The sequence below is a fragment of the Capricornis sumatraensis genome, chromosome 6, assembly GCF_032405125.1.
Source record: "Capricornis sumatraensis isolate serow.1 chromosome 6, serow.2, whole genome shotgun sequence".
NCBI classification, from domain to species: domain Eukaryota; kingdom Metazoa; phylum Chordata; class Mammalia; order Artiodactyla; family Bovidae; genus Capricornis; species Capricornis sumatraensis.
Window position 1 is genome coordinate 110,879,039 of NC_091074.1, and position 143,214 is coordinate 111,022,252.

The following is a 143,214-nucleotide window of genomic DNA, read 5'->3' on the forward strand; positions in this document are numbered from 1 at the left end:
CAAGCAAAAGAGGCTCCTGCCTCCACTTTTAGATGGTCTTGCATAATACCCACATGTACACACACGTTTGTTTGTTTTTTTTTAATTGGGGGTTATTACTTTACAATGCTGCTGCTGCTAAGTCACTTCAGTTGTGTCTGACTCTGTGCGACCCCATAGATGGCAGCCCACCAGGCTCTCCTCTCCCTGGGATTCTCCAGGCAAGAACACTGGAGTGGGTTGCCATTTCCTTCTCCAATGCATGAAAGTGAAAGTGAAGTGGCTCAGTCGTGTCCAACTCTTAGCGACCCCATGGACTGCAGCCTACCAGGCTCCTCCATCCATGGGATTTTCCAGGCAAGAGGATTGGAGTGGGGTGCCATTGCCTTCTCCATTACTTTACAATATTGTAGTGGTTTTTGCTCAACATGAATCACCCATGAGTGTACATGTGTCCCCTATCCTGAACCCCCTTCCCACTTTCCTCCCATCCCATCCCTCAGGGTTGTCCCAGTGTACCAACTTGAGTGCCCTGTTTCATGCATCAAACTTGGACTGGTGATCTATTTCACATATGGTAATAGACATGTTTCAATGCTGTTCTCTCAAATCATTCCACCCTTGTCTTCTCCCACAGAGTCCAAAAGTCTGTTCTTTATATTTGTGTCTCTTTTGCTGTCTCGCATATAGGGTCATCATTACCATCTTTCTGAATTCCATATATATGTGTTAACATACTGTATTGGTGAATGAAGCAGGGCAAAGACTAATAGAGTTTTGCCAAGAAAGTGCACTGGTCATAGCAAACACCCTCTTCCCAACAACACAAGAGAAGACTATACATGGACATCACCAGATGGTCAACACCAAAATCAGATTGATTATATTCTATGCAGCCAAAGATGGAGAAGCTCTATACAGTCAACAAAAACAAGACCAGGAGCTGACTGTGACTCAGATCATGAACTGCTTATTACCAAATTCAGACTCAAATTGAAGAAAGTAGGGAAAACCGCTAGACCATTCAGGTATGACCTAAATCAAATCCCTTATGATTATACAGTGGAAGTGAGAAATACATTTAAGGGCCTAGATCTGATAGATAGAGTGCCTGATGAACTATGGAATGAGGTTCATGACATTGTACAGGAGACAGGGATCAAGACCATCCCCATGGAAAAGAAATGCAAAAAAACCAAAATGGCTGTCTGGGGAGGCCTTACAAACAGCTGTGAAAAGAAGAGAGGTGAAAAGCAAAGGAGAAAAGGAAAGATATAAGCATCTGAATGCAGAGTTCCAAAGAATAGCAAGAAGAGATAAGAAAGCCTTCTTCAGTGATCAGTGCAAAGAAATAGAGGAAAAGAACAGAATGGGAAAGACTAGAGATCTCTTCAAGAAAATTAAGAGATACCAAGGGAACATTTCATGCAAAGATGGGCTCGATAAAGGACAGAAATGGTATGGACCTAACAGAAGCAGAAGATATTAAGAAGAGGTGGCAAGAATACACGGAAGAACTGTACAAAAAAGATCTTCACGACCCAGATAATCATGATAACGTGATCACTAATCTCGAGCCAGACATCTTGGAATGTGAAGTCAAGTGGGCCTTAGAAAGCATCACTACGAACAAAGCTAGTGGAAGTGATGGAATTCCAGTTGAGCTGTTTCAAATCCTGAAAGATGATGCTGTGAAAGTGCTGCACTCAATATGCCAGCAAATTTGGAAAACTCAGCAGTGGCCACAGGACTGGAAAAGGTCAGTTTTCATTCCAATCCCAAAGAAAGGCAATGCAAAAGAATGCTCAAACTACCACACAATTGCACTCATCTCACATGCTAGTAAAGTAATGCTCAAAATTCTCCAAGCCAGGCTTCAGCAATACGTGAACTGTGAACTCCCTGATGTTCAAGCTGGTTTTAGAAAAGGCAGAGGAACCAGAGATCAAATTGCCAACATCCACTGGATCATGGAAAAAGCAAGAGAGTTCCAGAAAAACATCTATTTCTGCTTTCTTGACTATGCCAAAGCCTTTGACTGTGTGGATCACAATAAACTGTGGAAAATTCTGAAAGAGACGGGAATACCAGACCACCTGACCTGCCTCTTGAGAAACCTGTATGCAGGTCAGGAAGCAACAGTTAGAACTGGACATGGAACAACAGACTGGTTTCAAATAGGAAAAGGAGTATGTCAAGGCTGTATACTGTCACCCTGCTTATTTAACTTCTATGCAGAGTACATCATGAGAAACGCTGGACTGGAAGAAGCACAAGCTGGAATCAAGATTTCTGGGAGAAATATCAATCACCTCAGATATGCAGATGACACCACCCTTATGGCAGAAAGTGAAGAGGAACTAAAAAGCCTCTTGATGAAAGTGAAAGAGGAGAGTGAAAAAGTAGGCTTAAAGCTCAACATTCAGAAAACGAAGATCATGGCATCCGGTCCCATCACTTCATGGGAAATAGATGGGGAAACAGTGGAAACAGTGTCAGACTTTATTTTGGGGGGCTCCAAAATAACTGCAGATGGTGATTGCAGCCATGAAATTAAAAGACGCTTACTCCTTGGAAGAAAAGTTATGACCAACCTAGATAGTATATTCAAAAGCAGAGACATTACTTTGCCGACTAAGGTCCGTCTAGTCAAGGCTATGGTTTTTCCTGTGGTCATGTATGGATGTGAGAGTTGGACTGTGAAGAAGGCTGAGCACCGAAGAATTGATGGTTTTGAACTGTGGTGTTGGAGAAGACTCTTGAGAGTCCCTTGGACTGCAAGGAGATCCAACCAGTCCATTCTGAAGGAGATCAGCCCTGGGATTTCTTTGGAAGGAATGGTGCTGGAGCTGAAGCTCCAGTACTTTGGCCACTTCATGCGAAGAGCTGACTCATTGGAAAAGACTCTGATGCTGGGAGGGATTGGGGGCAGGAGGAGAAGGGGACGACCGAGGATGGGATGGCTGGATGGCATCACTGACTCGATGGATGTGAGTCTGAGTGAACTCCGGGAGTTGGTGATGGACAGGGAGGCCTTGTGTTGTGCGATTCATGGGGTCGCAAAGAGTAGGTCACAACTGAGCGACTGAACTGAACTGAACTGATTGGTGTTTTACTTTCTGACTTCCTTCACTCTGTATAATAGGCTCCAGTTTCATCCACCTCATTAGAACTGATTCACATGCATTCTTTTTAATAGCTGAGTAATACTCCATTCACAGGCACGTTCTTTAAGGAACAGATGAGAACCTCTGGCACTTGGCACTGCCCAACACAACCTAGAGCCTAGGACATCTGCTCCTAACACTACTCAAGCCCGATGGAAACACTTCATATCTCTTGCCCTCTGCTTCTAAAGCGAAAGGCAGGTGGGCTGAAATGCTGCACAGGTTTATCGGTCTTGTCCCCACTGAGGTCTGGGTTGGGGAAAGACCCAGTTTCCCTCCTGTGTGTCTCCTTTACACTACTGTCACATTCACAATACTTCTGACAGCAGAAGTGGGGGGCGGCTCACGCAGTTCTGAGACACCAGCTGTGCTGCGCTCAGTTGTGTCCTACTCTTTGTGACCCCATGGACTGCAGCCCGCCAGGCTCCTCTGCCCAGGGGATTTCCCAGTCAAGAATACAGACAGGGGTTGCCATTCCCTCCTCCAGGGGATCTTCCCCACCCAAAGATTAAACCTGCGGCTCCTGCATTGGCAGTGAGATTCTATACCGCTGAGCTACCTGGGAAGCTGGATACCAGCTGAGTGCTCTGCAATGTAACTCCATTCTGACACCATCCACCTGAAGATAGCATTAGACCCTACAGGGTAAGGGCTCAGTTTCAGGAGCCTGCCCCCACCACCACCCCTTGTCCCCCCAGTCACAAGTAGTAGGTCCTCAGGTTACCCACAACTTCTGTCTGACTTGGCTACAATTTGGCGGTTCCCGTTACCTCTCTTCCACCAGGATTTGATTATATGCTGCTGCTGCTAAGTCACTTCAGTCGCGTCCGACTCTGTGCGACCCCATAGACAGCAGCCCATCAGGCTCCCCCATCCCTGGGATTCTCCAGGCAAGAACACTGGAGTGGGTTGACATTTCCTTCTCCAATGCATGAAAATGAAAAGTGATAATGAAGCTGCTTAGTCGTGCCAACTCTTAGCGACCCCATGGACTGCAGCCCACCAAGCTCCTCCATCCATGGGATTTTCCAGGCAAGAGCACTGGAGTGGGTTGCCATTGCCTTCTCCGATTAAATGCTAGAAGAACTCAAAGAACTCTGGGAAATACCTGTGTTTAGCAGTTTATTAGACTGTGATAAAGAATACAGTTGAACAACCAGATAGAGATACATAAGGTGAGGTCTGGAAGGATCCTGAGCTTAGGAGCTTCTGTCGCTGTGGAGTTGGGGTGTATCCCCTCCTGGTGTGTGGGGACTTCACCAGCCTGGCAGCTCTCCAAATCCCATACTTTGGGATGTTTATGGAGGCCTCATCATCTAGGCGTGGTGAATCATTGTTAATTCCATTTCCAGCCCCCCTCCCTTCTCTGGAGACTGGGGAATAGGGCTGAAAATCCCAAACTTCTGATCATGACTTCATCTTGCCGGTGGTGATTTAACTACCATCCAGGAGCCCACCTAGAATCACCTCATTAGAACAAACCCCTCCTATTACCCAGAAAGTTCCAGTGGATTTAAAAACCAGAGGCAAAGGCCAACAGTTAGAACAGCAGATGCTCCTAGTGTTCTTATCACTTAGGAATTCACAAGAGTTTCACGAACTCTGTGCCAGGAACGAGGTGGGGAATGGAAGGCAGAAACCAATATATACTGTTTCTATTTTCTCACAAGGTCAAAAATGGACACTGATTTTTGGTGCAAGGAATAGTTAAGGAGCAGAAGTCCTTAGATGAGAAAGAAAACAAATTATTAACTTCTAAATACCAGATGAATTCAATAAATTCTTGCACAACCAACAGTCATTTCTCTTTAGAGCTGAATGTCCATTTCTTTGCTTTTCTTCTTCTTCTCATTTGTGATTCTGGAGTTGCTCATGAGTTAGTACAGTTGGACTATGGCTGAAGGACATTTTTGCAATATTAAACAATAGTCCTCTCATATTTGTATATGTATCGGTTTATATGTACTATGAAAGTGAAAGTTGCTCAGTCGTGTCTGACTCTTTGCGACTCCATGGACTATACAGTCCATGGAATTCTCCAGGCCAGAATACTGGAGTGGGTAGCCTTTCTTTTCTCCAGGGGATCTTCCCAACCCAGAGTGAAGCATAATACTGATTCTTTACTGTCTGCCTCTAGTTATTGCTTTAAGAGATGGTAAAAAATGCAACATAAGTGATAATTTATGATATAAAATATATTTTAATATACTATGATAACCATTTATCATATGTATCCCCATTTTAGTGTTTTAATATGATATGTAAAATTTGGTTCATTTCTGAATCTAAATATTAAGAATTTAATCAGCAACTTCAGTTGTTTACTTACCAGAGGACATGTTTTCTTCAAATTGAAATTAATTTTTAAAACTGTCTTGAGAAGTATAGTCACTTCAGAGACTTTGTCCAGTTTGACATTACTTTTGTTAAACAAGGAGGCCATTAGGCTGTGGCAAACCCAAATGCAAGCCTGTAAATGACTCAAGGTTATGAAATGGAACAACCAATCACTAACAGCCAAGTAGTCTTTAAGTTATAGACAACCCATCATTTCTTTACTTCTGCCCTTTCTCTATAAAAGTCTCTTCCCAGCTCCTATCCATGGAGTACTCCTAACCACTTCTGGTTTGGCACTGCCTGATTCAAATAGATTTTTGCTTGAATAAACTCTTACAATTTTAAAAATACTCTTAGAACTTTTAATATACCTCGGTTCATCTTTTTTTTTTTTTTAATTGGAGCATAGTTGCTTTTCAATGTTGTGTTAGTTCCCGTTGAACAGCAAACTGAATCAGCTGTGTGTACACATATATGCCCTCTTCTTTGCATTTCCTTCCCATTCAGGTCACCAGAGTAATGAGTAGAGTTCCCTGCGCTATACAGTCGTTCTCTGTAGTCATCTTATACATTGTAGTTTCACATGCCAATCCCAGTCTCCCAGTCACTTCGGTTTATCTTTGAACCCACCATTTATGTGAAAAATCTTATCATCTTATAATGTAAATATTTTGCTGCTCTAAAGGCAAGAGAAATTAAACTGTTTATATACTTATTTTGCTACTCATATTAATATCAACAGACACCCACCCCCAGACATGAAAAATAAAGCTTGTTGTCCTTGATATTTAGCCAGCTTTCAGTCATCTGGGGGCTTCCCAGGTGGCACTGTGGTTAAGAATCTGCCTGCCAATGCAGGAGACACAGGTTCTATCCCTGGGTCAGAAAGATCCCCTGGAGAAGGAAATGGCAACCTACGGCAGTGTTCTTGCCTGGGACATTTCCATGGACAGAGGAGCCTGGCAGGTTACAGTCCACGGGGTTGCAGAGAGTTGAACACAACTGAGCACACGCCCAGTCATCTGGATCTATGATCGGGCTGTGTGTGTGTTAGTCAGTCAGTCGTGTTGTATTCTTTGCAGTCCTATGGACTGTAGCCCGCCAGGCTTCTCTGGGCATGGAATTCTCCAGGCAAGAATACTGGAGTGGGTTGCCATCCCTTCTCCAGGGGATCTTCCCAGCCCAGGGATTGGACCCAGGTCTCCTGCATCGCAGGTGGACTCTTTATCATCTAAGCCACCAGGGAGGCCCATAAATCTGGGTCCTGAATGTAACTTTCAGCCCCATCTTGCTACACTGCTCAGCAGTTAGAAAGACAAAGCCTCATGCCTGCACAGTCTCACTACCTCTGTATAATGAAGACGAGTCTGTGGGCCTGCATGATCATTTATCACCCTGTGTATAAAGCACAGGCCTGTCCTGAGCCACCAGGGTGGCAAGGATCTGGGAAGAGCTGGTGGTGTTCAAAGATTTTGGGAAGGCTCGGGAGCTCTGCCTTAGGAAGCAGGAACTCTACTGCTCCTGCCGCTAAGTCGCTTCAGTCATGTCCGACTCTGTGCGACCCCATAGACAGCCTCCCACCAGGCTCCCCCGTCCCTGGGATCTCCAGGCAAGAACACTGGAGTGGGTTGCCATTTCTTTCTCCAATGCATGAAACTGCTCCTCTTCTATTTTAGAGCTTTTCCTGTATCTTTAGAGAGTAGTGTTTTTTTCCTTTCCATCTTTTTATCTTTTTCATTATCATTACCTCTAGAGGAGAACGGTTAATGAGGTTTCAGATTTCCCAGAGAAGGCAATGACAACCCACTCCAGTACTCTTGCCTGGAAAATCCCATGGACAGAGGAGCCTGGTAGGCTGCAGTCCATGGGGTCGTGCAAAGAGTTGGACACAACTGAGCGACTTTACTTTCACTTTTCACTTTCATGCATTGGAGAAGGAAATGGCAACCCACTCCAGTGTTCTTGCCTGGAGAATCCCAGGGATGGCGAAGCCTGGTGGGCTGCCGTCTATGGGGCTGTGCAGAGTCAGATACGACTGAAGCGACTTAGCAGCAGCAAGCAAAAATAACTAAATACTAAGGAATCAGATTTTGTTGGGTGGGGCTGAGCTTTGCCAGGCCACAGCCATCGTAATGTCTAAGAGTATTTGCTCCCCTCACCGCCACCCAAGAACTGGTTTTCACCTCGTCTGTTTGGGAATGCACGTTATTGAAGGATGCTGCTGCTGCTGGGAACGTTGCTTGCCACCAAGGCATGCTCTCTTCTTAGACTTTCCCCTGCCTGCTTCTATTCCTCATCTTCTGAATCCCTAAGGATGAGTTCAGCTGCACGTTACAGGGATCCCCATTAAACAGCCTGAGACTTTAGGGATGTGTGTGTGTGTGTTTAAAAATATTTATTTATTTGGCTGCGCTGGGTCTTAACTTGGTTGCAGCTCACAAGATCTTCGATCTTTTGACAAGGCATGCAGAATCTTTAGTTGCAGCATTCAAACTTAGTTGCAGCATGTGGGATCTAGTTCCCTGACCCGAGATTGAACGCGGTCCCCCTGCATTGGGAGTGCAGGGTCTTAGCCACTGGACCACCAGGGAAGTCCTGGGATGTGCATTTTCCATTTAAGAAGGCCGGAGTTAAGTGCAGTGGCTCAATGATGCCATCAAAGACACACTACATTTATGCGCTCAGTGATCCTCGGGGAATTGGGAACGCCTCGCTGGTGGCCACAAGATGGCAGTGGCAGCTCCAGGCATCAGGGCCTCACAAGGCTGCATTTGAAGGGAGAGGAAGACAGGGACACAAGCAGTCATGAGGGGCAAAGGACGGGCAGCCAACTCACAGCTGCTCACAGTTCTTTCTCTCCTTGCTTACTTCCTCCTTCCTTTGCCTGTTGGCTTTGCCTGAAGCAGCATTCTGCTGACCCACACCACATCAGAATGTACCACATCAGGAGGGGCGCGAGCAGTTAGAACTAACTGGTCAACCTCATGCAGGTTATTTAACACCACTGAGCCTCAGCTTCCACACTTAGGGAGTGAGGGGCATAGACTAGATGCTTTATGTAGGTAAGCTTTTTACTGAAGGTATCACATAAGGGCTCACAGAGCAGAAAGGTATTGCTTGATGAAGTTTTACAAAGAACTAGCCCCTCTATTAAGAAACAATACCATTACCCCAGAAACCCCCACAAAGGTAACACTATTCCACTTTTACCTCAGTACATCAGTTTTGTCTGTCTTTGAACTTTATACAAATGAAATCAGCTGGAGACATTCTTTTATATCTGGCTTTTTTCACTCAACACTATGTTTGTGAAATTCATTCACCATGTTGCATCCTTTTTTTTTTTTTTGGCCACGCTGGGCAGCTTGCAGATCTCAGTTTCCCATACCAGTGATTGAAGCCAGACCCCTGCCCACAGTGAAAGCCTAGAATCCTAACTACTGGACCACCAGGGATCTCCCCACCACATGCTTCTTCATTCTCCTTGCAGTATAACATATATTTGTGTCACTATGCTGTTGACAGTCAGGTGGGTTTTTTCTAGTTTTGGTTACTATAAATATCTACTTCTATGGAGATTCTTGAATCCATCTTTTCTTTTCTGGGGGAAGGGGCCATGCTGTGCAGCTTGTGGGATCGATCTAGCTCCTTGACCAGGGATGGAACCCATGCTGCCTGCATTGGGAGCAAGGGGCCTTCACCACTGGACTGTGAGGGAAGTCCCTCTTGAATCCATCTTTTGATGAATATACATATGCATTGTTTATATGTCTTAGGAGTGGAACTGTTGGGTCATATGATGTCTGAATGTTCATTTTCTAGATGATTTTAAAGATCATTCCTCGTGATGGAACCAAAGACTATCACGGGTCACACAGCTAATAAACAGGCTTTCCATTCTGTCCAAAGGTTCACTAATAAGCCTCAATACTAAGGCTTCCAGTGCTTGTCAGCTCAATACCCTTCTCCAGCCCAGCCTCTCAAATGGGTAGACACTACAAAGGAATATACATACACCTACACACTCCAGAGCCATCTTGTAAAGACAGTCAAGTAACAGGTAGCCCTCTGTACTGGCAATGAATCACATTTCCGTGGCCAGATGAAGCTCCGGGAAGCCTGCAGGGTTAGCTAGAGAAGTCTGGGGGTGGAGGGGGCTGTGGAAAACATCTACTTCATTGTGAGGGTCTTTACAGCCAGAGCTGTGATATGAATCTGTCAGCAGACAGTTCATCTGAGCTCTTTGCCCACATTTTAAGCACCTGGTAAATGGTCAATAAAAATAAGCCTAAAATTTAGGGCAAAAGGACCAAATAATTAGAATTTTATAAGAGAAAATTGCCTTTCTGAGCAACTTTTCATCAAACAGGAAAATTTTCCAAAGTAACAAGTTTAAAAGTGCTATTGACAAAAAGAGGCACATCAATATACGATTTAGAGAAATGGGTGGAGCTATGAGAAACAGTATTTCTTAAAGAATAGTCTGTATAGACCAGAATCAGCATCAGCATCAGCTAGGATGTTGTTTTAAAGAAATGCAGATTCCAGACCCCATCATCCCTAAATCAGACTCTCTTAGGTGGGTCTAGAAAGTTGCATCTTAACAAACTCACTGGTGGTTCTTAGGCACCAACTCCACCGTCTGTACTACATTCCCTGCTGCAGAGGGTCTCCATGCTTTCAAGCTAGGAGCTTTTGCGTGGAAAGATGGCACGATCCTATCACTTACCCACAAGCTTCTCTGCTGTTTCTGGGGTAAGTTCTAATTTCTTGTTTGCAAAAGGCCTCCAGTGGACCTTCTGGCTTTTGCTTTTTCCTGGGACATCACTGGCTAAATTCAACTGTGCACACAATTTTGCCTCTGTTGGTGATAGCGCCTTCTCAGTTGCCCCTCTTGTTGGAGGCGGCCCGCTGTGGCTTTCTACATGTCACTCTGAATGCCCTCTGAAAACCTCCTTTGTCCTCATCAGCCATCCACTTCAGAAGTGGTGGTGTTATTTTGAGGCAGGGTTTGGGATGTCATATAAAATAAAGCCATGATTGTATGAAAAACCAGAAGAGGATAAGCAGCTAACACAAACATGAATAAGGCCTAAGCACATGCTGTACCAGGGGAGGGAAAGAGAGAATGCTTCACTGTGACTCTGCTTTGTTTCTGAGGTCTGGGTGCTCATGGAAAGCCCTGAGACTTGCTATGACGTTTCAGGATTCAGGCGTACTTACCGAATTCTGGGGCCCAAAGCCCCGTCTTCTGAAAGGTTCCAGCTTAAGTGCCCCAAAGTCCTTATGGACAGCGGTGAGGGGATTGGGAGGTAGGGGAAGGCCCCATGCTGTGTTCTTGGGTCCTGGTGGTACCTCCCCTATGCACACACATCCAGTGCATTTTCCTCAGAGCTGAGCCCTAGAAACCCAAGCTTCCCTCCATAAATTCCAGTCAACAGTACAACCTTTTGCTCCGATGCAGACGCTTCACCTTTCCTCCTTGCCACCATGTTGCTTTGAAAACCTTTTAGTAGAAGCACAGGCACACAGTCCGGAACACTTGCTCTATTTCAGTGACAGTTTTCCAGCACAAAGAACACTGAAATACAACAGGAAATGGTGAATATGAATAGGCAGTCCTAGGCTAAATTGGAATGGTGGAAACTGTATTCCAAAATGTTTTCCACAGAAGTCCACTTTCTTTAGTTTTGATGACTACCCACCCACTGGATCATTGCGGCCACAAGCCATTGACCAACCAGGAAACTGGAAAATAAACTGTTTCATATGGGCTTTCAGAGACTCTGTTTTGTTTTTGGTTTTTTTAAATGGTAGGAGCATAGAAAAATGATACACTGACCCCAAATGAGAAAATAGAGGAGTTTGGAGAGTAGCATGTTTATGAAAGCTTTATGATTATCATTTCATAAGAATAGTAGAGAAAGCACAGAGGGAAAGAAAGGGGATTAAAATTTAGCGAACATCTATCCATGCCAGCATTTTGCTGGGAATGTTAGATAGCAAATGCTATTTTGTTCTCACAACCACCAAGTAAAGGAAGTTTTATTACCTGCTCCTTGTCCTTTTTGGTTTAGGAAGTGGGTTATTTAGGTTAGGTAACTTGCTCATGGTCACCCACTTAGAGTTGGCAATCAGGAATTCAAATATTGGTCCCTTTTCACTCTTACTTGGCATTCTGAAGAGAAAGCTGTGTGGAGTCTGAATAAAATAAGACCTTGATTATGGGAAGGTGGCCTGGGTGTTAAAGAAAAAAAAAAAACACCATTCAATAAAAAAAAAAAAATCTGTTGTACATCTATAGAACTCTCATGTCTAGTTATATTCATGCTATTTGCTTTAATTGAAAGAACAGACAACAGGGTCTGTCATAGTTGTAAGTATCCCTTGAATATAAAAGTATTAATTTTATGCAACTCCAAGATGGCTGGACACTGGCATTCCTGTGAGGTAGATTTAGTATTTAAAATTGTTCCCAGTATCCTCTGAGCCCTGTTCTCACCACCAAGGCAGACCCGCGTTGGGGGTGGGGGGAAGGGAATAGATGATAACTTGAGGACTAAGGTCAGATGATTTAGACCAGGGGAAATAAGGGAAGGTCTCAATGAATCCCTGGGAGATGTTTTGAGTCAGCTTTAGCTCTTGGCATTTTCCTCCTGCTAAAGTATCATTTGTTTGTTTGAAAAAAAAAAAAAAAAAAACACGTGATGGAGACCACAGTGAATCCCAGCTTCAAGACTAGTCAGGTGATGGGACTTCCCTGGTGGTCCAGTGGCTAAGACTGTGCTCCTAACGCAGGGGGGCTGGGTTTGATTCCTGCCCAGGAAACTGGATTCCATAGAAGGCAACGAAAGATCCCCACCCACTGCAACTAAGACCCAGGGGAGCCAAAAAAAAAAAGAGATTAGTCAGGTGAAACTGGATAGACCTAAAGGGTTTGGAAAATAGATCAGGAAATGTGGTCCCTTATAAGGGCACCCCTCCCTATTACTGTAATATCAATCTCTTCTAACATGGGCTGATAACCTCTACTGACTTGGCCCTGAACACAGAAGCGGTGAAGCCAGGTAAAGTGGAGAAAGAAGGTTAACTTCCATCTTCAAATAGCCAAGTAACGCCTTGACTATCTCCATCCGACTAACGAAGGTCAGAGTCCAGCCCAGCCAAAAGCCTGGAAAGGAAGCACAGAAGCATGAAAACCAACGACAGGGAACCTCACGATGCTTTCAAACGGCAGTTCGGTCAAGGTGTGCGTTTAAGAGTCATAGATCAAGTGTAGCACTCGCGTTTTATTTACTGATGCTCTCTCTCCTGAGGTTCTACCTTACATAAACCCGGTGAACTGCAGAAGCAAGAAGGCATAGGGATCTCAGCGTGCCTCTGATGAAATCCACAATGCCTCCTCGAATTCCCTTGTAGGTTTCCCCGCCCGATGTTCTCTGTGCTCAAGGAGCCTCATAACCTTTTATGCCATTCTTGCTTCGTCGTTCTTTCTATCTCGGATTTGAGAGGCCAGAAAATCCCAACTCACGTGCGTGTCCCTAAAGCCCCCGCCCCAGTACCAAGCGTGGCTGCCCCCGGGCGCAGCAGTAAACGCGGCTGGAATAGAACAGGGCCCTCCAACGTCTGTTTCCACCTCTGATTTCCGTTAAACATTAGCTCCGGGGTGTGCGCGCAGACCCCAAGGGGCCGGCCTCCGGGAGACCAGCTTGGACGCTCGCCCGACCGCCGCAGAGGGCCGGGGGTGCACTTCCTGCGGGACGGCGGGCGGGGACCGAGCTGACCGCCTCCCCTTCCCCGCCCCTCCCGCGCTCTCCCCGCCCCCTCCACCTCCCCCTCCCGGGACCGCCGGGCGCCGCGGGGGCGGGGCCGCGAGCTGGCTGGGCGGCGTGGCGCTGCGGGCCGGGCGCCCGGGCTAAGGTGCGAGCGGACCCGCCGCAGGCTCGGGTGCCGAGCGGGGGCGCGCGGCGCGGCTCGGAGCGGAGCAGCCCGGCCCAGCCCAGCCCAGCGCGGCGCGGGCAGACGCAGCCGGCGGGTGGCGGCGGCGGCGGCGGCTCCCGACCCCGCTGGTGCTGGGCCTCCGATCGAGCGCGGCCTCGGCCGGGGCGCTGGGGGAGCCCGCGGAGGCGGGCTGTAGAAGGAAGCGGCGGCGGCGGCGGGCGCGTCCCGAGCCGAGCGCGCCATGTCTGGCGGGCCCCCCAAGGCCCTGCCGTCCACGGGGCCCCAATCTCTGCGCGACATGCCGCACCCGCTGGCCGGCTCCAGCAGCGAGGAGGCCGTGGGCGGCGACAGCACGCCCAGCCCGGACCTGCTGACTGCCCGCAGCTTCGGCGACAAGGTGGGACGCGCGGGGCTGCGGTTGGGAGACTGGTTGGGCTCCCGAGGGGGATGAAGCATCTAGAGACCGGCTGGGCACCGGGCCGCGCCCACCCTGCCGCCCGTTTCCCTGGGGCCGGCGTGCCCTAGCCCCGGAGCCTTGGGAAGAAGCGTCTCCTCTCTGCCGCCCCCCCGCGGGGTCGCAGTCGCGCAGGGGGAGCGGCCAGAGTCGAGGGGCTGGCCGGGCTTGGCTGGTCTCGAGCGCCAGTGACAGCTGGTGGGGAGGGGTCCCGCCTGCTCGCTGAGGCTGGAGGCGTGTGTGCAGTGCTCGGCGCCTGTGTCCGGGGATGGGGTCCCGGTTCCTCCAGATGCAGTCACTTGTAGCTCCGCCAGTTTGCTGGGACTGCAAAGAAAAAAAGAGTTAATGGTTTTCCGTGGTCTTAACTGCCAGAGGCTTCTTACCCCCCGTCTGTCACGTGGGGAGTGATCTTTGTTTGGTAGGTTTGCTGTGTGCCCAGGAGAGTCACCTGACTCAGATCCCCGCCGGCTGCGGGAGGAGAGTGCCCCTGTGGTTTTCTGTCTGGGGCTCCATTTACCTCTGACGGTCTCCCACGCTGTTTAGGCTTGGCAGAGGCTGGTTTTGTGGCTGATGGGAAGAAAGGTCGCCCATTGACCTCCTTTGTGTAGAGGGAGGTTCCTGATTCTCTTAGAGCAGCATGACCCTCCTGCTGCTTTGAGGGACGGGAGAGTCCAGTGAAGGGTTAGGGGCGGACGGCATCTCCCTTCCCCCCACAGGCATCTCAGCTGTGATCAGGACTCAGCAATGATTGTATCAGCGCTGCTGTGGTGACTTAGTCACTAATTGCAGAAATTAGAGTTGTTCTCCACACCTGTGATCAGGATATTTATTCTCTCCTAGTAAAATACTAAATGAATGCCTCTTTGTCCCAGTACTAAATGAAATCAGGAGACCCAACTTTCTGTCCCCCTTAGATGGTAGGACATGTGGTGGTGAGTAAAATGAGTGTGAGAGCACTGAGTAGTCAGAATAGCCAGGGAGTGGGACTTGATGAACCTTCCCAAGAGCTTTGTGAAAGCAAAGAGTAGAGTTGGGGGAGCAAGGGGAGCGACAGCATTAGGAAGTAAGGAAACTTATAAAGCTAGTGAAACCAATGGGTTGAGCAACTGGAGGTATGTGCATGTCTCTTTGTAAATATTTCTCTTTATTTTATAGAAGATTATAAACTATATGAAGGTTTCAGTTGCTTGGAAATACCTTGCCTATATTTGCTATTTAATAATTAATTGTTGAATGATGATAATTTGTTGCTTTCTTATGGACAGAGAACTTGGTCCTGTGTGTGCATGTAGAATAGGAATTGAGGTTAAACTTATGATTTCTTTCTCAGGTCTATATAGGATAGTGAATTAATTATCTATGGCTGTGTAACCAATTACTCCAACATTGAGCATCTGAAAATAGTGTCTGGGTCAGAAATCTGGGAGCAACTTAAATCTCAGTGGTTCTGACTCAGATCTTGCATGAGCTTCTCTTCAAGCTTTGACATGGGCTGCAGTCACTGAAGACTGGATTAGGGGGTGGATTCCAGCTTACATGCTCACTCACTTGGCTGTTGTCAGGCCTTCGTTCCTTTCCATAAGGCTGCTTCAGGTGACAACTGGTTTCCCCGAGAGCAAGGAATCCAAGAGATGGAGAGATCCCAAGATGCATAATCTCAGAAATGATATAGCTGAGCCATATTCTATTGGTCACACTGGTCATCACTGGTACAGTCTGGGAAGAAGGTATGAATCCCAGGAAGTGAGAATTGTTGGGGCCATCTTGGAAGTTGATTGCTTAATGAACCACTGTTGGAGGACACCTGACTCAGAAGTGTGGGCATTTTTGCTAAGTACTGAAAGGACAGATGCCCTGTACCCCCAGGATCTAGATGGTGGCCCTGAAATCAAGCTTAAGTCTAATTACCCCTGGCTTCCTTTACAGGGACAGATCCCTGAGAAAGGCAATCTTGAAGGCATTATTATTAATTATTAGAATATTTAATAAGTCTCATTAGAGCTATGAGGAACATCAAAATGACCTCCCTCCCAAGGGCCTGATTTATAGTGAGCCACTTTTCCTTAGAGGCTTACAGAGCAATAGAATTTCTTTCTTTGACTGGGAGGAACATTTTCCTTGAGTCTTGGCATACACATATGTTCTCATAACTCTGGAGAAATTTCTGCAGAGAGAAGCTTATCAAGCAACAGAGGTGAATCAGGACCCGTGGAAGGAAGCCTTTCCGTTGTCCCGGCTTCTCTTGCCCAGGAAATATCGGGGTCATTGGAGGGCAGGTAGGAGCATTGAGTGCTATGGTCTGTCTTTGAAAAGGAGCCTGTGTCTTCTTGCCTTTTGGGGCCTTGGAATTGTGACCCTGGACGCCTGACTCATAGTCAGTTCTGGACCTGGAGAATGAATGTTTGACAGGCTGCTCATAGTGCAGGGTTATTATGCAGAGGGGAATTGCTTTCTGTAGTGCTATGAGAGGGAAAGCCTTGCGTCTCAGTCCAGCAGACACTTCTCGGTGGCCTCTGGGGTTTTGGGAAGGAAGGAAAGACCAAATGTGATGGCCTTTTCACCCACAGTCTAAAATCATTCAAACCTTGGTGTGAAGGGCAGAATCCTTTCTATCGACCAAGGGTTGCTAGGAATTCTTTTATGCTGGCTAAACTCACCGAGTCTTCTAGCACTGTATCTTTTATCGCCACCTGAAATGTAAATAAACCACTCAGCCTATTTCTCTTTTTTACTTTCACCTGCAAACCGCTCTGGGCTTGCTTCTCCCCTAACTCAGCCTCCAGCTCTTGTGTTCCTCCCAAAACGTAACACCAAGTCCTCTCAAGCCCCACCTGTGGTTAACACCTCTACCCACATCCTTCACCTCTTCACTGAGCTCTTTCACCTACTTTCTGCTCCCTTAGATCACTGCTTCCCCTTCAAAGTCTTCAAAACGGAGGTGTCTTTTCCTCCTCCACTCCACTTATTTCAAGTTCAGGCGATGGGGGTCGGGGTCCTTTCCTCCTCCACTCTGCTTATTTTACGTTCAGGAGATGGTGGTCGATGTCCTTTCTCTCCACTGCCTTTTAAAGACCAAGTGCTGCTCCTTTGAGGCTCATGTCATTGTATTTGCTCACTCAGAATATGTTTGAGGGCCTCCTACAAGCCAGGCACTGTTCTAGGACCTCAAGTCAACCAGCTGAAAACCCCTGTCCTGGTTGGGTATATTTTTAGTGATTTTATGTAATGCTGTGAGTGAGTGAGTGAGTGAAGCTGCTCAGTCGTGTCCGACTCTTTGCGACCCCATGGACTGTAGCCTACAAGGCTCCTCTGTCCATGGAATTTTCCAGGCAAGAGTACTGGAATGGGTTGCCATTCTCCAGGGATCTTCCCGACTCAGGGATTGAACCCGGGCCTCCCGCATTGCAGGCAGACGCTTTACCATCTGAGCCACCAGGGAAGTCCCTAAGTAATGGTGTGAAAGGAAGTCGAACTAGAGGGGCGGGGGGAGTGTTCAGGATCACTGGCTGTACAGAGGTGGGTAGACCTTATTGAGAACTTGAGATTTGAGCAGAGAATTTGAAGGAGTTGAGGGAGTTAGCGAGTGGATGTCTGGAGGAGTGTCCTGGTGGAAGAAATAGCCAGAGCTAAGTCCTGAAGGCGCCTGCTCAGCATATCAGGGGCTACCCTAGAAGCCTGTGTGGTTGGGGCAGAGTGCTAGTGGGGAGGCCTTGACCATGGGTAGAAGGGGAAGGGGGCCAGTGATCTAGAGCCTGGTATGCCGCTCTCAACTTATGCCTTGACTTTGAGTCCCATTGCAGGGACTTGAACAGTAGGAGGGTATGATTTGACTTAAGTATAGAAGGATCACACAGGCTGTTGAATTGGGAATCCTTTATTTGACTTCTCCACTGAGTTTAGTTTCCTTTTTGTCAAAAAGACGTAAACTGAGTGCAAACTAGCTGAAGAAAGGAAAAAAAAAAATCTCTTGGCTCATGTTGAAAAGCCGCAGGTATTTTGGTTTCTGGAATGGCTGGAACAAGGTATTCAGATGATGCTGGGAGTCTGTCACTTCCGACTCCTGGCTCTGCTTCCTTCTCTCCGTGTTAACTAGTGATGTTCTCAAGCCGGTGAAGGGATATAGCCTACAGACGAGGTTTGCATCTCCAGCCGAAAGAGAGCATCTCTTTCCTGATATTAATAATTCCAGCCAAAGCTCTGGGCTAGAGTCTTCTGGGCCTGAATTGGGTCAGATGCTGAATCTTTGTAACTGATTGCCCAAGGCCTGGGCCAGGTCCTTATCTTTGGAGGGTAGAGGAGGGAGGTTTTTGTATGTATGTTTTAACTGTGAATATAAAATAGATGAAGTATATAAATGTTATCTGTATTATGTATCTATACAGTTTAAAGAATAATAACACGAGCACTTCTGTTCCTACCCCCACCCTCCAGACATAGAGTTAAGGCATAGACTCTTACTCGTATTCTGGAAGCCCTCTTTGTGCCTGGGAAGAAGGTGGTGGTTTCCGAAGCAGGGTCAGGATGCTTTTAGGAGGAGAAGGAATGAATGAATGTTGGACGAGCATCTGTTGTTTCACAGGTGTCCATCACAGACCTTCCACTGCCGCCTTTGTCCCTACTTCTTCCTAACTTCCCTACTTCTCTTATTCGTTAAAATCTTTAAGCCCCCAGCTATCTTCTCCAATTATATCTTCATTGCAAGAACTCTGTGCAAATCTTTCACCTCCATCCTTTTACCCAGTTGAGTTGCCCTCTCTTGTGGCCACACTCTCGCACTGTAACACCGACAGCTGTGCCCACTCTGAAATAGTGCCATCAGATAGCTCTTATCTTGCCTGTCCTGCTGCCAGTCAGTGAGAACTGCCTGCACCTGTTCCCCCAAGGCCTGTGCTCACCGGACTCCTTTAGATTCCATGGCTCAGCTTGTCGGTTTCTTCTGCCGCTGTCCTTGACGCAGTCCCCTCACTCTCCTTCCTCTACATCCAGTCTGGGTCCTTCCGTTTGTTCCTGTCTTTTGCCCGTGCCTTGGGAGGGGAGGTACCTTGAGAGCTACTGCCAGTGTAGCCTCACAGCTTCCGAGCACAGCCGGGGTCTTGGCGATGTTGGGCCTGTTGTGTTGTGCTCAGGCGTGTCTGACTCTCTGCGACCCCATGGACTTAGAGGGGCTGTCAGTCCTGTCTTCACTATAGCCCAAATTGATGAGCCTAACATCCACACATTACTTTCATATTTACATTCCCTTTTCTACCCCTCTGCAATTGTGCAGGAAGAGGGGCTGTATGGACTATAGGACCCCACCAGGCTCCTCTGCCCATGGGATTTCGCAGGCAGGAATACTGGAGTGGGTTGCCATTCCCTTCCCTAGGGGATGTTGGGCTGGGCCTTCCTTTCTTTCCTCCCAGTCTGCACCATGGCTGATGGAAGCTTTGCTCCTCACACCTTGCACCCGCACCTCCTCTCTACCCGCTCATTCTGTTGGCCTCACTTCCTGCCTTAGAGAAGTTAGAAGCTGCTGTAAAAGAACTTCCTTCCACCAAACTCAGGGTGATCAGAATCCGTGGCCTCCCTTTCTGTACCTCCCACCCAGGTTGCAGTAGAAGAGGATTCAGAGGCCCATCCTGGACTATGGGTACAGCCCACCTGCTCTGGCCTCTCAGAGACCCTGCTTTTTGTTGGCCTGCCTCACTCCTGTGTCTTCACACTCCCTGTCAACTGGCTCATTCCCATCAATGTTTTAAAAATTTAAAGAAAAATTTTATTAAAAATATTTTTTAAAATTGAAGTGTGTTTGATTAGCAGTGTGTTAATTTCAGGCGTACAAGCACAGTGATTCAGTTTATGTACCTGTATCCATATTTATCTTTCAGATTCTCTTCCCATATAGGTTACTAAAAAATATTGGAGGTAGTCCCCTGTGCTATACAGTAAGTCCTTGTTGGTTTTCTGCTTTAAATATACTACTGAGTATGTTAATCCCAAGCCCTGAATTTATCCATCCCCTACCCTTTTTCCCTTTGGTAACCATAAATTTGTTTTCCATGTCTGCGGGTCTGTGTCTGCATTCCCATCAGTGTTTAGAGGTCCTCAAGTTGCTCTTGCTTCTAAAACAAAGTAAGAGCAAAGGAGCTCTTATGATGTTTCCTTCTCCATCTCATGGCCTATTTTGTGACTCCTCTTCAGAGCCAAACCTTTTGAAATAAAGGTTTGCTCCTCTTGTCTCTAGTTCCTAACCTCTAGCTTACTCAGCCTACTGCTGTCTGGCTTCTGGCTTTACTACAGGTCCCTTGTGACTTCCTTATTGCTAAATCCAGTAGGCACTTCATATCTCTGCCTCCCCTGATTTCTTGATAGGTTGAACAGCACTTGATCCTGCTGAGTAACCCCCTGCTTGAAACTCTCTCCTCGCTGGGATTTATGTTTTAGAGTGTACGCTCTGGAGCCAGGTTGCCTAGATTTGAATCCCAGCTCCGCTGTGTGTAGTCTTTGTGACAGTAAGTTATTTAACCTCTCTGAGCCTCAGTTTCCTCCTCTCTGAAAAGGGGATAACAGAAGTGAGTACCCCCATCACAGGGTTGATACGAAGATGCAGTGAGTTCACACTTAGAGTAGCGCCTGAGGCATGCTGCTGCTGAGTCGCTTCTGTGCGACCCCGTAGACGGCAGCCCACCCTTGAATAGCTGTGAGGTGGTGGTAGCGGTGTTTGTGATTCCCTGATACTGACCTCTTCACATTTTCTTGGTACATTTCTGTCTGTTCTTTGTCAGCTTGCATATTGGTTGTGGTCTGGTCAGGGAGTTAAAAACTACAGTAGGTTGTTTCAACCTGAGAGACTATAATGCAGGGAGTTAATTACCTTGGTGCTGGAAGACATGTTGAAGTCACGCCGAGGACAGGGAGGTAACCCAGAGCCTAGGAAAGCAGGAAGCTGCCGTCACCCAAGCGGCGGGGGTGGGGGGGCGGGAGGAGGTGAGGTCAGCAGAATCCAGGAGCTTCTGTGGAAACTAGACCATGGCTGGACAGCTGAGCCAGTGCAGAGACCACAGGAGGAGGGAGCGCTGGAGAGGAAGCGGCTGCGGCCAGGGATGCTCTGTGACCCAGAGAGGAGGGCTTAGGGTGGGGGAGAAGCACACTCTGGCTTCTCTCCTCCTCCCGCTTAAGGTCTTTCATCTGTGGCATCCATTGGCCCCAGCAGCATCCTTGGTGGACACGTGATCCTAGCAGAGCCAAGTAACCAAACAGAGATTTGCTCAGATGGCTGCTGGGGGGAAAGAGTCTCTCTTTTTGTTAGATCACGAGCCATTGTTCCCTGTGATGTGGAGAGTGGAGCTGGAGAGAAAGAGGGGGACGATCCCTGAAGATCACTTGAAGCCTGGATCCACCTGTGCCGGCCGTGCCTGAAGCCAGCACTGCTGCCCGGACATCCTGGTTACAGGAGGCCATGATGCCCTTTTAAAAAGTTCGTTTTTAGTTTTCCCTGTGCTGGGTCTTTGTTGCTGCGGGCGGGCTTTCTTGAGTTGCGGTGAGTGTGGGCTACTCTCTAGTTGCGGTGCGTGGGCTTCCCGTTGCGGTGGCCTCTCTTGTTGTGGCTCACGGGCTCTAGAGCGCAGGCTCGGTGGTTGCGGTGCTGAGGCTTAGTTGTTTCCGCATCACGTGGGATCTTCCAGGACCAGGGATAGAGCCCGTGTCCCCTGCACTGGCAGGCAGATTCTTAGCCACTGGACCACCAGGGAAGTCCCGAGATTGCCTTTTTGTCCCTTGAAACTTTAAAAAAAAAAATGACCAATACGTCTACTTTAAAACATGAAGTGAAAATTAAATTTTACTTTGGGAGCATGGAGTGGCGGATGCTTAGTTCCTCTTGGCCAGCCCCACTGCTGGATATGTTATAAATACAGAGTGTATTAGCAGCAAATCAGCTTTGGTGGCAGAGGTGTGTTTTCACCAGGTTCCTTGAAGTTCGAGGTGGCTTTTAGGGGCCGGGTGGGGAGGGCATCATGGGCCCAGGGAGCAGCTAGAGCAAAGCTCCTGGGACGGAAGAGACTTGCGTCCACTGGGGTTGCGCTGGGTCAGGTCGTGTGTCGGGAGTGGGTTTGGAGAGTCAGGATGGGGATCAGGGAGAGAGGAGGTGGGAAAGCAGAGCAGGAGGAGGCTGAGACTGCTTTGGATGCTCTGATGTGGAAGTTGTATTTCTTAGGCAGTAGCCAGCCCGTGAGAATGTTTGACCAGGGGAGTGTGTGATCAGTGCTTGGGGTGGGGAGAGTCTGGCAGTGAAAGAGCTAAGTTAGAAAGCTGTCAGTTTGGTTTAGGTTGCCATTGTGGCCTGAAAGAAGAAAAATGAGAAGATGAAAAGATGACTAGTTTTGGTGCAGTGGCGATGGCTGGTTTTCTAGTCTAAGAAAGAGACTGGCGCCCTCACTGAGAGGAAGAACACAGCTGGGGAAGCACATGTGAGCAGGTGTAAAGATGGCTGGAATGCAGCATGAAGTCAAGTTGGGACAGTTTGTCTGAACCCTGCTGCTAAAAGCCCACTCAGACTTCAAGGTTTAGCACACGTGCTGCCTCCGGGAAGCTCTTCTTTATTTTACGAATGTGTAACTCCAAGCAATCCAAAGCAAGATGAGAGTGGAAGATGAAGAGGTTGAGGTCAGAATTTAAACAAAGTGGATATTAGTGATCAAATGGAAGGCAGGAGATCCTAGCAGTTTGTAGGAAGAAAGGTGGTAGCTTGGGGGGAAAATAGGGTTGAGGGAAGGTCTTTAGGATTGGGGATCAGGGATTAATAGAGGTTACAGGGAGAAAGACAGATGTTCCTCGGTAAATAAGAGTCTCTCAGAATAAGTACATAAGTAACAGCTTGGTGAAGGTGCAGTAACTCATATGTGAGCAACTGGGTTTGTTTACTAGACCCTGGGGCGGGTGAGTCATACGCTATCTCACGTTTGCCTTGCCCACAGAATTCCTCATTTTGGCTGCCACAGAGCAGGGATCAAGAATTTGTGCGAGTGTGTGTGGGTGTGTGTTGGGGCTGGAGGGGACAAGGGCACAAGTGACATGCAGAAAAGGTGTTTCAGGACTCTCATTTGAAAAAAGGCACAGAGGCAGGAAAAGCATATGGCACCTTTGGGTGTCACAGTTTGGGCACTTCTCAAAACCTGAACCTCTTGAGTATCTGTTATGTGCCTGGCTCTGTGCTGGATGCTGGGGACATTGAGAAAGATTAAAAAAAAAAGAAAAAGATCTCTCGGGACTTCCTTGGTGGTCCAGTTGTTAGGACTCTGCACTTTCACTGCAGAGGGCAAAGGGTTCAATCCCTGGTTGGGGAACTAAGAGTCTACATGCTGCCTGGTTCGACCAAAAAAAAAAAAAAAGAAAAATCTGTCTCCTGAGAGAGTCATGGTCCAGTGCAGAAGAGAGGAGACATACACCCAGATGCAATAGAATGTGAAAACCCTAGATATATTCACTGGCACTGCAGCCTTGGGCAAGTTCCTTAATCTTGTAATGCCTCAGTGTCTCCCTCGTTAAATTTTGGATTATTTCAGGTAGTGTTCTGAAGTTTAGAATAGTATCTGGCACATAGTAAGTACTATGAAAATGCTGGTGTTGTAACTGCCTTAGAAGCAATAACTGGGGGTCCTGGGAGCCTGTACAGAACATGCACCTCAGTTATCCCCACCCTGGGAAGGGGCTGGGTCTTCAGACAGCAGCCCTTGTCAATTACTGGTTGACCACTGCATGGATGTGGTGTTTGAGCATTAAATTCTGAGCACTTTTCCAGCCTGCCCATGGATGGGCGAAGCAGGTTCAGCAATGGGGGAAGCAGTTGGGCCAAGAAGTGTGGGTGTTGGTGGTTGGAAGTCAGGTCAGTGGGCACTGAACTGGCCAGCGAGAGGAGACAGATGGGCACCCTCGGCATCTACATGGAAATAATGTGGAGGGGTGGGGTAAGGAGTGATGGTGCTCAGGAGCGTGGTGACTTTTCCAAAGGAGATGCTGTTTAAGCTGGAGGGTGAAGTAGATGTTTCCCAAATGGACAAGAAAGAGGGGTAACTGAAGCAAAAGAACCAGTCTGTGCCAAAGCTTGGCAGTGTCCTTTTGCAGGAGTGGTGGGTAAAGGGGAGGCAGCTTCAGGAAGGCTCTGACTCACTGGATTCAGGGGGTGTACTGGTCAGGAGTTTCGTTTGCAAACAATAGAAACCAAGCTCACACTACTTTGAGTGAGTGAAGTCGCTCAGTCGTGTCCGACTCTTTGCGACCCCATGAACTGTAGCACACCAGGCTCCTCCATCCATGGGATTTTCCAGGCAAGAATACTGGAGTGGGTTGCCATTTAAGCAATACCATAATGCACAGACCATTAACGCCACCTTTTAGAAACATACACTGTAGTGATTTTTAGTATATTCACAAGGTTGTACAGCTGACACCATTATCTAATTCCAGAGGGTTTTTGTGACTTCTGGACCCCATAAAACTTGTGACCCCAGAAAACTCTTCATTCTTATTATCAGACACTCCATTTCCCTCACTCCCAACCCCTGGCAATCACTAATCTGCTGCTGTTCTCCATGAATTTTTTTATTCTGGATATTTCATAAAAATGGAGTTATAGAATATGTGGCCTTCAGTCTAATGTTTTTAAGGTTTATCCATGTTGTGTGTACCAGTTCTGATTCCTTTTATGGGTGAATAATATTCCATCGTATGGACAGACTACTTTCTGTTTATCCATTCAGCAGTTAATGAGCATTTGGGTTGTTTCTTAGATACATATGGTTGACCCTTGAACAATTTGGGGATTAGGGTGCTGACTCCAACACAGTTGAAAATCCACATTTTAACTTTATAGTCAGCACAGTTCTACATCCATGGTTTTAATCAACCTTGGATTTTGTAGTGAGAAAATCCAGTAATAAGAGGATCCACATGTTGTTCAAAGGACCACTGTATGCTTAAAAAAAAAAACACATCAGACTTCCTGGTGGTCCAGTGATTAAGACTCCATGCTTCCAATGCAGGAGACTTGGGTTAGATTCCTGTTTGGGAAACTCGAATTCCAGCTGCCCTGTTCAGTTCAGTTCAGTAGCTCAGTCGTGTCCGACTCTTTGCAACCCCATAAATCGCAGCACACCAGGCCTCCTGTCCATCACCAACTCCCGGAGTTCACTCAGACTCACATCCATCGAGTCAGTGATGCCATCCAGCCATCTCATCCTCTGTCATCTCCTACTCCTCCTGCCCCCAATCCCTCCCAGCATCAGGGTCTTTTCCAATGAGTCAGCTCTTCACATGAGGTGGCCAAAGTACTGGAGTTTCAGCTTCAGCATCATTCCTTCCAAAGAACACCCAGGGCTGATCTCCTTCAGAATGGACTGGTTGGATCTCCTTGCAGTCCAAGGGACTCTCAAGAGTCTTCTCCAACACCACAGTTCAAAAGCATCGGTGCTCAGCTTTCTTCACAGTCCAACTCTCACATCCATATATGACCACTGGAAAAACCATAGCCTTGACTAGACAGACCTTTGTTGGCAAAGTAATGTCTCTGCTTTTCAACATGTTATCAGACCTTTGTTGGCAAAGTAATGTCTCTGCTTTTCAGTATGATATCTAGGTTGGTCATAACTTTTCTTCCAAGGAGTAAGCGCCCTGTAGTGAAGCCAAAAAAAAAGAAAAAAAAAAAGAAAAGACATGAAATAGAATTTATTTAATTTCCTACAATAATTTTGACATTTGAAGTTAGTAGTAGTTTTAGACTTGAATGTACAATGGGATGGTTGTAAATACCCTGATTATTTGTGTTTTAACCATCTCAGCCATTTTTAGGTGTATAGTTCAGTTGTTCAGTTGCTCAGTCATGTCTGACTCTTTGCAACCCATGGACTGCAGTGTGCCGGGCTTCCTTGTCTTTCGCTGTCTCCCAGAGTTTGCTCAAACTCATGTCCGTTGAGTTGGTGATGCCATCCAACCATCTCATCCTCTGTCATTCCCTTCTGCCTTCAGTCTTTCCCAGCATCAGGGTCTGTTGCAGTGAATTGGCTCTTTACATCAGGTGGCCAAAGTATTGGATATAGTTTGATAGGTATATTCATATTGTTGAATCAGATTGTGAAACTGATCTCCAGAGTTCTTCATCTTGCAAAACTGAAGCGCCGTACTCATTAAATATAACAACTCCCATTATCTCCCTCCCCCCGGCCTTGGTAATCACTATTCCACTGTCTTTATGAATTTGAAGCCTCTACTTTAGATTCTTCATATAAATAGAATCATACAGTATTTGTGTTTTTGTGACTGGCTCATTTCACTTAGAATAATGTTCTCAAGGTTCATCCATGGTGTAGCATGTCACAGGGTATTCTTTTTTAAGACTGAAAAATATTCCATTGTATGTATGCTGCTGCTGCTGCTGCTAAGTCGTGTCTGACTCTGTGCAACCCCATAGACGGCAGCCTATAAGGCTCTGCCGTCCGTGAGATTCTCCAGGCAAGAACACTACTACATTTAAAAAATCAGTTATCCATTGATGGGCATTTAGGTTGCTTCTGCCTCTTGCCAGTGCTGCAGTGGATGTGCAGCTATCTCTCCAAGATCCTGTCTTCATTTTTTTTTTTTTTTTGGATGTATAAACCCAAAAGTTTATATATAAAAACTGGATCATATGCTAATTCTATTTTTAAAGTTTTGAGAAGCTTCCATACTGTTTTCTATAGTGTTTGCACCATTTTACAGTCGCACCAACTGTGCACAAGGATTCCAATTCCTCTGCATCCCCACCAGCACTGATTTTTTTTCTATTTTTTGGTAGTAGCCATCCTAATGACTATGAGGTTGTATCTTGTGGTTTTGATTTGCACTTCTCTGACTAAGGATGCTGGGCATCTTTTCATATTCTTGTTGGCTATTTGTATATCATTTTTGGAGAAATGTCTAGTCAAAATCAGATTATCTGATTTTTTTTATTGTTGAGTTGTAGGAGTTCTTTTATATCCTGGATATTAACCCCTTATCAGATATATGATTTACAGATGTTTTGTCCCATTCCGTAGTTTGCCTACTAACTCTTTTGATTTCATCCTCTGCACAAATTCTTTTAAGTTTGATGTGGTTTCATTTGTCTATTTTTGCTTTTATCATCTGTGTTTTTAGTGTCATATCGAAGAAATCACTGCCAATTCCAGTGGCATGAAGCTTCCCCGCCATGTTTTCTTGTAGAAGTTTTGTAGTTTTGGATCTTTAATCCATTTTGAGTTAATTTTTGTATATGGTGTTAAGAAGAGGGTCCAATTTCATTCTTGTGCATGTGAATATCCAGTTTCTCAGTATCACTTGCTGAAAAAATTATTCTTTCCCCTTTGAGGGTGTATATACTTGTAAGTATTCTTGCCTGGAGAATCCCGTGGACAGAGGAGCCTGGTGGGCTACAGTCCACGGGGTCTCAAAGAGTTGGACACGACTGGGTGACTTCACACACACACACACACGTACTTTTAAATATAATTTCTTACTAGAATCAATAGAGCGTATTAATACTTGAAGTGCTAACATGAATTTTTGTACGTGTGTTTGAACCTCCTCTGTCTTATGTGCTGTGGGAGGCATTAAGTTTGTTGGGAGTTAAGTTACCTACATTTTGGAAATAACAGTTACCTGGGACAGGTCAGGGCTCAGACATTCCAGGTGAAAAATGGCTTACTGGATGTATAGAGTAAAAATGGTTGTAGAATAATTCTTTTATTGTGAAAGTGGAAACTTAGACCTTCTTTTCAGGCTATTTAATTAGGGAAGAGGTATGTTCTCAGGAGGGCTTCCCTGGTGGCTCAGTGGTAAAGAATCCACCTACCAGTGCAAGAAGATCCCCTGGAGAAGGAAAAATGGCAGCCCTCTCCAGTACTCTTGCCTGGAAAATCCCATGGACAGAGGAACCCAGCAGGCTATAGTCCATGGGGTCACAAAAGAGTCGCATATGACTGGTGACTAAACAACAACATTCTAAGGAATTAGGCTTATCATCTTGCTGCGTCAGCATCTGTGCTGCAAAAATGCAGTATAGCAGCCTTTTTTCTGCACTGTCTGGTCCAGTAAATCTTGTTTATTTCATGACTTGCATCAGCACTAGTGAAAGACGCTTGGACTTTTTGTTCATTCCTCAGAGATTTATATGAGCCTCTCATGTGCCATGCTTGGGGAATGCAAAGATGAACAGATGACCTTACCTTCTAGCCACTCAAGGTCCAGGAAGGGAGACAGGGAAGTACAGGTGAGTCACTGCTGTTTAACATGATGACAGGGGTACGTGCTGAATGCCAGGGGGGTAGTCAGAGTAATTTATTAAAGAAAATTTTAAGTGAAGCACGTTGGAAGGAGGTCTTGGGTTAGTTATTAAAGATAACAACTGCATTTTGCCTTCTGAATTAGTCAGTGTTGGGATTTCAATGATTTAAATAATTGTTTTTTGGCCTGAGTTAATAGTAAAATTTTCAGTCCTTTAGCTTTTATTGTATGCATGTTAATGCAGTGACTGTTCTTCACCACTGTATGTATATCCAAGATTGGCCATGTAATTTGTAGAGCCCAGTGCAAAATGAAAATTCTTACCCCTTGTTAAAAAAAATTATTAAGAATTTCAAGATAGTAATAGCAGAGCATTAAACCTAGTGTGAAATCCTTCGGCACGTGGGGTCCCTGTGAAGCTGGCCCTGAGTGTATCCTTTGGACGTCCTGGTTTCCGGGTCCTGTTAAAATCACCTCTTGACCATCTCAGTCTTCTGGCTCAGGACTGTTGCCATTCTGGGGGTATGCTTGCAGTGAGTTGGGGTCCCCCAGGCTGGCTTCTCCATTCTGGGTTGACTGTGGGGCTTGCCTGGAACACTGCATCCCCCAGTCAACATCTAGACTAACTTAACACGGTCTCCTGTATGCCCAGACTGTCATGTTTAACATCCGCTTGGGACTGTTGTCACGTCCCTAACCATTGCTTCTCTTCTCTTTGCCTTATGTTCTGATGTCTTCCCCATCCAGGGTGTCCCCACAGTTACCACCTTTACCCAGAGACGAGAGTAACGTGTCTGTGATCATTACGAACCTTTAGGGAGCGCTTCTTTTGGTTGGGAGCCGTACTGCATCCTCCCAGAGCACTCCCCTAGCGTGCATTTACAATCTCCTTTTCCTTTGACAGCTGGGGAAATACAGGCTTTGAAAGATGAAGTTGCATTTACGTATTCAAGGTCACAGAACTGGAAGAGAGTGGGGCTGGGATTTGAACTTGGATCTGTCCAGCCTTAGAGCCCACTCTCTTCATCGACTGCTGCAAACTGGCATTGTTTTCCAAACCCGCTCCCCACTGTTTTGAGCGTTTATTTGCATTAGGCACTGTAGGTTTCTTACACAAAACACAGTTTCAGGCCAAGGGAAATGAAACCAACCCCTGTGTATCTTAGCCTGTGTCTCTTCCCTCATCTCAGTTTCTGGTTTTTTCCAGCCCCTTCCTCCCCCCTAGCAGCCTCCCTTGTTAGAGAAGTCTCCCAGGGCTCGCTGCCTGCTGCCTGCTCGCTCTCCCGTCACTGTCAGGCTCCTTGGACGAGCAGTCTTTGCGCACTGCTCCCATCTGCCTCACCATCTGCCTCCTCTTGCCTCAGCATCCAGCCCCACGGGCCAGGTCCTGCCTCGACCGCTCGCAGCTCAGGGAGAACCGCAGCAGCTGTTTCTGTGCCATTAACGACTCAGGCCTTTAGAGCCGCAGAGGACTCCGTGGTCTCTCCCTCTAAGACCCTCTCTTTTCAGTAGAGGAAACTGTGACTCAGAGAGAGGAGTGATTTATCAGATAGGGTCACCCAGCTGGTTTGTGGCAGAGTTGAGGTCAGGAGCCAGGTTTCTAGACCCTTGGTTCAGTGCTCATTTTCCTTGAGTGATACATTAACTAGCTTCCCCTCAATGCTTTCTTTCTCTGCCTTTTTTTCTCTCAGGGTCTTAAACTCTGTTCACGGCCCAATGCCTGGCCAATGCCTGGCACAGAGTGGATGCTTCATTCACTGGATGAATTAATTCTCTCCTCTCTTGGCCTTCCTTCCCCTGCTCTGCCCCTGCTTCGCTGGGCCCTCCTCTCCTTCTTTCTAAGTTCCGATGGTGAGCCTGTCCCGCCATGCTTCCTGCCCTTTGCTAGTTCCTTAGGTTTCATCTCTGGATGGACTTTACTACTGCAGCAGGGCTTAGGACTCCCACATCTTCCTTTCTAGCTTTAAACACATCTTTCCAGGTATTTCTGTGATTCTTGTTTTAGCACATTATAATCTCCCTATGGTGAAAGTATTTGAAACCACATCTTTCTTTGCCTCTTTTTTTAAACATGCTGTTTTTATATATAACATCTCTGCTTTTATTTTTTTTTTAAGAAAAAATTAAAGGTACAGGGCCCAAGTATTATCAAGAGCAGATTTTCCCTAAAAATGCAGGAATCTAGGTCTTTCGCCTGTAGGCAGCTCTGTGCCCTGATGTGGAGGCCCACTGCTATGGCCTGCATATCCCTGGCCGCACGTCTGTTGTGTTTTCAGACGAGAAGCCTCAGGTCAGAGAGCAGTTCGTGTGAGCAGTCAGGGAGGTCTGTTGCGCCAGGCTGTCTCTCCAGGTCTTCTTTACTCCAGTGTGGTGTGGCCGAGGTATGATCCCCTGCAGCTGGTCTCAGGACTCAGTGAAGCTCAGGTTCTCGATGTCTCACTGCAGAAAGAATTCAGTAAGAGACAAAGTGATAGGTAAGAAGTGGATTTATTTAGAAAGAAACACACTCCACAGGCAGAGTGTGTAGGCCATCTCAGAAGGCGAGAACAGCTGACATCACTGTTCTTTATATGTCCTTCTTCATTTCTGCTGTCATTGTGAATATCCTAATCAAGATGTATGTAGCTAAACACTCATCATCTGAGGACTTCTTAGACAATGCTGTTGCCTGGGCCCCATCTCAAGAAATTTGGATCCCATGAGTCTAGGATGGTCCAGAGCCCAGTATTTCTTAAAAAGGGTTTTCCAGAGAGTTATAACGTGTAGCCAAGGTTGAGATCAGTTGCTTTAAAAGGATCCTCTGATTCACTCATGTGTATCTCCTACACTGTGCTGTAAACTCCGTGAGGCCAGGGGCTCTGATTGCTTAATGCTGTAATGGCAGTGCGTGAACAAAGCCTAGGATGGGGTGAGTACCCAAGTATGTGCTGACTCAATAAATAGACACATGCACAAATGTATTCGTTGCAATGTTATTTTTAATGGCAAAAGATAAGGAGCCTAAATATCCACCAATAGGGAGCTAGTTTTGTAAACCATGATAATCTTTAAAATGTATTAAAAAGAGTATACACACACACTCATTTGCAGTAATGGCAAGATATAGTAAGTAAAAAAGGAAACAGTACAAACCACGAGTGGCCTGCTGTCGCTTGTGTGCATGTGTAAGAGTAGTGCAGGTATGAATGCTAGCCTCACAAGGGTACACTGATGCTTCTCAGAAGGTAATTCTCTGACCCTTTGAGAGTGTGGCCTTCCTTCCTTGGAGGCTCCCTGACCAAATCAGAGAGGAAGAGCCCTCCTTCTCTCTTCCTAATTTGGTTAGTAATAGTTGGTATTGATAAAAAAAGGGAAAACTTGATTAACAACCCTTGTGTAACTCTGTGTTTCAAATAGTAGTATATACACTACTGATACTGTGTGTAAAGTGGATAACTAATGAGAACCTACCAAATAGCACAGGGAATTCTACTCTGGTGTTCTCTGGTGACCTAGATGGGAAGGAAATCCAGAAAAGGGCATATACGTATATACGTGGCTGATTCACTTTGCTGTACAGTAGAAACTAACACAATATTGTAAAGCAGCTGTACTCCAATAAAAATTATTAAAAAAAGAAAAATGGCGCTTTTTACTTGCAGTCATGTGCGGTGGGATGTGTACGTTGTTCGTGCCTGAAAACAATTAAAACTGCGCAGAGGTAAAGAGGACTCAACTCAGCTGCTAACCGAGGGGAGGGAGGAGACAGTGCTCTTCTGTCGCTTTTTGTTAATATTTATTTTTTTTTGGCTTTGCTGGGTCTTCGTTGCTATGCAGGCTTTTTTTTTTTGCTGTGGAGAGTGGAGGCTCCTCTCTCCCTCTGGTGCACGGACCTCTCGTTGCGGTGGCTTCTCTTGTCGTGGGGCACAGGTTCTAGGACATGCAGGCTTGGGTAGTTACGACCCACAGGCTTAGCTGCTCTGAGGCGTGTGGAATCTTCCCGAGCCAGGAATCGAACCAGTGTCCCTTGCATCGCAAGGTGGATTCTTAACCGCTGGACCACCAGGAAAGCCCTTTTCTGTAGATTTTAATCTGTTCTCATCAAATATGGGTGAATACTAGCTCAGAGTGAGCTTTTACCCTTTTCTCCCAATGATCATTCAATTTTCTGAACTATCTTTTTTTCCCTGGGGTTAAGACATTTTTTTTCTTTCCTGCTTCAAGTCACCGAGGAGGAGCAGGACCTTGCCGTGTTTCACCAGCTGTCTGTACCTTGTCAGACCCTGTTTCATGCTCTTGCCCCCACCCTCCCTGACCACAGGGCTGCCGTGGCCCTCGCCTAGCTCCATGAAAGAGACACATTTTCAGCCAGTGATGATCAGAGCTCTTCTCCCTTCCAGCTTTCCTCGTAGCAGTCCTTATCCTGGTGAGGGGTTTTGGGCTTCGTTGCAGCTTTTTAGAGAGAGGAGTGACCAACTTACAAACAAATGCAAATGGAAGACGTGGTACCAGGGGGTGATTATGTTAGTGATGGAGAAGGAAATGGCCACCCACTCCAGTCTTCTTGCCTGGAGAATCCCGTGGACACGGGAGCCTGGTGGGCTGCTGTCCGTGGGGTCACACAGAGTTGGACATGACTGAGGTGACTTACTTAGCATGCATGCATGCTTATGTTAGGGATAGACCAACAGCTCTGTCTGAAACAGTTCAGTGGACTTGACTTTTTCAGTGTAACCAAATTCTCCTTCCCAGGTGTTCTGGGAGGCTCGGCACATTATTGTAGGTATCTATGGAGCTTTTTGAGTAACCTCGGTACTATTTTATATAGTATTTTAGACTGGACTGTTTAGATTTTTAGGCTGAGATCCAAATTTGGGGCTAACGTGCATCTACAGATTTCTTTTTTTAATCTTTATTTTTATTTATTTATTTGGCTGTGCTGGGTCTCAGTCCTGGCATATGAGATCCTTTTAGCTGTGGTATGTGGGATCTAGTTTCTTGACCAGGGATCAGATCTGGGCACGCTGCTTTGGGAGTGTGGAGTCTTAGCCACTGAGCCACCAGGAAGGTCCCCACAGATTACTAAGCGTGTCTCAAGTGCTGTGGTTTGAGCAAAATGGTCACATCTCCACTTTCAACCTGACACTGAAGAAGATAGCCACTGTTTTTTGTTTCTCTCAAATCATCCTTCTCTTGGATGTGTGAGTGGAAAAGGATAACATTCGTTAAAGACACACCATAGTGTCCTAAGATTGTAAGCTGTAGAAGTTTTGGTACCACATAGCTGAATATGTTTTCAGGTATTGACTTTGACAGGCTGGGCTGCTTACTTAAAATCACAAGACTGTCCGTTTTAAACTCTGTTGGAGGTTGAATTATGATGAAACTGACAGAAGAATCTTGTTGTTGACTTATTCGTGAATCAGGGAAACTTCATTTCTCTGTTGGTCTGTGATGTTGCAGGAAATGGATGGAGAGAATCTGTCCATCATGAGAAACAATGTTGCCAGCAGCAGGAGGAATAAAGGGTTTTTGCTCCTCTGGTTCCAAACCAAAGTAATTTCGAACTGTTCATTAGAAGAGTTAGAGTAACGTAGGTTTGAAGCTGGTGCAGCTGAGTATAAAGAAAAAAACGTAATCTGGAGAGTTAGCCAAGGGAGTCCTAATATAATCACTTACTGGCTGGGAAGTCACTTACCTGCCCTGAGCCTCTCTTATCCTGTCAATAAAATGAGAATTATAGTGCATGCATACCAGCTTAGTTGCACAGTTACGTCCAACTCTTTGGGATCCATGGACTGTAGCCTGCCATGCTGTAGCCTGCCACGCTCCTCTGTCTGTGGGACTCTCCAGGCAAGAATACTGGAGTGAGTTGCCATTTCCTCAGCCAGGAGACCTTCCCAACCCAGAGATCAAACCTGGGTCGCCTGCATTGCAGGCAGATTCTTTACCATCTGAGCTAGTAAGGTGGTTCTGATAACTTAATGACATGCTTCAGTTCAGGTCAGGTCAGTCGCTCAGTCGTATCCGACTCTTCGTGACCCCATGAATCGGAGCACGCCAGGCCTCCCTACCCATCACCAACTCCCAGAGTTCACTCAAATTCACATCCATCGAGTTGGTGATGCCATCCAGCCATCTCATCCTCTGTCATCCCCTTCTCCCCCTGCCTCCAATCCCTCCCAGCATCAGAGTCTTTTCCAATGAGTCAACTCTTCGCATGAGGTGGCCAAAGTACTGGAGTTTCAGCTTTAGCATCATTCCTTCCAATGAACACCCAGGACTGATCTCCTTCAGAATGGACTAGTTGGATCTCCTTGCAGTCCAAGGGACTCTCAAGAGTCTTCTCCAACACCACAGTTCAAAAGCATCGATTCTTTGGCGCTCAGCTTTCTTCACAGTCCAACTCTCACATCCATACATGACCACAGGAAAAACCATAGCCTTGACTAGACAGACCTTTGTTGGCAAAGTAATGTCTCTGCTTTTGAATATGCTGTCTAGGTTGGTCATAACTTTCCTTCCAAGGAGTAAATGTCTTTTAATTTCATGGCTGCAGTCACATGCATAGTAGGCCCCAAAAGCTGTTCTCATAACTTTATTTGTTTATTATTTTTGGCTGTGCTGGGTCTTTGTTGCCGCGTGGGCTTTCCTCTAGCTGCAGAGAGCGAGGGCTGCTTTCTGGTGGCGGTATGCAGGCTTCTCGCTGTGGTGGCCTCTCTTGTGAAGCATGAGCTCTAGGGTGTGCGGGTGTCAGTGATTGTGGTGTATGGGCCTAGTTGCTTCATGGCATGCGGAATCTCCTGGATCAGGGATTGAACCCACGTCTCCAGCATTGGCAGATGGATTCTTCACCACTGAGCCAGCAGGAAAGCCCCATGACTGATCCTTGTAATTGATATGAACAACATATTTTAGATGACTACAAAGATTCCTTGCCTGTTTTGAAAGGTACCAGTGGTAGGCATATGTGCACCATGTGGTGTGTTAACATTCAGAACATAATAATACAGGTGAAGGAAAAGAAAAATGCTTCCTAGACTCTAGCAAGGTTGTGTAGTTAAGAATTTTTATAAGACTGCACAGAAGGAAGAGGAAACAGACCCAGTTCTACAGAAAGAATGCATAAATTGTGGGAAAGAAAACCTTGAGTCAGCTCTGGGGTTATTTTCTGCAGTTCAGGGCCAGATTATAGATAGCTTTAACCAATAAACAGCTCACAATAAACATTCACAATCATGTCATATTTACATTACCATTGATGTGATTATTGCCATGACTTGATTATGGTAGATATTTTCACTTCCTCTCCTTTATTTGATTTTCGTTTTGTTTGAATAAGAGTAAATTACTCTTGGCTCATTCAACATACTAAAAAGGAAGAGAAATCTTTCTAATGTGTGAGCTGTATACCTTGAGAAGAAAGGTCTGTTTCAGCTGGCAAGAAAACAGAACTCCCTCCTAGAGGAAGTAGATGAGAGGAACCAGACCTAATCAGGAAGCTCATATTCCATTCATTTATTCATAAAATATTTATCCAGTGCCCAGCACTGTACTAGGTGCTTCTAGCCAAATCCCTTTTGGACAGACCATTGCATTTCTGGGCTTTTCAGGTTCCTGTTTCTCTTCCTCTGGCCCAAGATCAAAAGATAAAGTTCTAAAATAAAAATTACTGTTAATTGCAGTTTCTTATTGCCTGTATGTACAGAAGCTATTTATTTTTGAAATTTTATCATGCACTTAGCCACCTTATTGAATTCCTAACATGTTTTGAATCATTTTTCATTTATTTTCTACTTGGAAATCCAAGAGAATCATATACTTTGCAACTGAATGCTTCTTTCCTAAAATATATTTCTTTCATTTTGTTGCACTGACCAAGGCCTATGGAAATTCTTAAAATAGTGAGGGCATTTTTATCTTGTTTCTTGTTGAAGGGGATATATTGAGTATTTTCTCATTAGATATGTTTGTTGTTGTTTTTTTTATCAAGTTAAAGTTTTTTTTTTGTATTCATTGCTTACCAATTAAAAAAAATTAGGAATGGAATTGGGTTTAATAAAATGCCTTATTAGCATCTATGAAAATTATTTTTTTCTGCATTGATATTTTAAATAGTTAATTTCCTAATACTTACTTATACTTATTTATACTGAGAATGAGTCCTACTTAGTCTTGGATTCAGTTTGCTAATATTTTGTGTGGAATTTTACTTTTATTCTTTATTTCCTATTTATTATGCTTTCTTTTTGTTTGCTTTCTCCTTTTCCTGACTTTGGATACATTGATCAAGTGTGCTTTTGTTCAATTTTATTTTCTTCCAAGTTCTGTTTCCTGTTTCTATTTGACTAATGTCTATAATTATATTCTTCTACCATAATCAAGTTTTAATTAGTATTTGTAACTTTCCCCAGAACAAGGAGAGACCTTGAGTTAGTTTTTACTTCCTCTCTTAGATTTTAGTGAAATTATTGAGTTCCTCATTGTGATAAAATTTTTTTTTTAGATTAATGCCTCTTCTATTTTATGAATTCTTTTTAACAGTTGAGTCAAATTATCAGCTCTTCCTTAAACTAATATTTCTTTCTCAAATCTTCATCTGATTTATTTTTCAGTATACTATATTTTATGTCTGAGAGTAACTTAAGGAAAAAAAACACAACCACCCTGGATGATATATATTCCATAACAACAGCTGAGTGGTATATATTATTCTTTTCTTGTCTGAATGGTGATTTGGCTGAGTATTTCCTCTGGAGACGTACATAGAGATTGCCTTCTTTTCCACTTTAAAAACATAAATTTAAAGCATTGTTGAGAAGTAACTTCTTGGGGTGTAATTTATATAAAATAACTGTGTCATTTAAGTGTGTGATTCAGTTAATTTTGACTCTTGTATATATACCTGTGGAGCCGCTATCATAATCCAGATACAGAGCGTCACCTCCCAAGGCTTTCATGCACTTCCGTAGTTCTTATTTTCCCTCACCTTTGGCCTACTTAGCCACTGATCTGCTTTCTGTCGCTATGTTAGTTTGCACTTTCTAGAATTTTGTATAATTGGAATCATAAAATATATACTCTTTTTGTCTAGTTTCTTTCAACATGATGACTTTATATTGTTGCTCTATCTATAGTCCTTTTTTTAAAAAAAATTATTGACTATATTCATTCATTCATTGAATGAATATAATCACTATCTGTTTATGCGTTCACTCATTAATGAATATGTAGGTTGTTTTGAGCTTTGGGCTGTTACAAATTAAGCTACTACACTTGAAGAAAAGAGAACAAACTAACCCTTAAAGCAAACAGAAGGAATAAATTAAGATTAGAATGGAAATTAATGGAATAGAGGATAGGAAAGCAATAGAGAAAATTAATAGGACCAAAATTTCATTCTTTGAAAACAGTCAACAGAATTGGCAGCCTTTAGCTGGAATTGACCAAGAAAAAGAGACAATTCAAAGTACTAAAATCATACGTGAAAGAGTAGACATTCCTGACCTTACAGAAATAATAAAGGATTATAAAGGAATGGTGTGAGCAGTTCTGTGTCAGTGAGCTGTGTGACTTAGAGAGAATGGACGCATTCTCAGACACAAATACAGCTGCTGTGAACATTCACGTTACTGTCTTGAGTTGACAGGTTTCCCTTTCTCTTGGGTAAGTGCCTAACAGTACAGTTGCGGTGTCCCAGAGTTCCAGCAGCTCCACGTCTTTGCTGAGGCTTGGTATTGTTTGGTCAGTTCTAGTGGATGCTTAGTAGTGTCTCATTGTCACCTTCGTTTCTTTTTTATGTGGTTACTGATGACGTTAAACCTCTTTTCACGTGCTGATTGGCCATTTGTATACGTTTTCAAAGTATCTTCAAATCTTTTGCCTATATTTATAGGGTTGTTTTTCTTATTGAGATATATACATATCTATCTATATATTGAATATACTATATATACTGAACTAGTTACATATTCTTCTTTTAAAAATCACTTTATTGAGGTACGATTGACATACCGAAAGCTGTTTATGTTTAATGTATATAATTTGAGTTGGAGATAAGTATGTATCTGCTTAAACTGTCACTATTGTCTATGCCATAAACATGTCCATCATGTCCAAAAGTTTCCTCCTACCCTCTTTATATTGCTATTCCTAATATTGTTATTTGTAATAAGATCTACCTTCTTAGCAAATTTTAAAGTGTACAATGCAGTATTGTTGTTTTCTTTTTAATTTTTTTCTTTGGCCACAGCTCACTGCATGCAGAATTTCCCTGACCAAGGATGGAACTCACACCCCTGTAGTGGAAGTGCAGAGTGTTACCCAGGGAAGCCTCACTACTGTTAACTGTGGGTGCTGTGCGGTACATTAGATCTCTAGTACTTTCCATCTTGCATAATGAAAACTTTGTACCCTTTGACTAATACCGCCCCATCTTCCCATTCCCCAGCCCATTTCCCATTCCCATCTATGGGAATGAACTATGAAAGAGCAGACTATACATCTATGAAATGAACTCTTTCAGATTCCTCAGATCAGTGGGATCATGCAGAATTTGTCCTTTTGTGACCCACTTATTTCACTTTGCATAATATTAATAACGTTCTCCATGTTCATTCATGTCATTGCAAATGGCAGAATTTTCTATTTTAAGGCTGAATAACATTTCATTGTGTGTGTGTATATATATAGGTATGTATCTCACATGTATTCTTTTTAAGAGTTTTTGATACATTCTAGATACAGGTGCTCATCAGATATGTGTATTGTATTTTCTCCCATTCTATAGCTTGTCATTTTTACTTTAAATCTGACTGTGTGTGTGAGAAGGGGAGGAAAGAGGGAGGGAGAGCGATTGAAAATTTTTGGTGTGTTTTTGCCAGTGCATTGCCGTGGCACAAAATCCAGAAGATACAAACTTGTATCTGATGAAAAGTGTCCCTTTTGCCCAGGCCCCATCATTTCCCTTCCTCTGGCAGCAGGTTTCCCCCCCCAGAAGCAACCAGGTTTACCAGTTTCTGGAGAAGCTTTCTAGAGGTAGATGTTATGCGCGAATATGAAAGTACACACATGTAACCCTTTTGAAAGTCAAATGGCAGCATACTGTACAGAGAGTCTTGTGCCTTGCTGTACGCTAGTTATAGATCTTAGAGACCATTCTATATGGTACATAACTCTGTTCCTCCCTCCCCTCCCTTCCTTTTCTGTTAATGACCGCATAATATTCCTTGATCTCAGTTCAGAGTCCCAGGCGGGAACTCTGTGCCGGTGATTCTTTTGCTTGCTTACCCGATCTTCCACGTATGCCTAGGGTTTTCTTCTTAAATTGAGAGGTTTAGCAGCCTGCTTGTATTTAGGTGATATTTTTCTTAGATATTTGTACTCTAAAGCCTTTCAGTTTTACTGCTTTGTCTGTATCCTTTTTATTCTTCATTCTTTTTTTTTTTTTTTTCATTCATTCTCTTTTTTAGGAGAAAGGACTTGTGGCTGTTTGGATTTTAGTCTGTACTTTTCGAGGCTCCACTTTTTCTGGGCTGATTTTATCAGGTTATATTTTCATTCTTTATGTTGGGAAGATTCATTGATTTGACCTTCTGAATGATGGATTTATTTTTAATTTCATTCCACTCAACTATTTCTACTTCTGTTTAAATTGAATCTAACTTGTTTTAGCAATCATGTTTCTAGACGTGCTCTCACAATGTGGTGTCCACGATGATGATCCTGGCATCGGGCAAGAGCTGACCACCTTTAGACGGAGGTGCATGGACCTTCTGGTCTGCACGTGGGGTTCGGCTGCTTCTCTCTTCTTGGAGAGGCACATGCTGTTGTCCCAAGTAATGAGATTTGCTCTCAGGCCTCCTCTGGGTCATGCAATTGTTTGGCCATGTCATACCTATGTTTGCATACAAACATGCATATATGGCCATAAGCTGGAGGAGGAAATGGCAACCCACTCCAGTATTCTTGCCTGCAGAATCCTGTGGACAGAGGAGCCTGGTGGGTTGCTGTCCATGGGATTGCAGAGTTGGACATGACTGAAGCGACTTAGCATGCATGCATGCACTGGAGAAGGAAATGGCAACCCACTCCAGTATTCTTGCCTGGAGAATCCCAGGGATGGAGGAGCCTGGTGGGCTGCTGTCTATGGGGTCGCTCAGCGTTGGACACAACTGAAGCGACTTAGCAGCAGCAGCAGCATGGCTATAAGCGATACACAGAGACCGTGTGGTCAGCCTCTGCCTGACTGCAGTGGTTGGGTTGGGATGGGATGCCACACGGTAAGAAGAGGATGGAGAAACGATCCGTGGCTTTGCTCTTGGGCAGGCTTCCTGTCGGGGTGGGTGGCAGATAATAGGACAATAGGCTGGGTGGACCTTTCTTAATTGAGGAAGTGGGGAGACAGTTGCCCTGCAGATGGAGAACTTCACAGTTGATCCAAAAATACCCTTCCTCTTTTCTTTCTTTAGTCTTTTTCTTTTTTTGGCTTTGCTGGGTCTTCCCTGCTGTGCAGGCTTCTCTCTAGTCGCAGCAATCGGGGACTGCTCTCTAGCTGAGGTGCACTGGCTTCTCATTGCGGTGGCTTCTCTTGCTGGGGAGCCTGGGCACTGGAGTGAGAGATCTTCGGCAGCTGTGGTTCCCAGGCTCTAGAGCACAGGCTTAATAGTTGCAGTGCATGGGCTCAGTTGCTCTGCGGCATAAGGGATTTTCCCAGACCAGGGGTCAAACCCCTGTCTACTGCATTGGCAGGCAGATTCTTTACCACTGAACCGTCAGGGACGTCCCCTTCCTCTTCTCTTTCTTCAGGTTGCGTTAGAAACTGAGCACTCCACTCCCTTTTCCTTACCCCAGCTGCCAACTCAGTGCTTCTGTGCTTAGCTACTTCTGAATTGGGGGTTTTCTCAGACCCTTGCCATATCCAGCATTTCCCACCATGGTCCAGTTAGGTGTTGGTCTCTCAACTCTGGCTAAATTTGATTTTTATATAAATTTGATCCTGTCTTATCACATCTTTTCCAGAAATACTGCAAAACAAATTTTTTTTGAATGATGGCATCCATCCCCATTTTCCAGATTTTGAAAACAGATTTATTCCTAATTTTATATTTCACTTGTCATTTCTGTGGAATTTGATGGACTGCAAGAGTCAACCCCAGGGCTCAGCACATACCCACTGTGGATGTAGTGGATTTTGTTATTTTTCACTGGCAGGAATGTACCTGCCTTTTCCACCAGTTTCTCTTTGTTCCCCTTCCACATAATTTCAGTAGCAGCAGCTGCTGTTAAATTGAGTGCTATGGGCTGCATGTTATGTCAGAGCTGATTTAATGGTTCTTTCACTTTGTGCCCCCTGTGTACCAGGTGGACGGTGTTTTGGTTATGCACTGTGCTTAGCAGACCACCCCCAAATGAGGTAGGTTAAAAGACACATTAAAAATATATGTGTATATTTATTTGGCTTCACCAGGCCCTAGTTGTAGCATGTGGGAGCTTTGCTTTTCACCGCAACATGCAAGATCTTTGTTGAAGCATGCGGGATCTACTTCTCTGACCGGGGGTTGAACCCAACCCTCCTGCATTGGAAACGAGGTGTCTTAGCCATTGGACCACCAGGGAGGTCCCAAGACACATTTATTCTTATGCCTTGTGGCTCTATGCATCCCCTGGACTCAGCTACATGGTTCTTGCTTGGTGTATCTCATGTGCTCATCTGAAGGCTTGCTTGAGCTGGGTGCCTAAATTGGCTTGTGGCTGGTAGTTAACTCAAGTGACATTTTCATGTGGCTTGGACTGCTCCAGACAGGCTGGCTGTGTTCCTGGAGGATGTGTCCCAAAAATGAGCATCCCAAGAGATGGGAAATGGAAGCCCCTGGGCCATGTGAGGACTGTGCCCCGAATCGGCACAGCATCGTTTCCGCCATATTCTTTTGTTCAAAGCATACATGGGGCCTGTGCGGATTCAGTAGGGTGGGTTGATAGCCTCCATCTCTTGATGGGGAAGTGGCCAGGGCACATTGCAGATAAACATGTGGAATGGGAGATACCGTTATGTCTGTCCTTTAAAATACATGAACTGACCCAGACACAAAGATAACTGATTCCAGGACCATAGATCCTCAGACCTTCTGGGACAAAGGCAGGTGAATAAACAGGCAGTCACAGTGCAGGTGATAACATGTTTTGAGAAGGGTAGACACAGGCGTGATAGCAGTATAGGGGATATCTGACCCAAACTGGGCAAGTGCTGGAGTGGATGGGGAGGTCTGTTAAGAAAGGAGGCATCTTAGCAGGAATATCTCTGGAGCTGAGTCTTACAGCACACAGGGACATTAGGTAGGTGAAGGTTATGGAAAGAGTTCTAGAGATGAATTGCACAACAATATGAATGTACTTAACACTGTTGAACTGTACACTTAAAAATGACTAAGATGGTTAAGTTTCATGTTATATGTATTTTGCCACAGTTAAAAAAAAAGCAATCATGGGACCTGTTTGGCACAGCCTAAGGAAAAGGAAAGCACTCTAGAGTCCTGAACACGTGATGTGTGGATTTGCTGATAGCAGCTGGAAGGAGATCTCTGGGCCTTTTACTTGCACTTTTGGAAGCTGTTATCTTTATACCAAAAGAATGGGTTTCCTGCCTGCTTTACACAGACTCCTCCCATGTTGTAGCAACACCACCGTGCGTAGAAAAACTTGCTCCTTACTCTGAGTTTTAGTACACTATTTGGCCGACTGTCATTTGTGTCCTTTGCTTCCTTGAGTGATTTTGAGGACTGTCTGTTTTCCTGGGCTTGAATTTCATAGGAAGATGAAACTCACTGGGTATAAATATTACCGTCTGCTGTCAGTCTCAGCTGACAGAGGAAAAGCACGCGGGTCATTGAAGACAAATACATGTGGGTCATGCCTCCTGCATCTTTGTTCTTGACAGAGGTATTGATGACACCTGGGTACGGCTGCAGATTGAAGGAGGGGATGTTACTTCTATCACCAGCATTTTCTCATAGCTAATAAAGGTAGTTCAGCCCATCACAGAGTCTCTGAACCATCAGGTTGTCACCCAGCCCACAGTCTCTCTTCTTTCTTACAGGGTCCTTCTTGCTCTTCTCTGGTGGCTCAGATGGTAAAGAGTCTGCCTGAGGTGTGAGAGACCCAGGTTCAATCCCTGGGTCAGGAAGACCCCCTGGAGAAGGAAGTGGCAACCCACTCCAGTATTCTTGCCTGGAAAATTCCACGGACAGAGGAGCCTGGCACGCTGCAGTCCATGGGGTCGCAAAGAGTTGGGCACGACTGAGCGACTTCACTTTCTTTTCTTTGCTTGCTCTTCTGGCTCTGAACAGAGCTTGGAAAAAGCCATTTTATTTTAATGTTGTCCTGAATATTTTTTTAATGTTGTTGTTGTTTAGTCATTAAACTGTCTGACTCTTTGTGATCCCCGGGACTGCAGCACGCCAGGCTTCCCTGTCCTTCACTGTCTCCCTGAGTTTGCTCAAACTTGTGCTCATTCGGTTGGTGATGCCATCCAACCATCTCATCCTCTGTCTTCCCCTTCTCCTCCTGCCCTCAGTTTTTCCCAGCATCAGGATCTTTTCCAGTGAATCGCCTCTTTGCATCAGGTGTCCTAAGTATTGGAGTTCAGCTTCAGCATCAGTCCCGCCAATGAATATTCAGGGTTGATTTCCTTTAGGATTCAGTAGTTTGATCTCCTTGCTGTCCAAGGGACTCTAGTAGAAACAGCATGACTTTAGAACCAGAGGTAATCTTTTTAATCTGTACTAATTTGACAGGAGAAATGATATCTTGTTTTAATTTTCATTTTGTTGATTACTGTTGAAGTTGAACAATTATTATTTTTTTTAATTGAAATATAGTTGATTTACAATGTTGGGTTAGCTTCAGGTATACAACAGAGTGATTTGGTACATCTTTTTGGTTATCTGTCTTATATATGTGTGTATGTGTTCATCCCAAACTCCTAATTTATCCCTCCCCGCCACCTTTTCCCTTTGGTAACCATAAGTTGGCTTTCTATGTCTGTCAATCTATTTCTGTTTGGTATATAAGTTCATTTGTATAATTTTTTAAGATTCCACATATGTGTGTGTATGTGTGTGTTAGTTGCTCAGTTGTGTCCAACTCTTTGCAACTCCATAGACTGTAGCCTGTGAGGCTCCTTTGTCCTTGGGATTTCCCAGTGATATCAGATGATATTTGTCTTTTCCTGTCTGACTTACTTCACTTAGTGTGATAATCTCTAGGTCCATCCATGTTGCTGCAAATGGCATTATTTTATTCTTTTTTTTATGGCTGCATAATATTCCAGAACAATTATTATTTATTGGCCATATTTACTGTATTGTCCATTTTTATACCAGGCTCTGTCTTTAATATTGGTTTCCTGAACCCTTAATATCTTAAATCAGTCTGTGGTCAAACATGTTCAAATCCTTTTCCCAGTTTGCTGTTTATATTTTTACTTTTATTGTTTTGCTGACATGGAGAAAAAAATTGTTAAATCTGTTGCTCTTCCTTTATGGATTCTACTTTTGATTTTGGGGACACTCTGGAAAGTTTTTCCAAAGCACAGGATTTTATATACTGTTCATCTAAGTTCAGTTCAGTCGCTCAGTCGTGTCTGACTCTGCGAACCCATGAATTGCAGCACGCCAGGCCTCCCTGTCCATCACCAACTCCCGGAGTTCACTCAAACTCACGTCCATCAAGTCGGTGATACCATCCAGCCATCTCATCCTCTGTCATCCCCTTCTCCTCCTGCCTCCAATCCCTCCCAGCATCAGAGTCTTTTCCAATGAGTCAACTCTTCGCATGAGGTGGCCAAAGTACTGGAGTTTCAGCTTTAGCATCATTCCTTCCAAAGAAATCCCAGGGCTGATCTCCTTCAGAATGGGTTGGTTGGATCTCCTTGCAGTCCAAGGGACTCTCAAGAGTCTTCTCCAACACCACAGTTCAAAAGCATCAATTCTTCGGTGCTCAGCTTTCTTCACAGTCCAACTCTCACATCCATACAAGACCACAGGAAAAACAGCCTTGACTAGACGGACCTTTGTTGGCAAAGTAATGTCTCTGCTTTTGAATATACGATCTAGGTTGGTCATAACTTTTCTTCCAAGGAGTAAGTGTCTTTTAATTTCATGGCTGCAATCACCATCTGCAGTGATTTTGCTGCTGCTGCTAAGTCACTTCAATTGTGTCCGACTCTGTGTGACCCCATAGACGGCAGCCCACCAGGCTTCCCCGTCCCTGGGATTCTCCAGGCAAGAACACTGGAGTGGATTGCCATTTCCTTCTCCAATGCATGAAAGTGAAAAGTGAAAGGGAAGTCACTCAGTTGTGTCCGACTCTTCGCGACCCCATGGACTGCAGCCTACCAGGCTCGCCCGTCCACGGGATTTGCCAGGCAAGAGTATTGGAGTGGGGTGCCATTGCCTTCTCCAGCAGTGATTTTGGAGCCCCCCCAAAATAAAGTCTGACACTGTTTCCACTGTTTCCCCATCTATTTCCCATGAAGTGCTGGGACCATATCCCATGATCTTCATTTTCTGAATGTTGAGCTTTAAGCCAACTTTTTACTCTCCTCTTTCACTTTCATCAAGAGGCTTTTTAGTTCCTCTTCACTTTCTGCCATAAGGGTGGTGTCATCTGCATATCTGAGGTTATTGATATTTCTCCTGGCAATCTTGATTCCAGCTTGTGCTTCTTCCTGCCCAGCGTTTCTCATGATGTACTCTGCATATAAGTTAAATAATCAGGGTGACAATATACAGCCTTGACACACTCCTTTTCCTATTTGGAACCAGTCTGTTGTTCCATGTCCAGTTCTAACTGTTGCTTCCTGACCTGCATATAGGTTTCTCAGGAGGCCGGTCAGGTGGTCTGGTATTCCCTTCTCTTGAAGAATTGTCCACAGTTTATTGTGATCCACACAGTCAAAGGCTTTGATATAGGCAATAAAGCAGAAATAGATGTTTTTCTGGAACTCTCTTGCTTTTTCCATGATCCATCGGATGTTGGCAATTTGATCTCTGGTTCCTCTGCCTTTTCTAAAACCAGCTGGAACATCTGGAAGTTCAGGCTTCCTGCTGAAGCCTGGCTTGGAGAATTTTGAGCATTACTTTACTAAATTAGCATTACTTCATCTAAATTAGGAAACAGCAAATGAAATCCAAGAAGCTAACTCTGGCCAGCTACCTTGTTTTGTTTTTTAAATATATATAACTCATGAGTAAAGAATTGTTGTTAACTTTCTATTTTGAAATAATTATAATTCACAGTCAATTATAGATTCACCAAAAGTGTATATAAGAAGATTCCAGGTGCTCTTTATCTAGTTTCCTCCAAAGCTAACATCTTGCTTAACAGTACCAGCACATTGACACTGGTACAGTCCACAGAACTCGTCCAGATTTCAGCTGTTTCACAAGCGCTCCTTTGTGTGTACACCCATGCCCGTTGTTTGCTCTCTACAATTCTATCATGTGTGTAGATTTCTGTAACCAGGACCACCACAGTCAACATGCCAGCTCTTTCCGCACAGCAGGGCTCCCTCCTGCTGCCGTTTAATAACCACGCCCACCCCGTCCTCCATGACACACCTTCAGTCCTAAGAGATTTTGAATGGCATTTTTAAATGACTGAAAAAAATTTATATTTCATGACATAAGAAAATTAGTGAAATTCAGACTTCTGTGTCCATAACTGAAGTTTTATTGGAATGTAGCCACATCTGTTTGTCCACCTACTGTGTAAGACAACTTCTGTACCACAACAGCAGACTTGACTTGTTGCAGCGGAGACTGTGTGACCCGAAAAGCTGGAAATATTTACTGTCTGGTCCTTTACCAGAAAAGCTTGCCAGCCTCTGATATAAAACATCATCTGGTTATTTTTTTAATCTTGCGTTTCATTCTTTTTTTAACAATTTAAGGTATAGTCAATGTATTGCATTTAATTTGGTAAATGACGTGATATTTATTTTTGCACTTGCTGTAAGGGTATGACTTAATTGTTTCCTAGTTGGCTAACCAAATTCTTCATCAGCATTTATTGACTAGTCTGTTCTCTCCTCACTATTTGAAATTCCATAGTTATCATATACTAAAAACTCAGATCTGTTCCATCAATTTAGATATTGATGGGATTAATCATTAGACTATTTTGGCAGGATATATTCTATGCAGGATTTCTCTGGGGATGAGAAGCCCTCGCCTCCTGCATTAACACTAAGTGTTCAAGCCAGACGTACCTGTGCACAGTGGAGGCTGGCCTCTCAGGTTTATTTCTGCGTGCACACCCTGTGATGTCTCTGGCTTGATTCTTCTGGAGCCCGTGGGGGATTGTGGCTGGCCACACGGAGCTGTTGGTTAATGGTTTCTGGTTCTTTATGTTGGATCTTCTCTGGAGCTGGCTGGCTCTTAAAAAGTCCTTTGAGAGGCAAGGTCTCTGGCACTGGTGGATTGGGAATTTACTGGTTTGAAGGAACACACGTGAAGGATGGCTCATGACCAGGCCGTGCTGCAGGTTCCGAGGTGAGCGCAGTGGTGGTGGGTCTCTTGTTGGGTGGGTCCTTGTTCCGAGAGATCTCCCGTGACCAGGGGCTGGTGCGGGACAGCCATAGCTTCTGCTCTGGTCTCTTAGGGCTGCACGTTCTGCTTTGTACTGGCAGAGTGACCTTAGGCCCATCCTCTAACCTTCCCTGGACCTGTTCTCTTAGTAGGAACATGTATAGTCAAGCTCACCACCCCCCATCCCACTCCTGTATTAGTTTGAGGGTTGAGACGTACCATGTCAAGCTTGCACAGTGCTCAGCAGAGAGTATGAGCTTAAAATATTTTATTTGCTTTTCCTTGACTTAGAGGTGTGTGCATATGTATGGATTTTTGTTTCCAAGTCCTGTGATCTTTCCGGAGAAGGCAATGGCAACCCACTCCAGTACTCTTGCCTGGAAAATCCCATGGGCAGAGGAGCCTGGTAGGCTGTAGTCCATGCGGTCACGAAGAGTTGGACACTTACTGAGCGACTTCACTTTCACTTTTCACTTTCATGCATTGGAGAAGGAAATGGCAACCCACTCCAGTGTTCTTGCCTGAAGAATCCCAGGGATGGTGGAGCCTGGTGGGCTGCCATCTGTGGGGTCGCACAGAGTCGGACACAACTGAAGCGACTTAGCAGTAGCAGCCTGTGATCTTTCTCAGTCCCAAGGGTTTGCTTTCGGTTTTGGCATTTTGTTTTGTTTTGAGTTGCTTCATAGCCCAGGCTCCCAGGGCACTCAGCTGGCTCTCTGCCAAAGGTGGGTTCAGGTGACAGCCAGAACCCTGTGGCCAGGTGCTGGAACCAGGCAGTGCTGACAGTCTGCGGACGGTTGGCTCATGTGGCCGTAAGTGGACGCTGGTGTGAGATTCTCCCCGTGAGTTCCTGAGTGAGCGTGCTGGCTGTGACAGAGGAAAAATGACCTGAGACAGGTATCCCGAAAGCAGGTGTCGGAAGGTGAGTGGGTGGAGTCTGCTCGATGGAGGCAGCTCCCCCTCCCCAGGTGAGAGTGTCAAGTCCTGGCCACCTTGGTGTAAGCCTTGCTGAGCACAGTCATTTTGGCAGGATTTGCCCTCTAGTCCCAGGGATGGGCTTCATGGATTTAACCACAGCACACAGGGCTGTTGACCTTCTGTTTACTCAGTTTTGCTGGAACTTCAGGAATTTCTAATCCTCTGTAATTTACCTGTGTTTGAAACATGATCCCTCTAGTGTGGCCAGACTGTTTTTTTTTTTCCTGCTGAGGAGACATTCATCAGAGTCTCCCAGGCCACCCGACCTTATTGTTGGCGACTCTTCTCACCTGTCCTTTCTTCTCTGTGCCATCTCCCACCTGACTCAGGTACCACTGGGGGCAGGGCAGGGGAGGTGTGCCTGGACAATTACAAGGGCTCCCTAAATGATCCCTCTCTCGCCTCCTATTTCTTCTCCTCTCTATTTGATCTGTGTTTGTTTTATTTTCTTTCTGAAGTCTTTTTGAAAACCTTACATGTGATTGTCACTTTCTTGCCTAAAATCTTAGCCACTGCCTGTAGAGTGCCCCGCAAATTCTTAAGCCTGGTATTTGAGATCCTTCAGAGTTTGGAGCTCATTGGCGCTCCAGGCCTTCCCTCCAGCCGCTGCCCCTGGTTCAGCCCACGAGGCCAGTCCCTAGCCGTGTCCTTTGCCTCTTAGCCTGTGTCTGCCTGCCAAGGCCACGCTCCAGGCTGGGGACGCCTCGGCCCCATCTGGAGTGGCTCTTCGCTGTGTACACAGGCTTCCACAGACATTCTCTGTATCCTCCATGCTGCCTGGCCACCTGGGTGGCTTGGCCTTACCATTTTCCAGTGAGCATTGGTGAATTCAAGTGGTGTTCTTGCTGCCGCAGAGCTGGTAGGAGGGCTGGGGCGGCAGGGTGCCTCTCTGGAGCCGGCCTCGGAGCGCGGTTACTCTCGCTTTCTCTGGACTCCAGCACAGCGCGGCCCCCTTATTCGGGTATTTGTCTCGCTAGATCATGTTGCTGTTTGTCCTGGGTCCCTGCCACACCCGCACTCCACCCCGAAACTTGATTCCTCAAATTCTCCTGCTTCTAGAATAGTACCTGGCCCTCAGTGGGAACTCGATAAATGTTTGTTTGGATGAAGACATGAATGAGTAGATTTTTTTTCTTTCCAGATCCTGTAATTTGTGGTTTGAGGGAAGATGGTACCCTGGTAATTAGGGTACTTAAAATGCCTGTGTGTAGGAAAACATCTCTTTTGGCCTACAGAAGAAATAGAAAGTGGTCATTATTTTGTCCCATTCCCTCTGCCATCTCACAGAGATTCCTTGAAGTAAGATGCTGAAAACGTATTTAATTATATATATTGTAAGAAGGTAATCCTTCAGCTAAATTTTGTCAAACAACAGCTATACCTAAAAGAGGCTTTGAGGAAAGTTAACTCTCCCTTGATCTGTCTGTCCCCGCCTCCCCACAACAACCACCTTACCTGAAGAGTAATAATAAGCATCCTTACTGTGGACAGTTGACATCTTTCTCTGTCGTGTGTGAAGTGTAAATGAAAGCATCTTGAGAAATCCTTGTGTCTTGCTCTCTTGTATACTGGCTTCAAGACAAACCTCCACACCTCCCCACGGGGATGCGTACCCTCCAGCCTCTGCTGCGCCACCACAGGGAAGCTGCCTGTTTTCTGACTTTGTTTTTATTTATGTATTATTTTATTGATTCACTTTTGGCTGTGCTGGGTCTTGGTTGCTGTGCAGGCTTCTCTCTAGTTGCGGTGAGCGGGGGCTACTCTCTTTGTTGCCAAGCTCAGGCTCCTCATTGCGGTGGCTCCTCTTGTTTTCGGGGTGTGGGCTGTAGGCACACGGGCTTCAGGAGTTGTGCGGTGCAGGGTCTTAGGTGCTCCTCCACACGTGGGCTCTTCCTGGATCAGGGATCGAACCTGTGTCCCCTGCATTGGCATGTGGATTTGTGACCGCTGGACCACCAGGGAAGCCCCTGACTTTGTTTTATCCTCATAGTTCGTAGGCATATAAGGTCGCAGTATTTTTTTTTCCCCTGTCATTCATTCCTTGACTTCTTTTATTTGTTTCTGCCCTCTACATTTGTACCCAGTCTGAAATACTTCCACTCATCCTTATATTAATATTTACAGAACTCGTTTCTGCCTCTGAGCTCAGAACACCCACATAAGAGGGCCAGACCAACCAGTATGAAGCACGGGGCCTTTTTCTTGCATGTCCTTCGTTCCTGCCTTTCCGCCACTTTCCTTGTCCGGTTACTTAGTTGTGAAACTCTCTTGAGCTGTTTTGGTGTAGAGTGTCCTACTCTTGCTTTTTATTTCACTCTTGGTTGTTTAGGACTGTGATCAGCTGGATGTTGAGTGCCTTCTTATTTTCCAGTAAATCCGTTCACCATGGAAATAAAGAGAGGTCCCCCATGTCCCGGTCCAGTTCGAGTCATGTCAGTAGGAGTGTGGGGATTAGATCTGGAGCAACCAGGTAGCCAGGTAGGTCTCAAGCCTAGAAATGCATCTGTACTTTTGGGTGGGAGGTGGGCATGCTTCAGGCTTCTAAAAAGGATGCCATGGGGATTGCATATCTCAGGCTTTGAAGAATTTCTCAGAAAACCATCTCTTTCAGCTCCTCTGTGGTTAGATGCAGATTCCCGAATCAACACAACAGTGTTTAATGCCACAAGACTAATACTGAGAGAATCCTGTTAGGGAAACAGTCCTAATAGATGAAGCAACTGTGACCTATTTGAGTACAGTCACATATTTCCTTCTAATTTGACAAATGCTCACCTCAGGTTAGTTTTAGGCTTGGATGGAGGTTCAAGGGCATCCTCCTAAAGGCTGGACCGAAAGGCTGGGTCTGTGTGTCACAGATCGTTGAGCGTGAGAGTACGCAATTAAGGAGCACAGATTGTTGAGCACGAGAGTACTCAACTAAGGAGCGATTTGAATTTAGGGAGCTCATGTAAGTTCAAATATACTTCTGCTTCCTTTTTTAATTGAGAGAGACAGTTTAGAAGCAGCAGGGCATAACTTTGTCCTCCATGGGTACTTTTGGGACTCTAAAAATGCTAGGTTCTCTCTGAAGGAAGAGTCAGATTTACAAGGGCACGTGCAAAATTTTGCACATTATCTTTGGCATGGGGTGTCTTTGGATTCTAGAAAAGAGTCCCAGTTATGGAGGAATGGTGAGCCTCAGGTTATTTTTGAGAACAAGACACTTTTAGTCTTGCTCAATGCTCAAGGCTGTTTTAATCACAGCTGAATGGTGTAAGCATAGCCTTAAAAGTAACCACTTCACTTGAACTGGTGGTGGAGTCTTGCCCTGGTCTGTTCCTCACTTGAATGGTTTTTGTCCTTGGAAAGGGATTTGGTCTGAGGTGATGATTAATCAGCAAGTGTTTGATCCCCTAGTAGATATTCAACAATATAAGTACATTGTTTTGTCTCAGTCCTTGTTCTGAAAACCAAGGTGCTTCCCTTCTCTTTGCGTAGGCGTCTGACTCGTTACCTCAGACTCTTGAGTGCATTCCACGTGTGCAGTGCTGTGTCAGACGGTAACAAAAATCACGTCAGTTAGGACCAGTTTGTGAGATGAACAAATGGTACAGTTAAGGAGTGTTATGTGAAGGGTAGGAAAGAACTAAAACATATAAGGGATTATGGTAGCACATTGCTTGTGTGTTTCCTTGAATCCGTACACCCTCTGTGTCATAGATGGAGAAACTGGGCTCAGAGAGATTGAGTACCTCACTCCAGGCCTGGTGAGGAGCAAAGCCAGAATTCAAGCCCAGTCATTTGGACTCTAATAAGCCCAGGTCTTCCTTCCTGTGTTGCCTCGTCTGTTAAAAGACCAGAGGTAGATGGAGTGTATTAAGGTTGGGAGAGTATAGAAATGAGGCCCTTAGACTGAATATCCCCAGTAGGTTTTTTTTTTTTTTTTTTTGACTGCACTGGATCTTAGTTGCAGCTTGTGGGATCCATTTCTCCTGACCAGGGAGTGATCCCAGGCCCAAGCTTGGTGTCTTAGCCTCTGGACCACCAGGGAAGTACCCCCAGTAGGTCTTGATGAAACATTGTTTCTCCTCTGTTGATTGCCACCAATCATGTAATTATTTCTCAGTTGGTCTTCTGGAGCTCTTTATGTGCTCCCGGGCTTCATTCTCATTCTTGTATGGGGTGTCTGGGTTATGTGGTGAACCACAGCCCTAGGTGAGAGGCCAAAGACCGGACATCCTCACCTTACTGCCTGCATGACTGCTTATGTGCAACTTCTGAGTCTTTTCTTATAAGTGACACAAACAACTTGGATGATCTGAGGGGTTCTCCGCCCCAGACCCCTGCGTGATTTTGATATAGAAATGTCAGGGAGGAATGACTTTTCTGCTGAGCTTTCAGTTGGCAGAATGCATCAAGGTGGGAAGGAAAGAGGTTTTCAGAGAGGTTTTCAGTCATGTTCTCTTTGTTGGGTACTTTGGCAGAGGTTTAATTCATGTGTTCAGAAAGCTGTCTGCTTGGCCTTTTCGTTCCTCCACATCATGCATATACTTGACCAGCAACAGAGTTACAACCTTTGTGATGTGGGTCCTAGGTATCCTTCAGTTAGGGACAAGCTTGCAGAAATACCTCTCCTCCTTCAGCCTGGAATGTGCAGACCAAGCTCTCCCACTGTCTTGTTTTACTGTTCAGCAAATTTTCTTGTTATTCTCGAGTTGCCCCAGCAGCCTTTGCATGCCTCCCTCATTTCGCATGGACCTCCATTGTATCCCAAGTTGTTTTGCGTCATAGGTAAAGGTTTTTGTGGCCATGTGCCCAGCCAGATTGAGTCATCTAAACACAGGGGTCACATCCTCGTAGCTCTGTGTCAGCACTTTGACTAACCTGTGTTAGATATTTCACTATGTGGTTGAACAGTATATATCCTCTTTAGAAAGGATGGAAGGAGATCATGTTTAAATTCATCTGAGGGTAGGAAAAAACCTTTCCTCCCAAGAATCACAGGAATGTCTGAAGAGTCTTAGAAAAAGCTGGTAGTAAACATTGGAAGCTGAGCTGGAGAATGTGGATGTGGGCTCTTGCTCTTCATTTGTAATCTTGCTGGAGGTCGTCTTTTGGGTCAGTAGAGGATTTTACATGAAGGGAGTTTTTCTAATAGAAAAGCTGGGGAAACAGTTTCATTTGAAATGACTTTATTAACCTATAAATAATTACAAGTGATCTCTTAACCCATGTCTAAAGAAGAGCCTTTTTGCCTTATAAGTAATGCTCCAGAATCCGAAGTGGGAAAATGTAAGTCTGCTCAAGGAAGATGCTAACCTAGACGTCACAGACTGCTGGGCTGTGAGAATTTGGGGACACTTGTGCAAGCAACGTTGGAGGTTTGGGAGAATATTGGAGATGCGATTCTAGGACAGGGGTGGAAAGGAAGGAAGACTGAACTTCTGCAGATGAGCAAGTAAGAGTTCTAGGACTTAGGTCACACAGTTAAGATGAATTTTATGTAACTCTGCAGGAAAAAAAAAAGCTGTACCTCTTAAAATTCCATGTTCTTTATACACTATTTCCTACCCAGATTAAAAAAAAATTACGCAGACATTTTTGGGACTTCTGGTGGTCCAGTGATTAACTCCCAATGTAGAGGGGGTTGATCCCTGGTCGGGTAACTAAGGTCCTTCGTGCTGCATAGCTCAGCCACAAAATAAATTGCATAGACATTTTTATAATTATATATATTAGCCTTGCTGTGGTAGTGAACAGCTCGCAAAATAAAGAGGTTTGCAGCCAGCATTCATTTCTAGGTCAAGTTACGTGTTGGTGGCTATGAGTCCGTTGCTATGGCTCTTTTCCACAAGTCTCCGTTCTGAAAGCTCAGCCTGTTTGGCACGTGCTAGTTGCAGAGCAGAGGAGGGAAGAGACCATGAGAGCTGATGGAAACATGCCCTGGCTCTTAACGCGTCTGCTCCCATCTGGCGTAGATCACATTCGCTCATGCACCATTGGCCGAAACAGGTTACTTACGGAGTGGGGATGAGCTTTCCTGGCGGCAGTCACTTGGCAATAGTGAGGGTATATAATCCTCTTAAAGGTACGGAGTGAATAGTTGCGAACGATAATACAGTCTACCATACGGTTTGGTTTCTGTCCTCTCCTTTGGTTGCTGAACCACGTAGTAAATGCCTTGCCTCGATTTAGACTTACCATTTTAAAATGCTTTAAATACATTTTCTGCCTGTTATGGGTATCACAATTTTAGATTAATTTTTGAAGAAAGCACCCTTTGGCCATAAAGTGATGTGGTAGATCCCTGCGTGTTTGGCTTGAATGACTGCAGTGCATGGAGCCCTGCCGTACATTGTTGCTTTAGCTCAAGTCTCCGGAGCGATATGAATAAAGGAGTGGTATTAGGTATCAGAGTCTTGTTTCTGAATTTAATAGACGTGCCTTTCATATTGCTTCCTTCTTTAAAACTATATTACTAAGATCTAATTCACATACTCTAAAATTCATCATTTTAAACTATACAATTGAGTGGTTTTTAGTGTATTCACAGCACTGTGCAACCATCATTAAGGTTGAATTCCAGATTATTTTGTCACCTGAAAAAGAAAACTCATATTTATTGTGTTCACTCCCATTTCCTCTTGCCTCCAGCCCCTGGCAACCAAAAGTCTGCTTTCTGTCTCTCTAATTTGCCTGTCTGGCTTCTTCATATAAATGGAATTATACACGTGGCCTTTCATGTCTGGCTTCTTTCACTTAGAGCAGTGTTTTCAGGGTTCATAGCTGATGTTTTCTGATATATATCCTTTAACATATTTAGGGATCTTTTTTTTCTTAATTAGAGATTTTAATGGAATGAGTGATATTTGCCAGTGAGTGATGCCAACAAACATTTTGGCAGATGTGGACACGATTATATTTGACAATGATCAGTTAATGTAATACATAGCATTATAACTTGCTTAATGTTAAATAATTTTTGATTTCCTGGAGAATGTTTGACTCAACCCTGATATATTATTTTTCGTTCTTTCTTTTAAAAACCAATTCTTTTAATGTACCATTTGCTGTTACTTTATTGACAAAGTGTACTCTTAATCTGATTTCCTTTTTTTGTCCTACTATCTTGATATCAGATATTCCCTGATGGCTCAGACAGTAAAGAATGTGTCTGGAATTCAGGAGACCCTGTTCGATCCATGGGTTGGGAAGATCCCCTGGAGAAGGGAATGGCTACCCACTCCAATGTTCTTGCCTGGAGAATTCCATGGATAGAGGAGCCTGGCGGGCTACTGTTCATGGTGTTGCAGAGTTGGACTCGACTAAGCGACTAACACTTTCAGTTTTTCATAGGTAACTCCTATAATAAAATGATTTGAAACCTTCCTCATTTTTTGAAGTGTTTTGGAGTGTTTGAACAAAACAGAGCTTTTTTCCATGAGGCTCATTAGAGCTCAGCTGTAAAGCCATTGGGACTTAGCTCACCTTTCAGTAAAAGTTCTCTGACCATAGTTCTGAGGTTATATATTTGTTTAGATTTTCTGCCTGAATTAATTTCTCCTTGGCCACACATTTTCCTGCAAAGTCATCAAATTCGTAGAGACTTAAAGATTTATTAACATAGCTATTCATAGCACACCCTTGTAATTTATAATCATACATAGAAGTAAGATTTAAACCACTGTTGCCTGCTCATTTTCCCCCACACTCTTTCTATATTGATCAGGCTTCCTAAGTTTTAGTTTATGTAATTAATCTTTTAGAAGAATTAAATTTTTTGTTTCATTTATAACTTACACATTAAAAAAAAACAAAACACATTTTTTTGGCCAGGCAGCATGTAGGACCTTAGTTCCCTGACCAGGGATTGAACCTGTGCCGTCTGCCTTGGCAGCTCAGAGTCCTAATCACTGGACCACCAGGGAAGTCCCCTGTTTGTTTTCAATTTATGCTTTAATTTTTTTATTCCCTCTTCTACTTTCTGTTGACTTTTCTTTTTAAATGAGAGTACAAAGTAAATGTGGACTACAGCGTACTGTTTCGTGGGATAAATCTTTTTCAAATGTATACATCTATCTGCTCTTAAGGTCTATTGCTTTCCTCATGTTTCAGCTTTCTTGGGTCTGGATGATGAGTTAATATAGGCTGGATAAATTTTTCGGTTTTCTTGGGTCTAATGAGGTAATACAGGCCTGCTAGTTGCCTCTCACCAGAACAGGTGAGTAATTAGATACCCTGTTTGCACCTGATGTTACCTTTGTCTTCTCGGACTGTAGGTTAAGTTGAGTGACCAGCTGACAGGTCAGTTGAGTGGTCTGTCTGTGGGGAAAGCCCTAGAAGAGAGAAAGCCAGGGCCAGGGGCAGGCGGTTAGCAAGACCTGGCTTGGTTCCTCTGTTGTTTGGGTCCAGTATAGCCTGGCCTCCTCCTCGCTCTAGGTGCTCTCCTCATCTCGTGGAGTTCAGCATTTTCAGAATGTGCGCTCTTGCCTCCTCTGTGCTTGGTGGACCCACCCAGGGCAGCTGACTTCATGAAGGTGCAAGCAGGCACCTTCTTGTTCCTCTGACCGTTCTCTTGTTCAGGATGCCTTGAGAGGCTTTGGCAGGCTCTTCTGAAACTCGATCATTGTGGTGCCCACATTTCTCTGCTGCTGCTGCTAAGTCGCTTCAGTCGTGTCCGACTCTGTGTGACCCCATAGACAGCAGCCCACTAGGCTTCGCCATCCCTGGGATTCTCCAGGCAAGAACACTGGAGTGGGTTGCCATTTCCTTCTCCAATGCATGAAAGTGAAAAGTGAAAGTGAAGTCACTCAGTTGTGTCCGACTCTTCGCGACCCCATGGACTGCAGCCCACCAGGCTCCTCCGCCCATGGGATTTTCCAGGCAAGAGTACTGGAGTGGGCTGCCATCACATTTCTCTAACGATATCAAAAAGAGAAACTGCAGTATTTTAGCATGACTTGTTTTCATTACATCCATGTTGGCTCCTAATGCATACTACTTTCTTTCCTAAACCCTGTGTTTAATATAGCAATAGAATTTTACTGGTGACTTCCGTTAGTTTAATAACCTGTTTTGGGGTTGGCTGACCATGATGTTGGATCTTTTAACTGAAATTCTTTGAATAAGCGGAGTTTCCAGAGTGGCCTAATTATATATTTCTCTTCCTAAGTAAAAAGGGGTGGCTGGGAGAAGAAATTCTCTTATAACTGAAACTGCATAGTAAGAATTGATCATTTGGAGCAATGAGAAGTTTTCATTTATTTGTCAACTCTGCAGTTGTAACTCTCACAAGGGCTACTGTAGATAGATCTATTGTTACAGTGAAATGTTAACAAAGATGTGGTTAAGGCAGGGACTGTGACTCTAGGTGTAATTTTGATTTTCAGCAGCATTTATTGTTGGACTGCAAGGAGATCCAACCAGTCCATTCTGAAGGAGATCAGCCCTGGGTTTTCTTTGGAAAGAATGATGCTAAAGCTGAAACTCCGGTACTTTAGCCACCTCATGCAAATAGTTGACTCATTGGAAAAGACTGTGATGCTGGAGGGATTGGGGGCAGGAGGAGAAGGGGATGACAGAGGATGAGATGGCATCATGGACTCGATGGACATGAGTCTGAGTGAACTCCGGAGTTGGTGATGGACAGGGAAGCCTGGCGTGCTGCGATTCATGGGGTCGCAAAGAGTCGGACATGACTAAGCGACTGAACTGAACTGATTGTCTGCTGTGAACCCAGCCCCATAGTCTGTAAGGGTATGCACGAATATGTGCAGACAAGTTGACTTTGGTGTGTTTGTGTATTTTAATAGTGATGTAGAGACTACCACGTTCCAGGTACTGTTCCAGTTGCTCCATTTGTTAACTCAATCTCATTATGCCCATTTTATAAGTGAGGAAATTGGGGCATAGAGAGATTAGGAATTTGCTGAAGTCATGCTGCTAGTAAATAGTGGAACCGGGGTTCAAAACTAGGCAGTTTGGCTAGGTTGGCCTGTTTCATTCACATTCAACTGGCATTTATTGAGTACGTTATATTGGGAAGAGATTGAGTTGGATCATTGCCAAAACTCATTCATTCATCAAATACTTACTGAGTACCTACCATGTGTCAGAGAACAGAAGAGTGGACAAGACAATGTCTCTGCTCCTGTGGAACTTATGGACTGGTGGGGAGTCAGACAGATAATCAATTAATATACAATACATTTTCAGAGAGAGGTGAGTCCTGCGATGAAAATAAAGCCAGGGAAGGGACTGGAAAATGCTGGAGGGATGCAGGGCTACTTTTAGATTTTTGTGGGCTGAGAACACCTCTCCGAGTGGGTGTCATTTGAGCAAAAACCAGTTTGAGGAGAAAAGCCAGCCCAGTGGCAACAGGAGCCGGGAGAGCCATGACCAGGCAGAGTGAGCCGCAAGCGTGAAGGCCCTGAGGTCAGGATAAGCCAAGGCGAGAGCGTGTAGGGCAGGATGAGCCGGGGGAAAGGGGAGGATGTCTGGGAGGAGGTCAGAGACAGTGATAAGATCATGCTGGCCCTGGTGGGTTATGGGAGGGAATCTGGATTTTATTCTGAACGTGAGTGGGTGGAAGTCTTGGAGAGTTTTGAGCCAGTGTGTGTATGTGTGTGTGTGATGTGTTTTGATTGACATTTTTCAGAGCACATTCTGGCTGCAGTAAGGAGGACTGACCGTAAGGTAGCAGCAAGGAAACAGGAGGCTTTTGCGTTCAGCCAAGGGGCTGTCTCACTTCTCCCGTCCTGTAAGTCACGCTAGTTGCAAAGGCACGGCTCTCCCACAGTGCCTGCTCAGGTCTCAGGGAAGCAGACACGCTGCCGGAGGGCTCCGGGGGCAGAGGAGTCACGTCACTGAGTCCACCTGACCCCTGCCCTTCCTCCGAAGATTTTCATATATTCTCTTTACCTTTGTTCCTCATGGGGACAGTATCTTGAGAGGGGTTATCTGGGGAATAACGTGTATTCAGACCCTAAGGGAAAATGTTTGCATTCCTGGACTTGTTTTAAAAACAGATGCTTCGTGTTTACCCAAAGGATTTATGGCCTGAGAATGGAGACAGGGGACGGTGTTGGGCTGGGAAACGCCACACAAAGGGGATTCAGCTTGATCACACCCTTGACCCCAGAAGCCTGGGCTCAACTAAGCAGAGTGATGACTGGCTTCCATACGTTTGAACACAGTCCTCAACTTTTTTGAGTCTGCTTCCTGATTGGTAGAGATAGTGTTTGCTTGCTAACCTCACAAGGTTGACGCCGGGGGCAGTGAAATAAGAATGTGGAAGCCCTGTGCACAGATGTGCCGTGGAGCTTGAAAACCGTAGCTTCCCTTTTTAGAAATTCCAGGCATATCGCTCATTAGCTGTGCATATATGCTCAAATAACACCCCAGGGAACACCTTGTGACATAGGTACGGGTGCTTTTCCTGGTTGTGTCGTTCTAAAGGAAAGAATGCTATGTGACAAGGTCTGGCTGACGTGCTCTTGTCCTCCCCAAACCCCACTCACTGACTTGAGAACTGAAGTTCCCACTCTCCATCCAAGACTTTTTAGACCTTCTTGTGGGCTGTTCCTGGAGAGTTATTGACTCAGGTCCCCAGAGCAAAGGTTAGGGGAGTTGGCTGGAGTCATGGGGGGACCTGCAAACAAACGGATAAGCACACACACACACAAACAAGGCACAGTTAACAGTTGTTGGGGATGCACAGTACTTATGGGTAAGCTATATATGTAAATAAATGATTAAAACTATGAAAATTGCTTCCGTGGATGTATCTTCAAGGTATTGAGAAGGGAGTGGCTGTTGTGCCTGGCGTGAATCCAGGAAGGATTCCAAGAGGGGGTCATTTGGGCAGATTCCTGTGAGCTCCTCGGAGCCCCCTGCATAGAAAGAGGGCTGTGTATATGCCGTGCAAGCCATGATGAGGAATATGCAATAGCATAGTGATTTCCAGGATCAGTTCAGGCCAGATTGGGGAAATTTGCTGTCTGAGCTGATGTTGGCTTATCTGACTAAAGGCTTTGAATTCTTTCATTCTTTCGTGCAATGTTTAGCTGTAGGTGGTAAAGCTTTTCTGAGGTCCAGTGAGCTAGAGTTGACAAAAAAAAATCAGAGGGGGCCCCTCAATGCCTAATTGAGTGTCTTACCTGAGGTCAGCGTTTAAATATTTACTGAAGAGATAAAGATGTGATGGTTGTCTCAGAGCTCCAGAGATGTCCTCTCATGGATCCCTAGACCCTGGGGTAGGACACTGCATGCCCCGTGGCATCAGTGTGCTGAGGAAGCAGTTTGCAGGATACTGCTGTATCAAGGTTCTGTGGGCCACACTAGAGCAGCTGCTGAGGGGCTTGCCTTCCCAGCTGACAAGCCCCTTGGGTGAGAAGTGGAGGGGTGGGTTCCTTTCCCATTGAGTATCTTCTGTGAAATGGTACCCTTTCAGTAATAACAAAAGTATTTGTGATGACATATGTTAAGAATGTGATTAAATTGTCTGTGGTCAGGGAGACAAAGGAAGGTGCTTTTTTAATTTACTTTCCGTCACCCATTGAGTTGGGTGACATTGCCCTTGACCCCAGGCCGTGCTTCCCTCCGCCTTGTTCCAGACCCTGTTCCCAGATGTGCCCTGTTCAGCTGGAGCTCGTAGATATGATGGCTTGGTTGACTTTTCATTTCCTGTATGTTCTTTTCTCTGGGGGCTAAGTCATATCCAGCCTGCACACAAGAAGATATCATTCAGGGGAAAGCACCTCCCCACCCGCAGCCTGTGATCTGACTGCCCCACAGGTCAGGAATGCAGACAACATTCCTGACCAAGGCCCTTTGCTTAGTATCATGTCATTTCTTGCCATATTCCTTAGTCGTTGCCTTCTAATTATTCCAAGGTGACATTCAGAGGCTTTCACATCTGCTAGGACAGGGTTTTGTTCTCTTGTCAAATCTTAAAATCAGAAAAGCAGCAGTAGCATAAGGTAACTGGAAGAAAAGCAGAAAAGGTAACTGGAAGACTGCATATTTTTTGATATTAAAGGGACATAATTGATTCAAGTGGCCTCCTGCTGAGACCTAAGAAGAAAGAAGTCCCTAAGTTTTTAACCTTTCCTCCCCTTTCTTTTCTGGTATTTGCTCTCCCCACTTCCTTTAAGCTTTTCTATTGTGGAGAATTTTAAACAAATATGGAAGAGGAGAGAATTTTTAATGAATCTGCAAGTACCAGCTTCAATAATGATCAACTTTGGTGTATCTTGATTCTTTGTGATTCCATGGAGTGTAGCCCACCAGACTCCTCTGACTGTGGAATTCTCCAGGCAAGAAAGAATACTGGAGTGGGTGGCTATTCCCTTCTCCAGGAGATCTTCCTGACCCAGGGATTGAACCCAGGTCTCCTGCTTTGCAGGCAGTTTGTTTACTGTCTGAGCCACCAAGGAAGCCCATTACCCACCTATCTGTCTTTAATTATTAAAAAAAAATGTTAACACCACACATTCCATCATTTAATCTATGAATACCATAGTTACATGTTACTAAAAGATGAGGACTTTGTAAAATCACCATACTTTCATTACCACACCTAATAATTCCTTCATGTCATCAAATAAGTATTTGCTATTAAAGTTTTCCTGAATATCCAAACATGTTTTAACCCTGTGTTTTAATCAGGACCCACTGCAATTGTTGATAGATCTCTTAAATTTCTTTACGTCTATAGGTGTTCTTTCTATCTCTCTCTCTTTTTTTTCCTTGCAGTTTATTTATGGAAGAAACTGGATCTCTAGTTCTCTTTAGTTTCACAGAGTGTAGATTCTGCTTATCTCGTCCTTATAGACTGTTTTAACGTGTTCCTCACTCCTCCTCCATGTTTCCTGTAAATGGATGTGGTGCTTTGTTCAGGATATAGATTCAGTTTTCTGGGAAGCATACTTAATAGGTAGTGGTGTGAACTTATTCCAGATATATAATGTTTAATTATCTCTTTGTGATGGTTGGTTGAGTTTTCAAAAGTGTTAGATATTTAAGAGGGTTCTGGCCCTTTCATGTTCACCTGGGGCCAAGTGGTGGTCTTGAGAAAGTGGGGAAATGAGAGACTGTGGCGTGCTCAGGAGTTCCTTCTCTGTCCAAGTCTGACGGTGCAGGTGGCTCTTAGGAGGTGGCTCTTAGGTTCTCCGTCCCTGAACTGTTGGTTCCTGCAGTGCTGGGAAATGAATCAGTAGGATTTGGTGGCGAGCACTGTCTGTCGTGTGTTTCTTGTGGTCATAAAAGACTCTGTTCACTTAAGAAATGTTAAGAAAGGAGAGGATCAGATTCTTTGAAAGTTATTTTTGTATTTAGAGGTGTTTCTCGGTTTGGCCGCGCCAGCCGCTTTGGCTGGTGTTCTCTAGGAGAGTGTTTCAGCTCACGTGTAAGGTGATTCTTTTCTTCCCTCAGGATCTCATTTTGCCCAATGGCGGTACTCCAGCAGGCACCGCGAGTCCAGCTTCTTCATCTTCCCTTCTCAACAGACTTCAGCTTGATGATGACATGGATGGTGAGACCAGAGACCTCTTTGTCACGGTTGATGACCCTAAGAAGCATGTCTGTACAATGGAGACCTACATCACGTACAGGATCACCACCAAAGTAGGTCCCTCCGTCCTCCTCCACCTGTGGGCACCGCTTGGAGAAGCCGGCCTCCAGCCGTGGTTCCTGCCTTTTCTTTTTCCCTCCCTCTGCACAGCTCTGTTCGCCTTTATCACAGCTGTGGGTACAGCTCTTTCAGAGAGTGGATATATTCAGATTTAAAAGGGTTATATGTAACTTTTTTCTTTTATCTTAAAATGAAGGAGAAATTGTGACTCCAGTCTTTCAAATGTAGTCATAGAAAGTAAGACATTTACTTTCTATGGTGACAGTGTTTAATATGTTAATATCTCATTACTTTCTCTCTCTCTCTCTCTCCTTTTTTTTTTGTTTTTGTTTTGGCTGCACTGTGTAACATGTGGGATCTTAGTTCCCCAAACAGGGATTGAACCTGAGCCCCTTGGACTTCCAGGGAAGTCCCAGAATCTCTTTACTGTTGAAATTTATGAGTCATTATATCAGCCTGAAGCTCTGTGATGAGACCATGATTTTAATCTGGTGTCATTAGACTTGATGTCAAAAAAGGATGGGAATTAATATTGATTGACTTTGTGCCACGGGCCACTGTGTTACTGCCTGGTCTTTCCTGCACTGGTTGATGTTTGAAAATTTGTGTGTGTGTACATGCACACGTGCTAACTCAGTTTTCCCCCATCTCTTTTGCCACTGGGTAATATTCCTCAGTATCACTAGGTGCTTCAGTGTGTAGCATGTCCTCAGAGGTTCTAGGTTGATACATGTATTCCCATGAGTCATTTCTAGTTAGTTATTTTTTTCCCCTTGTTGTTGTTCAATTGCTAAGTCGTGTCTGACTCTTTGAGACCCCATGGACTGTAGCCAGCCAGGCTCCTCTGTCCATGAGGTTTCCCAAGCAAGAATACTGGAGTGGGTCACCATTTCCTTCTCCAGGGGATCTTCCCCACCCAGGGATCGAACCTGCGTCCCGTACATTGTAGGTGTGTTCTTTACCACTGAGCCACCAGGGAAGCCTTGGGAAATCAGAACTTTGACTACATGTGCCTTTGTTGGCCTTTTTCACCCTGGGGTCAGCTCATCTTTTAGCCTGTAGTCAGTGAAATGCAAGCCTGGTTTGCTCGCATTTGTGCGCTAAACAGCTGAATGGCGAGGTGGCCCCTTTGCTGGCCCAGCAGTGCTCGCCTGCCTTGCTGCACCCCCGCCCCTTCTGTCCTCCGCCCCACAGTGTGCCTCCCTGCCATTGGGCTCTCAGGCTGACACGCTCCTGCAGCTCCCCACGCTCTCCTCTGCCTCCTCTCTGCCCTCCCTTGGCCCCTTTCTCCGTTGTGCTCTTACTTCTGTCTCTTTTCCTGGGGTTATTTTATTTTCTCTTAAGTCAGGATTATCTCAGAATGGTCCCTTCCAAGTTCCAATCCCACATTTTCCCTTGGCTTGAAGGACAACACCTCAAGGCTGAACTTATTGCAAGGTTCAGTTTTTACTTCTTACTGTGAATTCCACTTCTGACCTCAAATCAGACTCTTTTTCTTCTCCTGTTTCAAATAGTGACACCAAGTTTAATACCTTGGTGATTCACCTGGAGCCTTCTTTCTGAGTGTTGTATAAAAAGGATGCTTAGGGATATGTGAAAAGGAGAAAAGGAAGGATATAGCCATCTGAATGCAGAGTTCCAAAGAATAGCAAGAAGAGATAAGAAAGCCTTCCTCAGTGATCGATGCAAAGAAATACAGGAAAACAACAGAATGGGAAAGACCAGAGATCTCTTCAAGAAAATTCGAGATACCAAGGGAACATTTCATGCAGAAGATGGGCTTGATAAAGGACAGAAATGGTATGGTCCTAACAGCAGAAGATATTAAGAAGAGGTGGCAAGAATACACAGAAGAACTGTACAAAAATGATCTTCACGACCCAGATAATCACGATGGTGTGATCACCTAGAGCCAGACACCCTAGAATGTGAAGTCAAGTGGGCCTTAGCATCACTATGAACAAAGCTAGTGGAGGTAGATGGAATTCCAGTGGAGCTATTTCAAATGCTGAAAGATGATGCTGTGGAAGTGCTGCACTCAATATTCTAGCAAATTTGGAAAACTCAGCAGTGGCCACAGGACTAGAAAAGGTCAGTTTTCATTCCAATCCCAAAGAAAGGCAATGCCAAAGAATGCTCAAACTACTGCACAATTGCACTTATCTCACATGCTGGCAAAAAAGAAAGAAAGAGGGAAGAAAGGAAGAAAGAAAGAAAGTGAAGTCGCTCAGTTGTGTCCAACGTTTTGCAACCTCATGGACTGTAGCCTACCAGGCTCCTCTGTCCATGGGATTTTCCAGCAAGAGTACTAGAGTGGGTTGCCATTTCCTTCTCCAGGGGAACTTCCCAACCTAGGGATCGAACCCAGGTCTCCTGCACTGCAGGCAGATGTATTACTGTCTGAGCCACCAGGGAGGTCCACATGCTGGCAAAGTAATGCACAAAATTCTCCAAGCCAGGCTTCAACAGTATGTGAACTGAGAACTTCCAGATGTTCAAGCTGGATTTAGAAAAGGCAGAGGAACCAGAGATCAAATTGCCAACATCCGTTGGATCATAGAAAAAGCAGGAGAATTCAAAAACAAATCTACTTCTGCTTCATTGACTATGCCTTTGACTGTGTAGATCACAACAAACTGGAAAATTCTTAAAGATGTGGAAAACCAGACCACCATACCTGCCTCCTGAGAAAGCTGTATGTAGGTCAAGTAGCCACAGTTAGAACCAGACATGGAACAACAGACTGGTTCCAAATTGGGAAAGGAGTATATCAAGGCTGTATATTGTCACCCTGCTTATTTATGCAGAGTACATCATGGAAAAGGCCAGGCTGGATGAAGTACAAGCTGGAATCAAAATTGCAGGGAGAAATATCAATAACCTCAGATATGCAGATGACACCACCCGTATGGCAGAAAACAAAGAGGAACTAAAGAGTCTCTTGATGAAAGTGAAAGGAGAGTGAAAAAGCTGGCTTAAAACTCAACATTTAGAGAGATTATGCTAAGATCATGGCATCTGGTCCCATCACTTTATGGCAAATAGATGGGGAAACAATGACAGTGAGAGATTTTATTTTCTTGGGCTCCAAAATCACTGCAGAGGGTGACTGCAGCCATGAAATTAAAAGATGCTTGCTCCTCTGAAGAAAGGCTATGACCAACCTAGACAGCATTTTAAAAAGCAGAGATTACTTTGCCAACAAAGGTCCATCTAGTCAAAGTTACAGTTTTTCCAGTAGTCATATATGGATGTAAGAGTTGGACCATAAAGAAGGCTGAGCACAGAAGAATTGATGCTTTGAACTGTGGTCTTGGAGAAGACTCTTGAGAGTCCCTTGGACTGCAAGGAGATTCAACCAGTCCATCCTAAAGGAGATCAGTCCTGGGTGTTCACTGGAAGGACTGATGCTGAAGCTCCAGTACTTTGGCCACCTGATGTGAAGAACTGACTCACTGGAATAGACCCTGATGCTGGGAAAGATTGAGGGCAGGAGGAGAAGTGGACAACAGAGGATGAGATAGTTGGATGGCATCATCAACTCGATGGGACATGGGTTTTAGCAAGCTCCGGAGTTGGTGATAGACAGGGAGTCCATGGCGTTGCAAAGAGTCGGACATTGACTGAGTGACTGAACTGAGTGAACTGAGGGATATTTGAGGATGAGAGAGGGGACAGAGGGGAACACAGGTTCCCAACCACCTGCTCTTGTCTGGGACCCCAACTCCTGCTGAGATTATCAAGTAGAGTTAATGGTCCGAGGATGAGGTTGTGCAAATACTTTATTGCTTTGACTCCCAGGCCTAGTTCAGATTTCTGATGACAAAAACTGGCCAAAGTACAGAGTTGCTTTTCCTGAGCTCAAATGAACCTAGGGCTGGGAACGAATGCAGGCAAAGTGTTCCCCACCCAGGTCTAAGTCATGGGTATCTTATCTCTCTATTTGTGGAGAGCAGCTTTCTCAGGGCCGGCAGATCCCAGGAGTTTTCTCTGCAACTTCTAGAAGATAACATCATAATAACAGAATTACTGAGCATTTCCCACATGCTGTACTTTTATGTGTTTTATTTGCAGTCGAAACCCTTCAAATTTTATATAACTAATACGTGCTCATTACAGAGAAATTAAAAAACTCAAGTAAGTTAAAACAATAAAATAAAAAAACACAAGCTCACCAGCAAGAAATAACGATTTAGAATTCTCTGAACTATTTGTCTCTATCCATTCACAAAAATGAATATTTTGCTAGTGGCCAATTCGCCTAATATGTTGCAAATGTCTTTCGCTGCTAGTAAATGCCAGTGAGCACAATTTTATGCTATCGTTTCTAAGCGTGCAGCAGTATTCCATTCTGTGGATGGACTGTCATTTATTTTGTGCTAAGTGCTTTAAATATATCATCAGTTAATCCTCAATGAAGTAGGTACTGATAGTATTCTTACTTTTGCAAAGGAGGAACCTAAGACACAGCAATAATTGAGAAAATTGCTCAAAGACATGCAACTAACATGTGTTGAAACTTAAACCCAGATCTGTCTTGTGCTGTGCTTTCAAAAAACATGATTTTCCAGAAAGTTCCACCCCCACGCCCCCAGCACTGTGGTGTCTACTACCATGGCCTGACTGTTGAAATTGATGAAGAAGTGCAAGTAGACGGGTGTTAGACATAGAGAGGGGCCTTCTGCTCCCTTTAGAAGCCATGCTCTTCTTGACTTTTATCCCATCACCTGATAGTCATCACTAAAGCTTTTTTGTTGTTCAGTTGCTGAGTCGTGGCCTACTCTTTGCGACTCCATGGACTGCAGCAGGCCAGGCTCTTTGTCCTTCACTGTCTCCCAGAGTTTGCTCAGATTCATGTCCATTGAGTCGGTGATGCCATCCAACCATCTTATCCTCTCTCACCCCCTTTTCCTTTTGCCTTCCATCTTTCCCAGCGTCAGGGTTTTTTCCAGTGAACTGGCTGTTCTATCAGGTGGGCCAAAGTATTGGAGCTTCAGCATCAGTCCTTTCAATGAATATTCAGGACTGATTTCCTTTAGGATTGACTAGTTTGATCTCTTTGCAGTCCAAGAGACTCTCAAAAATCTTCTCCAGCACCACAGTTCAAAAGCTTCAGTTCTTTGGCGCTCAGCCTTCTTTATGGTCCAACTCTCACATCTGTACATGACTATTGGAAAAACGTAACTTTGGTTATACAGACCTTTGTCAGCAAAGTGTTGTCTCTGCTTTTTAATACGCTGTCTAGGTTTTTTTTAAATAACTTTCCTTTCAAAGAGCAAGCATCTTTTAATTTCATGGCTACAGTCACAATATGCAGTGATTTTGGAGCCCAAGGCTTATGCCCCAATTAATTCCTCTCTTCAAATGCCTCAGTGGTCAACAGAGGCTAAATGCTGCTGAGGTCAAGTTATATATAAGGATTACAAAGAGAATGGTAGATTTAATGACCAGAAGGCTGTTGATGACTAAGGTGAGAGCAGTTTCACTGTGGTGGTGGTACAGCGCCCCGTTTGGCAATGAAAGTAACGAGAGAAGAGCAGTGGCTGTAGTGGGGTTGTGGCTTTGAGGGGAGAGGCATTTTGTTAGGACAGAAGAGACTTGTATCAGTGCCACGTGGCCAATGTTGGTAGAGAAGAACTGGGTCAGAGGTTGGAGGTAAGGATGGAAGCCACTGAGGAGGAGGGGGGAGAGAGTCCTGAGCAGAATTGGGGGAAGGAACAGCCTCCATTGAGGGAGGCCCACTTTTCCCATTGTTTCTGGAGGAAAAAGGGAAGTAGGAGTTTTTTGTGGCAGGAAGTTGAGGGATTCTTTGCTTATATCTGCAGTTTTCCCATTAAGAGATAACCAAGTCTTTACAAAGAGTGAAGGGGGAGGTTTTAAAGTGGTGCTTAGAAGCTTTCAAAACTTTGCATTTACTCATGAAAAATGGGGAAGAGAATTGACTAAGGAAGTATCCAGAGATTGCTTGGCAGTGTTTCGGGTCCAGTTGTAGAATTCATGGTTTCAGTGTGTTTCTCTGATTTTGTTTTTCCTTCAGAGAGTGCCTAAGTCTGGAAAAGCAGACAGTAGGTGGTTGCATTTTTGCCAGAGCTGCTTAAACGGTGGGCTACCCAGATGGCGCTAGTGGCGAAGAACCTGCCTGCCAGTGCAGGAGACAGACGCATGTTCGATCCCTCAGTTGGGAAGATCCCCTGGAGGAGGGTATGGCAACTCCAGTATTCTTGCCTGGAGAATCCCATGGACAGAGGAGCCTGGAGGGCCACAGTCCATAGGGTTGCAAAGAGTCAGACAGGACTGAAGCGACTTAGCATGCACGCATGAATGACAGCTTGGAAGGGGCATTTAGGATATCAGCAGGGAAGAGGCTGAAGTGATTCATCGTGGAACTGACGGCTGAATAAGGAAGAAGTAAAGACAAGAGTGGATGGATTGTCAGGAACTGTAGATCCCGAGGCTGAATAAACAGGGGTACTGGGAAATGGAAGAGTCTGTACTGTAGGAGGTGCCAGTTAGCAAGGGAGATGTCTGAATTTCAGCGTGATGGCAACGTCTGTGGGGCGGCCGTGGGCATGGGGTGAGGTGCTGTTGGCTTGGAGGTGAGTGTTGTGTGTGGGAACACCTGGGTCTTGAGGGCAGCGCCGTTACAAAGCCTGAGAGCCTGGCCTATCAGGGAGTCAGCAGAAGGGCCGGCGTGTCAGCGGGTGACAGCGCGAGGAGGGCCAGAGAGGTCTGTGTCCTGACGGCAGGGCCTCTCAGGCATTTTCAGGCCGTGGCGGAGCGCAGGAGGAGCGAGCCGGCCGTCACCAGCGGCTCTCCCGCTCTCAGAGGTCTGTGAGATGTGAACGCCTGCAGCTCTCCGCCTGATGGCACAGCAAGGTGGAGGGCGGGGTGTGGTCTCGGGAGAGCCAGCGTTCAGGACGTGAGCAGGTCGGGGAACTGCAGGACCGTGACTTACGGAACAGGAGTCCCAGGGAACTAGGTGGCAAGATCTAAGGAGGAGGTAAATGGGAGCGCAGAGGGAGGCAGCCGGAAGCCTCTTCAGGTGTGCTGAGCGCCGCGGGGCTTTGAAGCAGAACGAGATGCTGCTGCTGCTGCTAAGCCGCTTCAGTCGTATCCGGCTCTGTGCGACCCCATAGACGGCAGCCCACCAGGCTCCCCCGTCCCTGGGACTGTCCAGGCAAGAACACTGGAATGGGTTGCCATTTCCTTCTCCAGTGCATGAAAGTGAAAAGTGAAAGTGAAGTCGTTCAGTCGTGTCCGACTCCCAGCGACCCCATGGACTGCAGCCTACCAGGCTCCTCCACCCATGGGATTTTCCAGGCAAGAGTACTGGAGTGCGCTGGCTACCATTTGATAAGGGAAGAGGTCCTTTCTACAGGGAGGGAGTTGCTTAGGCTTCTTAGGATCCAGCTGTGGCCTAGATAGATGGCATTTATTACGAAAGACTGAATCTCTCTAGAGTGAAAGGACTGCAAATTTTGAATTTAATGAAAATTCTTAGGAGAAGCTTCAGTCCACAGTCACTGGAGGAGTAAAGAGGCATTCTTTTGTGGGAAGGTGAGGCCCAGGGGACTGGGTGAGCTCCTGGGTGGTTGATTTTACTGTGGCCCTGTGCTTAGTCTTCCAGCGTGTTAACAAAACGGGCTGGAGATGCTTAAGAGTGACCAAGGAGATATTCGTAGGGTGCAACGGTGAAAATGGATATTCTTCATTACCACTCTTGTGCTCCGTTGCCTATTTGTAGATCTGACTTTAGGTGTGTACACATGATCTGGTGATCTTGTGGAACATTCTAGACTGTGGAACACAGTAAGGTGTGAAGTGGTTGCCTCTCATCATGGGATTGTGGGTGTACACTTTTTTATTGTTTTGTTGACTACAGATACTAGAAAATAGAGATAGACACTTTTTAGTACTTTATTTTTCTAAGTTAGACTCTGAATTTCAGAGAGGAAAATTTTACTGCAGACTCAGAGTTGGGGTTTTATTGACCTGCAACTGTTACGAGCACTGTGTGTCTTATAACAGACGATTTCCCTCCAGAAATTCACAGTAATGTCTGTGGCCCAGTTTTAACAAGCATGCAGAATTCCAAGGTGAGTGTGTGTTGCTAGCCTCATTCTCAGCTCTACTTTTTCTTTCTGTCCTTATTTTTCCTCTATCTTGCTCACCTACTTCTAATTTATGTCGCTTGATCATATTCCAAGTATCACTATATCTTTTCTAGAACAAGAAGTGGTAAAGATAAGTAAAATAAATATTGGGTCAGCAATTGTGAGCTTCCTTTCTGTTTTATGATTTTTTTTTTCATGTTACTGGTTTCCAAAGCATCAAACAAGTTTCACTGATTTCTTAAGTCCTCTGTCCTTAAACGAGTTAGTTTTTAAAATGAGTAGGTTTGTTTGTAACTATTAAAAGTATTATACAAGAATATTAGAAAGTTTGGAAGTTAAGCTGCATGTAAAGTAGATAGTTGTCATTATCAGTTCTACATTTTTCTTCTAACTTTTTATGTCAAAAATTTTAATACCAATGAAATCATATACAATTTCATATCCTACTTTTTTTCTTAAAACTATATTGAAACATTTTTGTTGTTAAAAATAACTTGTAGGCATGATTACTGATAACTGTAGAATAATTATACAATAATTTCCTTGACCATTTTTTTATTGTTGGATATTTAATTTCTTTGAATTTATTTAAATAATATTTCAGTGAACATCATTATACAAATATCTTTGCCACAATTTAAAAAAGTATTTTCTAATGATAGAGTCCTAGACATAGAATAGTAGCAGTTAAAGACAAATATATAAAGGGGCTTCCCAGGTGGCACAGTGGTAAAGAATTTGCCTGCCAATACCGGAGACTCAGAAGCTGCGGGTTCAATTCCTGGGTGAGGACGATCCCCTGGAGTAGGAATGGCAACCTGCTGGAAAATTCCGTGGACAGAGGAGCCTGGTGGGCTATACAGTCCATGGGTTTGCAAAGGGTCAGACATGACTGAGTGACTGAACACACACACACACACACACACACACACACACACACACAGAGGCCACAAATAAAGGGGATAATTCAGGCAGATATTTTTAAAAGCTTACAATGAGGGCAGCCTTCTTACCAGTGACACTAAAAGTAGCAACCCTAAAGGGGAAAAAAATGGATAAATTTGACTATTTAACAATTTAAAAAATTCTGTGTAATAAAAGCTATTTGGCAATTATGATAGGTTAAATGGCTCTAAAGCATTTTCACATATGGAAAAGACTAGACTCACAAATTAAAAATAAACTTCTCTAACAAAAGAAGAAAAATATGCAGCCAACAAATATTCTAAAAGATATTCAATTGAAACAGTCATTAAATAAACAAAACAGATATACTATTTTTCAGTTAGAATTCCATCAGAGATAACCAGTACTGAGAATATATGGTTAGAAAATAAATTGGTCTATATCTGGAAATAGTTTGTTGATTAAAAATTAGTATAATCTTTCATATTTACTGTTTCATACTTTCAAGAGAATTATCAAACAGTTGCTCAGTGATGTTTGCTGTAATGATCTATTGGTTGAAAAATTAGAAATAACCTAAACGGTTATTTGGTTTAATTATGGTATATCCATGTGGATTATATTGATATAGAAAGATATCCAAGATATATTAAAGAGATACAGAAAATATGAGTGACTATGCATAGGAAAAAACATGGAAACTGTAATATAATTGCATTTTTCTCTGTTTAGAGGGATTATGGTTTTTATTTTGTATTACTTTAATTTTCCTGACGTTTTAAAATAAATGTGTCGTCTAAATAAGAAGGAAAAACAAACAACAAAAAAAAGCAATTGCCTGAAAGTAAAATTGGTTACAGCAGAAATAAAACTTGTGTTTCATCATACATACTGCTTTTTGTGGTTATCAAAGATTGATTTTAAAGTTAGAGTAGAAATGTTACATAGACTATAATTCAGTGAAATGGTTTTGCAAACTATAATAAAGGGGAGCAACCAGTTGATATCATGTAACATTTAGGAGGGCAGAAAGCAGAGCCCTCTTACCACTTCTGTTTACAATGAAAACGAGTTGCATTAATTTGTCATCATTCAAAACCTACTTCTCATGAGCCCATAATCATTGGCAAGTCCCCAGACAGAGTCTGTTGGGGGCGCTCTGCAGGGTCTTGAAGCACTTCCGTTCCAGCTGCCTTCCTGCCGTTGAGGGAACCGAAGCTCTGGGAGTCGTGGTGGCGTCCCAGAGATGCTGGGACTGCTCATGCCCCTGCCTCAGGTGCGGGGCCAGGCTCTGTTGTTAATTGTTCTTGTTATTCGGTGGCTCAGTTGTGACCCCATGGACTGAAGCACACCAGGCTCCTCTATCCTCCACTATGTCCCCGAATTTGTTCAAACTCACGTGCTTTGAGTTGGTGGTGCTATCCAATCGTCCTGTCCTTGCTGCCCCCTTCTCCTTTTGCCTTCAAATTTTCCCAGCATCTAGGGGCTAGCCACCCTGGTGGCTCAGAGGTAAAGTGTCTGCCTCCAATGTGGGAGACCTGGGTTTGAGCCCTGGGTCAGGAAGATCCCCTGGAGAAAGAAATGGTAACCTACTCCAGTATCCTCGCCTGAAGAATCCCATGGACAGAGGAGCCTGGCGGGCTGTAGCCCGCAGGGTCTCAAAGAGTCGGACACGACTGAGTGACTTCACTTCACTTTCCCAGCGTCAGGGTTTCTTCCAGTGAGTTGGCTCTTTGCATCAAGTGGCCAAAGTGCCAGGCTACTGCCCATGTTTCTGTCACCCTTGTGCCTAGAGATTCATAGTGATTTAGATTTAACTTTTTTCCTTCTCCTCTCTCTCTCTGGAGTTCTGCAACACTCATTCCTCTGGGGAGCCTTCTAATAAATCATAAATGCCTCATTAAACAAACGTGCCCATGTCTCCCGCTCCTGCCTCTGCTTCACAGGGGAAGGTTGTGTTTCGTGGGCATATGCTGGTGTGCAGAACTTTGACAAGGGGAAAAGAGGCAGGAAGAGTTGGGGTTTTGTCCAAGATCGAGTCCTTTGACTTCACAGTTTTGCTCAGTCTGTGAGCCTGGCTTCTGGGGAGGATGAAATCATAATTTTTGATGCCAGAGCTGTTCACTGGCTGCTTCTGTGATGGATGACTCTTGTTTATGTGTTTTTAAGGTTTTCTTGGTGCCATGGATTAAAACAGACTTTTGATGTGAAAGATTTCAATAAGTTTATAAAAGATAGCTTGAGCCATTTTTATTCTGTGCTTTAAATTCTGAGAACTATGACTGTCATATAGTCGGTACCCTCATAGGGAAAAGTGGTGTATCGGAGACATAATTTTGGTTTGGACTAATTAATGTATAAAAATCTTGCTTTGGTATAAACGCATTTTATTTAGTATTGGTTTTTGTTGTTAAGTGTTGAAATCACATTTCAGAAAACTTAAATTCAGGGAAGGGGATGTGATTAATATTTTTTTCTGCCATACAATGATATTTTAGTATCATTTCCTTCTAGATTAAAAACAAAATCATCTAAAATGCAGTATAGTTTCAGGCTTATGGTCCTGGCAGGATATGGCAGAGTAGGCAAAACCTTTTCTATTTTCATCTAATCTGGTTCCTAAATGAGCAGGTAATCTGTTATCTCTACTTTTTGTTTTTTTTTGGCAGAACTTATCAGCATATTTAGCAGAAGGTGGAAACTTTTTTTTTTTAATTTTTTTTTTTTTTTTTTTTTTTGGTCTTACTATTTCAGAATTTATTTTGCCTCTAAAATAACTTTTCCATATACACATAGTATATAGTTCCATATATACATAGTTTTATATTATAAAAACCTGAAGGCGAAACTTTCTCATAGCAGTGTTTTAATGGAGTTCTACACAATTTCAAATGAAAGTTCTTTTACATAGTAGGTACAATATTCAATATCCAGAGGCAATTTCCTTTGCAAGCCAAAGTCATAGTAGCTGGTCATGATTCAAAATATTTTCAGGTAGTTGTACAGATTGCTAACAGGTACCACTGTGAATTATTCCAAATAATTTTTTTTTTAAACAGAGTCACAGGTTTGGATTCAGAAAGCAAGATTCTCAGTGGAATTACTCTGTGTGTGTGTTATTCACTTCAGTCGTGTCTGACTCTTTGCGACCCCATGGACTATAGCCCTCCAGGCTCCTCTGTTCATGGGATTCTCCAGGCAAGAATACTGGAGTGGGTTGCCATTTTCTTCTCCAGGGATCTACTAAAAGAAATTTTCAAAGTTAAGCTTGGAGATGAATCAGATGTTTTCTGAACACAATTTTGGGGGATAGTTCCATTTCCGAGGGGAATGAAATCTCAACATTTTCCATATAGATCCTTGAAATGTTTAACTGGACCCCACGCCTAGACTCGTCATTCTATCCTGGGAAACCCTGCCATGTGGCTGGCGTGTTTGGTGGAAGGAAAGTGTGTTCTTGCCCAGTTAGGTTATCCAGAAAGAGCTTTTTTCCTTCCCTGCTGCCAAGACAGCTGCTCTTTCCTTACCCTGATTTTGTTCTGCTCTTCTCATTTGCAGAGTACTCGGGTGGAGTTTGACCTGCCAGAATATTCTGTCCGTCGAAGATACCAGGATTTTGACTGGTTGAGGAACAAACTGGAAGAATCCCAGCCCACTCATCTCATTCCCGTAGGTACTAAGTCAGTACAGCTTGTTACTCACTTTCCCTTCTTTCTCTTTCCTGACAGTGTTCACTCAACTCTCATCCCTCAAATTATGGGCAAACACTGCCTTACATTTTATACCAGATCCACCCATCAACTGTTCATTTTGTGGATACTGTATAATTATTTCACATTTTGGGCTTTGATTTCTGATCTGCTATACAGTATGCTGGTTTCTTGGGTGGAGTGGGGTAGATGTTCATATTCCTTGTGACAAGGAGATTGATTTTTGTTTTTTTTTTAAAGTATGGAGAGTTCTAGTTCTCCTTTGCTGCCTCCTCAAAGGCTGGCTGTTGCATCCTTCCTAGATACAGTTCTGAGGTTTGGAGAGCTGCCACCAGGTGGAGAAAGATGCCTCAGATTACAGCTGGCTGGGTTTTCTTGAGACATGGGTAATTCAGGGAGCAGGAATCTAGCACACAATCCATCAACCATAGCTTTTCCTTTAAAACAACAAACCCAAAGCCGCCTAACTCTATTTATTGAAGAAACATACTACTCATCCGTTACTTTAGTTGCACATTAAAAAAAAAAAAAAACCTAGAGCAAATAAAATTTAAAAGACTACTTAAAATCAGCATACATGTGGAGTACTTCTCTGACTACTTTCTCTTTGAAGTATAAATGACTATTTAGATCCTAGATGCTTCTTGAGCTTTGGGGCTTTAGGGAAATTTGGGTCATGAAACACTTCAATAGGGCTTTCAGTTCAGTTCAGTTCAGTTGCTCAGTCGTGTCCGACTCTTTGCGACCCCATGAATCGCCTCACGCCAGGCTTCCCTGTCCATCACCAACTCCCGGAATTCACTCAGACTCACGTCCATCGAGTCCGTGATGGCATCCAGCCATCTCATCCTCTGTCATCCCCTTCTCCTCCTGCCCTCAGTCCCTCCCAACATCAGAGTCTTTTCCAATGAGTCAACTCTTCGCATGAGGTGGCCAAAGTACTGGAGTTTCAGCTTCAGCATCATTCCCTCCAAAGAAATCCCAGGGCTGATCTCCTTCAGAATGGACTGGTTGGACCTCCTTGCTGTCCAAGGGACTCTCAAGAGTCTTCTTCAACACCACAGTTCAAAAGCATCAATTCTTCGGTGCTCAGCTTTCTTCACAGTCCAACTCTCACATCCATACATGACCACTGGAAAAACCATAGCCTTGACTAGATGGACCTTTGTTGGCAAAGTAGTGTCTCTGCTTTTCAACATGCTGTCTAGGTTGGTCATAACTTTTCTTCCAAGGAGTAAGCATCTTTTAATTTCATGGCTGCAGTCACCATCTGCAGTGATTTTGGAGCCCCCCCCAAAATAAAGTCTGACACTGTTTCCACTGTTTCCCCATCTATTTCCCGTGAAGTGATGGCTTTATCTTTCAGTAAAAACCTTGGCTGGGTAACTTCTCAGCACTGCCTGCTGCATCTTCCAGTCATCCCCTCATGGTTGGAAGAGGCTGGCTATGCTGGGAGCACTCTAGCAGTTTTCTTAATTTTCAGGGCAGAAGTGGCCATGTTGCTAGTGCTGTGATGAGCATGAACCCTACCCCCGCCCCGTCAGCCCCTACTCCCTAGTCCCATTCCCTCTGCTCTTGAAGCCTAAAGTTTCCCTTTTCCTTTTTTTGATCACTTAAAGACATGCCAAAAGAAAAAAAAAAAAAGCCAATAGTTTGTAAGCAGTTGAAACTATTCCTTAAAGATATTAATTTGGCAAAATTGGCGACTAGTGAATTTTTTTTAAATAGACTTTTTATTTTAGAACAGTTTTAGATTTACCGAATTCTTGAGAAGACAGTGCAGTGAGTTCTCAGACCTCACGGCCAGTTTGGCTTATTATAAACATTTTCTATTAGCATGGCACGTTTGTCACAAATAACGAACCAGTACCACTTTACATTTAGTTTCCTTAGTCCCAGGCTGTCTTGGTTGTGACGGTTTCTCAGGCTTTCCTGGTTTGGGATGACCTGGATCGCTTTGAGGAGTACTGGTCAGGCTTTTTGTGGAATGTTCCTCAGTTGAGATTTGTCTGGTGTTTTGCTCGCAGTTAGCCAGGAGTGATGTGTTTTGCGGAGGAAAAGCACAGAGGTTAAGTACAATCCTCGTTACATCATGAAAGGGTACATAATCTTCTTCACCTGCTTTGAGGTAATGCTTGTCAGGTTTTTCCACCGTACAGTTACCCCTTTTTTCTCTCCTCTGTAGAAAGTTGCTCTTTATGTGTAGTCCATATTATGCATAAGGGGAATTAATGCGCCACCTCCTGGCAACTAGGTGAATTTGAAGTTCCGCACTTAAAGATCAAAGTTAGACAGCGACACCTGCTGGTAAAACATAGTAGCCTCATGTGTAGACACAAGCCAGAATTAGGAGACTGGAAGTCTTCCAGAATGCCCAAGGTGAATTTTTAAGTCTGTTATCTTTAACCAGTATCCTTAAGTCTGGTTTCCTTTGATCTGGATGGAAGCATTGAGTAGAAGGTACTTTTGAAGCATGTAGAGATTTAAATTTCTTCGTAAATTCTTAGTGCATATCTGGGAAGGAGAGAGATTCAATGTAGGAGAGCATTTCTGACTTAAACATGAAAGTCAGACTGGAAACCGTTTTTTCCCCAGAAGTTCACTTTACAGCAGCTTTTCTAGGAGGTGATTGTTTGTTGTTAATAATCAACTTTGTGTTGGTCCTCTTACAGCCCTTGGGAAGGTGAGGGATTATGAGATGGACAAAGATGCCTCTCCAGGAGAGTTTATTATCAGAGGGAGACCCAGTAAACATATAGCGTAGTTATTGTTTCAATTTTCATTTCTTTTTTTTTAAAGAAAAGCTTTATTGAGTTCTGATTAATATACCATACAATTCACCCATTTGAAAATACAAGTCAAGAGCTTTTAGTGTATTCATAGAGCCATCAGCAGATCAGTTTTAGAACCTTTTCATGATCCCTAAAAGAAACCTCTTAATCCTTTGCCTGTTAATTCCAAGCCCTGTCTTTCCCAGTGCCTGGCGACCACTACTCTATGTTCTGTCTCTATAGGTGTGCCTATTTCTGGACGTTTGATATACGGAGAATCATACACAGTGGTCTTTTGTGCCAGTTTTTTCCATAGCGTAATGTTTTCAGTGTTCATTCGTGTTCTAGCACGTGTCAGTCCGTGCTTTGTTTTTGTTGTCAGATGAGCATCCCTTCTATGGATATATCACATTTTCTCTGTTTGCTGCCTTTGATGGACAGTTGGGTTGTTTTCACTTTTTGGCTGCTGTGAATAATGCTGCTATGAACATTCATGTGTGAGTTATTGTGTGGACATATGTTTTCATTTTTCTCGGGTGTATACCTAAGACTATAATTGCTGAATCGTGTTTGACTGTGTATTTAACCTTTTGAGGAACTGTGAGACTGTCTTCCAAAGTGGCTGCTTCATTTTATGTTCACGCCAGCAGTGTGTGAGGGTTCTGTTTCCTCCACGTCTGCATCAACCCTGGTTATAACCTTTCCTGTTGATAATAGCCACCCTAGAAGACTCTTGAGAGTCCCTTGGACTGCAAGGAGATCCAACCAGTCCATCCTAAAGGAGATCAGTCCTGGATGTTCATTGGAAGGACTGATGTTAAAGCTGAAACTCCAGTACTTTGGCCACCTGATGCGAAGAGCTGACTCATTGGAAAAGACCCTGATGCTGGGAAAGATTGAGGGCAGGAGGAGAAGGAGATGACAGAGGATGAGATGGTTGGATGGCATCACTGACTCAATGGACATGGGTTTGGGTGGACTCTGGGAGTTGGTGATGGACAGGGAGGCCTGGCGTGCTGCGGTTCATGGGGTCGCAAAGAGTCGCACACGACTGAGCGACTGAACTAAACCTAACTGAATGGGGATGGATTGGTATCTCTCTGTGGTTTTGATTTGCATTTCCCTGACAGCTAGCATCCAACCATCTCATCCGCGTTCGCTCCCTTCTTCTTCTACCTCAGTCTTTCCCAGCATTTCCCAGTTTTCAACATTCCCCAGGCTTTTTCCCAGGGAATCGTCTCTTTGCAACAAAAGGAGCTTCAGCATGAGTCCTTCCAATGAATATTCAGGGCTGATTTCCTTCAGGATGGACTGCTTTGGTCCTTGCCGTCCAAGCGACTCTCAAGAGTCTTCTCCAGCACCGGCTTGTCCTTTTATCATTGCATTAAGACGGTTCTTTATATAATCTGCATACTAGGCCCTTTTCAGGTATATGATTTGCAAAAATTTTCTCCCATGTAATGACTTGTCTCTTTATTTTCTTGATGGTATCCTGTGAAGTTTTAAAATTTTAATGAAGTCCAGTTTACCTATTGTACCCTGTGTGTGTGGGCTTTTGGTGTTTTAGCTAAGAAACCATTGCCTAATCCCAGATCATAGAGATTTACATCTATGTTGCTCACTGAAATTTTTATAATTTTAGCTCTTATATTTAGGTCTTTACCCTATTTTGAGTTTGTTTTTGTACGGTTAGTTTTCATTATCCAGGTAGTGAAGCTGGATATCTTCCTGTGACTTCACTGGAGGTTGGCATTTCTTTTATGAATTGCCTCTTCATTTGAAAATTTTTTTCCTCATTGTTTTGTGAATACTCTGTATATCTGCAAAGGACATTAACCCAGTTGAGAATATCTATTTTTTTCTTAGTTACCTTTTTTCTTCAACTTGACTCTGTAATAGTAGTATCCCTTCCCTCCCAGCCATGGTAATTTTTCCCGTACAGTTTCTGGCTTTGAAGCTTGTTTCTAACCTAGGATGTTAAGAAAAAAAAAAGTAATATATTTTCTTCTGTTACTTTTATGTCCTCGTGTTTAGTGCTTAAAGCTGGAGTGTATTTTGACGTGAGATGGGGAGATCTTGTTTTTTCAGATGGTAAGTTGTCCCACAACTGCTTAGGAGTAGTCAGTCACCTATATCATAGCTCGTGTGTTAGACTCTGTCATGCATTAGATTTGTATAGTCTTGGGCTGTTTCTGAACCTTCTGGTTCATCGATCTCTTTAGTGTGGTATCCCTGCTACACTATTGAATTATTATAAGTTTACAGAATGTATCAGCATCTGGTTGGATAGGTCCCTGTCTCTACCCACAGTATTCTTTGTTTTCCAAGTTTTTTCGGCTATTTGCACACGCTTTATTTTTCAAGGGAACGTTAGAACTTTAGTGAATCAGCTGGAAAATTGGGAATAATGGTGGAGAAGTGGATTTTTTTGCTTTTTTTTTTTTCTTCCAATTTTAGTCAGCTATGGTTAAAACTTTGTGAGAATTCTGAGCTTTCAGAGCCTATTGCTTATGTTAGGAGCATGGAGATAAAGTTTCCACTTTTTGGAGGGCTTCCCTGGAGCCATGTGAAATGGTAGACAAATAGCCAGCCGGACTTTGGTTCTGGGGAGGCCCCCAAGTTCTTTCATTTGCTTCTTCCCATTGGCTGCCCTGAGGCTTGCCCAGTTTTCAGCCCCAGTGGCTCTGAACTTGGTAGCTTCTGGGGCTCTCCCAGGGAAACTCAACCCCTTACTTCCTAAGTCGACTGTTAGCTTTGCCTGAATAGTATCACAAGATGGTTAATGGTGATGGGTTTTTCTCTCAACCCAATCTTTTCTGCTTTGTGTCTTTAACAAATTCTGTCCTATTAACAGTACCATTATATTCTCTAGTGCTCCAAAAAAAATTTCTCTTTTTATATTGCTTAACTTTTCTGGGATTTGAAAAGAAGAAACAATCAGGTGTTTTTCAAATGGCACCCTAAAGCTAGAGTTGCGCTGGATGGGTATGTTTGTCATCTCGTAATGGCAGTTCACTTTACTTTTCTTTGTAATCTGACAGTGGGAGCCACCAGAGTCTTCACTGTGATGTGGTTTTTGCTTTTTAATTTACATTTTGTCTCGGAAGTTGGCTTTAACACTGCTTCATTAACTAGGGCACAACTCATTACACAGCAGAGAGATTTCATAACTCGATGGGCACAGAGTTTGGAGATGAAGCAAATACATTTATTAAAATCTTTAGTTTTTAGTTTCACTTGGAAATTTAATGCTTGCTTCAATTTTTATGATGGGAGCTTTTCTAGAAAGCTGCATTTGTGTGTATTACGGACCCATTTATGTTTTGGGTAGCGGTAAACACATAGGAATTAATAAGGAGAAATTTGTAATGCAGTGTTTGTTTTTCTTAATATGAAGTAATCAGTAAAATGTCTCACTTCACTCTTTAGTCGGTTCCTTTTTTGTGCTGTTCAGTATATGTGCTTTTAGCTGATCAAGCACGTAAGTTAATAAGCAGTGAATTCACTGGTTGAACCTTGAATTAAATCAGGCTTGGTGACTATTCTTTATAGGAACAAAAATTTTTTTAAATTTTATTTAAGTGTAGTTGAGGCACAACATTATATAAATGACAGGGGTACAGTGTAGTGATTCACAGTGTTTAAAGGTTCTGCTCCACTTATAGTTACCATAGCATATTGGCTATATTTCCAGTGTTGTACAGTATATTCCTGTAGCTTGTTTTGCACCTAATTGTTTGCACCTCTTAGTGTCCTCCTCCCGTAATCGCCTCTCCTCTCTCCCCGCTGGGTACTGCTGGCTGCTCTCTGTATCTGTGAGCCTGCTTCTGGTTTTGTTACAGTCACTCGCTTGTTGTACCTTTTAGATTCCACGTATCAGTGATGATGTTGTTGTTCAGTCTGCCGGTCTTGTTTGACTCCTTACGACCTCATGAACTGCAGCATGTCAGGCCTCTCTGTCCCTCACCGTCTCCTGAAGTTTGCCCAAGTTCATGTCCGTTGCACCGGTGATCTGGCCATCTTATCCTCTGACGCTGTCTTCTCCTTCTGCCCTCAGTCGTTCCCAGCATCAGGGACTTCTCCAGTGAGTCAGCTGTTCGCATCAGATGACCAGAATACTGGAGTTTCAGCTTCAGCATCAGTGCTTCCAATGAGTATTCAGGGTTGATTTCCCTTAAGATGGACTGGTGGGATCTCCTTGCTGTGCAGGGGAGTCTCAGGAGTCTTTTCCAGCGCCACAGTTCAAAGGCATCAGTTCTTCAGCACTCAGCCTTCTTTACGGTCCAGCTGCACAGCCGTGTGTGACCACGGGGATATAAGTGACACCATACAGTATTTTTCTTTCTCTGTAGGACTTATTTCACTTAGTGTAATACCCTCCAAGTCCATCTATGTTGTTTCAGATGGTTAAGATTTCCTTTTCATCTTGATGCTCTTTTATTTGTTTGTTACTTATTTTTGGTTAGGAGCAGTATTTTCTGTTAGTGTGATATGAATAGGAAAAATAGTTTTCTGTCACGTAGCGGCTATGCAGTAAATATCTGTCAAATTGCATAGAAGAAGCAATTAAAAAAATGACAAGAGGACAGTGGACACATAAAGACTGAGCAGTTGAAATCTTTGTCCAGATTTGCTACCCAGAAACAGTAGCTTTTCTGAGACAATCTACTGTACTTTTATTTCATAGATTATAAAATACTTTCTTATAAACTAACATAAAGTATGGTATATATGAAAGTACTTTACCAGAGTATTTAGTGCTCTAAAATGTAAATGTTTTAAGGTTAAACCTTGATATATTTAATAGATTATTGTAACGTTTTGCAAATGGATTTTTGAAGGTTCCAACACACACATATATATATATATATATGCATATGTAGTTTTTTAAAAACTTCATTATGGAAAATGTCAAAGTCGCTTCAGTGCAGTGACCCCTCAATGTACTCATCACCAAGTCTCAGCACATATCAACTCATGACCGGTCTTGTGTCATCTTTGTCCCTACCCACTCCTTCATCCCCATACCAGGTGATTTTTTTCTTTTTCAAAAAAGTGACTTAAACAACATTTTTTAATCTAATAGTTCTGGAAGTCAAAAGTGCAGAATCAGTCTTCATGGATTAATATCAAGAATCCTCGGGTGGATAGCCTATTCCTTCTCCAGCGGATCTTCTGGACCCAGGTCTCCTGCACTGCCGGCGGCTTAGTAGAATAGTTGGTATATTAATATACACGGGGCTGTATCCCTTGTGAAGTTTCTAGGGGGGGATTTGTCCTTCCCTTTTCCGTCTTCTGGAGGCTGCCTGCATTGCTTGGCTCAGGCCCCTCCCTCCACCTTCAAAGCCAGTGGCATTGCATCTCCTCTCCTCTCTGACATCTGGTTCCATCCTTCAATCTTTTTTTTTTTAAATTAAGATAAAATTTACATAACATAAAATTCACCAAAGTGTATGATTCAGTGGCTTTTATTCTATTCACAGTGTTTTGAATCACCATCACTATCTAATTTCAGAATATTTTCATCATCCCGAAAAGAAGTCCCATACCCATTAAGTAGTCCCGTCCAATCCCTTCTTTTTCCCCAGCCCAAATATTATGAATAATGCTGTTTGAACATGTGCTGTACAAGTTTTTGTGTGAAACCTTGCTTTCAGTGATTTTGGCTATATGCCAAGGAGTAGAGTTGCTAGATCGTATGGCAATTCTAAGTTTAAGTTTTTGAGAAACTGCCCAACTGTTGTGCCAGTGGCTGAGCCGTTTTACATGCCTGCCGGCAGTGTGGGAGAATTCCCGTTTCCCTATCTACGTGCCAACATTTGTGATTTTCCTTTCTTTCCCGCCTTTTATGGCCGTCCTAGTGGATTTGCAATGTTATCCCAGGTGATACTTTTTTTTAAAATACTTTGGCTTAAAACATATATGGAAGTGCTGCTGTTTAGTCCACTTCCTTTTTTCTTTCTGCCCTCAGAATTTACAAGTTAATACAAATAGTTGGCATTCATTTGACATCTACCATGTGCTGGGAGCAGTGTTGAGCTCTTCACTTGTATTATTTCACTTACGGGGTATAGTTACCCTCGACTTGACCAGCAGTCCAGACTCATATATGGGCTTCCCTGATAGCTCAGTTGGTAAAGAAGCTGCCTGCAGTGCAGGAGACCTGGGTTCAATTCCTGGGTCCAGAAGATCCTCTGGAGAAGGGATAGGCTACCCACTCCAGTATTTTGGCTTCCCTTGTGGCACAGCTGGTGAAGAATCTGCCTGCAATGTGGGAGACCTGGGCTCGATCTCTGGGTTGGGAAGATCCCCTGGAGAATGTAAAGGCTACCCACTCCAGCATTCTGGCCTAGAGAATTCCGTGGCCTGTATAGTCCATGGGGTCGCAAAGAGTAGGACACAACTGAGTGACTTTCACTTCAGATTTCTATGCATAAACAACCCAGTAGGTAATTATAAGGGTGCGGAAGAGAGTAGATGTATTCTTTTAAGGAAACTTGAAATGGGAAGAAACAAACTTATGAAGCCACAGACATTTGACAATAAGACTGCTTATTACGGAAGGAAATTCTGTTTGCAGAAGGATTCACTCCCAGGTTCCTTTAACTAGCAAGCTTCTTTGGTTCATTAAACCACGTTCAAGGTACTAAATCTGAAGAATGGATAACTCTTTTCAGAAGGTTGTCTGTTGTGTGAAATGAGGCACACCTAACTACTTATTTGCTCATTAGACCTTTTCCCTGATGCTTGTTCAGCGTAAGCAGATGGGAGTGTGCTCAGCAGGACTCATGAGATTAAAATGTCACTGGATTTGGTAATTAGAAAGTTTTGATGATTTGAGAAGAGTGGTTTCTGCATTAGGCAGGGATGGGGCAGAGAAATGCAGCCTTGAAGGCAGTACCACAGATGGCTTCATTTTGGGGTGAAGAAAGGTTAGGGGTGGAGAAATCAAGGGGAAAGTGTGAAAGTAAAGGTAAATGGTTCTTTTCAAAAAGGTTGAATGAGACAGGAGGGAGATGGAGAAGATATAAGGTTAAGAGATAGATTTTTTTTTCATGGTCAGTAGCATGAGAACCAACCATGTTTTTGTAGACTGAAAATAGCTAGGTCAGATGTTGAAGACAAACGGCAGAGAAGGTGTAAGTAATGGATGAGGACAGGTGCAAGACAGTGAACTAATGGACACAGATGGAATGGTTAGCTCTGGGCACGGGGATGTTCTCTGTAGCAAGCTGAGGCGTGGAGGCAAAGGTGGTACCCAGTAGAGTCTTGACTCTTGAGATCGAAAACGTATGGTCTTTCCAAAGCACTTCAGGTTGAGACTGTTGAATTCGCTCATACCCAGGTGCTTCTTTTCCAGCAGTGCTGGTATTGCCAATTCCTAAATATTTCAAGTGTCTTCTGTTATAAAATCTGGGTTGCTTCTTGGCTTTCCCTACTCTTAAGTGCTTAGGATTCTACTTTGGGGGCTAAGTTCTTGTTCGTCTATCTTATTTCAACATTTGTGTACATGTGTGTGTGCACGCATGCACTTAGGGGTTTATAACTTTAAAAAAATTTCTTTATAGACATATTACAGAATTTAAGGAGGTCGCAGACTTAAATGCTTGTTCCAGTTTTTCAGTCTCCTCATCAGCGCTTGTTGTTTCTTTTCCTTTCCTGTCTTTCTCCATCTCTATTTTGGTCATCCTAGTGAAATACCATCCTAGTGAAATGTTATCTCACTGTGATTTTGGTTTGTATTTCCCTAATGACTAATAATGTCGAGCATCTTTTCATGTGCATTTTGGCCATTTGTGTGTCTTCTTTGGACAAATGTCTACTGGGTCACTTAACCTTTTAAAAATGTAAATGTTCTTTTAATATTTCATAATCAAAACACTTCCAAATTATGCATTAGTGGGTACTCTCTTTCCCTGTGGTGGCAGTGATGAGGAAGGCCTTTGAATGAAACTGCTATGGAAATAGGTTAAAGCTCAAAGATCCCTTGGCAGCCAGGTAGTATTAAATTGCCCACAATGTTGGCTGAAAGTAAATAACAATGGAGAAATTCAAGTAAGGAGTAAAGGAAGTTATATCATTAAGAACTTTTAAACATAAACCTAAATGAAAAAAAAAGGGCTTTGGAAAATAGGGTATTTTGTAGACACAGGGGTTTCCCTAATATGTTTATTTTTTCATTTACCAAATTCTTTTATTCTTTGAACTGGAAGTAGAATCTGAAGATATTTAAATAATATGGCTTGTGTCTGGCTCCTTTCCTGTCTTTCTTATCTTGTCCTAACTTTCCCACTTTGTCACCTGTGCATCAAGCAGTGTAAAGATAACAACTGGATTTACTGGAAGATGTTATCTGACTATTTTTGGTGTTCCAGAGACTGTGCTCTACTGTTTCATTTTTTTATTATTATTATGAAATTGACAGTGTAATTGTAATTTTACTCCATCAGCGTTTTCTCAGACTTGTTTATACTGATGACTGCATAAAGATCTGATTTAAGAAAGACCATTCTTGATGGATGGGTCCCAGGACTTATTTGCTAGCCTAGTTTTTCCTTGCACCTGCCTATCAATTATTCTGAATATCTTTCTCCATGTCATTGTAGCCACTTCCTGAGAAGTTTGTGGTGAAAGGTGTCGTGGATCGATTTTCAGAAGAGTTTGTGGAGACCAGAAGAAAAGCTTTGGATAAATTCCTGAAAAGAATTACAGATCACCCTGTGCTCTCCTTCAATGAACACTTTAATGTTTTCCTTACTGCCAAGGTAAGGCAGACTCTTTTATATTCCTCCCCCAAATCAGCATTCTTTCTACTCTCCCTTGAAAGGTGTTCTGATCTCTCCAAGGCACACCTGTAGTGAGTGGGTGACATAGAATTGCTCTGGGTTTGTGTCTTTAGTGTTTTTTCTTGGTGCTCATCTGCCCTGGCATGGTTTCCAGGTTAGAATTCAGGAGAACTATCCCCCTGCAGCAGCTGAGGAAGTTAGACTATTTTCACTTGCCAAAAGCAGAGATGTTTTCCTGAACACTTACCAGCGATATTACTGGACGAGGCCATTCTGATGACAGTGGGCATGAAAGGGCAAGAATGTTCATTGAAGGTTTGGTAAGGACATTTTTCACAGGAACTTCATGAGTGTTGGCTCAGAGTCTCATTTCATGGGTGAGGAGACTGAAGCTCAGGGTGTGTGTTCGAGTTCAGCTGGCATCACTGGGGTGTAAACTGGGTCTTTGTGGCTCCTGAGGCCACAGTTTTCCTGGGTATCAGACCACCTGACCAAGAGGAGTTTAGCATGACTTCAGTTCAGTTCAGTCACTCAGTTGTGTCCAACTCTTTGCAACCCCATGAACTGAAGCATGCCAGGCCTCCCTGTCCATCACCAACTCCCGGAGTCCACCCAAACCCCTGTCCATTGAGTCGGTGATGCCATTCAACCATCTCATCCTCTGTTGTTCCCTTCTCCTCCTGCCCTCAATCTTTCCCAGCATCAGGGTCTTTTCCAGTGAGTCACCTCTTCATACCAGGTGGCCAAAACATTGGAGCTTCAGCTTCAGCTTCCGTCCTTCCAATGACTATAGCATTACTTACCTGCAGCTAAGTTCCTAGCAGGTGGGCATTTTCCAGGCACTTGCCAGGGATAGAGTCAGGACAAACACAGGTGCTGGATTCTACATAGTCAGACTCAAGTTGGCCACCTCCCCTTTAGTAAATTTAAGAAAACTGAAATCATCATCAGGGATCATTGAAATCACATCAGGCATCTTTTCTGGCCACAATACTATGAGACTAGATATCAATTACAGGGGAAAAAAAAGCTGTAAAAAACACAAACACATGAGATTAAGCAGTACATTTCTAAATAACGAAAAGGTTACTGAGGAAATAAAAAGGGAAATAAAAAAATTCCTGGAAACAAATGACAGCGGGAACATGACAGCCCCAAACCTGTGGGATGCAGCTGACTCAAGGGGGCCACCCCCTGCCTAGTCGCGGGACTTCCCTCTTGGCAGAACTGGTCCAGAACCCGAGGTGCTCCACTCTGTCTGCGGAAGTGAGAGCTCGTGTTCAGACTCTCGTGCCAGCTGTCTTCCACCCCCCATCCCTTTACGCTCATGCCTCCTAGTCTCATGTTCAGGCCATAGGTAATTCCTCCCACATTGGCAAGGATATTTAGGTCCAGGTACTTTCCAGTTTTCTTTTTCAAAATCCCATATTGAGAAATATTTACAAACAGCGTCACCTGACGTAAAGACCTTAGAGGGATGCCATTCTGCAGACAGTGAGGACCACATGCCAGAGTCTGCCAGTGTTGTGATTTGTTTTTTGTGGTTTTTTTTCCCCTTTTTCCCAAACCTCAGTTGGCACTCAGCCTCCTGGATGACATTCTTATTCATCTTCTCTTTTCCCTGGAAGCCTTCCCTCCACAGGTCAAACTTGTGTTCTTTTTAAAAAAATGAATATTTCCTGGTGAACTGCTCCTCAGGCACAGTTCTTCCAGAGTGAACACAAAGTAAACTCCCCTCTGTTCTCCAGAAGTACAACACACCGTTTCACCCAAATTGCAGGTTTCATCATTTTTATTGAATGAAAGGACAAAGCAGCAGAAAGCTTGGATCCCTGGTCACTAGGAATTTGTGTGAAAAATAAGGAGGAAGGTATTTTTTTTTTGTATGTGTGGCTTTTTTTTTGTGGGCCAAGCAAGATGAACTGATGTTTAAAATGTCTTCAGGTTTGTTACTGAAGGAGAACACACATCCAGAAAAGTACGCCAATCATAGCTCAATAGGTGATCAGAAAATGAACACGCCCTTTGCGACCATTACCTGTATCAAGACAGAAAATCCCCAACACCCTGGAAGCCCCCCTCCCAGTCACTCCCGCCCTCCTCCTCCCTAGAACGAACGCTGGCCTGATTTCTAGCATCGCAGAGCGCTGGCTGGATTTTGCCACACGGCCTTTCCTGTCACTGCGTCCTGCCTCCCACCCTCTACTTCCCTTACGTGGCTTCGGTTGGATATAAATGAATGAATCTCAGCTGTTGAATTTTGCTCCTAAAGACAATTTAGGATATTTTGTACAAGAAAAAGGGACTCTTTAAAAAAAAAGTTGTATTTCAACAGTTGTGATTAAAGGAACGTGTGCAGGGTCAGTGTTCCTTATTGGAAAGGAAGGGGTCCAGCTCTGGAGAAAGAGACCTGGTGTGCAGGTGCAGGGGTGTGAGCGCGGTGGCCGCAGTGACACAGGGGAGGAGACGTGTGTGTCTGTGTGTGTGTGGTTAGCCGCGATGACACAGGGGAGGAGACGTGTGTGTGTCTGTGTTTGTGTGGTTAGTGCCTTACCTAACTCAGCTACTTTTTTTTCTTTTTTAATAATTAAAAAATATATTTATTTGGCTGTGTTGCATCTTAGGTGTACCGCAGCATACAGGAGCTTAGTTCCCCAGCCAGGCATTGAACCCACATCTCCTGCATCAGGAGGTAGACTTGTAACCACCGGACCACCAGGGAATCCCCAGTCCCTTATTTTCGGAGTCCTCCATTTCCTAAAGGAATTGGCTTACCGAATCCTGGCCGTGTGAGCGGGTGAGCCCTTTGAGTCTGTCTCTTCGTGTGTCATCCTTAGGACCTGAACGCCCACAAGAAGCAAGGGATGGCATTGCTGACTCGAGTGGGCGAGTCGGTCAAGCATGTCGCTGGCGGCTACAAGCTGAGAAATCGGCCTCTTGAATTCGCAGCCATCGGCGAGTACTTAGACACGTTTGCGCTCAAGCTGGGAACCATCGATCGAATAGCCCAGCGGATCATCAAGGAAGAAATAGGTGAGCTGTGTGTCAAGGTCTGGATCAGGCCCGCGAACCACGTTTGCAGAAATGGCACTCGTGTGTGCCAGGCAGAATCAAACTGCTGAAATGCTGGAGTGGCAGAGCCAGGCCACACTATCCTCGTGAAACCAACACACACACGTATATACACAGAGCGGGGGAGGTAGTTGAGACCAGAGGGGAATTTTGTACTCCATCCCTGGCCTTGCATTTCATCCTGTGTTTGATTTCCCCACGACAAACAGCCACTCTGAGCCACTAGGCTTTTCTAGTTCTCTCTCTCGATTTCCCTTCTTCCATCGCCAGAGGATGAGATGGTCGGATGCCATCCTCTCTCTCATCTATAGGGAGGATCATTTAAAAATTAAACTTGAGTATCTTTTCTGGCAGAAAGGCGGTTCAGAAGGACAGCCTGTGTTTGCCAAAGTTCTGATCCTGAGGAGGTTTCAGACTTGAAATTGACTCGCCTGCCTCGCCTTGGCTTCATTTCAAGCCCACTCTTCCTGAGAGTTCCAGGCCTTTCTTTAACCTTCCTGGTTGCTGCCGCTGCCTCATCCCCACCCCTCTCTTGGCCACTTGCTTTTCTGTATCCCAGAATGTGGGGGCCTTTTGTCTTCTTACACACGTGTAGGCCAAACACTATGTGTGATCATGCTGGCATGTGATGTGAAACGTAGGAAAGGATTCCCCGGTAGCTGCCGTCCATTGGTTATTGAAAAATGGCAGCAACGTTTTTATCGTAACGGGAAGAATCCTTGCCATTGATGGCCAATTTTCTTTGTGAGGAGAAATAATATTTTCCCCTGTTCTCTGTGTTTTAATTCTCCTTTACCTGCTGCTGGTCTTATGTGGGCCTGCAGGTTTTAGAGATGGCTTTAGGTACCATCCACACCTAAAGATCATATGGGGTAAATTCTGATGGGCCCAAGGTGGTGGGGTGACCCCTGAGTGAGAAAGCGAGTCTGCCTATGTAAGCCCACCCTTTCTTATATCAAGTATTTCCTAAAATTCGATTGGTTTTCCATTGTGACTGATTTTCTTTTTTTTTTCCCTTTTGAAAACATCCCCCTAAACCTATATGAAATTCTGCTTCCATGGCCTGTCAAAATATTGCTTCACTGTAGGAGTAGGTGAGTAAGTTTTTCGGAAGATATTTAGTGGATGTCGCTCCCAGCGCTTTCCCCCTGAAGGCATGGGGGCTCCCATTATCCAGAGGCATGACATTTCCATTATGGAGTGGAGTTGATTGATGTTATGATGTTAGCTATAACATCAGCTTACAGAGATTGTAAAAAATATTCTGTTACCATCAGTGCTGTGTTTAAAGGGAAGCATGCTCAGAGAGCTCTTTGCTGCAATAGTTACCGAGTCAGTAATACCAGCGATTACTGCCCAGCCAGATCTCAGCTGGTTTTTCTCTTCCCCCTTTCAGTTCAGTTCAGTTGCTCAGTTGTGTCTGACTCTTTGCGACCCCATGGACTGCAGCACGCCAGGCCTCCCTGTCTATCACCAACTCCCAGAGTTTACCCAAACTCATGTCTGTTGAGTCGGTGATGCCATCCAACCATCTTATCCTCTGTTGTCCCCTTCTCCTCCTGCCCTCAATCTTTCCCAGCATCAGGGTCTTTTCAAATGAGTCAGCTCTTCACATCAGGTGGCCAAAGTATTGGGGTTTCAGCTTCAACATCAGTCCTTCCAGTGAACACCCAGGACTGATCTCCTTTAGGATGGACTGGTTGGATCTCCTTGCAGTCCAAGGGACTCTCAAGAGTCTTCTTCAACACCACAGTTCAAAAGCATCAATTCTTCGGCACTCAGCTTTTTTTATAGTACAACTTTCATATCCATACATGGCTACTGGAAAAACCATAGCCTTAGCTAGATAGACCTTTGTTGACAAAGTAATGTCGCTGCTTTTGAATATGCTATCTAGGTTGGTCATAACTTTCCTTCCAAGGAGCAAGCATCTTTTAATTTCATGGCTGCAATCAGCATCTGCAGTGACCTTGGAGCCCCCCAAAATAAAGTCGGCCACTGTTTCTATTGTTTCCCCATCTATCTGCCATGAAGTGATGGGACCAGATGCCATGATCTTCGTTTTCTGAATGTTGAGCTTTAAGCCAACTTTTTCACTCTCCTCTTTCACTTTCATCAAGAGGCTCTTTAGTTCTTCTTCGCTTTCCGCCATAAGGGTGGTGTCATCTGCATATCTGAGGTTATTGATATTTCTCCCGGCAATCTTGATGCCAGCTTGTGCTTCTTCCAGCCCAGCGTTTCTCATGATGTACTCTGCATAGAAGTTAAATAAGCAGGGTGACAATATACAGTCTTGACGTACTCCTTTTCCTATTTGGAACCAGTCTGTTGTTCCATGTCCAGTTCTAACTGTTGCTTCCTGACCTGCATATAGGTTTCTCAAGAGGCAGGTCAGGTGGTCTGGTATTCCAGTCTCTTTCGTAATTTTCCACCGTTTCTTGCCCAGCCAGATCTCAACTGGTTTCTCTTCCCCTTTTAGAGTACCTTGTAGAGCTGAGAGAATACGGGCCCGTGTACTCCACATGGAGCGCCCTAGAGGCGGAGCTGGCCGAGCCCCTGGAGGGTGTGTCAGCCTGCATCGGCAACTGCTCTACAGCCTTGGAGGAACTGACCGATGACGTGACAGAGGACTTCCTACCTGTGCTCAGGGAATATATTTTATACTCTGACTCCATGAAGGTAAGCTGGCTCCCTCATTGTGCACCTAGGTACTTTCTTTGTTGTCATTAACCAAAAACTAATTGGTTATTGCCTATTTGCTTGTGGTATTGGGCTTCTCTGGTGGCTCAGCTGGTAAAGAATCTGCCTGCAATGTGGTTAGACCTGGGTTCGATCCCTGGGTTGGAAAGATCCCCAGGAGAAAGGGAACAGCTATCCACTCCAGTATTCTGGCCTGGAGGATTCCATGGACTGTATAGTCCACGGAGTCGCACAGAGTCGGACACGACTGAGCGACCTTCACTTCACTTCACTTAGGTTTCCTTCTTCCTAGATGGGCAGGGTCAGACATGTGGACTGACCTCTTTCTTGAACATGTAGAAAGAACACATGGTGAATCCAAGTATGTGAATTAAATGAAAAAAAGAAGAAAGTTTGGAAGAGATTCTTACTAGAATCTTAGAGGGGGAGCTAGCTAGAGTTCTCTGAGTGTTTGAGATGTAACATCTGATTAAGAACAGTATGTTGTGAGAAAAGAGCAATTGAATAATAATTAGAGCTCTTTGAAGTTAACGTGTGGTTGCTAAAATAAAATTGAAGAGCACAGTTGGAAAATGAGGCTGAGGAAATCTTGGGAAGTATTGTAAAAAAAATGTAGCTGGAAAGTAGAACAAAAATGCAAAAATACTGAAAATGTGAAAGAAGGATAAAAGACGTAGAGGATTCATCTCGAAGGTTCAGCGTCTGACTAATAAGAGTTATGATCGAAAGGACAGAGAAAACTGAGAAAAGGAAATTATGAAAGAAACAATACAGGAAAGTTTCCCTAAACCAAAGGGCATAAGTCTTCAGATGAAAAGGACAGGTTGATTACCCAGCAAAAGGACTGGACAGAAAACCAACCCAAAGCATATCATTGTAAAATTTTAGGGCAGAAGTGATAAGATTCAGGTACAGGATCAAATGCTTTAATGTCCGCATTAGAAACTGCCCCAGCCTGAAGTTAGACCGGTTGGAGAGTGTAGCTGCGGGGGACTCCTGTGATGGTGGGCAAGGTTTATCTTGGCTAGCTGGCTCATTTTTATAGATGAAGAAGCAGAGGCTCACGGGTAGATCTTTTCTCTGCTCCACGGTCCCAGTTCTAATGAGCAGCCACCTTATATTCATGCCTTTACTGTTGGCGAGAGAAACTGGGTCAGTTCCTGCTTGTCAAGGCTGAGGCGGACCTTGTCTGTCTTTAAGTGTCCTCGTGGCACGGCACGTTCTGTTCCCCTCAGAGGCAGAGAGAAAGCGCAGCAAACGGCCCTAGGAGCCCACGTGGAACTGGTGGGTCATGGTCAGTGGACAGTGAAGGCAGCTTGTGCTGGATTGGTGGCTGAGGATGTGTGCTTCCAAGAACACTGTGGAGTGGACAGAGCTTGAGAGAGAAGGGTACCAAAGTTACCCTCAGGCCCAGAACTCAAACACGCTGTAGACATCTGCAGGTGAGCCCCTTATATGGGCTCACATTCTATACACAGTGTGTATATAAAATATGGTTATGATAGTGATGGGCTGGGAGAGAGAACATGTTAGAGCCTTTAGCAAAGTCCTAGCAGTGTTTTTTGAGCACTGGTGTCAATATGACCAGGCCAGGAGTTGGAGAAACTTTATTTAAGAAAGTTAGGGAAGGGCCCTATACTTCATATCTCACACTCCCTTATTCGTGGAAGGCAGTCGGTGAATATTTAATTGAAGCTGACAGTGTGGTGCATTTAGAATGTTTACAGATATCTAACTATTGTATGACACCTATCTTGTTATTTTTAATAACTTGTAGTAGGTTTATCTACACGTAGCAAGTCAAAGAGCATGCTTATCTCAGAAGTACTGGTGATAACTAGTGAGATGAGAGTCAGGGAGAGAGTGATAAGGTAAAGGCCAATGCGAGTGGAGCCAGCTGAGCAAGGGAATGGGTGGCAGGTGGGGAGGTCAGATAAGTATAGGATAAGACGTGAGGAGATATACGGTAGTGTCTTAAAGGTCATAGTTGGTAAGTCTGGATTTTGTTCTTAGGAATAAAAGAGAAGCCATTTGGTTTCATGCAGGGAAATGACAGGCTATGGTTTGTACTTTAGGAAGACAGCTGGTGCCATAATAATGAAGAATTGATTGTGGAGAGAAAGGGTCGGGCAGAGGGAGAGAGAGATAAAGGTCCGGAGGCCATCAGGAAAGTGTTGCAGGGAGCCGAGTAGCAGATAACTGAGGGTAGAGCTTGGGGAAGTGAGCAAACTTGGGATATATTTTGTGTGCAGGACCAGCTAGACGTGCTGCTATGTTAATGTGAAGTGAGACATGAGGGAATTTGAGGATGACTCCTGGATTTTGGGCTTCAGCAACTGTGTTGATAAAGGTCCTGTTTAGTGAGGTGCAGAAGTTTGGAGAAGAACAGTTGGGAATCAAGTTGTTTTGGCCATACTGAGTTCAAAAAAAGTGCCTATTAGACATTGAAGTAGAGCTGTCATGGCAGCTGGTTATGAGTTCAGAAGGAATAGAAATTTGGGAGTCGTTTGTTTATAGATGGCGTTTAAATCTGTGAGGGTTGGGGCTATCATCTGGTGAGATGAGACTGAGGCAAATAGTCCGGGACTCTTCCTGTATCTTCCAGTATCTAGCGGTCTGACACCTAATTAGGGGGCTGGACAAGTAGGAGAAAGGAGCCTGAGAAGGAGTGGTCAGTGTGCTAGGAGAAAGGGTAGAGGAGGACCTTAGTGAAGCCCAGAGAAACAGCTGTTAGAAAGAACATGGCAAGCAGTGACCATCAGACTTAATAATGCGGAAGTCGCTGCTGATCGTGATTCGACGTGTAAGATGTAGCTACGAGGTTTGGGTTGGAAGACCCAACAATTGTTTTAAAAATTCTGATTATTTCATTGCCATACGATCTCTTGACTTTATTTTAAATTTTTCTTAGAAAAATTTTTTTGGAGTATAGTTGGTTTGACAATGCTGTGTTTGTTTCAGGTGTACAACAAAGTGATTCGGTTATACATATATTCATTCTGTTTCAGACCTTTTCCCCATAGTAGTCATTACAGAATACTGAGTAGAGTTCCCTGTGCTATTCAGTAGGTCCTTCTTGGTTATCTGTTTTATGTATAGTACTGTATGCATGTTAATCCCAAGCTCCTGATCACCATGTTTCCCTTCTGTTAACCGTGTTTGTTTTTGATATATATGTCTGTTTCTGTTTTGTAAGTTCTTGTGTGTCATTTTTTAAAAGTTGGATTGTACATGTGAGCGGTATAATATGATATTTATCTTTCTCTGTCTGACTTAAACTTCGCTTACTATGGTAAAGTCCAGGTCCAGTCTGATTTCTTTGGCCCATGCGCCTACTCCCCCAGAGACCACGAGGTGGAGCTAATGAGTCACGTGACTAGTCTATGCTTTTAGGTTGCCCACTTAGCTGCTGCTAAGTCACTTCAGTCGCGTCCGACTCTGGGCGACCCCATAGACGGCAGCCCACCAGGCTCCCCCGTCCCTGGGATTCTCCAGGCAAGAACACTGGAGTGGGTTGCCATTTCCTTCTCCAATGCACGAAAGTGAAAAGTGAAAGGGAAGTCGCTCAGTCGTGTCTGACCTTTAGCATGGACTGCAGCCTACCACGCTCCTCCATCCATGGGATTTTCCAGGCAAGAGTACTGGAGTGGGGTGGGTGCCTTTCAAAACTTAAAAAAGAGATTTTCTAGAAGGCTGATTTGAGGGGAAGAAAGTCCTCCTTCCTAAACAAAAGTGGCTATAGGCTTGAGGGCCTGATTTCTTGAAAATGTGAAGAATTAGGGATGTATCAATGTACATAATGATCTCAAATATTTTTAAATTTAGAAAAATATAAAAATCAAAACTCTGAGATTCCCAGTTAGGGCTGACTGGATACATATTGAAACTTCCTCTTTTCATACAATCAGAATGACTCCAGAATGATTTCTTTTTTTTTTTTTTTTAGGGCTTAAGTCCACGGGGTGGGGGTGGGGGGCGGTGGGCGGGAAGAGCAGCAGGAAGGGAAACTGCGGCAGTTCAATTAGGGACCAAAAGCGAGTTGAGAGGTGGTAGAGACTCCGGTGACTCGAGGCTGCTTAAGCTGACTGCAGGGAAAACTGAGAAGCCACCTAGTTTACACTGCGGACTCTTTCAGGAAGGTGAAGAGTGGACAGCACCAGCTACCTCTGGGACTGCGGGAAAGAGGGCGCTGAAGACAAGGGTTGAGCAGGAGTCTGTTTAAGAAGCAGCTAGAGCGTCCAGGTCTGTCCTCCTTCCAAACACCGGGGCACTGTCCGTTCGCCACTCGGACAGAACTGGAGGTGTATTCTCTGCTGCACACGCTTCATCGCTCAGTCTTGTCCGACCCTTTGCGACTCCATGGACTGTAGCCCGCCAGGCTCCTCTGTCCGTAGGCTTCTCCAGGCAAGAATACGGGCGTGTGTAGCCATTTTCCTCCTCCGGAGGATCTTCCCAACCCAGGGATCGAACCCACGTTTCCTGTATCTTCTGCATTGCAGGCGGATTTTTTACCCACTGAGTCACTGGGGAAGTCCCCATGGAGGGTCTCTGCTCCAAGAGACACCAGGCACCGTTGAGGGTGGGGAGTGAAATCCTAAAATCAAGAGCGAAAGGTTACTGAATGTTGAAACTCTTGGTTGTCTTCCTCTGCTTGGGCTCTCAGCCTTATACCTTTTCCTGGAAGAGTTGGAGGGCCTTTTAGAAAAATCTAAACAGGCTGGGAGAAGAGACTAGAATATACTGATATTTAGTGGGAGGGAGGAATCCTCAATGAAAGGACCCAGCAGAGTCCCTGTAGAGAACTGTCAGGAAGCCCTCAATATCAGAGAAGTTTCAACCAGTTTTTAGTGTTTCCATCTTGGGAGAGTGTGCAAAAAAGGCTCACCAGATATTTAAGGGAAACTTCTAATGTGACTACAAGTAAATACAAAGAAGGGAAAACATGAAACATCACTGCGGGAGAACTTTTCCAGGAAAAAAAAATTCATCGGTATCTTCATAAAGAGAAGAGATGTCACAGCTATAAAATAAGCATTTTTAAAATTCCAGAGAATAAGCAAAGAGCTCATGGAATGACGATCAGGACAGAAATGAAAAAACAAAACCACAAACAGGAGAGTTAGAAGAACAGTTTAAGGAATTGACTATAAAATGAAACAGAAAGACAGATGGAGGATTGGAGAGAAAAAATATACAAAAGTGAGAGGACCGGACCAGACCAGATATCTACCAATATTTCAGATATCCAATATCTGGAAAACAGGAGGAGCAAACAGAGAGATGGGGGCGCATCAGAGTCATTCAAGAGAAAAGACTGGAAGTGAAGACAAAACATGTTACCGGCCGCGCCTGAAAGATGAGGCGGTTGATGCTTAACCCCTTCCTCTACATTTTTCTTTATTTTTCAAATTATCTGTGACAAAGACTGTTTAAAATGAAGGCACAATGTGTGGTTTTAGTATTAGCAACATTGTCCTAGAAAATGTAACTCACAGGTGGTCTGTCATCAAAGAACGAACGTGTAAGGTAAAAAAGAGCATGTTGGAAAGGGCGACCTAAGTTTGGTCATTTAAGTCACACATTATGTCACCAGGATCAAATTCAGACTGAATTTCTTGCCTCTAGGGAAATGCTCTCATAGAGGGACACCCAAAGACAGGCCCCAGGGCTATGTTGGGTGTCAGACGTTTTTCAGTTATTATAAATGTTCAAAATTGAAGTGCATTTGACATATTAGTCTCATGTGTGCCCTTAATGACCCCGCATTTGCATACATTGTAAAGTGATCACCAAAACAAGTTTAGTTGCCTTCTGTCACCTAACAGGGTTAGCGCAGTGTTGTAACCATGTTCTCCATGACGGTGCACCCTCATGACTTAGTCATGTCTGGAATTCTGTACCTCTGGATCCCCTTTAGCCATTTCGTAACCCTCCTAATAACCCTTCTTCCCTCTGACAACCACTGACCTGTTCTCTGTGAGTCTGGACTTGGTTTGGTTTTGTGTGTTTGAGTTTTATTCTCATTTGAGCTTCTTTGTTACGGAACACTCCGCATTATACACAATCTCCCCCTGGCTCTTTCGGGCTGTCAGCCCTAGGCGTACCAGGCCGTAGGCCACTCTGTACTGTCAAACTCTCCATGTGGCTGAGCTGTTCCTACTGCTCTCATTTACTCTCTCAATCCCGTTTCACCTCTTACCAAAGGATCTGATGCTCAAAAACCTTCTGGACCCCGGGAGCCTTCGGGATAGCTGCTGACCATTTGCACTGGGGCTGTCTTAGGACTGCATTTTCCTCCGCCCCCACGTCTGTGAACCCACAGCCTCCTTAAGGGGAGGCGTTCCTGTTTCCTGGGTGTCGGGCTTTCCAGTTGATCCTGACCACCATGGCACGTTGAGAAAAACCAGTGCAGATGTCGAGAGCCAAACCACAGGCTGTACTGGGTCAGCCAAAAAAGTTCATTCGGGTTTTCCGTAAATTTGGCTTTTCCGCAAGATGGTATGGAAAAACCTGAACGAACTTGTTGGCCTGCCTAGTATCTGTGATCTAATTTCCTGATGCTTTTGTTTAATGGCTGTTATTAGTTTGCTCTGTAAACATTTTGGATGACAGGTATTATGTTTCCATTGCTTAACTTTTTTATTCAAACACTCGCCTACTCACGTTCCATCTTATTCTAGCTCTCCTCCCACCTGCTCCCAGCCCCCACCCCCTGGCTTATTTTAAAGCAAATCTCAGGCATTAAATCATTTCATACAAAAATACATATCTCTAACATACATTCTTTTAAAAAAATTTTAATGCCGATCATTTTTAAAAGTCTTTATTGAATTTGTTACAATATCGGTTCTATTTTATGTTTTTGCGTTTTTTGACCATGTAGCATGTGGGATCTCAGCTCCCCAGCCAGGGATCGAAACCGTACACCCTTCTTTGGAAGGTGAAGTCTTAACCACTGGACCACCAAGGAAGTCCCCAAGCATTCTTTTAAAAAAAAAGGACCACATTATTCAGTTCAGTTCAATCTCTCAGTCGTGTCCGACTCTTTGCGACCCTATGAACCGCAGCACACCAGGCCTCCCTGTCTATCACTAACTCCCGGAGTTCACCTAAACTCATGTCCATTGAGTCGGTGATGCCATCCAACCATCTCATCCTCTGTTGTCCCCTTCTCCTCCTGCCTTCAATCTTTCCCAGCACCAGGGTCTTTTCAAATGAGTCTGCTCTTTGCATGAGGTGGCCAAAGTATTGGAGTTTCAGCTTCAACATCAGTCCTTCCAATGAACACCCAGGACTGATCTCCTTTAGGATGGACTGGTTGGATCTTGAAGTCCAAGGGACTCTCAAGAGTCTTCTTCAACACCACAGTTCAAAAGCATCAATTCTTCAGCACTCAGCTTTCTTTACAGTCCAACTGTCATATCCAGACATGACTACTGGAAAAACCATGGCCTTGAGTAGACGGACCTTAGTTGGCAAAGTAATGTCTCTGCTTTTCAATATGCTGTCTAGGTCAGTCATAACTTTCCTTCCAAGGAGTAAGTGCCTTTTAATTTCATGGCTGCAATCACCATCTGCCATGATTTTGGAGCCCCTAAAAATAAAGTCAGCCACTGTTGCCACTGTTTGCCCATCTATTTGCCATGAAGTGATGGGACCGGATGCCATGATCTTAGTTTTCTGAATGTCGAGCTTTAAGCCAACTTTTTCACTCTCCTCTTTAACTTTCATCAAGAGGCTCTTTAGTTCTTCTTCACTTTCTGCCATAAGGGTGATGTCATCTGCATATCTGAGGTTATTGATATTCTCCCAGCAGTCTTGATTCCACCTTGTACTTCTTCCAGCCCGGCGTTTCTCGTGATGTACTCTACATATAAGTTAAACAAGCAGGGTGACAATATACAGCCTTGATGTATTCCTTTTCCTATTTGGAACCAGTCTGTTGTTCCATGTCCAGTTCTAACTGTTGCTTCCTGACCTGCATACAGGTTTCTCAAGAGGCAGGTCAGGTGGTCTGGTATTCCCATCTCTTTCAGAATTTTCCACAGTTGATTGTGATCCACACAGTCAAAGGCTTTGGCATAATCAGTAAAGCAGAAATAGATGTTTTTCTGGAACTCTCTTGCTTTTTCCATGATCCAGCGGATGTTGGCAATTTGATCTCTGGTTCCTCCACCTTTTCTAAAACCAGCTTGAACATCTGAAGTTCCTGGTTCACATATTGCTGAAGCCTGGCTTGGAGAATTTTGAGCATTACTTTACTAGTGTGTGAGATTAATGTAATTGTGCGGTAGTTTGAGCATTCTTTGGCCTTGCCTGTCTTAGGGATTGGAATGAAAACTGACCTTTTCAGTCCTGCGGCCACTGCCGAGTTTTCCACATTTGCTGGCATGTTGAGTGCAGCACTTTCACAGCATCATCTTTCAGGATTTGAAATCGCTCCACTGGAATTCCATCACCTCCACTAGCTTTGTTCGTAGTGTCACACCTAAATGAATATTTTTTTTTCTTAATAGTTCCTCAAATATGCAGTTAGTGTTCAATTTCCCCAGTTGCCTCAGACACTGTTTTTAGGCTTTTTCCAAAGTGGGATATAAATAAAATCCATACATTGCTTGATATAGTTTAATTATTTTAAGAATCCCTCCCCCTATATTTATTTTTCTTTGCAATTTATTTATTAAAGTAAGGAGTCATTTTTCTCCCCCTCTGCATTTGAAAAGAGAGGTAGTGAAGTTCCAGGTTACTGGGACCATTTGGAAATCATGACGAAATGCTCTACATTAAAAATATGTGTAGCGTTGAGAGAGCTTTACTCCGTGTCTCTAATTAAAAGCTTCCTTTCATCGAGGTCCTCCCGGGCCACCCCGTGTGCGATTCGCCGTCTCCCAGACCCTCAGTCCTGCACACCTTCCTTCCTGCTTTTGTTTTTCCTCCCGAACACCTAGCGTTATCTTCCAGACTCTCAGGCCGATTCTGTTTTATCTCTGTGTTGTCTGCCTCCCTGGAATGTAAGCTCCAGGAAGGCGAGGGTTCTGTGTGTTTCGCTCTCTGCCGATCTCCAGCACCTGCGTAAATGAAGAGATGTTAAGGCAAGACAGAAGTGGGGTGGGGATGGCCGTGCAGACCCAGGGGAGAGGGACACAGGGTGGGAAGCATGTATCCCCCATCCACTGGCATCAGAGAGCTCTGTCGATCTCTGGGAGAAGCTCGGAGGGTAAAGGTCTTTGGCCCATCCCTCGGTGCTGGAGAAACTGCTCTGCAGATGCTGATCCAGTATCTTGAAGGCCGTTTCACTCCGTTGTAGGCTGAGACCCCCTCAACCAGAGGCCAGCATGGCCGGGACTAACGGCAGAACCTGTGCTGTTTGGGGAGGGAGGCCAGTCCCTTCAGACCACCGCCCATGGTGTGCGAAGATGCTCCCAGCAAGGACGGTAGTCTTCAGCAGTTTATCTTGATTCGGAACAGGTTGCCCTGGCTGGCTGGCAGTCAGGCTGGGGAACCACGCGCGCTCTGGAATTCAGCAGAGAGGCCCGAGTGAGCCACCGCTGTGCTCTTAGCCAGAGTGTGGCCTCAGCCAGGCCGCTTCGGGGTGCCTCAGTGCTCTTGCCTGGAGAGCGGAGATAGCACCCTTTCACCTCCACAGGGTTGTTAAGAGCTTTTGTGGTTGTCGTGAGTTTTTTCTGCAGTCCAATGAGGTAGGGGTGCTAGCCCAGAGCCCCTCTTCAGGCTTCAGGAGAAGGCCGCGTTCCGGTGGCTCCGGGCTGGCAGCGGCTGAGGAGAAAGAGCCCTTACCTCTCCTCCGGGCCAGGGCAGTCCTGAGGAAGTGTGGCTGCGTCTTCGGCCCCCTCGTCTGCCTGGAGGCGGGGGAGAGGTGGCGCACTGAGCTGAGTGGAGTTGACAGGGCCCTTGTCACCGTCCCTCCCTGCCTGAGGGCCTGGCAACCTTATCAGAGAGACTTGCGACTCTCGGCAGAACTGAGGACAGGAAGCGTGCCACACTGTGCTTACTGTGTTTTGAAGGCGTTTTAAGAGCATTTCTAGCTTTGGCTGGGAGTTTCTTGCCACACTGACAGGGGTGTGTCTTTGGAACAACTCATCATTTGTGGAGCCTGTTGCTAGCCTGGATATGCATGCTTTTCCCAAACCATGAGAGGCGTCCTGTGAAGGGAGTACAAGGCAGAACCAGGTTCTTTAACAACACCCCCCACCCCTGTCCTCCTGGCCCCCAGGGAACCACATTTGTGTCCCCACGGAGAGCAGCTCCTGCTGATAAGAGACCAGTAGATTTAGACTGCTTTCGGCTCTGTGAAATCTAGAAAGGAGCCCTGGCTTTTTTGTTCTTTTGTGTTTGCTTTATAGATTTGTTCCGTCTAGTACGACAGCCGCTTGCCGTCGGTGGCTATTTCAGTTTAAACTCAAATTATGGAAAATTAAATAAAAATTTAAATCCAGTTCCTCAGCCACACCAGCCACATTTCAAGAGCTCAGTTGGCATGTGGGCCCAGCGGCTGCTCTGCTGGTCCATACAGGTCGTGGATCCTCTCCATCACAGCAGAAAGTTCTAGGCCCAGAGGCTGACAAGTGTGGGGAGGAGACCTCAGAGCACCTTCGAGAAAGTTGAGAGGAAAACAGTGAAAAGCGAAGCTATTACAGGTTTCATCTCATGCTCTTCTCATGGTGAAACACTTCTCCAAGTACATACTTAGGGGAGACTGGGGGTTCCCCATGTTGACGCCTTCCATGAGAAGGTTGTCCCCAGAGTGCTGTCCGTGACTCAGTCACTCATCACGTTTCAGCACGTTGTACAGCTGAAGCTGTCCACTGCGGTGGCCGAGGAACAGCCCCCTCCCACCGGACCCCATGCTCTGCTGGAGAACGGGAGATTAGAAACTCAGAGATTAGAAACTCAGAGATTAGAAACTTCTGAGTCAGTGGCAAAGAAAGTTCTTGTTACTCTTGGTTTGCCACTTGTGGTTCTACTAAAAGAAGAAAAAGAAACCTTTGGATGAAACATGCTTTTCTAGAAGGTTGACTGTAAGCTTTTCTGTTCTATCTGTTGGGGTCTGAGCGGCAGAGACAGAGGGAGGCACCCAGGGCATGAGTTTAGGGACTCACACTTAGGTGCCAGCCTTGAACTTGCACAGACCCAGGACTGAGTGTCTCCTTAGAGTTTGCATCCTGGGTGCCTGGCTTGCCTCCCCCAGTCCTGTCCAGGCTGGCCCCTGCGCCCATCCAGCGCTGCGTCTGGCAGTCTCCCCATGTGGTCGCAGGGCTTCTGGCCTCATCCATGGCTCTTTGAGCACGAGCAGCCTCGTTCCACATCCACACATCTCCCATAGACAGACTCCCTCAGGTCCGAGCTGTGTATCTTTGCTCTTCGGGTACCCGACCCAGAGTGGAGGACAGATACGTGGCTAATAGTGGATCACTGAGTGGATCAGTCCACCAGGGGGCAACTCGATGAATTAGAGAGACAAGAACTCTCCTGACTTAGACTTTTCCATTAACAGTTCAGACAGCATCCCACCTTGGCACGTGCCAGGCTCCATGGCCCGGCACAGCTGAGGTCTCTGTGCACAGGGGGCTGAGGGTCCCCTCATCCACATACCCGTGGGGTGGGCACCGCTCCCCCCACCCACCCTTTCCTGCGATTCTGTGACTCTGAGCATCAGGCTGAGTTACTGCTCTGGAAAGCTCCATCTCTAAGCACGGTTCTCCTCTCCCTCCTCCACCGGCTCTCTCCGGAGCCCATGGCAGCCACGACCAGGCAGTCCTAGGAACAGAGCCCGTGTCAGCTGCGGCCAGACCACCCTAGGAACGTGTGGCGGTGGCTTGGGCAGGTGCGGGGCGCAGAAGCAGTGGGTGTGCTCACGCTCCCCTTTCTCCCGCCCACAGAGCGTGCTGAAGAAGAGGGACCAAGTGCAAGCCGAGTACGAAGCCAAACTGGAAGCCGTGGCTCTGAGGAAGGAAGAGCGGCCCAAGGTCAGGGGAACCCCTGGGGCGGGCAGGCTGTGCCACCCCACAGCTGTACCAGGCGAATTCATGTCCCTTGATCGGTATGACCAAAGTGACCAGTGCCAGCTGGGTGGGGTTGATGCTGTTCTTTTCCTCCCTTTTATGTCCGATGTACATTGAGGGGTTGAGCTTTTTCTTACTGTGTCCTGGGTTTTTTTTTTTTTTTTTTTTGAGGTTTCCAGCTCCGCGATTCAGAGGCAGTTCCCATCTATGAAATGGGACTGAGGAGAAAGGAGGACAGTCTAGATCAGTGTTCTCAAAACTGTAACCCACCCAAAAGCAGAGAAGCCGAGAGGTACACTGTTAAAATGCTGTGTGCCCAGCCACCCTTTGCCTGTAGCTGCCGGTCCCGCTGACTAGCTCCAAGCCGCTCCTCTGATTTTCTGGAACACGGTGCAGCCTGCTGAGCCCGCATCTCAGTCTCATTTAAAAGAATGACAAGGGATACTGTATTTAAAAATCTCACTCTTGACAATTTAGCTTCTAAATATAAGTACAGAAGTCACTTTTCCTGGCAAGGGATGGAAGGAGAGACAAGAAGTTCTGCCACTAGCCCAGCTTGGAAGCTGAAAATCCTGTGTTTAAAAGATGTCACTTAAATGGTTCTATCAGCTGTCCTACCTACCCAGCACCCAGTGCAAGCTTTCTCAGAAACTGGTCTTTTGGTAGCTGTTCAGCCCAATTTGGGAGGGCGCCTTACCACGGACAGGAACTAGAGGGTATGAGTAATAGGCTGAACTGGCTGCCTGCGGGTCACACCCACCTGGGAGCAGCGGAAGCTGCTGTTTCTGGCTCCCACGTTCCACCCAGCTAAGCTGTGGGGCTCGGGCCTCGTGCTGTGCCCTTTGTGCCGGCCTGGGTGAAATCTTGGGTGTTGAAATCTTCCTGCTGCTGTTGCCCTCACTTCCCTGGAGCATCACTCCCTCACCCATCTGACTCATTCTCTTGGCCACAAGAGTTCTTCCAAGAGGGGGAAGGGTTTCTTTCCAATCTGGAGGTTCCAAACATTCCCACACCCTAAGCACAGCGTCGAAGGGGGCGGGGGGAGGGCGCAGTGTCTGTCTTCCCTCTGTTTTGTGGGATTCTGAACCACTCCAAAGTGAACTTGCTTCTCGTATAGCAATGGTGATATTTAACAAAGCAGGTAAGTGTAATCAACAGCGGGGTCAGCTGAAGTTGTGTCTCCAGTTTGGGGTCTGGGGCAGCCGCTGCTTTGGTGGACCGTGGAGGGCTTGGTTGGCGGCCTGTTCAATCAACCACCGCTTGGTAGACGGAGCCCAGGCTTGGAATCAGATGGCCCTGGGTTTGAATCCTCACTCTGTCCCCAGCCTCTGTGGGATTCATCCATGAGATTGCTGTGAAGATGGGAGAATCAGTCGAGTGTCTGATGCAGTAACAGATGCTGTGCTGGTGGGTCCTCTGTTGTCCAGACTGGCTCCGCATTGCCTCTAGTAGGAGTGCTGAACGAGAGCTTCGTTTTCTAGGTTTGTTGGCCACTTTTTTTTTTTAATTATTAATTTTTTTTTTTTTTCTGAGTGCCGTGTTGGGGGCAATGTTTCCTTGTGTCCCAAAGTGTTCCCTGCGTCCCCACGCCTCCCAGATGTCTATAGCAACAGAGAGACAGCTGCTGTGGGAAATGAGTAGCTTAAGGTTTGGCTGTGTTCTGTTTAGTGTCTTATGTTTGAGCTTCACTTTCCAGAGCTGCTGTTGGTGAGAAAAGAGCCAGGCTTTCAGGAAGTGGGTCAGGGCTGATGTTCCCCCAGGACTCAACAGGCTCTACTGTTGGTAACTGTCGTGGGAACAAGACTGCTCACAGGTCCATCCCAGGGCTGCAGGCAAGGAAAGGACTCCCACCCAAAGACGGGGGGTTCTCACAGGGAGGCTGGGGTCTGGGCTGGAAAACAGAAGATCTGCGGGAGTCTGGGGGCTGACTTCCTTTTGAGTCTTGAAAGGTTGCTCTGAAGAGTGAGGCAAAGTTGATTTTATGTGAAGCCAAGAAGAGGTGTTGAAAACTGACCACTTCTTTGTAACCCAGCGGAAGGGGTTGGCCTCTTGGGTCTCAGTGTCCCTCACTGGGATTTCACAGGGGAGTGGATGCCTTTGGACAGAGGGCTGAGCCCTGTGACTCCGGCTGTTGGCCAGGTGGATGGGGAGCCCGGTGGCTGCGGCTTCTTGGCATGTGCTGTGCTGGAGGCAGGCAGTAATGAGGCCTCTGGAATGGAGGGAAAATGTTTGTATTGTAAAATTTAAAGATTGCTGTGGTTTTAGGTGAAGGAAAGTCCACAGACCCTGAGGTGGTTTATTCTCAGGCAAGTGGAGCTTTGATTGTGCAGACTCAGCTTCCTTATTTTAATTTTGATTTTAATTTGGAGAAATGAAAGGCTCTGAGCAGGGAGGGAGCTGGCTGCTTTTTGCTGCCTCTGTCAGGACCTCGGACTTAGGGAAATCTGAGAATTTGCCCTTCCTTAGAAGCTATCAAAGGGATGCTATCAAAGCTATTAGTGGAAACAGAGGGGGCCCAAGGAATTGCATTTAAAACTGGTCAGCAAGCATGCACACTCTAATGTGGACTCCTGTGAGGGGAAACCCCAGGAGACCAGGCACATTGTATTCTGCATTTGATTCTCTACAAATGCTTATATAGTCACATGTTGATTCAAAAAATTTAAAAAGGGATGCCAAGAGAGAATGTTTTATGAAAGGTTCAAAGAAAAAGAGGGGCTGTTTCAGGCCCCGACCCACTGAAGCCTGGTACTGGATCCTTCCAGAGGCTGTTGGAAGTGGGTAGCACCATCGTGGGTGGAGGCGTGTGGTGCGACTGAGGTGGATGGAGCAGAAGGCTAGATGTGCGCTTCTCAGGGTGAGCAAGGGTGAGGAGGGGAGGGAGCGCTCGAGGCCACTTGGGCGAGCCTCTCAAAGGCGGTGGACCTTTACAAATTCTTAGAACCACCAGAATGGTGAACATTCTGGAATGAAGGGGATATGGCAGTGGGTAGCAAGAACTCCAGTTCTGAAATAGCAGCTAGAGACAGGGGGACTTCTGAATATGGAGCTTCCGTAGGCCTGAGAGTTCTGCAGGAGTATCTGCTGTTTCCAGATACTTCTGGTGAGTGAGGAGAGGCGCGCCTGATGACTCCCAGTTCTCTCCACAGGAGCCGTGACCTCAGCCTGGTTTAGGAAGCCAGAGTAACCCACCACAGCAGGGCAGGGCTCTGGCACCTCCGTTGTTTAATTCCAACAACAGCCTTCTATCAGTGCGGTTCCCACCTTACAGATGAGCAGCCAGGGCTCAGGGGACCTATGTGACCCACCCACGAAAGCTCAGACATGGTGGAGCTGGAATTGGACCCCCGATATGTCTGGTTCCCAAGCTGGAGCCCTTTATCCCCACTGCGAGGGCTTGCAGCAACCTTTGCTTCATTGAGGGGGAGACTTCCTGCTTTTGGAAGATGTGTGGCTGACGCTGGAGGGACTGGCGGGGAGAACCTGGGCCTGCCCGTCCATTCAGCCATCACGCATGTGAGCCCAGGGCTCCTCTCTCCTCAGTGTCCGCTCTCCACACATCTTGGGTGCTCACTTTTCCCTCCTCACCAGCCATTCTCTGAAGTTTGCATCTTTTTTTCTATTTTTTTTTTTTTAAGCATTCTTACTGAATATTTGCCAAATTCAGTAGCCTCTTCTCAAACTTTACCCTGCCTCAGTGTTTTCTCAACTTCTCTTCCATCTCACAGGTCACATAGAAAATGAAAATATTTGTATGGAACATTGGGATTGAAGACCAGATTGCTTGAAACTGGAGGTGGCCAGCTCTGACTTCCTCGGGGCCTGGGGGGACCAGTATTGCTGTCGTTCACACGGCGCCAGTTAGGAAGCTCTGCCCGTTTTTCAGTTAGCAGCATGTGACTGAGAAGACACACCTGTCTCGAATTGACTCTGTCCTTGGTCTGGCACCTGTCCCCCAGCAGCCACGAGTCCCCTCTCCCCGCCTAGTACTGGGGTCATGTCTGCCTTATGTAATCTTTGAGGACTTTATTAACCCACTGTCATCATGGGAACAGATAATATGATGTCTCCAGCCTACCTCTGAGAAGAACACTTAGAGATTTATATGTAGGGCCGAGCAATGCCTGTTTCATGGAAAGAGCTCGGTGATATGTTTCTCAGTGAATGCTGTGTGGACTCACATTCCCGCTCTGCTCTCTAACACAGATATATGCTTTATCTGATCCTGTGTTACCCTTCCCCCTCCACTCCATAACTCATATCCTGTAATGGAACTTCTCGTGAGAGTTAGGGGAACCAATATGGAGAATGCAGCCTTGTCCTCTCTTCAGAAATTTTGGTCTCACGAGGTCTTATCTGGGACTTCCCAGGTGGCTCAGTGGTGAAGAACCTGCCCGTGCAGGAGGCAGGGGAGATGCAGGTTTGATCCCTGGGTTGGGACGATTCCCTTGGGAAGGAAATAGCAACCCTCTCCAGTATTCTTGCCAGGATAATCCCATAAACAGAATACAATCCACGGAGTCATGAAAGAGTTGTACCTGACTTAGCAACTAAATAACAGCGAAGTCTTATCTGGAGACTTTTTTGTCCTTCTTGGTAGGTTGTGAACAGCAGCACCCAACCATTAGCATTAGATATTTCCATCTGTAACCCCTCCAGACAATACCTCTAAGAGTACCTCAGTCAAAAAAATCAAAACTCTGAGATAAGAGGGAATGCTGGTTGTTGCTCATGGGTAAATTGAGACATCATCCAGAAAGGAACAAAAATGAGAGGAAAACAAGCCCCAGTGGCCCTCCTCTCCATAACGTTGGGCAATTCAGTAGCTGGTTACTTCAGAGTACAGCTCACCTCTTAACACAAGATTGCTGTTATTCCCTTCTTTTTAGCTCGCACTCCCCCCGCCGCCTCCATCCTTGCGCTTCTGTGGCTCTGCTCTCTCTGACTTGTTTCCTGCTTCTGTGTCCAGGCTTCTTAATAACTTTTGCCAGCTCCTCGAGTAACCCTGCGCATGTGGGTCCTTCCATGAGTTCTGTTCTCTGCCAGCTGGGGTTCTCTCTCTCTCTCTCTCTCTCTGTCTTTGGGGGTGTGTGGCCTGTGAGCCATTCCTGAGGTGGCTCCAGGGGTTGTCTCACCTCTCGTCACTTGTCTGTCCCCTGGAGTCACAGGTCCCCACTTCCACCATCTTTTTTTTAATACTCGTTTGGCTGGGTCTTAGTTGTAGCACGTGGGATCTCTTGCCAGGTCATGTGGGATGCTTTCTTGCAGTACATGGGCTCTCTAGTTGTGGGGTGCAGGCTTAGTTGCTCCTCGGCATGTAGGATCTTAGTTCCTGGACCAGGGGTTGAACCCACATCCTGCGTTGCAAGGTGAACTCCCCACTGTAACACTGGGGAAGTCCCTCCATCTTCTGCTAGGTGTCGCCTCAGTGGTATTCCTCCCCTCTCCCGCATACACGTTGTCCTCAGTCTCCAGCTCCTCCTCACAGTGTGCGAGTCACAGGCTCCGAGTGAAGTGAAAGCACGTGAACCATCTGTCCAGCCATGTTTGTTTTCTTTCCGCCTCGACTCTGGGAGACTTGAGACAAGATCTGCCTGCTGAGACCTAAGCACTTTCATGTCCCCTCTGTGCCCCGTGTGGAGTATGTTGGGAGAATGATAAGCTAAAAACATTTCCCACACTGAGGCTCGGTCAGCCATACAGTCCAGAGCTTCCATCCCCAGACCAGACCGAGGAATCTTTCCTAGGCGAGCACTCCCTGGAATCAGAGAGCCTGCCCGCCTCTTCTCACTGTGTCTGGGAAGTCTTCCTTTCAGAGCTTGGCTTTCCTCCTTGCTGCCGCAGTTTTGTTAAGCAAACAGGATGTTGTTTCTGGACACTTTTCCCCAGATACTATAGTTAGCAGTGGTCGCAAGAGGAATAAGGGAAGTGGACTGTGCCTCCCGGGAGGGCGGGGAGGCCAGGCCTGGTTTGCTGGGTGGAGGCTGGTTCCCAGGATGTTTGCCAGGGATGCTCTGCAGACTTTGCAAAGTCAGGCAATATTGTTTTTACTTCAGTTTCCCCCAAGGTGGCCAACAGTAACAGGTGAATCAGCAGGGAAAGGCAAAAGTGACTTCAGTTCTGGCATCAGAAGATAAAAATCGAGTCCTTTTTAAAATTTCCTCCAGGAATATAAGTGCTTTAGAGGACACTCACCCTGGCCCTTAAAAGTTCCTCACTTGTTTTGTTTTGTTTTGCTGAGTAACTTGCAGGATCTTAGTTCCCCAATCAGGAATTGAATCTGAGCCCACAGCAGTGAAAGCATGGACCATCAGTGCCCTAATCACTGGACCATCAGGGAATCCCCCAAATTTCTTTTCTTTTCAGTTGCCTAGGATACCTTTCTATATCTTCTTCTCTCACTCATCCTCGTCTCTCCCAGGGTAGTTTCCATGCCAGGCAACACTTGAATTCCCTCTCCTGGGTGGCTTCCCTTCCCCTGCTCTTGTATACTTCAGCCATGGCCAAGTGCCCTCAGCACTTTGGAAACCCTGAAGGAGTCAACTTCCCCAGGCTTGGCCTTGTTTCTGGGCTCCTTGCCCATAATGTCGGGGTATAAAACTTCCCCGGTTGGTAGAGATTGACCTTGATGGTTACATTTGGGATCAGAGGCCCCAGCACACAAAATGTACAAGGCCTCACTTGTTTTGGGAAAACATTTGGTAGGTGACTGTGTGACCCAGCTTTGGGCAGGTTGCCTCCCTGCCCCGAACCCCCTGGCCACCATCAAAGTCCAGTGGAGCCTCTTGAGTTAGGAGAGAAGCCAGCCAGCTTTATGTTTTGGGTACCAGGGTTACCATTTCCCATTACCTTCTTATAATATTGGGTGTTTTCTTTCCAACTATACTGGAACTATACTACAAGCTATCTACACCCAACAATATTGGGTGTAGAGTGGGTGAAACTCACCAAAGCAAAGTGAAAGTTGTGAAATTCAGGCAACCTAGTTCTGTTTTTGAGAAAGTCTTCCAAACTTCCTTAAGGAAAACTAGAACTAGCTTGCTGTATATTTCTTCTTTGAATTTCGTGGTTTATGGCATGCATAAACACCTTGCCTTCCATTCTCCCCAGAATTACCCAGTTTTGACTCTTTATATTTGATTATCTGCTATCTGAGAGTGCATGGATAAGTCTCCAGCTGATTTGTAAAGTGGGCAATTGTCGTCTTCTTGCAGCGAATTATCTGGCTAATGAGAAACGTCACGGGTAATGGGACAGTTCATATGATGTGAAAACACTGATTTTCTTCTTTCAGTATGGGGCATGGGAGAATAGCAAGGCAGTGCCAAACACTCACAAAGCCTACATACCCTTTCACTTATAGATGGGTAACTCCTAAAAAACAAAAGACAGATGACTCTGAATCACAGCGTTTCTTCTTCCTGTTTGTAAACAGGCAGGTGTTTCCCCCATGAGTCACTGTTTAACTTGGATGGGTTTAAAAATTTGGGTCAGGGATGGCACTTTTCAGAATTCCTTTTTTTCACTTGGAAACCCAAGGCTATGCCTGCACCTCCAGAGGAGGGAATGTGTTCGTGGCATTATAAGGCAGTAATCTGGCCTCTCACAAACATGAACCCGGGGCATGAGGTCCTTGTTATACATACAGAGCTCTCATGTACGCATTCCCCTTCCAGGTCCCAGCAGATGTGGAGAAGTGTCAGGATCGGATGGAGTGTTTCAACGCTGATCTGAAAGCCGACATGGAGAGGTGGCAGAACAACAAGAGACAGGACTTTCGGCAGCTGCTCATGGGAATGGCCGACAAGAACATCCAGTATTACGAGAAGGTAAGGAGCTGATGATGAGACGACAGTCCTCCCCTTAATAGCCAGAGCCTCTGGTCAGGGCCTGCCAGAAGTCCGGAAGGATCCTGCCAGGCCCATCTCCTTCCTTTAATTTACGTGTTTAGTCTTAGTGAACCCCGTGTGTCCTCGCCCTGCCTCTGCTAGATGTGGTGCTGGGTTTGGAACCGGGGGCCCCCCTCAGGTGCCCACAGGGGTTTCGCTTGCACACCCTGCTGATGAAACTGGTTTTACCCTCCAAGCCCTCTGGTTCTTCTAGCAGCTGCCTGCCAGTCAGGCCTGTGGCGCATGGATGCCCCCAGTTGATGGAGGCTCTGGGGCCTGTCAGGCTGCTCTGGTTCTGCACCCAGGGATTCTTTGCATTTATTCTTCTGTGGATCCCTTTGGTCATCTGGTGAAGACACTCCTTATTAGAACACTATTTGTTTTTTAAAATAGACTTTAAAATACTGTTTTTAAATACCTAATACAAAAGGATATAGGATTACAAAGGAAAACTATTAACACTGAAAAACAATTTTTTTTCACGAGTCCCTTGATCTGTGGACTTCATGTTAAGCACCCCCAACACACACACACAGGCTTGACTGTCATCAAGCTGCAGCTGAATATCCTCAGTCAAGGTTTGCCCCTAGCACATCCAACTCTAGAGCATGGTTGCTAATGAATCCTAATATTTCTTAAAAGCTTAATGAAGATGAAGAATGGCCCAGTCGTAATTCAACAAGTAACCTGTAGACTTGAAATCAAGCTGGACAACCGTTAACTCAGCTACTCCCACCACAATTCTAGAAACATGTCCTCGGCCCAAACTGGAGGAATCCATCTCCTTCAAAAACATTGATGCTCTGGCTGCTGTGCAGAGGCAGGGTGTCTGTGTCTTAGTTTGGAGGAGGGTTAAGGGAAAAAGTCATGGAATGGCCCTTGCCTGCCAGGTCGAGGATGGACTGCTTCAGGGAGGGGCAGGGGCCGTCCTCCTTTCCTCGGTACCTTTCTTCTGGACGCTCACTGTGTGTCTGAGTTGACGTTGGGCTGGATGCTTTGCATATGTCAGCTTGCTAAATTTAAACTTAACCTTGACCATAACACTGTGACGTGGGTTTTAGAGGCCCTCAATTTAAAGCTGAAGATGTGGAAGCTCAGTAAGGTTTTAAAACTCTGCCCAAGGTCACACAACTTGTGAATGACTGAAGTAGGGTCAGAGTTGGCTCCACTGGGTCCACAGGTCTGAGGATTCCCATGCACTATCAGTGAGGGGGACAGTCCTGCCTGCCCACAGGTAGAAAGATCATTCCGGGTGCTGCCAAGGCTTCATTCCTCTGCTGACTGGGCCATTAGGCGGGGTGCCTCTCTCTGCCTTTGTTTCTTCATCTCTAAAATGGGAGTGATCCTTCTCCACTGAATGATGGTGAAGAAACACTGAAATGATGCCAGATCACCTAGAATGTGCCTGGCGTGTGGTTGATGCGCAGTGAATGGGGCTTCCATCCCTCCCTCCCTCCCACCCTCACTGTCCCCCACCTTCCCACTGCACCAGGGCCGACTCAGCTGATGTCCCCTCCTCTTCTTGGTGATTAATTCCAGTGTTCCCAGGGCCCAGATCTCAAACCCAGGGCCTTTATCTGTGTCCTCCCACTATACCGCAAACAGGGCCCCTGCCTTGGGGCCTCGTCTTGGCAGATGCTTTCTGTGTACTATCTGTGTACCTGGTTCCTTGTACACATCAATACACAGAGCAGCCGGACTCCTGCCATTCAGTTCAGTTCAGTCGCTCAGTCGCGTCTGACTCTTTGCGACCCCATGAATCGCAGCACACCAGGCCTCCCTGTCCATCACCAACTCCCAGAGTTCACTCAGACTCATGTCCCTTGAGTTGGTGATGCCATCTCCTCCTCTGTCGTCCCCTTCTCTTCCTGCCCCCAATCCCTCCCAACATCAGAGTATTTTCCAGTGAGTCAACTCTTCGCATGAGGTGGCCAAAGTATTGGAGTTTCAGCTTTAGCTATCAGTCCTTCCAATAAGGTCCCCTTGTCTAGTGGTAAGTGAAAGGAAAAGTCACGTCCTACTCTTTGCAACCTTATGGACCATACAGTCCATGGACTTCTCTAGGCAAGAATACTGAAGTGGGTAGCCTTTCCTTTCTCCAGGGGATCTTTCCAACCCAGGAATCAAACCCAGGTTTCCCACATTGCCAGTGGACTCTTTACCAGCTGAGCCACAAGGGAAGCCCAAGAATACTCAAGTGGGTAGCCTATCCCTTCTCCAGCGGATCTTCCCGACCCAGGAATTGAACTGGGGTCTCCTGCATTGTAGGCAGATTCTTTACCAATTGAGCTATCAGGAAAGCCCCTGTCTAGTGGAGGAGACACGTTAATCCAAGAATACCACCTCTTCAGAGAGATGCAGGCCCTCCAGGAAAAGAACAGAAAGCTGGGAGAAAAGTTGAGGGAGGCATCATTCAGATCAGGATGGAAGGGGCAAGCAGAGTGGGCAGGAAAGGCCAGTCTGAGGACACAACTTTTAACCTGAGTCACAGAGACAAAGAACAAGTATTCCAGGCAAAGGGAGCAACATATGTAAGGGTCCTGGGGTGGGGAAAAGCTTGAGCATCTGGCCAGTATTTCACTTGGTAAAGAAAGCTCATATTTAGTTGGTTCATTTGTATTGTTTGAATTTTTTTGCAGTGAAAATGTTTCCATGTAATAGTTGTATAATAAAATATATTTTTAAAATGCTAAAAAGGGAAGAAAGCAAGCAGGCAAGCTGGTATGGGCTTGGTCCCCATCACTGACATAGAACCTTCCAAATGAGAGATGATGGCAGAGGTCGAGAGCGGGACCCAGGATGCCACGGACCCCGCTCTGGGTCTCTCTCTGACAGCAAGTTCCTTGAGGCTCCCCAGGCCTCCTTCTGTAGGGTAGGGTCTGAGTCCAGCTTCTCCAGCTTCAGAGTCACCAAGGAAGGAAGCGGTGAGCCATCCACCACTCATTCCCCCGGCTTGCCTTGGGATGTGTGTCTCCTTGGAGATGTGTGTCTCCTCCTCCCCAGTGACTCAGCACAAAGTCCTGCTTCACCCCGGTGCTGCCTCTCAGGAAGGCCTTGTGTAGTTCTCCACCTCAGATGCAAGGTGGCTGGACGAGAGCGCCCCGAGTCACACGTCTGGCCCATTCCAAGATGGTTTCTACCTCCCACCCACACCTGGAGCAGTGTCTCCACCCCAGATAGGAAGCTGGGGCCTCACCAAGGGTTTGCAGCCTGCCTCTCTCTTCTGCTTTTGAAAGGGAGGGGATTTCTTTCGGTGAGTACCTTTCCACTCACTGGGATGAGCTTTACAGATAGTTCATTTAGGCTTCGTAGAGACATTGCTGTCTCTCACAGAGATGGGGGAGGAGGATGTACTCAAAACAAGCACCCGTTGCCTCCCTTCTTTCTACTAGCTCTGACTAACCCGTGTAGGGCGTCATTAGACAAAGGTGACCCAGCAGGATTGACTGTGGGAGGGTAGCTCACAGCTGACCCTGAGATCTGCCTCTCCACGCTGATGCGCTGTGTGTGTGATGTCATTCCAGTGCCTCATGGCGTGGGAGTCGATCATCCCGCTACTGCAGGAGAAGCAAGAGGCCAAGTAAGCTCCTTCTCGGACCGAGACTCTCCTACCTGCGCAGGGCCTGGCTGCCGCCCCGGAACGTCCCTGCGGTGCCGGACACGCGGCAGCGAGAAAACAGCCGCAGCAGCGTCTCTCCTCGGTGTACTCCTTCCCCTCCCCCTCCCCCGCCTCTGTCCGACAGTTGCTTTCCATGAGTATTTATTCCTTGGTGGAGTCCTTAAAGGGCTGTCGTCATCTCTCGGCGGAAGAAGCGTGCCTCCGTGGTGTGAAGGAACCTGCTCGGTGGGACACTATGAAGATTTGAAACTGAGGGGCACGTCAGCCCTCAGCTGACGTTCTGACATCTCTTTACAGTCCCCGCTCTGGGGCCAGCAGAGTTGCCTGCTGAGGAGGAGAGCCGGTCCTGCTCCGCAAGGCCGTGGGGAAGGCATGAGCAGGAGGCGGCGCTTGCTTTCTGTGGACGCCTGGCCGCTCTGACGTTGGCCTCCACGGGCCTTGACTCGTCTCGGCCTGGAAGGTGGCGTCGGCGCCTCCAGGAAGAGCCCTTAATGTACAGTGGTCTGTGTGGCTCTGAGTGTGGCCTGCTGCCTGCCCGTCACGAGTGACACCTGTGTTACGGTTTCCGGTTCGTGTGGGACCGCTTAAATCGGTGTCTTGGTGCATCCACGCTAGAGCCAGCCAGCCAGCGTCCTTGTCCTTATGCCGATGCCTTGGGAAGTGGAGGGAGCAGTGTTCCCCAAACTCGTTTTCTGACACTAAAATGTAGTAGATTGGGAACTGTTTTATGTAAAATGAAAAAAAAAGGGTGCATTTTTCTCTGTGACGTTCTTCACTGTTCTTTTGCTTGTTAAATGTCATCAGGGTAGAGAGACAGGCCTGCGAGGGGTCATCTGTTGTCTTGAAGTCGGAATAACTCTGAGTTGTTGAGAGTTGCTGAGGTCAGCAGGCGTATACCAAGCCCCACCTCCCGTGTCCACTTTGTGCAATTTGCCTTTACCTCACCAAAAATTGCTAGTTTAATGTTTCCTCCTCTGTCCACTGAACGTTTGGGCAAGCTCTGGGGGAGAGGCTGGCATGTTCTTAGGATACAGTGAAGGTTTGTAAACTCTAGTGTGAATGAATGCTCCACATGAAGTGCTTTAACTTTGCTGTTTCCTAGTCAGAAAGAAGAGCCCGCATCCAGATGGGCCTCGAAGATGACATGTGTGACAGCAAACTCTTTGCTTCTAGTTAAGCTCACATCTCCTCCTGGCTCCATTTGAAGCCTTCAATTCAGACTCTTAACAGGTTTCCTTTTCCAGTGTGTCAACACAAAATAGACAAAAAGGATCTCTTCCTCCAGCTTATTATCTTTCCCCTCTTGAAGTGAAACTACCTATGTTATGTTTGTGTTCTTTCGTCTGTGGCTCATCTCTTTAAAATTACAAATCTGAGCCTCAAATAAGCGGTAGTAGTATTTTGTTTGTTTGTTTGTTTGTTTTAATGAAACAGCTGTGCTGAGACCCTGCTGTGTTTGCAAGTGAACCTGCAAATACTGGTCAGCATGCAACCTCCTGAGGTCACTGCATCCTGCTTCCAGCTGCAGAGTTGATCTTGGGGTAGCCATGGCTGTGATGCTGGTGGGGCAGCCATTGGACAGCCCGGAAGAGTTTGGTTTTGTTTTCATCATGATTGAAAAAGTCATGGTTTAAGGGATAGTTTGTGTGTCAGTTGGTACTTTCGTGCACTGTTAGACCCCGTTCATGCCATTTTAAAATCCTCTGATGTGAATCTTCCATTTGGTACAATTAGAGATGATTCAGTGGAGAAAAAGGGTAAGAAGAGTTCACTGACGCCGAGTGGTGAGTCAGTGTTGCATTCTACCTCTAAACCATCCTGTTGGTGTGGCTGTGGTGGTGCGGGTCCAGCCTGACAGCTTGCTGGTAGAATCGGGGCGTGTATCTGATAGTGGATTGATGGCCTTCTGTGGATATTTGGCAGAAGACACTAGACTGTCCCAGAGGTGAACAAACGTGCGAAGTCTTGCCTGGTGGAACGTATGCTTTAAAAATGTCTGGCATGACGAATGCTTGGGAAGAGCCATGGAAGGAGTTACAGGAAGACGAGACTCTAGTCTGCTGCTACTGGCCAGAGCCAGGGACGTTCCCGTGGGAGGTCAGTTGGGCAAGAAGGCAGCCCTTCAGAAGAAACCCATCAGGTTCCTTGCTGGGATGTATGGAGATAAGTGGGGTACACAGTCATCCTCTTACATGATTGGAGGCAGAAGACTGGTTCTGAAGCATTGCGGGCATCTTGGGCTTCTGTCTTTCTCTGTTTGTGTGGTCCCTCAGTGAAGTGCCTGTACTTTTAAGCCTCCAGGGAGAACTGGAATGAGGCAAACCAACCTCCAGCATGCCACTGTTAGCAGAGCTTGGAGGACCAGGGTACCTTGCAGCCTTCCTTGGAGGAGTGGTTGTTCCAGAAAATGAACCTTTGTCCCTTATTTCTGGCTGGCGTTTGATGAGGTGAGGAGGCTGGCCCAGAAGGCAAGGGATAGTAGGCAGTGGTGGAGGCTCTCCAGCCCTTTGCATCCCCAAGGCCCCCACCATGGAAGGTCCGCAGCCCCAAGCATTCACCTCTTTATCTCCATCATCACAAAGGTGATTCCCCATGAGAAGCGTAACCCAGAGACCTCTGTGCCAAAGACGGCCTCCTGGTTCGTCACCCCATCCTTCATGGCTCCACAAAGTCGTGAATCACCAACTCCTCTCTTGTGTTTATTTTCTGGGAGAGGTTTGCTTCAGGCTGTGTCTTAACCTTAGACACATGTGGACAGGTTGAAACTTGAGTACATGGCCGTGGAGTGGAAAGTCATCCCTGTTGACTGTCCCTGGGCTGGGGAAGTGGAAGGTTCCATTCACCTGAGTTAGAAGTCCAGGCTAGGGCAGAAGAAAGAGCTTGTAGAAACTGAGCGATTTTAGAAATGCAGATGAGGTTGAAGAGAGCAGTGGTGATTTATAGCATTTTAGGGACACTGCTCGTCCTTACCCCGTGCTGGATTGCCAAGAAGGCTGCCAGCTACTGTGCCCAAAGCAAAGAACCTGCTCCTGCTCAGGCCAGGTTCGGGGTTGGGTTTTATCCTCTATTAAGACTTAACAATGATTCCTCAGATAAGTGCGATTGTGGACGTGACTGGCTTGTATTTCACTGTGCTGCTCAGTGAACCCACCACACACCTTTCTTTAGCTGAAATAACAAAACCCAGCACACCTCTAGGGATGGTGGTGAATGTAACCTAAGTATGTCTTCATGCCAAATTTCAGCCACACCCAGAGGGTGTCTTACGTGTTGTTGACTTGAATGTGTTTTCTCAGTCGCCATCCACAGCGGGGGGAATTAAAAGGCACACGTGGCCCTCATTGCTTGCGAGGCTGCCATTTGTGTTGGGACACCAGGCAGTTCAGTCCAGAGAAGGGAACCTGCCATGTGGCTGTCTGCACGTGGACTTGCTTTTGGGACAGTATCAGCCCAAGAGGCACTCGGAGTTTGTATGACTTGGCCCTGCCATTGACAGCATTTGAGTTGCAGGCACTTGATTCTGTTTCAACACTATTCACTGAGTCTCATGAGAGTCCTTCTCTGCCCTGTGTCCTGAGCAGATGAGAGTGAAGGGAGAGCAAAGTCTAGACTAGCCCATCTTCTGAGCAGAAATAGCGCTTTAGAGCAGTCAGGGTGGAGCCCATTTTCAAGCCATCCCGAGACCCAAACAGATGAGGCCAGTGTAGGTCTGTGTGTGGTCACGGTAGGGCACGCCAGTGCTGGTCCCTGCCCTCTCACTCATGGCCTGATGGTCTCATCATCAGGCTGGGATAACACAAAATTAGGTTGGGGTTTGCGTCTGCCTTCTCCCTTCCCAGAGTCCCCAAGGGGCCACCAGGTGGAGCACGCCTGCGCACCCTCTCACTCACTGTGGTCTCTCTTCTTCCGATGGCATTTCCCTCAGATTTGCCTGCCACCCTCTGGGCCAGACCTACAGATGGAGCTGGGTGTGTTGGAGTTGTTCACCTCCTTGCAGTTTTGAATTCAGTGAATTTAAGAAACCTGATTTTTTCACCAGCCCACCCAGTAGGTGGCCAGCTTTTTAGGTTGAGGGTACCTGGTCTCCCCATGTTGCACAGACAGAGCAGGTGCAAGGTTGTGTGTGTTAGAAAAGCTTTGGGGGAGGGGTGTTACAGGGGGTGTGACTGTTCTCTCGATCATATGAGTTTGAAATGTTCTCTGGGTATGACTGTCTATGCCTTTCTCTGTGGCCAAAAAAAAAAAAAATGTTATCCAGGTAGTTTTTACTACCATAGATAGCCTGTAAATAAGTGCTTGGAAAAAATAACTCTAACAAACTGGTAAGATATTTGTTTCATTCATAAACATTGTGTATTTAGCACTTGAAAATCAACAAATCCAGACTTTTGGACATGCCACAGACTGTTAAATGCCTAACTGTACTTTTTGAGAATTTGTCAACACCTACTAATATGCCTTATTCTTCAACTACTGTTGTTTAGATTCTGGTTAGAAAAGAGTTTTTAGAGATGTAATCAGTTGTTCAGTTTAAACACTTGAGGCCTAACCTAGCCAGTCTTCATTCCTCTTAAAGAAACAAGCCAGAAAGTGAGGTTCATAATTAGGGCTGCCTTTTGGGAAGAGAAAGCTAAGTACTGCTATTGCCAAATGATATTTTTTGATAATGTCAGGAAATACAGGGACCACAAAACCTTTTTCGTTGTTGTTGTTTTCAAGTGTGAAAGACGCATTTCGTGCCTTTTGGCACATATTTTATTGTACAGGATATTATGGTATCAGCATCGACAAATCACAGATACAAAGAACTCTATAGATGATGACATATTAATGGTTTACCCCAATTCTGTAGAAGAGCTTTTTAAAAGATACTGTAGGGACCTAGAGGCAGCATATTTTACATAGAAATTCTCCACAGGTCGAAATGCCAAAAAACAACGAACACATGGTGTTGACTCACAGAATTTGGTCCTTTGTCACAGAGTTTTCACTATTAATAAAAGCCAGTGATTGGGTATTGCACAGTGCACCTCTCCAGGCAGTGCAGCCCTCTCACCAGGTGATTCTGGGCCCGCTGGAGGCTGGGTGTGAGCAGGCAGCCCCTGCCAACACGGCTGTGTGACAGGCTGGCTCACACTCTCAGACCATCCCTCCAGTCGCAGGTGCTGCTGGAAGGAGGGAAGGGGAATCGCTTTTTCCCTAGTGGGGAAGTGAAGAGATAGTACACTGCAAGCAAAACCGTGACCCAGTGGGATAGAGTGAGGCCTGTGCCAGCTGGGCCCTTGTTGAATAACAAACCAGCATCTCCGAGCAGTCAGCGCCATTGCCCTGGGCACCCCCGCGGTTTGGTCCCGTCTTGTAGCGCCCTGTCCTCTGTCCCCGTGTGCCTGTTCCCTGATGTCTGTGTGGTACATCTGATATATTCCCATGAAATAAACTGCCAGCAAACTTTCTAACTTTTAACTGTTGGGGGTGGGGGGAGAAAAAAAAACCAAACCTTTTTGCTTAGGTCATGTCCAAATTATCGACTGTTTATTATTTGAGAAATCACTCTTTACATTTAAAATTTTAAAAGAAAATCCTTGAGGTATTGATGAAGTCCTCTGTGTAAATGTGTTCTCTTCTGTCCATGCTGGCATTAAGCCAAATCAAAAGCTGTGAAAAAAAAAAAAATGTGCTTGAGAATGTGTGTTGTAGATGAGAAAGTGATTTACAGATCAAAGTCTTTGTTTCATGAAGCTACCAAACTTTAAAAAGAATGTCACTTTTTTTTTTATTACAGAACCCAGAGATTATAAAAAAAAATTCTTGTTGCATTTTTGATGCTGGCATGAGATTTTTGTCCACTTTTTTTTCATATCTGTGTAAAAAAAAATTCTGTCCATTGTTTACTATGGGATTAGTATTACATTTCAAGGTAAAACATGAATTTGTATTGCTTGATAAAAACTATTAGCTTGTAAATTTTAAAAAGGTTTCTTTACCTCAATTAACTTAAAGTAATGGACCAATAAACCTATAAAAGATGCTTTCTTTACCTTGAGTCATGTTCCATTTGTACAGCTTTATAGTACAGAACAGGCATGACTCTTAATCCTCTTTTCTCATTTTCTCTAAGGAGGTATCTGTTTATAGGCAAGAATCAGGATATGCAAAGCAACAGGAAAAAAATGCCAACTGTTTTATTCTTCATTTCTTATCCTCAATTTACCCTTTCCTACATCTTACAAGATGGTACTGATCTGAGAAGATGAAGAAACCACCTACTGTCCATCTGTAACTGTGATTGGCAGGAAGGCTGGCAGCCGGCCTAGGTAACTACATGAAGGATTTCTTCCCACTTTATCCTGTAGCAAAGCACAGTGTCATATTCTGAGTCAGAGCCAGTCATTGCCTATTTTTTTTTATTGCTATTTTTTAAAAAATCGGTAAAGAAAGGAGAAATATCTGTGGTTCTTTAGCGCATGTGAGTGTGTTGTAAGTCAGAGACCACAATGCTCAGTTAAGCTTACCTAATGATGGCCACGCACTGGAGCTAGACTTCTGCTGGTGCTAAACTTGGCTTTTTGATAGTAGACATTAATGTAAGACTTCAGTCACACAGAATGAGGCAGGAAGGTGTGGGGTAAGAGATTTGAGATCAACTCCTAGCTTTTCCACTTACTAGCTATGTAGCTTTGGGCAAGTGCCATCTCTCTGAAATTCAGCATTATTATCTTTGAAATGAAGACATGCCTTGCCTGAAGGGTGGCTGATAGAAACCAGCAATAATGTCTACAAAGCGCCCAAGTGTCTGCTGGGCCCTCCTTATGTCATAACCCTTCTGGGAAGACTTATCCTATTACTTGTTCAAATCCAGCCAACTTAAATATCAGAGATGTTCCCATAAGAATCCTTCCTGTGTGCTTTACTGAAAATTTATGTATTGCCAGTTGAAAATTTTAAAGGGGGGATGTATCATTTTTTAAAACTGTCTTCCTTTTAAGAAGATTATGAAAATAGTATGCTGGAGGATTGTAGTCAGACTGAAGGTCTGGGGAAATAGAAGGGAGTGGATGATAAAACGGGAAGTGATAGGAAGGGGATGGATTTCAGTGGTGAGGCGAGGATGCCTTGGTGACCTCCAGCCTGGGAGCTGGGAGGTGATGCCATTTACAGAAACAGGAAATCAATCAGCAGAAAACCATAAAAGATGGAGTAGGCTTAGATGGTGGGAGAAGAACTTGGTTTGGACTTACATTTGAGGAGACCCAGGGGGAGGTGTTGACTAGATTGTGGCAAAGAGCATTCTGGTAGACTAGATTACCTGGGAGGGGAACCAAGGGCAGGACTTTGGGGTCCTCAGGAATTAGGGATCCTGGGAGAGGGGAAGGGGGCTCAGGGAAAGTTCGAAAGAGAAAAAGATCTCCGTTGATTTGAATAGTGGTTCCTAAGCTTGAGAACTTGTGAAAACACCAATTTGGGGGCCACACCCCTAGAGTCTGATGGGTTAGGGTTAGGGTTGGTATGGTAATCTCTAGGTCTCAGATCAAATTAGAGAATTTGCTTTTCTAACAGGTTCCCATTGGATGTTGATGAAGCTGATCCAGGAACCACACTCTGAGAACTAATGGTTTATCCCATCTGCTGGAAAGACCTGGAGAAAGACCTGGAAAGACCTGGTGACAGGTGGGGTTGAAAGAGAGTCAATACTATGGTGTTGTGAGCCCAGCTTAGGTGAACACCCACAAGTTTATGGCAGGGTCAGTATGGACAAGTAAGGAAATTTTTCTAGATGTTGAGAGCAAGCTGGAATGGAGAAGCTAGTGATTAGATTCATTTAGGTTGGGGGACTGGTCAGGGGCTGGGGTGGAAGGCAAGGAGTCAAGAGGAATGAGCAAATTGATTAGAGTTTGCCTAGAGCGTGGCCTTGAACTCATTTTCCCCATCACACGTTCTCTGCTCCTGTTGCCTGTCTCAGCAAGGACCTGTGCCTCCCTTTTAGTGGCCGGGATCCCAAATCTGAATCATTCTTGCCTCCATCTGCCTCACTCTCTGCAGTTCATCCACTACCCACTCCTGCTGACCTCTAGCGTCCAAATATTCCCCCAAGTCTGTCTAACCTTTCACCATCCTCATAGCTTCTTACCTAGTATCAGCCCACCATCACCTTCACCTGGATTCCTCAACAGGCCTCTCTGAGGCTTGTCACTTTTCTGCGAGTCTTGCTCACTCCTTCCAAAGCCAGTTCCTTCTCAGTGCTGCCAAAGTCCTCTTTCTAATACACAGCTGTAAGCATTCGACATTCTTGCCTAAAACCATTCAACAGCTATCCTAATTACTCTAAAGAGAAACTGATTCTTCCTTTTTTAAAAAAAAATTTATTGAAGTATAGTTGATTTACAATGTTGATTTCTTCTGTACAGCAAAGTTACTCAATTATACACACACACATATATACTTTTTCATATTCTTTTCCATTATGATTTGTCACAGGATATTGAATATTGTTCCTTGTGTTATACAGGAGGACCTTGTTGTTATCCATCCTATATATATAATAGTCTGCTAAACCCAAACTCCCATTCCTTCCCTCTTCTACACCACCCCCGCCGCCCTGCCTTGGCAGCCTCAAGTGTCTTCTCTGTATCTATGGGTCTGTTATTGTTTCATAGATATGTTGATTTGAGTTGTATTTTAGATTCCACTTTGTAAGTGATATCATATGGTATTTGTCTTCCTCTTTCTGACTTTGCTTAGTATGATAATCTCTAGGTCTATCCCTGTTGCTGCAAATGGCATTATTTCGTTCTTGTTCATGGCTGATTAGCGTTCCATTGTATATATGTACCACTTCTTCATTCATCTGTCAATGGACGTCTCAGGCTTTTCCTTGTCTTGGCTATTGTAAATAGTGCTATGAATCTTTTTGAGTTATAGTTTTGTCTGGGTATATGCCCAGGAGTGGGATTACAGGATCATATGGCGACTCTAGTTTCTGAGGAGCCTCCATACGGTTCTTTATAGTGGCTGTACCAGTGTACATTCCCAGAAACAGTGTAAGAGGGTTTCCACACCCTCTCCAGCATGTGTTATTTGTAGACTTTTTAATGACGGTCATTCTGGCTGGTGTGAGGTGGTAGGTACCTCATTGTAGTTTTGATTTGCATTTCTAAGGAGGAACCTTTTTTAAAAAGCTAATGTGTTCACTTTTGGTTGCCCTGTGCCTTTCTGCTGCGTGAGGGCTTTCTCTGGTTGCAGTATGCGGGCATCTCATTGCGATTGTTCATCGTATTTCAGAGCACAGGCTCTAGGCATGTTGGCTTCAGTAGTTGCAATGTTTGGGATGTAGGGCACAGGCTCAGAAGTTGTGGCACACGGGCCTAGTTGCCCACGGCATGTGAAATCATCCCAGATCAGGGCTCGAACCTGTGTCCCTTACATTGGCAGGCAGGTTCTTATCCACTGTACCACCAGGGAAGTCCCTAAAGAGAAACTTTTTAAAGGCTCTGATTTGATGTTCCTCCTCACTGTCCCAGCTCACCTCTCGATTCCAGCCCCCTCGATACCTCTCCCTCCACCCCTCTTTTCTCCCTCCATGTTGATTTTCTGTATTTGGGGATATTTTCACCGTCAGATCTTCCAGCATGTTCCTTCTGCCTGGAGTCTCACTTAACATCCAGCCTTGGTAACTCATCTTTCCAGTTTTATGCCACTTCTCCCGAGAAGCCTTCTCTGCGCTCTTGGATTTGGGTTATATGCTCCCTTATGTTAGTGTTCATTATAAGATACATGACTGCCTGTTGTTCTGTCTGCTCCGCCCACTAGGTCAGACACTGGTGGGCTGGGAGCTGTCACAGGCTTGCTGTACCTCAGCACCTAGCATGGTGCTAGGACCCGAGAAGATGTGCCTTGAAGTTTGGGACCAGTCCATGCAGGGCATCAGTGATGGTAACAGACTCCGAGCCCAAATGCTCTGAGATTTAAATGCATTCTCTAGCTTTAAGTTTTATCATAGTCCGAGAATGCCATGTCTGAGTTCTAGAGAGAAGCTGACCAAAGAGACAGTGAGTCACACACTCATGCTATGAATGTTGATTTATTAGGAGGTGAGTCTTTTATTCACATAATTAAAAAAAAATAAGTACCTCAAAATGGTGTTAGCATATCTCCCCTCTCCTTTCACACCTCTCACTGTGGGAAGTACTATTGATGGAAAATATTCCTTTGAAGAAAGCCTTTTTGATAATTTCCTTCTTAAAACTACACTGACTTCAAATGCATGAGCCCTAGATCGCTCCCTTGTCATTCATGGCTAACAAGGCCTGAGGGAAGAAAGCTAAACTTCGTTTTCAAGGTTCTGTTTCAATTTTAAAAATACTGAATGATGTTCACTGTTGGCAGTTCTTTTGAAAATTCCCTTCCTCATCCCCCTCAGGTGGTTGACTGCCTTTGCATTCTCACACAGGACTCCTGGGTGACTAGTTACCATGGGTGGAGCCCCCAGAACATTCCTGGAAAAAAAAAAACTGGCTTCCATGTTGGGTATGGCTGTGCCTGTGGCCTCTGTATCTCCCTTGAAAGTTCGCACTCTACTGTCTGCAGAACCCAGCCTCTGCCTAATAGCAACGTCTGAAAGCTGAGAAAGTGTCTCCATCACCAGTTAAGTGCTTTCCGCCACCCACCCAGGACCCCTGAGCCACAGCAAGTCATTCTGAGGCCAACTCTGGCTGGAACTTGGGTTCACTGAGCAATGGATTGCTGTGGACACCAGTTCCTGGTCCCGTCCTTGGTCTTCAGAGGGAGTCTGGCCGTTGCTGGTCTTTCCGGCTCCCACAGATCAGCATCTTCATTTCTCTGTGATGTCTCCAGGCTGCAACCATGAGGCTTGCTTATAGGCCACGATGCTGTAAGAATTTACAACAGAGAATTACAGGGGAACAGCTGGAATCGGGAGGGAGGGTCTCTAGCCATCTCTCGGAGACTCTGTCCATTATGGCAGCAGAACCGCTGTCCTCTCTGGAGGAAAGTGGCCCCAGAGAATTTCCCTCTCTCCAGCCTCCTTCCTGTCCCGTAATATGGAGAGCCCTTTGCATCTGCATTTTCCCTTTCTTGGCGCCTCTTTCCATCTCACTTCTCTCTGATGATGCACTCCCATGCGGACCTCAAGCTCAAGCGTCACTCATCCCAAGCGGAGTTAGATGCATCCCCTTCTGCCTTTCCATTGCCCTTTTCTCTCTTCCATAAATCATCACATTGTTTAAAAATACTGGGAGATGAGATGGACGCCTAGGAATGAAGAGCTGTATTGAAGTCTTGAATCTGTGTGACCTTTGGCGTGTCCTTCAGCCTCTGGTGTTCTCCTTCTCCACTGTTTGAGCTCTAGGAACCCCAGGTTCTAAGCTGGAACACAGTTCTTCCTAATGGATGGACCACATCTGGAGCTAGTGGGTGGGGTGTGGGCAGAAATCCAAATCCTTCTAAGGAAAAGCTTTGTAGAAACTTCCAAACACAGATTTCCTACCTTCTGTGAGCGCCAGGGCTCTCCAGGGAGGAGCGCTCACTATCCTTAAAGCTCACTGTATGACAGAGCTGGCGGGAGGCGAGTAGAGGCAGGCAGCCCAGGACCACGGGGACTGTTCCAGGCCCGACTCCACGGCTCACCCCAGTATGGTTGGTGAGTTATTTTAAAGCAGGACAGGAAAACTCTTCAACATTAAGATTCTCTGCCCATTTGAGTAACCATCTCCTCCGCTTTAGAGTGTATTGCGCGCCTGCATTGTGTCAACTTGATCCCCTTAGGAGACGCAGGAATTCCTACTCGCTGGGAAAGAAAAAAAAGAATTTCTTCCTGGTGCCAATAAGATAATTCCCTGGGAGATAACATTCCTTTCTCAATCTTGTAATAGGTCACAACCCACCACTCACCTTGTTGGACTACGTAAACTGTCAATATGTTGCTTTGGTTTGTCCCCGCCTGGTCCATCTTGGGAAATGTTTAAAAACTGAAGTATGTTCATTTATAATGTGTTTTTTTCAAGTGTACAGCAAAGTGATATATATATTCTTTTTTGGATTCTCTTCCATTATAGGTTAGTAGATATTGAGTTCCCTGTGCTATACAGTAGGCCCTTGTTTACCTATTTTATATGGCACCCCACTCCAGTACTCTTGCCTGGAAAATCCCATGGACGGAGGAGCCTGGTAGGCTGCAGTCCATGGGGTCGCGAAGAGTCAGACAGGACTGAGTGACATCACTTTCGCTTTTCACTTTCATGTGTTGGAGAAGGAAATGGCAACCCACTCCAGTACTCTTGCCTAGAGAATCCCAGGGAGCCTGATGGGCTGCTGTGTATGGGGTCGCACAGAGTTGGACACGACTGACGCGACTTAGCAGCAGCAGCAGCAGCAGCAGCAGCAGCAGCAGTGTGTATGTAGGAGAAGGAGATGGCAACCCACTCCAGTATTCTTGCCTGGAGAATCTCGTGGACAGAGGAGCCTGGTTGGGCTGCTGTCCATAGGGTCACACAGAGTCGGGCACAACTGAAGCGACTTAGCATGCATGCATGTGTGGGAGAAGGAAATGGCAGCCCACTCCAGTGTTCTTGCCTGGAGAATCCCGTGGACAGAGGAGCCTGGTTGGGCTGCTGTCCATAGGGTCACACAGAGTCGGGCACAACTGAAGCGACTTAGCATGCATGCATGTGTGGGAGAAGGAAATGGCAGCCCACTCCAGTGTTCTTGCCTGGAGAATCCCAGGGACAGAGGAGCCTGGTGGGCTGCCGTCTATGGGGTCGCACAGAGTCGGACATGACTGAAGCAACTTAGGAGCAGCAGTGTGTATATGTTAATCCCAAACTCTTTTAATTTATCCCCCACCCCCTCCACAATACGTTGTCTCACAAACATAGAACTGTAACTGTGCTTTGGCGTCTTATAGGTAGAACAGTCCTCGGCGTTTCCTGAAATAGTCTCCCTCTGGGTTATAATCCTTGGATTAGCAGGACTAAAATTTTCTATTTCTTCCTTAGATTGAATGTTGATCAACTTTTGTTGATTATGGTGGTGGCCAACCCCTGACATGGCAGCTCAACAGGCAGCTCCTGGGTGGTCAGTAGTGCTGACGTCACACCCTCTGTCAGACTGTTTTTTCATTAAAGACTCTGAGTATTTCTTATGCACTAAGCTCTCCCAAAGAAAGGTAATGCCAAAGAATGCTCAAACTATCACACAGTTGCACTCATCTCACACGCTAGTAAAGTAATGCTCAAAATTCTCCAAGCCAGGCTTCAGCAATACGTGAACCATGAACTTCCTGATGTTCAAGCTGGTTTTAGAAAAGGCAGAGGAACCAGACATCAAATTGCCAACATCCTCTGGATCATGGAAAAAGCAAGAGAGTTCCAGAAAAACATCTATTTCTGCTTTATTGACTATGCCAAAGCCTTTGACTGTGTGGATCACAATCAACTGTGGAAAATTCTTCAAGAGATGGGAATACCAGACCACCTGACCTGCCTCTTGAGAAATCTGTATGCAGGTCAGGAAGCAACAGTCAGAACTGGACATGGAAAAACAGACTGGTTCCAAATAGGAAAAGGAGTACGTCAAGGCTGTATATTGTCACCCTGCTTATTTAACTTATATGCAGAGTGCATCATGAGAAACACTGGACTGGAAGAAACACAAGCTGGAATCAAGATTGCCGGGAGAAATATCAATAACCTGAGATACGCAGATGACACCACCCTTATGGCAGAAAGTGAAGAGGAACTAAAAAGCCTCTTGATGAAAGTGAAAGAGGAGAGTGAAAAAGTTGGCTTAAAGCTCAACAATCAGAAAACGAAGATCATGGCATCCGGTCCCATCACTTCATGGGAAATAGACGGGGAAACAGTGGAAACAGTATCAGACTTTAAGTTTTTGGGCTCCAAGATAACTGCAGATGGTGATTGCAGCCATGAAATTAAAAGACGCTTTACTCCTTGGAAGGAAAGTTATGACCAACCTAGATAGCATATTCAAAAGCAGAGACATTACTTTGCCGACTAAGGTCCGTCTAGTCAAGGCTATGGTTTTTCCTGTGGTCATGTATGGATGTGAGAGTTGGACTGTGAAGAAAGCTGAGCACCGAAGAATTGATGCTTTTGAACTGTGGTGTTGGAGAAGACTCTTGAGAGTCCCTTGGACAGCAAGGAGATCCAACCAGTCCATTCTGAAGGGGATCAGCCCTGGGATTTCTTTGGAAGGAATGATGCTAAAGCTGAAACTCCAGTACCTTGGCCACCTCATGCTAAGAGTTGACTCATTTGGAAAAGACTCTGATGCTGGGAGGGATTGGGGGCAGGAGGAGAAGAGGAAGACAGAGGATGAGATGGCTGGATGGCATCACTGACTCGATGGACGTGAATCTGAGTGAACTCCGGGAGTTAGTGATGGACAGGGAGGCCTGGCATGCTGCGATTCATGGGGTCGCAAAGAGTCAGACATGACTGAGTGACTGAACTGAAGTGAAGCTCTCTGCTGGACACAGCGTACAAGGTCACTCAAACAGGTGTGGTTCCTGCCCTCAGGGAGCCTATGGTCTAGTGAGCAAGCATGCAAAACTAATCACTAAGTAATCGTCAACTCTCATGCTCTGAAGGAAAAGTATAGGAAGCTAGGGGAGCATATCATAGAAGGATCTAACTTAGATTGGGAAGGAAATTTTCTCAAATCCTCTTTGAGAAAATGGTGTTCAAGTCAAGACCACATCTAGCTATATTAAGAAAGAGGTGTGAGGCGTCCAGTTTCTCAGTGGTAAAGAATCCACCTGCCAGTGCAGGAGACACAGGTTTGATCCCTGGTCTGGGAAGATCCCACATGCCAAGGAGCAACTTAGCCCATGAGCCACAACTACTGAAGCCCGCATGACCTAGAACCTGCACTCTGTGATGAGAGAGCCACCGCAGTGAAAAGCCCCTGCAGGAACGAAGACTCAGCCCAGCCAGGAAAAACCACATGTGGGTAAAGAAGGGGGAAGGGCATGAGGGGGAGGCTCCTGGGGCTGAAGCAGCGAGGGGAGCGTGGTGAGTGGCAGGAATAGCAGGCTGGAGAAGAGGGTGAGGCTGGGTTATGCAGGACCTGTGGTCCACTGTGAGACAGTGGCGCTCATCCTAAGAACCGTGGAAGCCAAGTACAGAGCTTTGAGCAGGAGATGATGTGAACTGGTGTCCACTCTAAGGAAATTTCTCAGGCCACCTGGTAAAAAGAGGGTGGATGGACGTGGGGAGATTGGCTCAAGGGTGAAGTTGATCCCCCAAGTGATTTGGACTAGGGGTAGCAACAGTAGTTTGAGGCATATATTGGAGGTAGAATCAATGAGGCTTGATGGATGGGAGGTACGGGAAGATGAAGAAGCAGGAGGACTTTGGTGACCCTCAGATTTCTTTCCTGGCTGAGTGAGATGCCATTTAATGGGATGGGCAAGACTGGAGGGGAGCAGATGTTAGGAGGGTGTCAAGGATGCAAATTTGGAAACTGAGATGGTAATTTGAAATTTTGAAAATAGTTTAGATTGCTTCGAGACCATGAAGTGAGAAGACAACCCAGATCTGAGCCCCAAAGAATTCTTCCACCTGGAGGTTTGTGGAGAAGTCAGAGAGGTAGGAGAAACCCGGGAGAGGAGGTGTTAAGAAAGCCAAGTGACAAGTGCCTTCCAAGGAAGAAGTGACCCACAGTGTTGGGGGCCACTGAGAACCGATGGGGAGGGGATGGCAGGGAGGCCAGTGTACTCGGCCGTGAGGAAGTCAGATCTCAGCACGGCCCTGGAGGCATTGAACAGGGAAGTCAGTCTGGAGGGGGTTGAAAGTGAGTGGGAAGTAAGCAGGTGCAGACCAGCACTGGACAACATGGCTGGGGCGAGGAGGAGGCGAGAGGGTGGCCAGCCACGTGTCAGTTCTGACAGGAAGAACTCAGGAGATGGAGTTGCGAAGTAGTACAAGTAAACTCTAAGGGGAGAAAAGGGGTGGCACCGTCAAATAGTGACTAAGAACCAACTGCCTGGGTTCAAATCCTGTCACTGCCCCTTATTAACTGTGTAACCTTTGGCAAGTTACATGACACCTTAGATTTTGTTTCTTCATCTGCAAAATGGGGATAAAATAGTAATTGCTTCAGAGGATTGTTTGAGAAGGCTAAAACATATGAAACATTCAAAGTAGTGCCTGGCACATAATCAAGGCTGTTTACATGTTTACTAGTATTATCTTTGAGAGATTGAGGGAGGGGAACAGGATGGGTACAAAAGAACTCAGGCTTAGAGGTCTGCTTTGAAGATGAGCCCATTCGCTTCTGATGGCGTCTATGAACCACAAGACAGCAGCTGAGTACCTGTGTGATGAGGGGTTGGGGGCTTGCGGATGGGCAGAATCAGACAGACATTCCCTCAGCATCTCCTGCTGCACATAAGGAAGAGTGAGGAGAGGGCAGGTTCTCCTGGTGCCGTGAAGTTGGCCCAGTTCAGCACCAGGAAGGGCTGGGGCCACAGTCACTTATTGCAAATGAGCTGTTGGCAGCTGGGCCCAGGAACCTCTCCTCTCCACCTTCTGCCCTCCTCCACTCCCTGCTGTGACATGTCTTCCTGGGCTTTTCTGTCTTTGGAATGTAGCTCTTCTTTCTGCAGTTCGAGAGTTCTACTGGTCTTTCCTGTTGATCGTGCTTAATGATTGGTGGTGCAGCCTTGGCCGCTTGAAAGAATTTTTCAGGATTTTGTTCATTTAGTGACTTTGTGGAGAGAAAAGTACTAGAAACACTCCCTTTCTACCAAAGGTTCTCAACCTTGGTTATACATCCGAATAAACTGGAGAGCTTTAAAAAATTCCCATGCCCAGGCTATATCCCAGATCAACTGAGTTAGAATCTCCGCGGGTAGGATCCAGACAGTCGTAGTTTTGTAAATCTCTCCAAATGATTCCAATGTACAGCAGGCAAAGGAGGCTTTGTTAGCACGCAAGTCCCTCTACTGCTAAATGTCTCCAACAGAGGCATCTACTTGAGTGCCTCCATTCACGTAAGCATTACTACTTAGGATTGGTTCAAAATACTGACCCGGCTTCTGTGGTATAAGCTGAGGAAGATCCTGGGTATCTTAAAATTCCATGCACACAATGTAGGACTGGGCCCAAGTCCATTGGGGTGAGGTGTCCCCACCTGGGGGGAGAGCAGCCCACCTGCTTCACATGCCCCAAAGTCTCTTTAAAAAGGGAAAGTAATGAAACTGTAGAAAGGAACCATTTATTGCATATTCTTATGGCTTTCATTTGTCTATTTATCTCTCTAGCTATGAGATATTAACTAGTCTAGTCAGACTTGTTTTCTTTTGTGGTTTTTTGTTGATCTGTTTAGGTCAAAGAGACTGTTTCAACCAATTGCCAATCAAACAGGACTTGGTAACTTCCAAGTAGCACAGTTATTAATCCATTACTTGCTTGGACAAAGAGCTGGCACTCCAGAGAAGTTTGCATTGTGGGTCAGGTCTAGCTAAGCCCAACCCATTCATCCAAGACTCTCATGAAAACAGGGGCACATGGAAAGGCCTAAGGGCTGGACAGTTTGAAAATGAAAACTGGCCAGAGACTACAGTGGTAATCAAGTCTGCTGTTTTGCACAAATTCTCTCAGCTGTTTGATCTTATTTTCTCAACTGTGAAATCAAAGAACCCTCATGATTGATGGCTTCTGTCTTAGGAAGCTCAACTTTCTATGCAAGCACATCAAGCTATACAATGTGATGCGAGAATCCAAAGGCGGCCCTTTTCACCATCCACTTCCCGCTTTTTCCAACCTACCTTTAGCTTTTCCCAACCTGCCTTTAGCTTTTGCCAGCCTGCCTTCAACTCTTCTACTCTGCAGCCTAGAACGCCACCATTAATGATATGGAGGGCTCCAGTGTACTACCAAGCAGATCCCTTTAAAATGCAAAGCCATGTCATGTCCTTTGTGTCTTATTGTGAATATCATTACTGTGTTCCTTTCTCCTCTGGTGGGATTGATACAAGTGTGAGAAAAGGGCCTAAACAGACCAAAGCTCGGCTGTCTAATATGTAGCCACTAGTTACACTGGCTTCTGAACTCTTGCATTCAAATGGAGTCCAAGTTGAGATGTGCTGTCAGTATAAAATATACCGGATTTCAAAGACTTAATTCAAAAGAACTCATTGATTTTGTAGGTTGATTACAAAGATATTTTGGAGCTATTGGGCCAAATCAAATATATTTTTAAAATTATTTCACCTGTTACTCGTGTTTAAACGTGGCTACTAGAAGATTTAAAATTATATAATATGGCTTGTGCTTGTGGTTTTGTATTTCTTTTGAATGGGGCTGGTTGAAGACCAGACTATTTCATGTGGTCTATATTGGTGATAACCTCAGCTGGCAACTCTCCCCACGGGCCTTTGTATCTCCAGCCTTCCTCCTGCCTGTTATCTCCCAGAATGTAAGCACTCTTGTTTTACAAATGAGACAATTTCCCCAGAGAGGTCAGAGGAATTACCCATGTCCTGCAGGGGTGCTCAAAGCCCTCCCAAGATACAGAGAAGAAAGAATACTTGAAAGTGAGGCTGGATGACTGTCACCTAAAGGAGACTCAACAAGGTCTGGGTGGTTCGAGAGGGTTTCTTATGCCAGCCTCTGATTACAAGAAATTATATGAGGCTCCTATTACAAAACTGCCAGGAAGTGAGCCAGCATGTTGAGGCCCTCTGTTTATTACTTATGACTTTAGGGAATTCCCAAATTACCAGATTATTAGTTTGGGGGAACAGGAGAAGTTTTTCTTAGTGGGAGAGCCTACTCAGAACTCATTGTGTAAATGTGAAAAGTAAATATTTTATGATAATAGGCTGGAAATGCTCCAACAGTCCTTGACCTCAGCCCCAGCCCAAAGAGCAGGAACTGCTCCTGTCTTACCCAATTGGTAGGATTGCCAGGAAGGAGAGAAAAGAGGAGAGCGCGAAGCAGGTGCCGATGAACTTCTCCATGGTGAGCTGATAGATCTTGTTGTACAGCGTGGATGTCACCACCCCAGTCAGCGTCAGGGACAGCTGCAGGATGACGAACACCTTTCCTGTGGAGGGGACCGAGGTTACCAAGGTTACTGGGCTGTCCCTCCGTGTTCCCTGATAGCTGAGTCTCTGGGAGGCTCTCGGGAGCCCCCTCCCCTTCCCTGACTCCCTCTGTGTTCCCGGCGCATGTTGCCAGGATTCTGGTTCATCCACTTGGCTCCCCCACGGCCCGTGGGTGGCAGTGTTCTCCTTTGTGACTTTCCCAGTCTCTCCCCTGCTCCTGCTTCTACCCCTTCCGCCCTGGATGGACACTGGTGTGTGCCCAGTGTCTTCAAGGCTGCTGCTGGAGCTCTCTCCTGTGCCTTCTGTCAGTCCAAACCCTGTGCCTCAAACCAAGTGGCTCTGAAACCTCTCAGATTCCTTTCACTCACCATAAGAGGAGCCCTTGATGAGTTTGGACATTGCTGATCGGATGGTTGTGACGGGGATGAGAGCGAACAGCATGACGGCCCGAGCTGGAAAAGAAGCACATGAGAACACTGCTCACTGGAGCCCGGCCTCGGCCAAAGCGTAAATCAGAATAACAGAAAAACCTCCCTTAGAAGCCGCCTCCCCAGCCCGCCCCAGGGCAGGCTGAGTCCCTGAGCTCTCGGATGGGCTGTAGATGCTGCAGACCCATCTTGAAGGTGGCAAGGCACCGGGGACGTGACAGGTGGTGAAGGGCGTCTTTATTGGCAGAGTTAAGTGGTTTCTAAGGAAATGGAGCTGATGTCACTCAAGTGACTTACAGCTCCTTGCCTCCCAGGAGGGAGGTGTCTGCCCTCACCCTACATTATCATCTCTGGGACACAGTCTCAGTAACTTTGGCAAGCTGCATCCAGAAACGTGTGCCACTAACACAGTTGCTACACCCCGCTCTTTCCCTCTAGCCCTGTTCATCATCCTGATGTGGGTGTGTGTGGCGAGGGGGTGGGGTGGGGTGGGAGTGGCTAGAAGTGATGGGGAGGGAAGGGGAGAGGTTACTCAGGCTTGCACTTGGCCTGTTTAACTGGGAGCTTGCTAAAAGTAATCTAGCCATTTTGTGAGATGTTTTTCTGAGCCGTGTGACCTCAGTCAAAGGGTGGTCTCTGGGAACGGTGTAGAGTTGTTCCGTTAGCCACTGGCAAGTCACATGACTACTTAAATAGAATGAAAAGTTCCGTTCAAGTTGCACTAGGCACATTTTAAGGGCTTCATAGCCACACATGACTAATGGCTACTGTATTAGGCAGAAACGTTACAGAACATTTCTGTCACTCTAGAAAGTTCTATTAGAGCACTGGTCCAGAGTGCTCTGCTTGTGGTTGTCTGTGTCCTCAGAAACTTCATTCTGCTTCCTTGAGGGAATGTATTATATTGGTTGTGGAAGGCATTTATGGAGGATTTTTCTCTCTTTTTGAAAAGCCTGTGCTTGACCTGAAATGATTTTAATTAAAGGACTTTTCAGCTGGATTACTTGAAAATGTTTTATCCCTTTAAAATCGGGGAGATAAACTCAACCCCATCTCTTCCACTCAGGGCCATCCTGAAGCCTCTCCTGACTCCTGGCACCACTGACCATCTCTCCCTTGACTTCCTAGAGCTACGGACCCTGCTCTGATTACATTTCAGTGGGCAACACAGATAACACAATACAGCCAAACTCAAGTGCGCATAATCCTGTGTCCCTTGTGCCTCCTAGGTAGCAGACCTGATCTCTGGTGCTGAGCTGTGACAGACCACAGCACCGCGGCTGTACACCCCGTTACTTAGGGGATCAGCAGTGTCCTCGTCCTGCCTCCCCAAGAATGCCAGACTCACCAATGTAGAACATGTATGTCTCTTTCACAAAAGCCAAGAGGAGGGCTCCTGACGCAAAGGAGACCATTCCGATCACGATCATGGTGGTGTCCTGGAAGTAGCGGGAGAAGACCAGCACGCCCAGGAAGCTGGTGATGAAGATGGTGTACCCCGAAGCCATACCATAGCCCACCTGCTCTTGGTTCCAACTCAGAGGCTCCCTCAGCACGAAAAGCGGCATCACATCCACCGTGCCCACCACTGCCAGGTCATAGATGATGGCACCCACAAAGAGCAGGGCAATGATGATTTGTTTGGGCTTAGCCATTGCAGGAGGTGGAGGGGGCCCCACCACATTCTGCTTGTCTGTCTGATCAGGATCCAGGGTGTCATACCTGCCAGCAGTGCCAGGCACTATATCCACGGCCTTGCGGGGCTTGGCCTTGGACTCGGGGACCTTCAGCATGAACAGGCTGTACAAAAGGGCACAGGTGGCACAGCTTACACTGCAGGCGGTCAGCACCAGGCCCTGCTTGGAGTGCCCGACCATCTGCTTGAAGAGATGTCCCGAGACCATGCTCCCGCAGAACCCCGCCAAGCCCAGAATCAGGTCAATCACAATGAGGCGCAGGGAGCGGCGGCCCTCGGAGGAGCCGAGGGATCCCAGGGCCATGACCCCCGACCAGAAGGCAGAGAAGCCGCCGCACAATCCGGTCAGCGCGGCCCCTGTGTACAGCATCTCCACGGGCCAGTCCAGCAGCACTTTGAGCAGCAGCACGAGGCGGGAGAGCAGGAAGCCCAGCAGGGGCACGCAGATGGAGACCTTGCGGTGGTAGCGGTCGCTGAGCCAGCCCAGCCCGTAGGCCGACAGCAGGGGCGTCAGGCCCATCACCAGCTGGTAGATGATGTAGAAATTGGAGATGGCCCTCTGCTGTTCGTCCTCGAGAGCCCCGCGGGGCGACGGGCTGGAACTGTGATTGGAGAAGGTCCCAACTCCGAAGGACGCTTTCACCACGAGGAGCAACCCCGCGTCGTAGAGGGAGGTGGCCACCTGCGTGGAGGCCACCACAGGCTCGATCCAGGTCCACACCTGGAGGCGAGGCAGGGGGCCCCTCCACGGCCAGATGCTCCCCTGGCACATGATAGGGCCTCTGATAGGGGGATGGAGGGGCTGGCCGGCTGGCGCTGCGGCTGCTATTCCCGAGGGCTGGGGCTCCGGGTTCGCGCAGGAACCGGGTGAGCTGAGCTGAACCCGAGCACAGGGCGCAAGTGACAGCAGCCAGCCCTGCGGGCCGGTGACCTCCCGGACCGCGGCCACTCCTCCCCGGACCAAAAAAGGCCACGCTCCGCCCCCGCCGGGGGAGCAGGACTGGCCGCGGCCCAGGGAAGCCACGCGTCTGGGGAGCGCACAGCGAGTCCCGGTCGCGTCACGCTGCTCTGATCCGCACAGGTAGCTGGGCGCTCTCTCCCCTGGGACTTGCCCAGGCCTGGCTTGAGTCCCCCGGGCAGGAAGCAAAATTCTGGCCCTGGAAGGCAGTTTGGAGTAAGCAGTGGGGTGCCTAGGAATCTGCCTGGGATCAGTGGAGGGGAAGGACAGTGAGGTTTTATTTAAGCAACGGGGACCTACATGCTGTAGGGAGACCAGGTAGCGCCAGACTTCGAGAGAAACCAACCAACCCACCCTCAGGAGCACTAATCTCTCTTTGATTTCAGACTTGTGCATAAATACCTAGCCGCGGGATTGCTGGGTCATAGGGTAGTTCTGCTTTCTTTTTTTTTTTTGAGGAAACATCGTTTTCCATTGAAGCTGCCCCACTTTCCTTTCACAGCAACAGTGAGCAAGGGCTCCAGTGTCTCACAGCCTCCATCACCTCTATAGCTATTCCGGTATAGCCATCCTGAGAGGAATTAGACGATACCTCATTGTGGTTTTGATTTGCATTACCCCGACGATTAGAGTATCTTTTCATATGCATGTTGGCCATTTGTCTGTCTTCTTTGGAGAAATCTCTGTCCAAAGAACTTTTTTTTTTTTTTTGTCTAAGTCCTTAGCATATTTTTGTTTTACGGCTGAATTGTAGAAATTGGTACACATTTTGGAGATTAACTTCCTATATGGTGTGCATTATTTTCTCCTATTCTGTAAATTGCCTTTTGACTCTGTTGATTTTTTCTTTTGCTGTGCAAAAGCTTTTTAGTTTGATGTAGTCCCACTTGTTTATTTTTAGGTTCTTGAAGAGAGATTAGCACCCCTGTGCTCATTGTAGCACTATTCACAATAGCTAAGATATAGAAGAAACCTAAATGTGTATTAATGGATGAGTGGAAAAAGAACATGTGGTATATAAATATAGCTGAATGTTATTTGGCCTTTAAGAAGAAGGTGGTCCAGTGGTTAAGAATCTGCCTTGCAAAGCAGGGAATGAGGGTTCAGTCCCTGGTCAGATAACTAAGGAGGAGCAACTGAGCCTGCGTGTGCCACAAATAGTCTGGGTGCCGCAACAAGGATCTTGCATGACTCAGTGAAGAACCTGCATGCCGCAACTAAAATCCGATGCAGCTGATAAATAAATAAATATTTTTTTAAAAAGAAAGAAATCAAAATAAATAAATAAATAAATAAAAAATAAAAAGAAAGAAACCCTGAGATTTTTGTCAGCATGGATCAAACTTGAGGACATTATGCTAAGTGAAATAAGCCAGTTGTAGAAAGACAAATACTGCATGATTTCCCATATGAGGTATCTAAAATTGTCAGAGTGGAACGGTGATTGCCAGGGATGGGGGTGGAGGTAAGAAGAAATGGGGAATTACTAATCAACAAGCATAAAGTTTCAGTTAAGCTAAATACAGAAGAAGCTCCAGAGATCTGCTGTACAACATTGTATTTATAGTCAATAACATTATATATGTTAACTTTTGTTAAGAGAGGAGCTCGCATGCTAAGTATTCTTACCATAATTAAAAAACAAACAAAAACCTCAGGAGAAGCTATGCTTAGCCCTTCTTCCATACCAGAGACCTCTCAGAGAAGAGTCCTGCTTTGAGCACCTGAATTAGTGGGCCCAGAGCCACGACAGGACCCAGGCCAGCATAGGTCCCAGTCTGGAGGCTTTGGCCTCAAACCGCAGGACTGAGAAAGAGATGGGGAGGTGCTGTCAGCCCAGCATGTCCCTACAGATGCTAAACTGGACTCTGGCAGGGGCAGATTCCACAAAAAACAGTCAGCAGGATTATTTGCTTCTGAGTAAAGTCCCCAGGACCCTTTCTCTTTTCTTTGCAGTTCTTCTTCCATGTCATGGGCTCACTGCCTTGGATAGGTGGAGATGGGTTTCCCTGGCTGCCTTGCTTCCTGTACACACTCCTGCAAAGAGGACCAGGGCGATGGGTGGTGCAGGGGCAAAGGCACACCACAGACAGCAACGTTTCTTCTTCAGGATCATCCCCAGGGGTGGAAAGGCAGAACACTCCAGCTGTCTCCCTGTCTGCTTAACCCCGATGCAGCTCAGGCAAGCAGGAACCTGAGGTCATACGAGGGAGGATCAGATCTGCGTGGAGAGTTTATAAAGTCAAAAGGATAACGTACCTGTGGGAGTAGGGACTAAACTCTAAATGATTTCGTGTAGATGTGCACCCTTTAGACAGTTTTTAGATGAGCCATAATCTCCTCTACCCCTCCCTGTGCTCAGGGCCCTGTGTCCAGGTCCAGTCAGCTCTGCCTTCTGCAAAGAGAACATCCCACCTCATCTCTCTTACAAGCCGGGCCGTCCCTCAAAACTCCCACACTGCCCTCTTGCACTCCGTCACGGAGGCCCACCTTGGGAGGTGCTGGTTTCACCCAACCCATGCCTGGCTCTCCCACTCCATTCTTAACCCTGTTCTTCCAGAGGCCACAACAAACAAAGCAGTCCGACCAGCCTGTACCTGTAACGGGCAGAGGCTCCAGGGGATGGATAGCTTGTGGAGGAAGATGGTATTCACCCATCAGATATGGCCACCAGAAAACAGCCTGGACCAGATGGATCACTTAGCAATTTAATCAAGAGGTCTGTCTTTTCTTGGGGCCACAGAGCCTGGAAGACAGCCCTAGAGGTCTGGGAGGGTCCATGAGGTCTCACTTCTTCCCATACTTGGTGAAACCAGGGAAATTTGAGGGGCCTCTGAGAGATTCATGCCCAGTCCAGGACACATTTAGTGGGAACTGTGTCATCATGGTGCTAGCCAGCCCTGGGACCTGAATTCTCTGACCCAGAAATGAACTATTATCAGGGCAATTGGCGCCTCTCCCAGTTTAGGCTACTGAGGTTAGCACTGATTCTTTCATCATGTCCCACTCCTCTCTCCATCTCTGAAGCAGGCTATAGCTAAGTGAATGCCTGGCTGTCCTGTGTAATCTAGGCTACCAGCAGGTAGAGCCCTTAAGCCAAGTTGAGGCCTGACCCTGACGCTTTAGTCTCTAGCACAAGGCTTGCATTATTCAACTGCAAAGGTTAAATTCTCATTTTTTTACATTGATAAAGTCACACTGTTTGAGAAGAAAGGGACTTATAAAAAGGAGCAGCAACATTTACTGAGCCTGTATTATGTACTAAGCAATTTACAGGGGCTTCCCCATGGCTCAGCGGCAAAGAACCCATCTGCCAGTGCAGGAGACGAGAGATGTGGGTTCGATCCCTGGGTTGGAGTAGGAAATAGCAACCCACCCCAGTACACTTGCCTGGGAAATCCCATGGACAGAGGAGCCTGGCCAGCTACAGTCCATGGGGTCGCAGAGTCGGACTAAAGTGACTGAGCACGCCCAAAGCAATCTACAGGAATAAATTTCATCCCCCACCCCCCCACGCCAAAAGTCTATAAACTAGTTTATCACCTCATTTTGTCAGAGGAGAAACAGGCCAGAGAGGTGAAGTTATTCACACAAGATCACACAGCTAGGAAGGTATAGGGGAAATATGGTGTCAGGGAATGTTATTTGAAGGCATCCTCCCAACCTGCGCAGGAATGCGGAGAAGGGCAGGAACACTTAAGTCATAATGAAACCTTTCTTGATCAACAATGTATGAACAAATGGAGAGGACTCAGAGGGGTGGATGAAATGTATCGATTGAATGTGTATCCCAGGCACTTCTCAACCAAACAGGACATCTGTTTTCTCCACAGACGACCCCCAAAGAAAGGAAGAGTCAGTCTTTGTTTGGAAAATGCCTTGGGTTGTTTAGAAGGTGAAATCCCCAGGCCTGAGTTTCAGCTGTGGAGGAAGCACCAGAGAGTGGGTGGAGCCTCTGTGCCTGAGTCAGGACAGCAACTGCTTGCTGCTTTGGAGGGAGGGGGAGTGGTGGGGGGAGTGTAGAGGGGGTGGGGAGGAGGGGAGGTGGACAGGAGGTGCGGGGAAGTGAGAGTCTGGTCTGTTGAGAACAGGAACTCCCCTGTCAGGGAGGTCAGAGGAACTTTAAAAGAATAGGAAGGTCTAACAGGGCTT

General features: G+C 45.6%; 2 protein-coding genes across 2 annotated transcripts; one reads left to right on the plus strand and one right to left on the minus strand.

Moving 5' to 3' along the window:
- Nucleotides 1-13,665: 13,665 nt before the first annotated feature.
- Nucleotides 13,666-117,132, plus strand: SNX30 (sorting nexin family member 30). The gene is made up of 9 exons (XM_068974524.1): nucleotides 13,666-13,821; nucleotides 63,108-63,299; nucleotides 75,885-75,995; nucleotides 87,414-87,572; nucleotides 90,431-90,626; nucleotides 93,145-93,344; nucleotides 105,263-105,349; nucleotides 113,062-113,214; nucleotides 116,799-117,132. The coding sequence occupies exons 1-9, from the start codon at nucleotides 13,666-13,668 to the stop codon at nucleotides 116,856-116,858; spliced, it is 1,314 nt and encodes a 437-aa protein (XP_068830625.1). The 3' UTR covers nucleotides 116,859-117,132.
- A 10,404-nt stretch (nucleotides 117,133-127,536) lies between these two features.
- SLC46A2 (solute carrier family 46 member 2) lies at nucleotides 127,537-138,876 on the minus strand. The gene is made up of 4 exons (XM_068974211.1): nucleotides 137,757-138,876; nucleotides 136,349-136,432; nucleotides 135,823-135,979; nucleotides 127,537-127,779 (listed from the first exon to the last, which is right to left on the minus strand). Exons 1-4 carry the CDS (start codon nucleotides 138,874-138,876, stop codon nucleotides 127,722-127,724), a joined length of 1,419 nt encoding a protein of 472 aa, XP_068830312.1. The 3' UTR covers nucleotides 127,537-127,721.
- Between the last annotated feature and the right edge of the window lie 4,338 nt (nucleotides 138,877-143,214).

Excerpts from the sequence above, each read along its gene's own strand:
- SLC46A2 (XM_068974211.1), bottom strand. The coding sequence starts at position 138,876 with ATGTGCCAGGGGAGCATCTGGCCGTGGAGGGGCCCCCTGCCTCGCCTC. Across the intron at positions 136,433-137,756 it reads GACATACATGTTCTACATTG|CTCGGGCCGTCATGCTGTTC; the intron begins GTGAGTCTGGCA and ends CTTCTTTTCCAG. Across the intron at positions 135,980-136,348 it reads CATCAAGGGCTCCTCTTATG|GAAAGGTGTTCGTCATCCTG; the intron begins GTGAGTGAAAGG and ends TCCCCTCCACAG.
- SNX30 (XM_068974524.1), top strand. The coding sequence starts at position 13,666 with ATGTCTGGCGGGCCCCCCAAGGCCCTGCCGTCCACGGGGCCCCAATCT. Across the intron at positions 87,573-90,430 it reads ATGTTTTCCTTACTGCCAAG|GACCTGAACGCCCACAAGAA; the intron begins GTAAGGCAGACT and ends TGTCATCCTTAG. Across the intron at positions 90,627-93,144 it reads GATCATCAAGGAAGAAATAG|AGTACCTTGTAGAGCTGAGA; the intron begins GTGAGCTGTGTG and ends TTCCCCTTTTAG.